General features: G+C 45.1%; 2 protein-coding genes and 1 long non-coding RNA gene across 7 annotated transcripts in view; 1 reads left to right on the top strand and 2 right to left on the bottom strand.

Moving 5' to 3' along the window:
- Positions 1–1896: 1896 nt before the first annotated feature.
- FZD6 (frizzled class receptor 6) lies at positions 1897–73979 on the bottom strand. Of its 2 annotated transcripts, none has more exons than XM_019495736.2 (6): positions 73906–73979; positions 17573–17769; positions 14143–15160; positions 8530–8678; positions 7113–7553; positions 1897–6031 (listed from the first exon to the last, which is right to left on the bottom strand). In XM_019495736.2, the coding sequence occupies exons 2-6, from the start codon at positions 17617–17619 to the stop codon at positions 5863–5865; spliced, it is 1824 nt and encodes a 607-aa protein (XP_019351281.1). In that variant the 5' UTR covers positions 17620–17769; positions 73906–73979; the 3' UTR covers positions 1897–5862. The 2 variants fall into 2 exon arrangements, with proteins under 2 accessions (XP_019351281.1, XP_019351280.1); XM_019495735.2 differs by lacking the exon at positions 73906–73979 and adding an exon at positions 73619–73811.
- Positions 73642–79716, top strand: LOC109285209 (uncharacterized). Of its 4 annotated transcripts, none has more exons than XR_002092871.1 (3): positions 73642–73727; positions 75199–75290; positions 77095–79716. It is a non-coding gene; the product is annotated as an uncharacterized LOC109285209 (long non-coding RNA). The 4 variants fall into 4 exon arrangements; XR_002092874.2 differs by lacking the exon at positions 73642–73727 and adding an exon at positions 73977–74056; XR_002092872.2 differs by lacking the exon at positions 73642–73727 and adding an exon at positions 74144–74692.
- A 23962-nt stretch (positions 79717–103678) lies between these two features.
- BAALC (BAALC binder of MAP3K1 and KLF4) overlaps positions 103679–144179 on the bottom strand; it is a 44697-nt gene continuing 4196 nt past the window's right edge. The window contains exons 2-3 of the mRNA XM_059723827.1: positions 120216–120385; positions 103679–112641 (exon numbers count right to left, since the gene is read on the bottom strand). Of these exons, the coding sequence (XP_059579810.1) occupies positions 112531–112641; positions 120216–120385 (281 nt within the window). The 3' untranslated portion in view covers positions 103679–112530. The remainder of the gene's footprint in view (positions 112642–120215; positions 120386–144179) is intronic.

Genomic DNA, 144179 nt, shown 5'->3' on the forward strand with positions numbered 1-144179 from the left:
CAAATATAGGCCTTAGAACTCACCCATCTGTCATGACCCAAAGGGTATGATTTTGTGTGCGCTTCGGCACTGCAGAATTATTTCCCGCCACGAGAAGCTTTCTTTGCATGGTGCAATTCTCAGTTGCATAGAGAAAACCCCGGTGCAAAGGAGTTCCCGCCATTCGCATGCAAATTAGTTTCCCACTATTGGCTGTTTCTAAATTATTCCCACGTGGCGGCTAGCGATTGTCTTGCTAGCCGTATAAGAGGCTTGAGTGGTTTCCGCCCAAGCTGGAGGACTCCACAACCATCTGGAGGAGAAGGAGGACTTCACATCTTGTGAAGAACTCTAAGCGCGCTGTGGAGTTTAACAAACCCAGCGTGTGCCTTAAGAAGGATATAGGGGTCTGATCAACTTCTAGCCTCTCCCCGTTGCCGCCTGATCCCTCGATGTACCCTTCCCTGCGCGCTCAGTCCATGGAGCCTAACAAACTTGGTGTGCGTGTGTATCCAGAGCTCTTTCCGGGTTTAAGAGGCTCGAGTTTTCTACGGGTCTTGTTCGAGCGAGTTTTGTAACTGCAACTTAAGCGAAGTTTTTCCTGCCTGCACTGCAACCATCTACGGTGCAAGTAAAATAATCTTTAATCAACCGCTAAGCGTCCGTGCCTAATTCTAGTCCGCCGTGCCGAATTCCCCGACCCACGTGCCAGGGCTGCTGGCCACAGCCTGCCGCGTGCCCCCGAAAGCCTCGGACCGCTCCCGGCCCGCACACCATCAACTCCATAAACTGTTATCTGAACTATAGAAGTATATTCAATTTTGATTGAAATATTCCCAATGATGAAAAATCATCAACATCCTTAGGTAAAATAATCCAAGATAAATTGGAAATTTAAAAATACATTTACAACTATAAACCTGCTCCCTTGTTTCTAGTTTGGATATCTAGCTTCATCTATTGGACTGATGTTTTCTCCTAGATAAAGAGCTATCAGAAGTCTCTTCCGATGCTAAAACTTTTAGACTATGATCAAGTAATCTCTTAAACTTATCTTGGACAAGCTAAACATAATATACTGAGTTTCTTTTCTCTCTCTTGATAAAGCAGGTTTCCCAGACCCTGAATCATTCTTGCAGCTCTTTCCTAAACCCTTTCAAAAAAAGGTTGAAAATGGGAAATCTAGTTTCTATACTCCTACCTTATGTTGTCCTGCTTATATACCCAAGGATAGTTTTTGCCCCCTGAGACAAAACACTGTCCTGTTGGCTCATGTTCAGTGCTATGAGGTATATGGTATGTGGGCACTAAAATATGAATATCCTAAAATTTTCCCCTACTATTGACTTGCTGCATAGCTTTGAGAAAGGCTTTTGGATCTGTTCTCATTTGTAAGAGAGTAATATTACATGCTTCAATAAGGTAATGATGACTCTTAATTGCTTAACGTTTGTACAGTACTGTGAAAACCGTTATGTAACTTTGAAGTATAACCATGGTTATTTTTTTTCTCTTCCTGTACACCTCTTCTAATTCTGAGTAAGCAAAAAAAAAAAAAAAAGTCAAAGAAATTATGGATACTCACTAGTATGCTGACAGAAGGTTATAAAAAGATGACATTTTAGAAAACATTTAAGGTAAGCTAAAGGTGGTCTTTGACTACAGACAGACAAAGGACGGCCCAATGGTTAGGATGAGAGACTGTTTGATTCCCTGCTCCACCATGAACTTCCTCAGCCATTTGGGCCAGTTGCTCCATATCTACATGCCTTTGGTTCCCATTTGACGGGTGGGGAACAGTACTTGTCTATCCCAAAGGGAAATGTTTTAAAGGACAGACATTAAAGTTTATAAAATAAGATTCTGTTTGATACATCTGTCCAACTAAATCGGATTAAGTACACTAAGGAACACCTGTTTTACAATAAAATATTTTATTAAGAACAAAGATAGCAAAACCAGATTTAAAAGTACATATAAAGTTCAGGTTATAAACACGACAAGAGAATGAAGTGTGTGTGGTGTGTGGTCCTCCCCATTTGCATCTCATTCTCCATCTCAGCAGCAAGAATACCATGTGCTCAAAATGAAACGGAAACAGTAAAAAGATGGAACAATTGGCCTTTTGGCTAAGATCCAGTATACCAATTCTACCAAGTCATGTAATAACTATAACTGTTTATATTCGAGGCAATAAATTACAAACATTAAAATGGAGAAGACAAAATAAAATAACTACATTCAAATTCCAATATATGATGGATAAAACAAATAGATTTGACTTAGATTGTATTTTTTATTTGGTCAGTATTTCCATGACCTTTCTATAAGTGTTTTCTTTTGTTTTTTCTTTTGTTTTTTTAATGTAAACTACCACCCAAAACATTATTTAAAAATATAATGCAGTAGCTTTTCCGTATCATAACACCATGGATGTAACCATTATAAAAGATCCTATTATCAGTAATGAACAAGCAAAAAAGCATAAGGGTTCTATAAATTGCATCAACTTTAGTGTTAGGGTAAAATTCTGACTCCATAGAACTCAACAAGACTCCAACCAATGTTAGTGGAGCCAAAATCTCTCCATTCAGGGTCCAAACCTGTAACCCTTATCCATGGCAGTAATCCTTACTCATGGGAATTGTTCAATTGACAACAGTGAGACTCCCTGTATTACAAAGAATTATTCTGAATTGGACCCTAATATTAATACATCTATAGAAAGCATACTGGTACAGCATGTAGAAAGTAATACCATGCAGAAGATGCATTAATTTTGCTGGAAGTGAAAACCTCATCCAACAAACCTGGATATGAATATTTCCAGAGCTGTTTTTTCACCAAATCATATTTCTTATATAAATTTTAAGAACAAACAAGTCATTTATCTTATTCAGTGGTTTTCAAGCTTTTTTTTTTTTTTTTTTTTTTTTTTTTAACTTCAGGCAATCCTCACTAGACTTAGGCATCCCTCAGTGCTAGTTCAATTTTCAATAGTTTTCCGACTATGGAAAAATATTAAGGTGGTTTTCTGTGGCAAGAATTCGCAGACCACAAGAAGTCAGAATGTTTTAACACAATGGATTCCTATTTGATATTTCTAGGTTTGTTTTAAGAATTTGTTAGCATACCTCACAGTGTTAACATTGTGTGGCACCCTACACTATGTTTGAAAGGATCTCTCAAGGCACCCCAGGGTGTCATAGCATCCTGGTTGGGAATCACTGATCTAATTGTAAACAAATGGCACAGACTGTTGGATTTCACTGAAGCCAGAAAAATGACCTTGGAACCAATCTTGTTCTCCTGCACTTTGGGTTTTATTGTGGCTCTTCCTGGGGATGACTAAATGGAACATGAACCCAGCGCAAGCTCTGGAACTCTCCTTTCTGAAGCCTGACCTCATCTCATGCATCATTCTTACACAGAGCACAGATGTTACACTAATATTGCATTAAACACAAAGGCTAGTGTTTTCATCACGTTGTAATGACTGTTACTCAGAAGGAAATCATGTCATGTAATCAACACAAGATTGTTGACATTTGTACTTAAAGAAATCACAATAAAATGAGCTAAGCTTGTAGATCATACAGAAAACAGTGCTTTTTAACCTTAAGTCAAAGTAATGTTATACCAATTATTTACAAGGTTCTTTTTTAAGTAAAAAAAAAAGTACATTCTAGATTCAGTGTACAAACTACCAAAAACAGTGCTAAGATTAGTACATAAGGACACTTTCGTACACTGAAAATGTTTGAGTCACCCCTAACTATTGTAAATGACACAGCTGTTTAAGATGCAGTAAGTTTAAAAACAAAAAGAAATGTTAGCATAAAAATCAAGACATTAGACACAAATTAAACTTTCTTTTTTTTCAAAATAACACTGCTTTCCATGCATAATTTTAACACAATTTGACAAACTGCTCATAAATTGGAAGAGAAAGACTTCTCTCATCTTTCTATTCATTTACTGATAGCCAGCCCAGTTGTGTGCTTTTAGATGTACAGGGGTAAATTATTTCACCCATTAGCCACATAATGGCTAGCTGTCAGCAAAGTCCTAGCTTAGACTACCAAAAATTGGAAGGAATTATTCCTTGCCTGTGTAGATGCATGGTTCTCACATACTTTGAATGGGGAGCTATGTGCAGTTTGTGCCCTTCCTGAAATGCATCTTGCAAAACTACACAGTTCACCTATTCATTTCAAATTCATTTCACTTGGATGAATTCTCAGTTACCCAGGAGATGCGGCAGTTTTTTCCAGTGGTGAATTTTAAGCTGTACTAAGCAGCCTACTTCTAGTCAGAATGTGACTACCCCTGACCACATAAGGCATGTGTGCCTTAACAGGACCTAGCAGACAGATGTGTGGAGATAAAGGTCCTCCTCCCCTCTCTATAAAACAGCCTCGTGGTTAGAGTATCTGTCCAAAGATACCCAGGTCCCCCTCAGTCTCAGCCTGAACCAGCACTTATATCCCAGGTACCTTAACCATGAGGCTAGAAGGCAAAAGGTAGCCACCACCACTATCAAACATCAAAGCATTGCTAGTTATGGTGGTTGGCAGTCTATATGACAAAAGAATACCCTAGCTCCCAAATGATGGGGTAGATATGGCTGACAGCACTTTCTAGCCCTTCCTCTTGAAGCTGGATCACTCGGCATCCAGGAGTGTCAGGGATCCTGAAGGACAACAAGCAAGAGGCAGTCTAACTCTGTGGCCTACATAGGTGTGCACTGCCCTAGAGGGTGCAAACTCTGGGATCTGGCCCCTACTCCCAACACTGTTTCAGCATTTTATGCTGCTGGCAGACATTAAGGTAGTCACATGATTAAGGTCCGAGGAATTTTATGCCCTCTTCGCCAAATCAAATGACCTGCTATGCTAGATGCACATGGCAGTTTGTGCAATTCTGGGAATGGGGCATAAAATTCCTGAAAGCCCAAACCATCCAACTGCCAGCTGGGCAAAGCTCCCTAACTTGCATGGAAGTGGGAGCAGGGTGACTCCCTGCTGCCAGGGAGGGAGATCCCCACTCCTTAGGTGCTGCTTTCATAGGTGTCTAGAAACAAAACAGGCCTGCAGCTGGAAGCACTTCTTTTGAGTTCCCTGGGCACTGTAAGCCTGATAATATGGAGAGGTTCCCCAGTGCTGGCCTCACTGAGCACCCCCACAGTGCAGCTGTGTCCTGATCCTGACAATAACATGATGCCACATGTTCCATTTATGATGCCATGCAAACCAGCCACAAAGTTGTTACACATTTTGAGTAATATCTTTGTGGCTGGATTTGCCATGTTAGTGTCATAAATTTGACGAATGTGTGCCATGTCACTTTCACTCATGCTATTAACACATTAATCATATAACAACATATGCCAGGGGCCTTCCCCAAACAATAAATCTGGCATTAGAGTCAGTGTACAGTGATTTACACCTGGAGTAGTACTACTGTAAATCATGCCACTATCCTGGCCCCCTCCAGCTGCATCAATACAAGTGGTAGGGACACATCTAACCAAGCAGGGCAAAGCTGTAGCTGTATAAAAGGCATTTGGGATGTATGCTTGAGTCAAATGTATATACAAGGCAAAGATTATGGGAGACTTAGACACTTAAACACTACATTGGTAGCACTTACTCATCGTAGCAGTGAAGTAGAATTCTGCCCTCAGCTTCCATTACTCTGATGGGCTTTAAATACAGTAAACTATTGCTAGATGTCCCTACTATGCAGTAGAACTTTTGTTTTAAGTGCAAAACAAGAGCTATATCTAGTTCATTTAACAAGGCACAAAGCATCATTTTTTCCAGTGTAACATAGAATTCACTGCAGTTTTATAAACTGAGCACATTCATACAAAAACTTCTTTCAAGGATTTGAACTGTCAGCAAAATCTTTGTCTTTTCTAGTGTCTGAGACTGAATTGGCAGGCAGTGATAGGGCATCTTGGGCACTGCCTGGTTGTGAAACTTCAGGTAGCTGTGAACTACTGTCTTGTAAGGGATGAGTTTCTGTTAAATCACTTTTAGGTGTTACCCTACATGTAAACAAACAAACAAAAAAAACACAGACAATTAAGCATGATATTGTCAACTGAAAAGCTAAAAAATACATTTAACAGAAAATAGTAACCTATCACATTTATTCCCAGATCATGTCCCTAAGTAAGATGTGCAACTTGTCTTGGGAAAACAGAACGAAGGAAAAAAAAATCTTTGTAGAGTCTTCCCTACCACAACATGGGCTCACCAAGGCTGAATGCTCCTAGCTACCTGCAGAAAAGACAGAGTCCACTCAGCATTATTTATCCTCCTGCCAAAGCTCCATGGCTAAGAGGTTTAACCCTCTAACAGCCACTGCCAAATTGGCAGTAGCTTTTGTTAGAGTGGCTGTGCCAATTCAGCAGTGGCTATGAGAAGATGTAATCTCTAGCTATAGAGCTGCAGCAAGAGGATGCGTGTGACACTGAGAAGGGGACTGTGCTCCTCCGTGCATGCAGCTCAAGGCGTATGGCCTCAGGCAGTTTTTTCAGCATCCCCCTGTTTCTATTCTTCTGTAGAAATCAGTTCCCTCACCTAAGAAAACACCCCAATTTTGCAGGGTTAAATTTCAGGGGTGTGGCATGAGAGTAAATATGGTATGTTAAACTAAATTCAATTCTCTTGAGAGAGTATAAATGCTCAACATTTTTTCTTCAAGCCAAAGGGCAACCCCTTTTTTCTGTACTAGTCACCCCTCCAAATATGCTATATTGCCACCACAGATTTTGACAACCATTGGACAGTACACCCAGCTCATCGTGCTTTTACTTAAAATTAGTTCCAGAGGTCACTGCTTGGCAAAGCAAAAAATACACCCTACTGTAAGAGTCAAAAGTTTGGACTAAGCCTGGAAAGCCAAAATATCCCAAAGAAATATACATCTACATCCTGAAAACCACATCATCTGTGTGGCCATGTGGAAAATAGTTTAAAAAAAAGATTCTCTCTTCAACTATTATTAGTTACGCTACAATGATTCTTCAGTAGGATTAAAAAACAGAAAATATACCATAGTACTGGTAAAATAAACACACACCAAAGACCACAATTAGGGAAAAAAAAATAAATGAGCCTTACCCTTCTTCACCCATTCTCTTGACACTTTCAGATAAGCTAATCTTAGCACATGTATTCTCTACTTTGCTTCTCTTTTCCATCTGCTCCACAGCCAATTTAGAACTAGATGATATCCGTAATGCATTTTCAGTATTAACATTTTCCCCCTCCTCCACTTTCTGGGTGGATGTTCTATCTGCCTCCATCTCTTTCTCAGACATTTCTGGAGACGTTTTGATTTCTGTAAAGGTCTCTTGGCTTAAGTAATCATGGTTAGCAATTGCCACTGCAGAAGTTCCATGATTTGTTGCAGCACCAGTACTAGTCCCCATAGACTTAGAAATGACCTTCAGTTTGTGAGAACTGGATTTGTAGTGCTTCTTTTTATGCTTAACCTTAGAATTGTGTTTCAAGAAAAATTCACACGATTCTTGAAGCACTCTTCGACTCTCACTGATTGGACTAGAAAAAAAAGAAGAAAAAAGACACACAAATGTATGCCTACTCCAAAGACATTTTCAGATTTAATGAAAGATTGCTCTGAATTCCAAAAAGTGACGCAAGTAACAAGGGATGATGAAAACCTGAGTTGTTAATACCACTGTAGCCTGAAAACAGTCTGTGGTACTTCATGCAGTGTACTGTACTTAGTGATAGTAGCCACTGTGTAGTTATATATGTCAAGTAAATACATTTTGTGGAAGACAGCCAAATCTTACATGCTCAACTTTTGCAATTAGTTTAAAATTACTTCAACAGGATGAATAAGAGAAAATAAAACCCATGGTAATAGTTCATAAATAACTACACAGGCAAATTAAGTTTTCATGTAGTAAAACTATGTAGAAGTAGAAAAAGTGGTAGGCAATGTAAAACTGCCTACATTTAAAAAACAAAACAAAACATATATATAATTTTTTTTTTATTTTTTTTTTTTAAGTAAGCAGTTTTACATTGCCTACCACTTTTATATCTCTCTCTCACTTAGCTTAAAGTAATCAACAGCTGAAGCATAAGAAAAATATACAGGAAATGAAAAAGAGAGGAGAGGGAAAGGAAGCTATAAGCTCACCATTAAGGAATGCAGACTTAAAATAAAGAGGTAAAGTAATGCTGGCTTGGGAAGTTCAGAGAAGTAAAGAGCTTTAAAATATGTCTATAGCTCAGGAAGAACGTAGAAAAAAGCTGAAGAAAACCTAAATCGATGGTAAAGAGAAGAGATGGACCCAAATTTACAGTTTGTGACTACCCAAATAACTGCTAATACATCTCCTGAAAAGCAGAACTCATGAAGTTTAAATGATGGAATGAAATTACTGTCACAGAAGAAAACAAAACAAGGAGTAGTAGTCTGAAACAACAACAGAAATGACAGGCGGGGGGGGGGGGGGGTAAGCAAGACAAAAAGGGCAGTAGAGTATACAAAACTTGCTCTTACTCTCTCTTTCGATTTCTGTTGAAGAAATTGGCCCATTCTGAACAGGTCTTTTTACTTCCCACCCAGAAGACTGGAGAGATGCCAACGATTAATGTCAACAGGTATTTCATCAGAAACAAAAATATTTCTGGTCTTGCTAGCACCTTTGCCTGGAAGACAATAAAAGACACACAAGAAAACACTTAATGTTTCACTTTTCGAAGGGCAGAAAAAGAACATATAATCACATGAAGGGGCAATTAGGCACTTCTTTTCTTTAAAGCAATTGTATTTTATTCAAGCATGAATTCTGGACTGAATTAAGACATGCACAGTAAAATCAGATGTGGTCAGTCTGTGCTTGCAAGACCGTAGCTGAAGACCTTGCATAACCTGTCAAGAGGAAAGAATTTGTAAAAATTGAAATGGTCGATTAGAGGAGAAACAGTTATAAGCAGTTTCCCCTCTAATCCAGTGACACGTCATCTGGAGCTTCATCTGGGTATAGACAAGATACGAGTAGATAAATACAAGTCAAATCATAGTAGGCAAGATTCTCAGAGAGCCTCAAGACCATATACTAGTATTTCTGCTGTTTTTCTAAAATGGATATACCCATTTGCTGAACAGGATCACAGGAGGCATGCAACTCAGTAAGAAGTTATTACCTCTATACCCGAAATTTAATTCATGTTGTTTTGGTTAATCTATATCTTTTTTCTGTATCCTGGACTCGATACAAGTTGGCTACTATTTTTGTTACCTATATATTACTAGCTTCTGTAGGTGAAGATGACCTCCCAACATGCCTTCCAGCCCTAATTTATGATTCTACAAAGGTTGTACTTGTTTTGCTTTGAATTAATCAGTTATTTAAAAAGCAGCAGCAGCTGAGAAGCCAGCTCAGAGGAACCAATGGCGATTACAACACTGAGTCAGTGGGTACGTCTACATGAGATGCTTTACTGCGCAGTAGCATAGTTTACTATGCAGTTGTACAAATTTACTTGTGATTACTTACCGCGCAGTAGTGTTTGTGTAGATGCCTGACTGGGAGCAAATCTGCTTCCGGCCACCAGGGGGTGGGGAGACTGCTCCCTGCCCCTGGGAGCTGCCTGCTGCCGGGTGGGTTCTGCCACCGGAACCCAGGCAGGGACTACGTCCCCCTGCCCAACAGCAGGGAACTCCAAGCCCCTGCTCTGAGATGGTGATTGGGGAGCAGGGCCTGGGAGATCCTTATTTCCAAGCTTCAGCTCTGTGACCACGGGGCCAGTGCTGGGAGATGGTTTCTGCTAGCTGCTAAATAAAAGGATCTCCCAGCACCGGCCCTGAGACCACAGAGCTGGCACTGGGAGCTCCCTGCTGGCAGGGGCTGGGGAGCCTGTTTCCCGCTCAGCTCCGCAATGGGTGGGGAACAGGCTGGGGAGCCTTGCAGAGCTGAGCAGGGCCAAGGGCTGGAGAGCCTATTCCCATCATTATGGAGCAGGGGCTGGAAACTGTCCTGGCCAGAGGCAGGTCCCAGCCCCGTGCCGATTGGGTAATCCCCACCAGATCAGAGCAGAGGGCTAGGACCCACCCCTTTCACTGCAGCTTTTTCCAAGACCCCTGTCCCTGATCGAGGAGCCAGGGCCAGGAGCTACCTGCTGCTGGGGCATGAGGACATTGTCCCCACCCCAGCAGCAGGCAGCCCACCAAGGGAGAAGGGTGCAATGTCCCAGCCCCAGCCAGGAGACAGGTACTCCCTGCCAGCCCATGGGATAGCACCCAGGGGGAACTTAGAGCTCCCTCTGGTGGCAGCACGGGCCCATTGCAGGGCCCCAGGAAGAAGCAGCAGTTTACTGCCATTAGCAGCAAGTCTACTCCTGCTTCCCTACATGTGTAGATGCCTGCCCTGGAGCGTTTACTCGCAAGTAAACTGCTCCCACATCAAATGCATATGTAGACATACCCAGTATGTTGCAATTACAAACTTTGAATGGAGCAAGGGGGGCAGGGGAAGGGAAGGAGATGAGATTATCATTTTTCTTGGTATAACATTTGTTTGATACCATATTTGTTCTGTTGGTATGTACCCACTCCACTAGGTTAATTAAAACGTGAAGAACCCCACATCACTGATGTCTTATTACCTTTATTGCTCTACTTAAATATGGAAAGACAAATGTGTTAAAGAAAGAATAGAAGCCTCAACTTACTTTCAGCTGTACAGCTCAAGAAATGCTTTGGCCATTGAAGTCAGCAGACATTTTGTCACAGACTTTAATGGAATCAAGAGTAAGCATTAAGAACCCTGTTCTATGGAGATGGTGTTCTCTTCATTTCTCACTAATTTCAATGACAGAAGATGCATTCAAAATGTTTCTAATAATTCTGTGTTTATTTTCTTTGTTTTAGTGGCAAACTGGCTACAATAGTAACTAAAACTAACATGCAAAACTAACAATTCACGTAACCTTTTCTATTAAACATCACTTTAAATAAAGGAGGAAATAATACACAAATTGCTTGAGACTGCAGGAAATTTTGGACCTGTCTATACCAAGGCATCAACACATCACAGCTTGAGTATACCTTAGAGACCCATGCCTGCAGGCATGTTCCAAACCTGGAAGAACAAGGAGGCATAGATTCATAGATGTTAGGGTCAGAAGAGACCTCAATAGATCGAGTCTGACCCCCTGCATAGGCAGGAAAGAGTGCTGGATCTAGATGACCCCAGACAGATGCATATCTAACCTCCTCTTGAAAACCCCCAGGGTAGGGGAGAGCACCACCTCCCTTGGGAGCCCATTCCAGACCTTGGCCACTAACTGTGAAGAAGTTCTTCCTAATGTCCAGTCTAAATCTGCTCTCTGCTAGCTTGTGGCCATTATTTCTTGTAACCCCCGGGGACACCTTGGTGAATAAAACCTCACCAATTCCCTTCTGTGCCCCCGTGATGAACTTATAGGCAACCACAAGGTCGCCTCTCAACCTTCTCTTGCAGAGGCTGAAGAGGTCCAGGTTCTCTAGTCTCTCCTCGTAGGGCTTGGCCTGCAAGCCCTTAACCATACGAGTGGCCCTTCTCTGGACCCTCTCCAGGTTATCCGCATCCCTCTTGAAGTGCGGCGCCCAAAACTGCACACAGTACTCCAACTGAGGTCTGACCAGCGCCCGATAGAGGGTAAGTATCACCTTTTTGGATCTATTCGTCATGCATCTGCTGATGCATGATAAAGTGCCATTAGCTTTTCTGATGGCTTCGTCACACTGCCGACTCATATTCATCTTGGAGTCCACTAGGACTCCAAGATCCCTTTCCACTTCCGTGCCACCAAGCAGGTTGTTTCCTAGGCAGTAGGTGTGCTGGACATTTTTCCTCCCTAGGTGCAGCACTTTGCATTTCTCCTTGTTGAATTGCATCCTGTTGTTTTCTGCCCATATGTCCAACCTGTCCAGGTCTGCTTGTAGCTGTTCCCTGCCCTCCGGCATGTCCACTTCTCCCCATAGCTTTGTGTCATCTGCAAACTTGGACAGAGTACATTTCACTCCCTCGTCCAAGTCGCTGATGAAGACATTGAAGAGTATCAGTCCAAGGACCGAGCCCTGCGGGACCCTACTGCCCACGCTCTTCCAGGTCGAAACCGACCCATCCACTATGATTCTCTGGGTGCGACCCTCTAGCTAATTTGCCACCCACCGGACTGTGCAGTCGTCTAAGTCACAGCCTCTTAACTTGTTCACCAGTATGGGGTGGGATACCCCCAGCTAAACATGAAATATTATCTTCTGGCCCATGACTTCATGAATTGTTAGCCTTCTTACTCTCTACAACAGAGGCGGGCAATTATTTTGGGCGGAGGGCCACTTACTGAGTTTTGGGCAAGCCATCAAGGGCTGCATGACAGGGTGTCAGGGGCAGATAAATATTAATTTTCTAAATTTTTAGGGGCCCTGCGGGCCAGATAGAATGGCCTGGTGGGCCGCATCCGGCCCCCGGGCCCAATTTTGCCCACCCCTGCTGTACAACTTCTGTTGTTGCCACTACTCCATATTTCTCCCCTCCTCTATTTCAGTGATTCCCAAAGGGCGTGCCATGGAAACAGAAGTTTCCCACAAGACCCCCCTGTAAGAGGAGGTAAATGCTCCCCTCCCTTATCATCCACCCTGAGCCTGTTTGAGGCTGCTTGCTCCAGGGTCACCCCAGATGGAGTCCCTGGAGGTCTGAAGTGCAGCACAGAGCATGCTTCCTGGTGTACTCTCAGGTCTGGAGCACGCTTTTGAAAACAGGTGAACTGGGCACGTTTAGTAGTGTCCTAGCAGATACCACCACAGCATAGACAAGCTCTTTATGTATTAAGGGATGAAATATAATGCACAAAATACTGCATGTGTACAAGTGGTGAGCACAGCAAGACCCTTTCTGAAGAATTTTTGAAAAAAGTCCAATTAAAAAAAAAAGTTTTTTTTTTTCCAGGTTTCCCCAAAACATTAGTCCCTCTATAAAATCACCTTGCAAAATGGCAGTTACAGCTGAAAAACAGTGTGTGTGTGTGTGTGTGTGTGTGTGTGTGTGTATATATATATATATGAGTGCTTTCCATTGTTTAGCATTTGTACAATTTAGGAAGAGAACATTTATTGTAATAGGATTATGAGTGATATTTTCTCATGTGTAGTCTCCACCAGAGCTCTTTAAAAAAAATAAAATAAAAAAAATACAGGTTTCCCTCACCAACCACAGTTTTGAGTATCCACACTTAATAGTCTATATAACATTTTGGCTACCACAGTATAGTTTTCAGTAACCATGGCTTTCCGTGGCCATGCATCAGCCCACCGCCTGCCATTTTTCCCATAAGCCTTCTGTCTTGCCAACCACAGGAACTTTCAGGAATCTAACCCCAGCAGTTGGTGAAGGAAACCTGTAACCATGATAGCACACAATGGTATGCTCTCCAGCCAGGGCATCTAGAAAAGGGCTGCTCAATCTCGTGGTTCTGCTGGTAGGGAAAGAAAGGAGACAGCAAATGTGGATGACGACCAGTAAGCATTCTTCTGTGTGCTCAGCCTCCCTGTTCTGGAGGCAGAGTTGTCCATAAGATTACTAAGGATGAAACCAAGTACATGGAGACAGACAGGCATGCAGGGATTTCTGCTTTCCAGTCCTAGAGACTGTCCAGTACAAAGGAAGGCATTCATTAGCTATCCACCTTCCACCCCTTGTGGAAGACCGGAGGGAGTACTGTAGAGGACCAGGTAACCTCCCCAGAAATTAAGCCCTTAGAAAAAGCCTGAAGAAAGTACTGCCATTTGGGAGTGCTTCAGCCATTATGGGATGTTTCCTAGGGTATGTACATCTGTCTGATTATACTCTGAAGAACTTCAAATGTTATCTGTACAGGGCTATTGATGCCTCACTTCAGCAATTTGGCCTAAGTATTTTTAGGGATAGATAAGGTATATAAAAGTACCACCAAGATTTTTTAATCATCATTATAGTCAAATAAATTAAAAAAGTAAAACACCCTAAAAAATTTAGAACCAGGACTTGGTTGCAAGTGCTATCAACCTGATTGGGGAGGGGGAGCAGAACCACACCACAAAAAAAAATCATGATACAAAAGAGGAAATATACAGAACATTATTCCTTACCTGATAAGGACATGGAATATGGTACTGATCACAGTGGTCAAAGACCCAAGTAGTCTCCCAGATTCTTCTGTATACTAGCTCATAGACATAACATCCAAGAAGTGCCACCAGTGGAACTAAGTATAAGCCACTAAACACTCCAATTCGAATCATAAATTTCTTAAGTTTCTCCTGGTTCCTACCATCATGCTGTATGACTTGTCGCACATGATTTAAAGAAATAATGCCCGCTAAAAGGAGAGAGAGACCAAGAAAAACACAAAGGCACAAAGGCAAAAGAACAAAATAGAGAGATGCATCCAGGTCATAGAGTCCAACAAAGCATACTCCACTAATATTATCACCTTCAACTTTGTTCATTGCAAGAAGCATAACAGTAAGAAAACCAGGTATGCCCCATGCCACTGCATGGAACCACATTGCCTTTTGTTCAATAGCTTCACAGCTCCATTTTCTTCCTGCTGCTAGGAACCATGTGACTGTTAGAATGACCCACCATACAGTTCCTGCCATAGTGAAAAAATACAAAACCATGAAGAGGACAGTGCAGGCTTTGTTTTGAGAACCAAGAACAACTGTTTCACCAATTTCTAACTTTTTATCTGCCTTGTTACAGGCAGTTCTATTTCCAAGCAAAAATCCAATGAAATACATTAGAGACACTATGCTATAACAGACTGAATAATATATGATTGGTCTCTCTGGATACCTGAATCTTTTAACATCAATCAGAAAAGTGAGGAATGTAAACAGAGTAGCACACAGACAAAAGATGGAAACTATTCCAGTGAAGCTTTTGGCAACATCCAATTCATAATTTTTGAAGTACATATTGGGGCATGGCGGTGCACACCGATCAATGCCTAAAAACTTGTAACCTTGTCCACTAGAGGTCTGCAAATGTCGTGGACACCAAAATCCATAGTCCCTTCGAGTCTGTCCTAGTGTCTTCTGTGTTCCATGGACCTTTGTGGTTACAGGAGCAGTGACAGGAGCAGTTTCATCACAATCCACCAGTCTACAGATAAATAAAATCAATCTTAATACTTTTCTACAAAAGTGTTATCTTTACTGTTATTCTTTGAATTAAAAAAAGAAAAGAAAACACCCCCCAACAACAACCCTGTCTGAGTAATAATAGTGTACAGAAGATCCTCTCTCCTGTGAAGGACATTTCTGCATTAGAGGCAATGGACTTAATTATGGCTTCGATTATGCAATCCTAACTTATGGTGGTGAGTATTTATACATGCGTTAGTAGTCCCATTGTGAATATATTCACCAACAATAGCAAGGCCCCTGGCACAAATTCATTTAAAGCCACCTATAGTTATGCCTTCTGCTACGCCATATATGCACGATAGGAGGCACAATATTGGGATTGGGTATCAGATCCTAATCAAACCCCTTCTATTTGCCAGTAATCACGATCCCAGGCTTCCTCTGCACCAGCAAGTTAAAAGCTGGGTGCCTGCAGGTCCAGGGCTCAGGCCAACGATCAGCCGATTGTCATCTCCAACCACTGTCATCAAGGGCCAGCTTGAGACTCCAGTCCTGGGACTGCACTGGAACTGACTATAAGCTGATTGCTGGCTCTGGGGACAGTTCAAGACCCTGGTGCAGCTGCATGCCCAGAGCTGACATTTAGCTGTTTGTCAACCCCAGCTCTGGAACTGTCACATGTTCTGTTTATAGTGCCATACAAACTAGCCATAAAAATGGTCTGGCCTAGCATTACATTTTTAAAACATTTTTATGGCTGGCTTTCCATTTTATACTGTTTTAAATTGGGTGCCCTTGTAGCACTCTTGCCATTTATGCTTCAATTAATCCATTAATTGCAGCATAAGTGTAACATGTAGAAGGGGCCTAATAATTCTATGCTCCAACTCTTCAAATGAGAATTGACGAGGACTGCTTCTGTAAAAGTGTCATTGTGTAGTTCCACGTTCATGATCTCTCAGCAATATTGGTAATAAATATGCTCAGTTTAAAAGTATCCCTAGCCCCCAAGTACAAACTGATCTTGTGGTCTTTGCTTCTCATGCAATATCATACAGGTTACATTTGGCTGGATTAGAGAATTCTAGAGGCCAACGCTTTAGCCATGATGCAGAAACAGTAGGTCAACCAATAGTGCAAGCTCTCTTACCAAAGTACTTCTTTTTTTTTTTTCTCAAGTCATTTCAAACACCTTTTATGGTCTAATATTAGGAGTCTCTTTGATGCAGTTTACTCTGATTAATCTCCAAGCTCATCCAGTCTGGCCCATCTTCTAAGGATGCCAAGCGTGTCCTAAACTGCTAACTCTAAAGAGCGTTTCTGTGATATAAACTTAACTCGAAACTAATCTCCAACTCACCTAGGCAGGAATAGAAGCTGCATTAGCTTTTAGTCACTACTGTCAATAGTAGAACAACTAACTGAGACAGTGATTCAATTAAAAAATATATAACATCCACAGGGTATAAAAAAAACAGCTAGTTCTGCAAAAAAAATTCTAAGAGATCATTTGCAGCATTGCAGAGTATCAGGGAAAAGGCTGTGAAATAAAGCAAAGCATGAGGATCTCAGGAGATCCCTCAGAGAGCATTTACTCTTTTATGTTCCTGGGTACCACACCCTCCACTTGAGTGTACTCACTGGCTTCTCCCCTATGGCTATACACAATTTAAAAAGGGTTTGGTTCATGGTTTGCAAGCTCCTGACCTGGATCATCCTGGGGCAAGGTACCACTTTTATTTACTTACTTACTTATTTATTTTTAGGTACTGCAGTGCCAAAATGGAGACATGTACAAGAATGATTTGGTTCTTTATGAAATACTTTATGGTTCTTTATGAAATACTGACTCTTGGTACACAGCATAGGAAAGCAAACTGATAACCACTTATGTGAGGATTAATTTTTAGATTAAAATAAAAGGCATTTGTCACCTAAAATGGTGCTGTAGGTTTCTACAGAAAGTGCTTTATATTTCATAACAGTATAATGTAAAAGCTTGCTGAAGCAGGTAAGCATTATCCTGAGTTTACAGATAAGGAAGCAAACAGACAATATGCTTTAAGCATTTTGCACTTCAAGACAAAATAAAAGTTAGATTGGAAACAGATTCTAGTTTCAATTATTTGAACACAAAAAAAAATATTTTAAAGTTAGCCAAACTGCAGAACCTTCTTCCATCTGCAAACAAATTCAGCAGGAAATCTAGAAAAAATAATTGCATAAAGTGTCTTAATAAAAATTTGCCCTGCTCATACAAGCCCCAGAGTCCTCACTGCTGTGGAAATAGCAGGTATTCCACTGCTTAGGTATAAACCAAAGTGTACACCTAACATTTTCTATCCCAGATTTTCAGTTCAGCTAAGGGTCAGATGTGGTGGGTATGAAAAATGTCATCCTTATTATCCATCAGATAAAGAAACTATACCTGTTACATTCAAGTTCCTCAGGCCAGATGATCCCAAAAGTGTCCATCAATTGTTTACAATCAGCATACACTCTCTCACAAAGGCTTCGACAAGGGTGAATCACATGAACTGGCTCCACACAGGCAGGCACAAATGCTCTGCACAGAAATGTGTGCACATTTGGTGAACAATGGAGATTCACAAGAGGAAGAAAAGGCTTTGTTGAGAAAAAAAAATAAAAAGAGAAAGATTTTGGTTAGCAAGTTTTAAAACAGAAACCTCGAGCAGAACTAATTTTAATTGCTATGTTTCAGGTTTGTTTTCAAAGGCAGGAAAAACTTCCACTTTTCTAATAGTTATAAAGGAGGATGCTATCTAGTGGACTGAATGACTGGAAATAAGGTTCTGGGTTCTATTAGCACCTCTAACAAACTGTACTCTGGGATGCTGGTTCAGCTGCAACCTCCTGAATTTCATTTCCCCTATTTGCGTAATGGGAGCAGTACATGCACATACACACATATATATAGATTATTGTAATCTATGACCAAGATTTTGAAATATGGGTGCTTAAAACTGGATCCTGAAAAAACTTGTTTTTAAAAAGGGTTTACTCTCTAGTAGTTCCCACTGACTTGAAAATCTTCACCTCAAAACAGTATTCTCACACTGTTGGGGTACCTGAAAGAATGTGTGTTTACCTATAATGTAGCTTACCATTAATACATTTTCTACATGCCATTTCAAAAACTCAGCACAATCTACAATTCCCCAAAAGGCATGTCTAAACGAGAAGTTTTACTGTGCAGTAAAGTGTCACCATCTACACATGCGCACCATTGATCGTGCAGTTAGCTAGTACCTGTAAATACAGGTACTAGATTAACTGGGTAGTAGCTACAGCACAGTAACACTTTTAGACGCTGACTGGGAGCAAATTTGTTCCTGGTCAGCCTAGGCAGCAGAAGCCCATTAGCACCAGGACTGGGAAATTCTCTGCCCCATCCTGGTTCCCCGCATGGAGCTGGCAGCTCCAGAGGGCAAGTGGGGGCTGGGACCCCAGCCCCTGCCCGTCTCCTGGAGCAGTTCAGTGTGGTGCAGAACTGCGTGGTTCCCAGCCCCTGCCCACTCCCCAGAGCAGCCACCTCCAGGCCAAGCAGGGCAGCTGCCAGCAAGCCTCTGAACCCTGCCCAGCAGAAGGCTTGCCGGCAGATGCCCCACACCTGGGACAGCTCCCAGCAAACTCCCTAACAGGCAGGAAAGCCCTACCCAGTACAGGGCTTGCTGGCAGTTGTGTCCTGATGAGCACCTGTGTGTCCTGACGGGCACGGGGCCAGGAGAGCTCTGCCCACTGCAGGGGTAGTGGTCTCAGCCCAGTGTACATGAGGTCTCCCCTCCTGATGCGTAGAGGGCCAGGGGACAGCTGCTGCTGCAGCCAACTGAGCTCTCCTGGCCCTGTACCCACTCTGACCAGCCCTCTGCCCCTTGCCAGCCCCTTGAGGGAGCCTGGAGCTCCCTTGGCTGCTGTTGGGGAGCAGAGCCAGGTGGGAGCAATCCTGTACCAGGCTGCTCCCATTCGGAGCAAATCTGCTCCGTATAGAGGTGTTCCCAGGGAAGGCTTCCCTGTGCAGTATGCCTACTGCACAGTAACATATTTGAAAATTTGGAACAAGACTGAATATCTGGTGACCAAACCCCCAGCATAACATTTAAACAGCATTTTAATATGAGTTCAGTCCACTACTTTATCACACAGGCTTACTGAAGAAAAATATGTTTATTTGTATCACACCAAATTGATTAATAGGTAAAGATGCAAGTATCTTGGCCATTAACGTGCAGAAACTGAAATGCAATGCACTGATTACTTATTTTTTTTAAATTAGTTTCTCATCTTTGGGCATGGACAGACATTCAGTTTCTCCAGTCTCTGCTCTCTCTGGAGAGCCACAAGTGTACAGAAGTTCAGCATTTTTCTCCTAGAGTAAAAAAGTGGCCACCCTGGGAAAAAAATAACTTGGAAAAAGCCTGAGTGAAGTGGCTCCCTGGAGAATTTCTCTCAGGATAGAGAACTTCTGTATAGGCAGCCCATGGGCTTTGCTGCTTCTCCCTCCCCCTCCAATAGGGGGAGGAAGAACATCTGCCAGTCTCAACCAAGCAGGGAGCAGAACTTCCCAAGTACTTCTGGCAGGAAAAGCCCAGGGCTGAAGCAGTTAGGGGGTGTGTTCTGCTCCTGGCTTGTTGCCTGCTTGAATCACACTGCAGCACTTGGGTGCAGGGAAGTATACAACCATACACCCTGTCCAGCCTTAGCTGGGCTCCAACACAGCATGGAGGAAGGGAAGGTTGGAGGACTCTTCTGTACATGGCACAGACCCCACTCCCACTTTCCCTGATGCTAACAATCCCCGCTTGCCTTCACTAAAAACGCCTGCAAAGATCCCTGGGCTGCATGCTCTAGGGACCCCTGGCAGCCCAGCATCTGCACTGCAGGCTCTTTATTTCCTTCTCAACTTCTATACAGGCCAGTTTCTCTCTCAGAAAAACCAACCTGAGAAAGATGTCCTGGATGATTTGAATCCATGTACACAGCCATAGCTGCAGCACATGATAGGAATGCAAGCAACGATAAACTTAGATCAAGAGATCTATTTGAAAAAGCATGTTTCACAATTTTTACAGAAATATAAATCTCCTTGGTTCAAGTTAGTGCTTGTTCTAAAATTCTCTGTATTACCAGGAACAGAAAGCTGAAGTGACCCATTTAAAAATCTGCAGATACCCAGGGATAATGGGCGAAATTCTTACAGCAGAGCAGAATGTGTGATATAACAATGTGATCAGAAAATGAAAAGGCTTTATTTGGCCATTTCCTTCCAATTAAAAGGGTATATAAGAGACCAAAGGAAATGGCTGAGTTAATTTCAGAGATACTGGCTATCTTCTTTTGAGGGCTTGTGAAGAACAGGTGAGGTCCTAGATGATTGAAGGGCAAATAGTGCCCATCTCTTAAAAAGAGAAGGAAGATCCAGGAAATTACAGACTAATCAGCCTGGCATCAATATCTGGAAAGATTATGAAGTGGGTCCTCAAAGAATGTATTATAAAGCACCTAAAGGAGAAAAAAAGTCATTAGGAACAGCCAATATGGATTCACCAAGAGCAAATCATTCCTGGCCAACTTGATTTTTTTTTAGGATAAGGTGACAGACTAGATGGAAGGAGAGCAGTGATACAACATACCTGAACTTTAGCAAGGCTTTTGACACCCACAACATTCTTATTAACAAGCTAAGGAAATACAGGCTACATGAAAGTACTGCAAGTCAGAAATGTAACTGACTGAACAGTCGTACACAACAAGTAATCATCAATGGCTCAATGTCTAGTTGGGAGCAGGTATCAAGTTCCCCAAGCATCTGACCTGGGTCCAGTATTGTTTAAATAAACTTCATTAATGATGTGGCTAATGGGATTGAGTGCATGTTTGACAAATATGTGGATAATACCCATATGGGTGAAGTTGCAGGCATTCTGGATAGCCAAGATCCAGAATGACCTGGATAGACTAGAGGAGGAAAAAAAAAAAGAGTAGTGGTTCACAGTCAACCAAATGAAATTTAACATGGACAAGTGAAAAATCCTGTATCTGGCACAGAATAATTGCATGCACAAAAAGGGACTGGAGGATAACTGCCTAGGCTACAGTACGGTTGTAACCTGGTGGTTACAATAGGCCAAGGGTAGGCAACTATTTGGGCCTGCCGGCCACATAGGGAGTTTTAGGGAGCTGTTGTTGCATGGGGGTGCTGACCTGGGCCACAGCTCATGAAGCCTCCTTATGTGGGATAGGGCAGCAGGTGGGTGGATTTGGCATGGGCACAGATGGGCTGGCATGGGCACTGATGGTGGTAGTGGTGGGGAGGAGCCGCAGGGCAGCCCTGGCACAGGCTCTGGGTCCTGCTTTTTCCCCACTGCCACTGCTCATCATGGCTGGGGGCAGACAGGTATGGAGCGGGTAGTGCAGGGACCCCGGGCCAGGGCTGTGCACTCAGCCTGGCTTCAGTGACAGCTTCTTCCAGCTGCTGCTGCCGCTAGACCCAGCTCCACAGAGACATGCTGGAATCTGTGTGGGCAAGGCCTGAGCCTCAGGCTGAGTGCACAGCTCCAGCCCCAGCCTACTCTGCAGAGAGGGTAGGGAGTTCCTGCAGAGCCCACTCCAGGCTCGCCTGCCCCAGCCACAGCAAGGCACCAGTGGTGGAGGGAAAAAAACCAGGACCTGGAGTACACGCCAAGGCTGCCCTATGGCTCCTCCCTGTCACTACCACCACCAGGCTGTGCTGGGCCTCTCCCCAGCAGGGAGGAGCCAAAAGGCTCTGGGTACCGCTTTTTCATCCACCACCACTGTGGCAGTTGGGACTCCGACTCTTGCACGGACTGGGGCTGTGCACTCAGCTTGGGCCCTGCCTGCACAGGTTCTGGCTGGTCTCCATGGGGCTGGGGCCAGCAGCAGCAGCAGCAGCCAGGAGCCACCGCTGCCAGGAAATGGAGTGCAGTTGCAAAGTTGCCCTAGCCCCACTGCATACCCTGAGGCAGGAATCACCATGCCAAATATCTGGGCCAGGCAAAATCAAGGGACCTGCTGCAGGCTGGACAAAGTCCCTCCACAGGCTGGATCCAGCCTTCAGGCTGTATTTTGCCCACCCCTGCAGGAGACCATGAGCTGAATATAAACTAACAGTGTGCTCTTGTTGTAAAAAAACAAAAACAAACAAACAAACTCAACAGCATACTGGGTTGTATTAACAAGAGTGTCACTTTCAAATCAAAGAAATTGATTCTTCTGTTCTAGTCGGTGCTCCTGAGACCCTCACCTGGAGTACCATGTCAAGTTTTGGGCCCTACACTTCAGGAAGGACATGGTCAGAATCAGAAAGAGTCCAGCGCAGTGACAAAAATGATGAGAGGCCTCCAAAACATGACTTATGGAGGAAAGGCTGAGGATATTTAGCCTGGAGAAAAGAAGAGAAGACTGAGGGGTGGGGGGACTAGAGGGTAATTAGAGAGAGGATGGAGATGGGCTTCTCTCAGGCTGTAGGGGACAGGACAAGGAGCAACGCCTTCAGGTTGCAGCAGAGGAAATTTAGATTGGAGATTAGGAGGAACTCTCTAACTAAGGCAATGGTCAAGCACTGTAACAGGCTCTCTGGAGAAACTGGAATCTGGAAATGTTCAAGAGCACACTGGACAGACACTTGGCTGGAATGGATTAGTCAGACATGATCCTAATTCTAGCAGGCTGCTAGACTAAACGACCTCTTTACTTTTTGATGATCTTTTTTATAATTTGGGCAGCTATCAATGAGTCCAAAGCAGTCAGTCATTCAGTAACTGGCATAAGAAAAAACAAACTTTTGAGTCTACAAGAGAAGCTTTTTAATATTAAAGGTCCTTTTTGAAACAAAGATCCCATAAGCGCAAGTCTGATCAATGAACGTGTGATTTGAAAAAGAATGTGATAAATTTATGTTTCTTCTCTGACAAAACTGCAATCCACCAATTTTTTTTTTAAGGACATATGTTATAGCATTTAGAAGTGTGTGGGGGGGATGAAAAAAAAAAGACACAGTAACAGGAAAATATTAAACTACAGAACTATGGTTGTGTGCGGTACCTGTAGATTCCATTACAAAAAGCCAGATTTGTAAAGTTATGTGAAAGTATGCTCACTTGTCCAAAAGCCTGCTTTTCAGTTATCCTCACTAGAAGCCAATCTTCAAGCACTTTCTGATGGATAAAAAGGTATATGGCTTCAATTCCTTGATGTGGACCACCTTTTAAATGCTAAATACTGGCTTCAAGGAAAAACAGGATTTCACCCTAAAAAATAATTTATTTCCTTTCTGCAATCATGATATTTATTTTGCTTTGTACACAAGATGCACAGGTTTAGAAATATGCCACATTTATTAACTCTGTTATTCTGTTTAATTAAGCTTTGGATTTCCTAATTTTCCTGTCGGTTAGCAATTTTTGTTCTGGCCCAGAAGATGAACAATAGTAGTAGCATGTAACTCAAGAAAAACTGAATTACTTTCTAAATGACTTCCACTAAAATATTTACAGTATTATTTCACTTACAAAATGCATGCAGCTCAAATAGGCAAGACTTTCTCTAGATGAATTGTAAAAGCTTCAAATGACAGACAAAGCCTTAGGAATGTCCAGAATTTATACAGATCTACCCTAGTCATCCAGTTAGTTTATGCAAAAGTATGTTGGTATTGATACCTCATCCTGTACATCCATCAGCTACATCTTATCATTAACCTAGATTAATTGTAAATGTTAAAATAGACTTCTATAGTGCAAACAATGGGGTCTTGATTAGCGCCTCCAGGTGCTGCTATCAAAGCTAATGAGAGGGCAGAGACTTCTGGAAAGAATTTCAATGAAAATTTGGAAATTCAATTTATGTAAAGGCTTTCTGCAGAAATTGTTACCTTTTCATAAAAAGAACTAGAAATAGAATGTGCTTCTTTTTGGGCTATGAGTTGAACATGTTTAGATTTTGGTGGGTGTAACAGGGGAGCAGCTCCCTGTTACTTTAAGGGAAAAACAGCAGCAGAGTTCCCCAGATGGAGGGAAACACTGCCCTTGAGCTGACTACAGGGGAATGGGTAGCCAGGGAGTAAAGGCCTTCAGTGCCTCTTGCAGGGCTAGCTCCTCTGCAACAGGCTAAGTAGGGCAGAGCCCTGATTGGGCAGCAGGGGATACTGCTGCAGCAGCTAGCCCAGCACAGGCAAGCTGTCTTGGAGGTCAATAACCAAGCCTAATTGGAAATCCCTGTATGTTTCCAATCAGGCTTGATGATTGCCACCTGACTGACAGGGACAGCACTTAAGAGGCACAGAAGCTCAGGGCCTTGGTGAAAAGAAGAACTCCCAGAAGGGAGAGGGAACTACTTGAGGGACCCTGAACCAGCATGGGACAGGGCTGTGAAAGCTCAGGGTAAGGACTATGGTGTTTATCCATTCCAGGGGAGAAGGTTTCCTTTTAAAGTGGTAGCGTGCATTCTTCTTTTATGATGTTTGTTTTCCCAGAAAGGAAAGTTTGCATTAAGTGGTTGCTCACCATTTGCATTTAGGTTAAACAGTCAGAGTTGGGACCATCAGGGGTAAAGGAGGTCCCAGTGGTACCTTAGGGGCATGTTACTGCTTTGAGCCCTAACAGGGGCCAAGCTCAAGGCACTAATGGATGGCACCTGGGGAGAGTTCAAGCCTAAGCTGGCTAAGGCATAACCCAAGAGGGTGAGAACCTGAGCCAAGGGCTCAAAGCCCGAGAGAGGCAAAACGTTAGCGCAAGAAGGGCAAGGGCCAGGGACCCAAAGCCCAACAGGGGGAAAAGAGGGGGTGATACCTTAGCCCAAGAGGGGTGAGAGCCAGAGGCATAAAACTGTGGGGGGCAGAACCATAGCCCAAGAGGGTGAGACCTAGGCTAGAACCTAGAAGCCATGTCTGGGCCCTAGGATAAAGGGGCCAGCTAGAGCAGAGGGACAAAAGTGGAGAATGCTGAACTACAACAAGGGAGTAGAGGCCAGGGGTGGCCTGGCACTGATTGGGGCAAAGTGCCCCACTTAAGTGATGAGATGACTTAACAACTGCAAGGCTGTAGGGGAGGTCAGGGACCATGAAATTAACCCTTGAGACAATTACTGCCCTGGGGGCACAAATGGGCTGGGAGGGCTAGAACCTGAGGGCTGGACAGGGATCAGTGGGGTTTGAGAGGAACCTACTAATAGTGAACTAGGGCTTGCTTTGGGGCCCTGGGGCAGCCTTCCTTTTCAAGAATCAGTAATTCATCAAGGTGTGGCAGGTAGAAGAGAGGATATGGAATAGGGAAGAAATGGCAAGGGGGTGGGGGGAAGAAGTTGTTTTCCAGGTTGTCCCTGGGACATGGTCCTGCTACAGAGAGTTCTAGGAAAATCTATTTTTAACAATTTTTTTTTTTTTTTTTTTTTTTTTTTACCATAAGAAAAAGTTTATTAAATCACTACATAATCAGTATACTACAGAAAAGTCTGTAAAGGATAGCCAGTAGATACTCGGATTTTAAAATCTCCTCAATTGTCAGCAAGTCACTGAAAGACTCATCACAACTACTGTGTGATTCTATACAGTTGTTTTAAAGAGGTTTCCCCACCCCCCCACACACACTTCACAACTTGGTATTTTGTGGAAATGAGGAGGGGATAAGGTCCTAACAGTAGGATTCCAGGAGCTGACCCAATTCAGAGTAATAGTTTCTGCTGAATTTGCCTGAAGCATAAAGAGCAACAGGTTTGGATGTTCTCCATAGTCATCTTTATGCCATTTATTTGCCCATGCTGGGGGCACAGTCATATAATATACCCCTGAAATCTAAAGATTTATTTTAGAAACTTGGCTATTTTCTTCTACTGAATGAGCAGCAGCAAAAAGATAAATAGAATGTGCCTTGACCTCTGTTTTCAATTATACGTCTTGCAATGCGGGTTTTATTTCCAGTTAACCAATTTAGAAATGTTTCATTACAGAAAATAAGACCTCTGCATTTCCTGGAGGGCCATTTAAACAAAAACTCAACAATGAGCCTTATGAAAAAAGAAAAATAAAACCAAGACATTACTATCCCAATCCACGTAAGAGTTTAACTGTTTCAGCAGTTTAATCCCAGATTTGTATTCATTCCAAATATATCACTGGTAAAATGAAGGCAGGGTAGAGTTGCACCTTGTAAACTAACTGGTAAAATAGGTTAGGAATAGTGCATCCTATGTTCAATTCAGGAGACTGGAGTAGGTGGACCCTGCAGTGTCTTCCGACCCTATGATTCCATGATAAATCAACTATACTTCTGCTTCCCATGCATTCAAACTTCCTAGACTTTCTTAGTAAGAGGAAAAAGTTACAGTAACTAGAGGTCTTTGTGCTCCATGGCCTATATTTAGGTAGGCTAAATACATCCCATGGGCCACATCTGGCCCACAGACAGGTGCTTATCAATTCATTCTATCCAGCTTGGCCCTGGGCTGCCCCAGCTGTGCTCTCATGGGGGCCAAGTCCCACTCACTCTTGAGGGGGCAGCATGCATGCTGCTTTCCTACCCTTGCTCGCAGGGTGGCCCTGGACCCAGCCCCACAGGCAGGGAAGTGTCTGTGTCTGTGTGGGGGGGGTAGCAACAACAGCAGCAAAGTTGGGGTTGGGGGTGTGTGGCCACAGCAGATGGGCAGAAAGGTAGGAAAGTAGCTGGGATGGTGGCAGTGGATAGGACCAAAGCAGCAGCGGGGCAGGAGTATAGGGCCCACACTGTTGCCCCAGGGCTGGAGCTGGTAGGGGCACAGGGTGGGGCAGCAGCAGGGGGCAGCCTGGGCTAGCAGGGGTGCAGTCCACCTGACTTCATTGTGCAGGGCTCCCCAGGGCATGCATGCAGTTCCCAGGTTCTCCACCTGAGCTGCACACCTCCGGACATAGCCCCGTGCAATGGAATAAGTGGCCTGGAACCACTTGCTGCCACGCACAGGTCACAGGGAACAACAGGGAGCTCCATGCTGTGAAGCTGGGCCAGCTCCACCCCTCTCCCTGGCACTGTGGCCAAGCCCCACAACCTATACCACCGGTTTCACTGCGCAGGGCTCAAGTATGTGAGCTCTGCACAACGGAACTGCCAGCCTGGCCACATGCAGTCCTGGGGCTCGCTGGGACCAAGTGCTTCCAGGGGACTTCATCTGCCATGGTTCATGAGTGCCCTGAAGGCCCACTGCATGCTGCTGCCACTCGCAACAGGGGCTGTGCACAACAGGGTAGGTGCTGTTCATAGGGGAGGGCTCCTCATACATATACCTGCTGTCCCCTACAAACCCCATACCCTACCAATACCTGCTCTGCCACTCCCCCCTCCCCCCCAATATACAAGAGAGAGACTTCATTTTGAGTAATTAGGCAAATCACCTCTATGTACACCATGTAAATGCACACAAATTGGGACAAAAATATATATATATATATATATATATATATATATATATATATATATATATATATATATATATATATTTAAATAAAATTAAAATGTTATCATAGATGTTTGTTTTTAGTATATAATTTGTTGGGGTTTTTTTCCCCCAATTCCAAGATGGCAACCCCACCTTCCTAAAGTACTTCTGACTTAAGGCAGGGGTTAGGTGTGGGACTTATGGTTCCAAGATGGTGACCAGGGGGTAGGGCACCTGTCAAGGGGTTGGGCTACCCTTGAAGCCCTCGACAGCTCACCAAAACTCATTAAGCAGCCCTCCAGCTAAAATTACTGCCCACCCCTGGTCTATATCCACATTTCATGTGCCACATGGGCTAAAGTTCAGACGTTTTTGCTTTATCAGTATCCATGAAGCAACATGCACCCTGCTCTACACCACAAGGATCAACCTTCTCAGCAGGCATGCCACAAATTATCCCCCCCTGAAGTGCCACTTTGACCCCCTTCCTCTGCCCAATCTGCTGCCCTGCTTCCTGTTCCCTACTCTGTGCTCCCTCGTGATCTCATGTTTTCTGCTTCCTGCCCTGTACTCCCTTGCTTTATCTTCTGTCTTCCGCATCTTGCCCTAGCTCCTGCTGTGCTGCCTATCCCTTCCCTGATCTGTTGCATGCCACACACAAAGGCTAATAATTAAGCCACAGGCTGGCAATCCTGCTCTACATAAAGCTCTAGACACTCTACCCATAGGATAACCTGCAGTTTCCTCAGAACCCTACAAGGGATGAGACTCCGAGGAAGAGATTGTACATACAGACAATGCATCTCAAAGAACTCTGCTTACAGATATGCAATTTCTTTTTTCCTTCAAAGGCTTTTCATATCCACATTCCCTTGAGAGTCAGTCTCAAAGAACAGATGCAGAATCTCAGACTCCTAGCCTAACATCAACTACAGGATCATTTTTCCAAATGTGGCATCTAGCCTGGAAGTTTTAGCAATGACAACACTTAGTGAAGAGGTGTACAGAGCTTCAGACAGAAGCCGCCTTAGTAGAGAAATTCCTGAAGAAGGCCGCAGTTGTTGCCTGAGCTCTGATGAAGTGGGCCCTCGCTACCCCTTGGAGCTTCACTGATGGTTTCTGGATGGAAACTGCTTGTGCTTTCATCTTTTGATGTCTCTGCTATAGCTATAAACAGCTGTGGTGACTATCAAAGAAGGTACTTCTTTCTTAGTGGCTCTTGTGGCCTGTACAAGTAGGAAGAGAATATGGCAGGTGGAGAAGGTCATCTTCAACTTCAGTAGGAGCAGTATTATACTTCAGTTTTGCCAAAGGTCAGCCTGGAGCCCTTCAATTTTTGCAAGGCTTGATGTTTTGAAACTGAGAACTTCAGGCAGAACCTCAAAGAGTGGAAACAGACATCACCATTGTACCATCATAAATTTTACAGCAACATAAAGTGAAAAAGATGTCCATACCTTCTGCTGCACTGCAAATACTCAAATTTGTGGCTATGACTGAAGGTAATATTAAAATCAAACCTCTTTATTGCAGACCACATCTGTTTGCTTATGATCGAAGAGCTCAAGCTATGTGAAGCTGCTTGGACTATCCAGCCCTCAGGGGCAGGGGGCTTGAGGGGCAGATTCATCCCCCTCAAGCCCTGGAAGCACCTCCGTCCAGGGCATGCATCTGGGGAAGAAGGAAAACTCAGGGCTTCAGGGTGCATGCCTGCAAGCAGGAGTTCCCACATGCACTCATGCAGTGCACAGGGAAATCCCTCTGCAGTGGGATCAACAGGTGCAGAGCACAGGCTGCAAGTGGGGAGGGGAAGGGAGCATGAGTGTGAGGAAATCCCCTGTGGAAAGATTTCTCCACAAGCCTGCAAAGGCATTTCCCTCTGGGCACCTGCAAATGTATAGGGCAGGAGTAGCCAATAGTTTGGACCTGAGGGACACACAGGCAGTATTGGTAAAGTCATTGTAGGCCAGGTCGGCTCCCCACCATGCAACAACTCACCAAAACTCCCTATGGGGCTTGGTGGGTGGGGAACAGTGCTCAGGAGCAAGACAGGTGTGATTCCTCCCTGCATGCACTGCCATTAGGGGGCAGACAGGTGGTAGAGGGTGTATGGAAGGGGCATCTGTGTATGTGTGTGTGTGTGTGGGGCGGGGGGGGGGGGGGGGAGGAGAGGAAAGGAGAGGAGAGGAGGCGGCAGCAGTGGCTGCTGCCTGGAAGCCAGCCAGGGAGCAAATGCAGCAGAGCTTGCCTAGTCAGTGGCCTGGCCCCACAGCGCTCCATGTGGAGTCAAGCCAGGCCTAGGACAGCCCATACCATACTCCTGTCCCGGCCCCAGCCAGTGTACAGCTTCCGGCAGGGCTGTTCCCAGCACAGCTGCAGCTAACGGGGCCTGTATTGCCACAGGGAGGTGAAGGGAGCACAGCAGCACCTGGCCAGCTACAGCTGCACCAGGAACAGCCCCACCAGAAGCTCTGCGCTGGCCAGGGCCCAGGTTGACAGGGCTGTTTTGCTCCCCTTGCCTCTGGTTGCTGCTCCTGCCCCTGCCGTGCCACTCTAGACCAGGGGGAGCTTCAGCCAGGTGGCTCCTGCCCAGCACATGGAGCTCCAGCTCCAGGCTGCCTTTCACCCACTTGCAGGTGGTTGATCATCGCAACAGGCACGCAGAATGGGTAGAAGGCCCGAAACAGTGTGGTAGAAGCAAGAGCACAGGCCACTGAAATAAATGTCTTCTGCCCCAAAGACTAACTGATCTGATATGGCATTTAAATGTTATCATGGCTTTAGATCAAGTATAGGCCCTTGCTTTACCCAGCCAAGAAATATGCCTGGGTTGATTATCAAGTTTTGTAATCAGGCACTAAAGGAGAAGTCTTTCAGACACAAACTTTGGCCAAGTTACGAACCAAGTTCTCACTATTTTAAGTTTGTACTTTAAAAGTCTATGAAGATACCAAAATAAAGGTCACTTTCATAGTTTGTGTTTAATTACCGTTGCCCACAGACAAGATAGTGGATTTTTAAATTCCCATCATATGCAATGACTTGTTCATTCCCCCACTACTCTAATGGGGTCACATGCTGGCAGCCAAATAAGACCAGTTGCTCTACAGATGATTCTCTATTTGCCATAATGATAGACTGTACTGTGTTTTGTTTAGACTCACAAGGCACCTCTCAGAAAAGGCTAGCTTTTGGTGCTCACTCATTTCTTGACTACAGAAAAATTACAGAGCAATCTTTTTTTGCAAAGAACTCAGAAAGACCATAATGGGTTGACTTGTTTTTGACACTATGGGCTCCTATTTGAAGTCTCTGGGTTTATCTTGAACATACAGTGTGTAGATATTTACACACGAAGCAGTGTTAATAGTGAGCGGTGCCCTTAAAAAGATCTCCACACTCCAAGCTGCTGCAACACCCCGGCTGAAAAATCACAGCATCAAATACCCAAAAAGCAGAAAATCAGCATAGTAAGAGAGAAATATGTAGCATGACTATATGTCCCAGTTTAGCTGAGATAGTCCCAGATTTCAGAGGCCAGTCCATGAGAATGAATATGAGCATCCCAGAAATGCAGAGGCAAGGGGTGCAATCTGGTGGGGAGGCAGAATGGCATGGAGCATGCACTGCTGCTTCTGTCTGCCCAGTGCACAAAGACATCCCACCCCACCCCTGCCTCTGCCTGCAGCAGTGTGGCTGGCTTGGGAGAGGGATGTCCCAGATTTCCCATTTCCATTCTCCCATATAGTTACCCTAGAAATATGTAAAAGGATGAAGGTAACAATGATGAGACAGTAAATCAGCAAACAAAGAGAAAGTAGCAGAGATTAAATAATGAAAAGTACAGAGAAAAAAAAAACAAAACAGTAACAAGAAGAAAGGAGGCAGACCACACAAAACAACCCATTGAAACAGAACCTACAAATGGAAAAACAAAAAAGTGTTATTTGATAGTATCTTCCAAAAATGCTTAATTCATAAACAGAGCTCATATTTAAAAGGATACAGTATAACCTCATAAATCCAGCATGCTCAGGACCAAGCATCTGCCAGATATGTTTCAAAAATCTGACGTTTTCAAATAAGTAAAAGGAGCATGGAGCAGCAAGGGGCGGGGGGGGGGGGGGAGGAGGCTGGCAGGGGGAGGGATAGCAGATGCAGAGAGGAAAGCTTGCAAGCGGTGGGTACTACCACATCCACCACTCTGTAGATAGCCACAGCTCCGGGACCAGCTGCCAAAGTGCTGGATTTCTGAGAACTCCAGATTTATGAGGTTATACTTCAAGGTTCCTTCTAAGGTGGCACGTGCGTGGCTGAGCGCAATTAAAAGTGCGGCCGCGCACAGCCTTTTCAAGGCCGCACACCAGGAGAGGAGCTGAAGGTCAGATCCTAGGTGAGGTGGGGGCGGGAGCCTGGCACAGGCTCTGCCAGCTCTGGGGAACTGCTCCGCTCCCCTGCATGTGTCCCAGTGTCCCAGAGCCGGCAGAGCCTCACTGGGGCAGGCAACGGCTCCTTCCCGAGGTGAGGCAGGGCAGGGATGAAAACTGGGGAGGGGGGCTGGCACGGGCTCCGGGGAAGTGCTGCACTCCCTGGCCCTGATGCGGGGGAGCGGAGCACTTCCCCAGAGCCTGCGCCAGCCCCCAGCTCCAGCCCTTGGCCCCCAGCTCTGCCACCGGCCCCCTTTGATAAGTGTCCCACGCCGGACTGAGGTGGTGCACTCATAGACCGCTATTCCTTAGAGGGAACATTGTTATACTGTAGTTTGTTCAGTAATAACCACTGGACCATCTCATTTTCTCACCTAAAGACTTAAGGAAAAAATAAGATTTGGTCAGGTACGTGGATGGGTGGGTGAACAAGTGAAACCATGATTAACAATAATGGCATTAATAATGCATCAGCAGGCACATTTTCTACTCATCAGTAATTAATTTATATCTATGCTTGAAGTTTGGGGAAATCCGTACTGCCGAAAATGCTGGTTTTCAGGATAAAATGGCAAAAAGTCAACTTGTTATCTTGTGGTCATGAATCCTTTTGAGCCAATTTTTGAAGAGGTAAAGATATTAGCTCTAAATTCCCATTTGAGTGGATTTCCTTTTGTGAAGGAAGTCCTAGTCACCTATATGAAACCTCTCCTTGAAGTTTGTCAGTTCACGTTCACAGAAGTGAACAAAAAGCGTGGAAGTAAAAAGTAACGTCCTCTAAGGAATTTAATGAAGAGAGGCACCTACTATTGCCACTTAACCCGAACTTCCTTTAAAACCAGGTTTAGAACTTACCCCTCTAAAGCAGATACAAGTTTCCCTCGTTTTATGCTGTACATGTGTTCCTGGAAAGTGGCACATAACTCAAATTCACATAAAGTGAACCCACTTTACAATGTAACAAATAGGGATACGTTCCAACACCGACTGTACTGACCCCCAGACCCATATAACACATTTTGATATTAAAAGGGTCATCACATAAGAGCAAATTTGCACATACAGAACACAAACGAAAAGTGAGGGAAACCTGTTAGGGCTGTGTGAAGTGGCTGTTACAATTCAGATTCGGCTGTTTCAGAGAAACAGTAATTCAGTTCAGCATTTCAGATCACTGTCCCAATTCAATTACGCCAAATCAGTTTTGGAATTTTGATACTGATTTAGAGATTTGGCTATAGACTAAAATACCTGCAACTGTCATTTTTTTTGGCTGATTCAGATGAAAACAGCAGGGATTGTAGCCCATTCTGGGGGTATGAAGCCTGCCAAGTTTCAAAGAGACATGTGCAGGGGTTTCTGTGAAACTGCACCTCAAGTGGTAAAAAGCAAAACTCGTAACACTTGTATGTGCTAAGAGGTGTAGGTTCTAGCCATGTTGGTCTAAGGCAGGGGTGAGCAGAAAACAGCCCGGGGGCCAGATCCGGCCTGCGAGGCCATTCTATCCAGCCTGCAGGGCCTGTAAAAAATTTTGAAAATTAATATTCATCTGCCCTTGATTCCTATCAAAAATGACAAAAGACTTCGTTCATCCAGAATTAATGCATTTGACCGTCTTTTCAAACTGCTGCAAATTTCGGCACAGGTACTCTATAAACACCTTTCTGAACATCCCTTTGTACCTACTTATACATAGTACAAACCATGCATGATGTTAGTCTGAAGCCAAAATGCTCATGACTTACAACATAATTCACTGGGCTGGACCCCAGCAGAGGCAACATTTCAAGCCATGGTAGCTACACAGTTCAGCACTGCTCAATTTGTGTGCATGTACTCCAGGTATACCCCCCACCCCACAAAGAATCCATGTACTAAATAGCCCCCCACTCATGACTGGAACCGGGTGTTCTCATCACAAGACTTTGGAGTCTTCACAAATTTATGTGCAGATGAGGCACAGAGAAAGGTGGTCTGGCTCTCTCATGGAAGACAGGGCCATACTAGTGTGCAGCAGGATGAGAGAAGGGGAGAAAGATTCTGTGTGAACTGTTTGGAGCCCTGTTTGGTGATGTTTGCCCGACATTTACGGCTCAAAGAAACAGGAATCATCGGAAATGGGAAAGAAAAGCACAGTTAAGCTGTGGGAGCAAAGTGAAGTTGAAATGTATTCAGTGTAGTGGCTCACCACGACTTGAAAAAGCTGGTGCTGAAGGGGAACTGTGTGCAATGGGCACTAACTTATCCTTGTGATAGTTTCCTCGTAGTATGTTTGCCCAGTATGGGCCATGTATTTTAGAGTCAGGCTCAGTGTTGGCTGTATTTAAGCAACTTCCTAGTTGCTTTCTGTTATTGAACACATGCTGTTTTTGTCAGCAGTTTAATGATAGATAATGTATTTAATGAGGTTTCCTTGTATGTGAATAAGATGAGGGGCTTTCCCTCATGCTCCTCGCTGATGTGGGGGAGGGGGCAGGGTGCAAATTTGCCTTGTATTCAAGTAAATACAGCATTAGCTTTCCTTACTTGAATGAGGTAGAAAAGACAGAACACAAAGAGAGGAAATTTTCAAAGGCAAGAAGGGTAGTTAAGAACCCAACTCAAAGAAAGTCACTAGTTGGATATCCAACCATCATTTTGCCTTTGAACACAAACATTCTTTTTATTTCTCTAAGCCAATGGTTCTCAACCAAGGTGCCACAGCACCCTACAGTTCCTTGAGATTCTTTCAAGGGTACCACAGGGTACCACACAATGTTAGCATTGTTAGGTTTACCAATATAATTCACAAGGTAAACTCAGATTTCAAATAGAAATCCATAGTTGTGGTCTTTGAGTTCTCTGCAACAGAAAACTGCTCCTTTATTTATTTCTTTTTTGACTACATGAAAAAAAAGTGAAAAACTAAGAGCTGGCATTTTCCAAGAGGCACCTCAAGTCTAAAAGGGTTGAGGAACACACCTCTAGGCTTTAGTCTGTTACTAGCTATTGTACACCAAGGGTGTGTCTACATGCTACATCACCATAGGGTGACAATGTGCTACAGCGACATAGCAATCACACGGGTCTACATATGATCAGCAGCTAAGTCGCCATATTGGTGCACTCCCCTGGTATAGCACACCACTGTAACAACGTAGCAGCAAAATCTAACTGTGCACCACAAGCACGGCATAGTAACCGCCTGTACTGCACTGTGCTTCAGTACATCCAAAAGGAAATACTACAACACTGCACCATAGCAACATCACTGTACAGTTATAACAGTAGGAACTTTAAAATTAGTTTTTATTGCAATGATGCCTCCCACATACCTCTAGCAAGTACAGAATAAAAACAGGTACTTACAAAAATATATATAAAAGGTTAGAAATGGTATATCTAGTCATGTAAATCTTAAGATTTTGTGGAGCAAAGTGCAATATAATTGTTCAAATACTGTTCTTCTCAAATGGCTTACTAGAAAAATCCACAGTATTTTGTGGTCCTAACCTAAATTACAGATCATATGATACCATTTGCAATTCAAAGCAATTGCAACACAATGCTTCAACTCTGAGCACTATGAAACTGAAATTTTTGTACCTTCAAGTCTTCAATTATATATGACTTTATTTTATATAGCACATAAACAACAAGCAACTGCAGGTCATGAAAATAAATACACACTATAAGCCTTCAAATAATTGTATCACATACCATGAGGCCTGAAATAACACATGTGAGCTGTATTGTACAACTGGACTAGCTAGTGGTAGCCTCACAACCCTGAATTAATTTCATTTCCTTCTTCGTATATTTGCTGTTTACTATACAATAAGTTAACTGGATGAATTGGATTACTTAATTTTTTAATTATGCAGCATGAATCTATTATGTAAGTATTACTAATACAGATAAAGCAGGTTGTTTAAGAAGTTTCATCCACTGGGGGCTTGCTATGCTAGTAGTTAGCTTTCCAGTCCCAAGACACTGAAGAGCCATACAATCTTCCCTTTTTTCTATAAGCAGAATGGCATAGAACAAGTTCAGGAAAGGAGTATTGTACACCAAGGGTGTGTCTACATGTCGCCCTATGGTGATGTAGCAATGCCCTACAGCGACATAGCAATCACATGGGTCTACATATGAGCAGCAGCTACATCGCCATAGCGAACAAAACAAAAAAAAAACAAAACCCTCCTCTGTTAACTAATGGAATCTTCCAGCTGAATTAGTCACCAAGCTCCTTATACAATGCATGGAGAGCGAGAGGCACCTCAGATGGTGCCACCTAAAACTAGTTAGTAGGGAATGCCAAGAACAGGACCTAAGCCTGCTCCCTCTCCCTCCCCATCCTTCTACCCAACTCCAGGCTGCAAGGAAGTAACCTCTCCCATTCACAATTTACCTATGAGCCATCTCCTGGCATCAGGCACCAGGGGAGGCAAAGACGCTGGTAGGAAGGCCACTATCACTTTTATATTTAATAGCCCAGGGGAATACATCACTAACCCGAGTGGTGGCAGATTTCTTTGGTGTCCATGGAGCAGACTCAAACCCATATACCAGATAACTTTCCCATTTATCAGACTACCATTCTGGGGTGGATCTCTCTCAAAATCACTCTTATTGCAGTTTTCCATTTGGCATAAAATACTTAAAACAAAGCAAAAAACATTTTTAACTCCCTGCTTGAGTGAGTAATTTTGTTTCCTAAATAAAGTCTCCCCGATGACTGCCCTAACAACCATACTATACAGTCTTATTGTTCTTCTCTGGGCTAATGAATACTTTCAAAGAAGTGTTTCTAAAAAAGTAGAATACTTTCAAAAGGAAACAGAGTAGTGATTCTCAACAAGGGTATCCCAACATCCTGGGGTGTCATGAGATCCTTTAAGGGTACCGTGAGTTGGAACCATCAACACTATTCACAAGATAAATCACAGATTTTAAACAGAATGTTTTTAACACTGTGGATTCTTGACCTGCTCTGGTCTTTCTAAGTTCTTTGCAAGGGAATTGCTGTATTATTTTTCTGTAACCAAAAAGGAGAAAGCTAAGGCCTGGCATTTTCCAAGGGATGCCACAAGTCCAGAGATGCTGAGAACCACTGAGATGGAGAGATTCCCTCCAGGATATCCTGTAGCCTAACAGTTATAGCACTCAACTAGGTTCAGGTCCCTACTTTGAATGAGACAGGGAAGAGGGAGGGGGAATTTGAGTCTCCCACGTACTGCATAAGTATGCTAGAGACTAGACTTGCTGCATTTGGGTGTGGGAGGGCAGAGAGGAAGAACACACTTTACTGAGAGAAGTACTGCATTAGTCTGACCCAGCTTTGCAGTGTCTGTATAGATCAAGCACTTTAGCAGGATTTTTTGGTGCTTTTATCCAAAGCTGATTCAATCAGCTGTTAGATAAAAGCATCAAAAAAGCCCCACTAAAGTACCTGATCTATACAGATGTTGGGTGAGCTAGGTCCAACTAATGCTATGCCTCTTCTGGGTACGTCCTGGGCTCAGCATGAGGGCATGCAGAGGTTACAGTAAAGTGCCATTTTGTTTTGCTTAGTCTTTTTATATCTGTAAGCAGCCATTATTCCCTTCATGAATTTCTCTCAGAGAGATAGCTGCATCCAGTAGCATAGCATAGTCCCTCCATCCTCCTCACCAAACCAACTAGTATTAAACTTGTATTAAAACCAGAAACGCAGCGTGTTCACCTCCAGTGCTACCCAGATGAGGGGGGAGGTGAGAACAGATAAAGGCATGGCTGCGAAGGGCACTGGATACCATTATATCGAGTGATTTTCCATTTTATGAGATTTCTCTAGTGGCTCGGGCACAGGAATCTGACTCTATCCTGCATCAGAAAAAATTCACATAGGATAACAAGCACAAGATCTCAAATTGTAGCTCAGGGTGGGCAAAATACAGCCTGGATCCAGCCCACCAGGCAAATTCATCTAGCCCACAGGCACCCACCAGCTTATTGCATCCCACCCAACCCACATGCCTCACTCCCAGCTTCATGTGCAGATAGGCCTGGCCCAGCAAGCGCACAGCTTCTGGGACGGGCTGGTCCTGCAGTCATTAGGGGACCTGCTCAGCTCCCCTGCCTTCCCAATCACTCTAGACACCAGGTGAGGAAACAGCAAGGAGCTGCAGCTGGGCAGCAGAGTGCAGCATGGGGCTGGCACAGCACGGAACTCGGGTGGGCAAAGAGTGTGGGTATCCCCCCTAGCTCACAGCCCCATATATCACACAGTGCACGTGCAGCTCCCAATACTCATTCACTACCAGGGGAAGCCCCGCACAATGGAGCTGGCTGCCTTCTCCGCCCCATGCCATGCAGGTCCCAGGACTCTGGGAGTCCCACCTCCTGCTTCCTGGCTGAGTCCCAGGACCTGCACAACAGGGGGCAGGAAAGGCAGCCAGCTCCATAGTGCAAGGCTTCCCCGGGTGGCAAACGACTGCCAGGAGCTACATGAGCGCTGCGCTGCACGTCACACGATAGAGGTGACCTGGCTGGGCTACATTCCTTGCCACCGTGTCCAGCGCTGGCTGAAGCTATGTGCCACTGGGCAGCAGTGCCTGCATGGGCCACAAGTGCCCCAAGCACCCATCACCTGCTGCTGCCACTGGTAGCAGGGGCTGTGCACCATTTGGGGGGGGGGGGTTCTTGCGGCAGGAGGCCACCTGTTTCTCCCCAAAAACTCTGCTCTGTGATGATTTGGTTAGGATGGGCCCAGCAGAGGATACACACCTTACCCTATCTCTTTAGGTAACCTGAGCTGGATACATTCCTGAGGGAGGGGGGAAACCTGCTCCCTCTGCCTACATGACAGGCATCACATACCTGGGTAGAGGGGCTTGCTACCTGGGGAGCTAGGAACTGCCAGTCTACCCAGCAACTAGTGATGCATTTCAAATTGGTTGACTGACAGCCAACAGGTGCTGGCCTCCATTGGACCAGGTAAATGAAGTCACAAGGGCTATATAAGTTAAGGACTGCCCAGGAGGAGGAAGGGGCAGCAGCCATGAGGAAGACGAGCTGGATCATCTGAAACATGCTCTCTCTCTCAAAACTCACGATCAAGGAACTGCCTGCCTCCAGAGAGAATCTCCACCTGCCTCTGGATGATACTTGTGAGTAAGCTACCCGAGATCTAACTAGATATATAGCTTGCAGCAACTCAGATGTGTGATCAAAGGCTACCCAGCCATGCCAGTTTGCTCTGTGGGATTTCTCTGATATTGCTCTACCCTGTACCCTATTCTAACCCTACCCCTTGTAACCAATAAAGTTCTCCTTTGTACCTAGTGTGGGAGACTTATTGGGAGTGGGTCTAGATTATGCCTTGGGGTCCCCTTGGTTTGGCTGACTAAGGGAGACCACTACTTGGGATGCTTCCCTCAGGTCAGAAGCACAAGTTCTTGAAGTGAATCAAGTACCTGAGGGCTACTAGGCCTGTGTTTCCCAGAGTGCACAGAGCCAGAATCAAGCCCATCCCAGGCTGGTGGGTGTGCTCCAGGAAGGGGGAGAGCCAGATGTGAGGTGCCCCCAGGGAGGCACTCAGAGCCTGGAAGGTGGTCGGGCAGTGAGGTGGGTGGCTCAACGCAGAAGCGCCCCCCTACTGGCCTGCCAGTCCTCATACCCCCACCCTCTCTCACCCCACAAGTGTCACGCACCCACACCCTGCCCCCAGAACCCCCCACATGTACACTGCCCAACATACACTACTGCCCGCCAGACACAGCCACCCCCCCCAGTCCCCACCATACACAATATACAAGAGTAAGATAAATTTAAGTTGCATGCAATCACCTCTATACACAATATGCAAACAAATCTACAAAAAATATTTTTTCATAACAAAATTAAAATATGTTATGGTAGGTGTTTGACTTTTAGTATACGATTTGTTTTCTTCTGGTTCCAAGATGGCAACCCTCCCTCACCAAAAGGCGTACTTCCAAGGGGCAAGGGGTGGGACTTCTGGTGGCAAAGGTCAGGGATTAGAGGCAGGACTCCTGATTCCAAGATGGTGACCGGGGGTACGGCACCGGGTCATAGGGCAGGCCTATTGTTGGGGCCCTTAACAGCTCACCGAAACTTGTTAAGCAGCCCTCCAGTCAGAATAATTGCCCAGCCCTGTTCTAGCTTGTCTCTACATGACAAATAAAAACTGGCCTGCCTAGTAGAAAGTCTTTTACAAAAACTCTTTGATCATAGTCTAGAAAAACTATACAAAAACCATCGCAACAGAAATGGGTAATAACAGTTGCTAGAACAAGAGTGTTATTTTTTAATCAAGATAGCAGCCTGACCAAAAGTTCACAATAAAAGATGTAGGTAAATTCAATAAAGTCTAACCAAATTTAATAAATTTAACCAGAAATGGTTATTTTCATCAAAGGAGCTATAAAGTAACTAAAAACATGCAACTAGACTTTCAGTAATCTAGTTACACTCAAAACAATTTCCACTGTCGATAGTTTTTCTGAAACTCATTAAAATGATGAATAATGCTGGCATTGAAATAATCAATATTAGGTTTCAGAGTTCGAAACCAAGATTAATGCAACAGTTGCTATGAATATAAATATTTTAGCAAAGTGATACTTGAAAAATGTGCTGAACTCTCTACAGAGAAATATTACTTTAGTCAAAAGCTTCAATTTTCTAACTCAAAAATATATCCCAATTATGTAAAATAGAAAAGTCCCAATCACTTAAAAAAAAAAAAAAGGGGGGGGGGCGCAAAACTGAGGCCCACCTGACTTGCAAGGAAAAACATCCCAAATTGGTGATCTACTCAATAAGGCAAATTTGCTGTTTCTATTAATAAAGACATCTATCCATCCATCCATGCTCTAGAGGTCTGTATGCTTTCCATTCACCTATGCAATAGAGGTCTAGTTACATCATATAAAACAGAGTGTTAAGACCAACTCCAACCTTCAAAATGGCAACAGAGGAGTCTCCAATAAACAAACAAACAAACAAACATGACCCTCGGTATAGTTTGAAAATAAAGTTACAGGAAAGTAAATTTAGTTTGATATTACCTGAAGATGACAGAAAGCAAAACTATTATCCACCCTAAGAAACTTTTAGTCTACAGACCCTTTTTGACAACATGAAATTTGGTCATTCTTAATTTAAGATACAGTGTACAGTGGACAAATTTAGAAACAGGACTAGAGAAGAGCTCTTGGGTCACTAATCCAAGTTCCCCATCATTGCAGGCAACATCATCACTTTAATCCTTCCTATAAACTGATCTAACTTGACCCTAAAAGCTGTTAGAGGTTTCTTGTTCCCACAGTTCTCATGGGAAAACTGTTCCAGAAACATCTCTTTGATGGTTAGAAACCTCATTTTCAGCTTAAATTGATTTGTGACCGGGCTATACTCATTTGCTTTTGTGCCAACATTGTCCATTACATAGCTATTCTCCCTCCCCAGCTCTTTCTTCCCTTTGTTATATTTATAGTGAATAATTATAACCCCTCTCAGCCTTCATGTTGCTAAGATAATAAAGCCAAGATCTTTCAGTCTCCTCCCTTCATATAAGCCAGCCATTTCCCTGATCATTCTAATGGCCCTTCTTCTAAACTATTGTTCTTCCCTTCATTTTTCCAGTTTCAATTCAACTTCCTTGAATATAAGTAACTAGAATTGCTCATAGCATTTCTAACAGTCTCACCACTACTTCAGACAACAGTATCAATTTCCTAATCTCTATTGAAAACATCTCACCTCTCGATTCTTAACAGCGTAAGAGCATATATCAGACTAAAAACTATGCAGGACGCCCCTCTGATTCACACGCTAAATCAGGGATAGACAACCCCTAGCATAGGTGCCAGAGCATGGCACGCAAAGGCATTTTGCTTGGCATACATGCCTCTGGGTGGATGGTGAGGAAGGACTGGGGCTGCACTGTAACAAACAAACATCGGGCCCCCTAGTGGCTCCCCTGCCATCTGCCCCTGGCATGCCAAACATCTTAAAGTCGAGGCTGTGGGTGTAATCCCTGCACTAGAAACAGCTAGAAAGAATAACAAAAGCAGAGGACTGTTTTGATTTGTATTGTGTGGGAGACTGTCCATGATGAACACTTTCACATATATTTAGGACGTATTGTGGTACAAATACGTTGGAATTTAAACATAATGCCTTTTTGCAAAATGCTTCTGTATTCGAGGTAACTTGCAATAGCTTCTGCATATAGATTGAGGCCTGCTTTGCACATAGAACTTCAGTGACCTAGAATTACACGGAGATAAGGGGTTACTAAAGGACATTAAGTTTGCCGCAGTTCCCCCTGTTAAAAACACACATGTGCTATAACCTAACCCAATATAAGTTGAGTCTAGCCTGGAAACTTTGACATCCTGTGGAAACTTAGACGTAACAGTAAAAACTGTAAAGCTGCCAATAGTTGCATGACACGCTAAAGTTCTTTGTTTAGGTAAGCTATAAAATGGACCTTCAGGCAAAACCCAGGGTCGACTCTGATTTGAGCAACTCAGCTCCCTTGTCGATCTGTTTGCAAACAATAAACTTGACGTGGACCCAGCCTGAGTGCGTGTGACTCTCTCCTAGAGGTAAAATTGGACAAGCTTCCAGGGGCATGAAACTAGCAGTTTGTGCAACAATTTGGCGAGCCAGCCAGGAGAGGCCCTTGGCCCACCCCAGGGTCCGACGACAAGACGGGCAAAGGTGTCTGTGAAGTGCACACCGGACCGCTTTTGGAGTCTGTCACGGTCACTGGGAACATGAGTCGGGACACCCGGGAGGTTAAAGGCTCTCCACTGAATGAGTCACCCAGGCTGAGCAGGGTCCGAAGAGACGGTGCCAGGGTGTTGGCAGGAGTAAGTATTCGCTTTCCTTGTGTCACTTGAATAGTCTTTCGGGGATTTTTGGATATTGGTTTTGGCGTTCAGCATAGAGGTCTGGACATTAGCCCCGGGGACTTTGTTTTGAAATTCAGCAAATAGGTCTGAATAGACACAATGGGTTCGGGTAGCTCCCGAGAAGAAAACTCTGCAACCCCATTAGGACGCATGCTAAGAAACTTTAGTAAATTCAAAGGAGATTACGGGGTAGAAATGTCAAAAGAAAGATTGATTACTTTTTGTCAGTTAGAGTGGCCATCATTTGGAGTGGGATGGCCAGATGCCGGTTCTTTTAATGTGAATCTGACTAAGGTGGTGTGGGGGAAGAGGTAGGTCTGACTGAATGAATGTGCGTCTGTGTATTTAAAAAAGAGCCACTGACCAGGTCTGGGACTAAGGCTGAGTCTAGTCACCCCGATTCTGTCTGATAAGGTAGTGTCGAACGCAAGGGGGCTCAGCCAGAACCTCGTGACCCAGTGGACAGATGTCCGAGTGATTTTGTCTTTCCCAAATCCGTTGTCCCAGTATTTTCTGTCAAGGGCAAGAGTGAAAGAATCCCTTTTGTGTTTCCCTCCCTCCTTCCACTGTATGAGCCAGTGTCGGGTCGGTAGCCTTGGGTTTGGGCAGTAAAAACTGCAGGGCAAGGCACTGAGCAGCCCAGACGTCCTAAATAAGCCTTTCCTGTGTCTCTGTGTGCTTAAAATCATGGTGACTGGATCCGAACCTTATTAAATACAGGTCAGTTTAAAACCTTACTGCTGGCTAGAATTTTGTCTGGTAAAGGATCCTATTTTTGTTTGAGAACATATGTTGTATTCAGGAAAAAACACTGCTCAAAGTGCCCTCATCCAACAGCACGTCAGGCTCGTCATAAATTAACTAAGACGCTGGGAGAAAGCCCCGGGTCCTCTTTAATTCTGATAGTGAGGGAGATCTGACTCAAGGGTTAAGGTGCAGGGATGAGGCTAAAACACCACCGGACACAGACCAAACAGATCAGGAAGAAATAGCTGACACAAGCCGTTCTAAAACACCTCCCCCACATGAGAAAAAAGCTGTAAAAGATATTGAGAGAAGACGAACCAGATTGCCTGTGTGTAAGCCCCTCCTCACGAAAGTTGGGAATAACATGTTGGAGCATTACTTCGTAGTTTAACAAAGCTGCAAGATAACATCTTCTTCTGTCAAAACCTGATTATAATGCGGCTGCCAGTGAAACAGGGCTCAAATTACCAAATGGCCCTCCGGGCAGCCGAGGCCGGTGTCAGAAGCCAAAGGAATTGAGATTTTAGAGAATGTTGATTCATGTATATGGGCAGATGACGCCTCCTTCAGGTTAGTGCAAGACTTGAGAGCTGTAAACAAAAATAGTTTAGTGGATCATCCTATGGTCCCAAATCCCCACACCCTTCTGACCCAAGTTCCAGCAGATGCCAAGGTGTTTTCTGTGTTAGATTTAAAAGATGCTTTCTTCTCTATCCCGCTACACGAAGATAGTCAGAAATTGTTTGCCTTTGAATGGGAAGACCCGGACACGCATCACAAGACTCAATTGTTATGGACAGTGTTGCCCCAGGGATTTGTCTCATCCCCCATATCTTTGGAACAGCATTGCAAAGAGACTTGGAGCACTGGAAAGAGAGACACCCTGAGGTGGTGCTGCTGCAGTATGTTGATGATTTATTGGTAGCAAGTCCTGATGTGCAGACGGGAAAAAGAGCGACAGAATCCTTGCTGAATACCCTGGGAAAGAAAGGGTATAAAGTGTCACGGGAAAAGGCTCAAACTTGTCAGCCAAAGGTCACCTTTTTGGGTTATGAGATTGAGAAGGGGGCTCAGACTTTGAGTAGAGATCGAATTCAAGCAATACAGGATATGCCTGCCCCCAAAAACCCCAAAGAGCTGCGAGCTTTCCTGGGCCTAACCGGGTTTTGTAGACTGTGGATTCCTGATTATGGGGGAAAAGCCAAGCCCCTATGAGTCCCTCACAAAGGAGGGTCTCACAAATTGGAAATGGACTAAGGAAAACCAACATGCATTTGAGTTATTGAAAGCTGCCCTCTTGCAACCCCCAGCGTTGACGATTCCAAATGGGCGCAAGCCCTATAGACTGTATGTGCATGAGAATAAAGGGGTGGCCTCAGGGGTCTTAACTCAACCAGTAGGCCCAACCTGGAAGCCCGTGGGCTACTACTCCAAGGTCCTAGACCCGGTGGCAAAGGGGTGGCCTGCATGTTTGAGGGCTGTCGCCGCCACAGCTACTCTTGTGGAGGAGGCCCAAAAGATTGTTATGGGAGCAGATATAAAAATACATACACCACATGGGGTTCCCCAGATCCTCAGAGGAGAGGGAGGGAAATTTTTAAACCCCTCCAGACAATCCAGATATGAAATCTTTCTCCCATCTAATCCAGGCCTCACCTTCAAGCACACCACTGCTTTAAACCCAGCCACCCTGATGCCAGAACCGGGACCTCCATGCCATGATTGCTTAAAGGTATTGACTCAGACAGTAATAATTCGTCCTAACTTGGCAGACAACCCACTTGAGAACCCAGAGGAGGAGTTCTTCGTAGATGGTTCAAGTAGTGTAATTCATGGCGTGTGGCATATGGGGTGTGCTGTGGTAACCTTGACTGAGACCGTATGAAAAGAAAAACTCCCTGCAAATTAGTCAGCACAGGCAGCAGAGCTCACTGCCCTGACACATGCATTGGTATTAGGAAAAGACAAAAGGGTAAACATTTTTACAGATTCACGCTATGCCTTTGCCACTGTACATGCCCATGGGTTGTTGTGGAAAGAACGTGGGTTCATCATGGCCTCTGGACAAAAAATTGCAAACGGGCCACAGATTGTAATGCTATTGGAAGCCCTCTGGCTACCGAAAGAGGTGGCCGTGGTGCACGTAAAAGCCCATGGCAAAGCTGCAGATGAGCACCAGAAGTGAAAATGCGAAGGCTGATGTAGCAGCCAAAGAGACAGCACAGATGGGAGGAGAGGCAGTGTTTCAGGGCTCGGCCCATGAAGTGCCCTTTTACTTAGAAAATTATAAAGTAAAGTATGGCCCAGGATCAGATGAGCTAGCCGCAGAGCTCAAGGCTATTAAGAACCCTCAGGGATGGGTGGAAGCGTACCCCACAAGAACGGCTACTGCATCCACAGTGAGACGAGTGCTACTTCACGAGATAATACCCCGATTTCTGTTGCCTGAGTCTATTGAGTCAGATCAAGGAAGTCATTTTGTGGGGAAAATAGTACAGAAAGTGTCCAAAGCTTTAGACATCAAATGGAAACTCCATGCTCCATGGAGACCCCAGAGTTCAGGCCAGGTGGAGCGCACGAATAGAACGCTAAAGGCTATGTTAACAAAAATCTGTATTGAAACTCATTTGAAATGGCCGCAGGCACTCCCACTGGCTTTAACTCGTATTCGTAGCACACCACGTAGAGGGATTAAATTGTCACCCTTTGAATTAATGTTTGGTATGCCTCCCAGAGTCTTGCCAGCAGGGTGGAGGGAACAGGTTATTGTGGACTTGGGAAAATCCGAAGTTTGGGAACATGTTATTGCCTTGCAGTCTGTTTTGTCTTCCCTACACAGGTTTGCTGCACCCTTCCAGAGCCTCCCGCTTGATGCACCGATCCACAACTTTAAACCAGGTGACCAGGTCCTGGTACAGAAGTGGAGAAAGAATCCCCTCGCGGAAAGGTGGGAGGGACCCTACCAGGTGCTGCTGACTACACACACAGCTGTTTGCTTATCAAACAGCGATAAGTAGACCCACTGCTCGAGGGTGAAGCCTTTTCATCAGGAGGACACCAACTCCCAGGGTGTGGTCACTCTGGAAGCTGATAACACCCAGGAACAAGAAGCCAACAAGTGGAAAAGTGAACCTGCTGGAGGTTTAAAGTTACAGTTACAAAGATGTGGACATTAATCTATCTATTGGGGCTCTTGTCCCTTTTAGATGTATCAAACTCAGCAGTTATGTCTACCTGCTGTAAGTGTAAGAAAAGCGAGCTTACAACCCTCAGTAAGGCTAGCTACAAAGCTTCAAAGTCAACTGTAATCAAGGCCCACCTGCAAACCCATGGGTGGGAAATGCATGGGTGGCCCTTCTCAAGGATTCAGCCCAGGCTCTAACTAACCAAAGTTGTCTTTTGTATGCGCTTACTCCTGTTTCTAGTGATGAGGGAGTCCCTTTCTTGCCTATCCCCCTCAATAGGACTGGTATAGTCTCAGATTGGGGTTTTAACTGGAATTTCTCTTTGCAATACAATGGTTCTGGGAGAATTATGGTGGCAAAAGTTACCGGATCTATCTGCATTTCCCAACACGGAGGTGGATTTAGAGTGGGACAGTCAAGGTGCAAGGAAACATGGATTTCTAAGGAGATCGCCCCCTGGGAGGGTGCATGGACATGTGCAAATGTCTCATATAACAAGTTTGACAACTGTAGCTGCCTATTGGGTAAGGAGTGGATTTCAGTTTGGGGCATTAGTTGTACCCACTATTGAAATGGTACCAAGGTGAGTGGGAGTTCAACAAAAAGAAGCTCACTAACTCTACCTTTAATGAGCTCTCGTTCCACCATCACAGATGAAGCCTGTGGACTATGGTGGATTTGTGGGCGATGGGCATATAAACAGCTTCCTGCCAATTGGGCTGGGACCTGTTATTTGGGGGCTTTAATTCCGGGTGTTTGGATAACACAACCCAAAAATCATCGAACAAAACGCAGCACTGATATCTCCTTCGAGAGAATAGCAGCAGGAGGGATAAATGATGTGGAGAAATGATGAGTGGCCAGCAGAGAGAATCATTCAGTACTATAGTCCAGCAACTTGGGAGCCAAACGTAGTTGGCAGAGAGCCCACATACTTGACAAACCGCATTATTAAACTCCAAGCCGTAGTAGAGATAGTTATCAACAAAACGGCCACAGCCCTGCACCTAATCGGCGATCAGCTCACCCAGCTACGTACTACAAAACCGGTTAGCTCTTGACTATTTACTGGCCAGTGAAGGAGGGGTGTGCAAAAAAATTAAATTTGTCCGATTGTTGCGTTGAAATCGATGATAATGGTGAATTGATAAAAACTTTAGCAGATGACATGGAAAAGATAGCGCATGTCCCGGTCCAAACTTGGAACAGGTGGAAATTTGATTGGTTTTCATCCTGGCTTCCCCAGTTTGGATGGTTAAAGGGAGGTTTAATGGCTTTTTGTCTATTAATGTTAGGGCTCTGTTTGCTTCCCTGTATTATACCCTGCATCATGACCCTTGAGACGGACCGCTCAGTCGGTCGTCAACCGTGAAATGCTTATACATTACCAAGGGCTAGCCATCGCTGACGATTATTAAAATTAGAGTTAGAAAGCATCTTGAGGGGGGAGTTGTGGTACAAATACGTTGGAATTTAACCATAATGCCTTTTTGCAAAATGCTTCTGTATTCGACGTAACTTGCAATAGCTTCTGCATATAGATTGAGGCCTGCTTTGCACATAGAACTTCAGTGACCTAGAGTTACACGGAGATAAGGGGTTACTAAAGGACATTAAGTTTGCCGCAGTTCCCCCTGTTAAAAACACGCATGTGCTATAACCTAACCCATAATAAGTTGGGTCTAGCCTGGAAACTTTGACATCCTGTGGAAACTTAGACGTAACAGTAAAAACTGTAAAGCTGCCAATAGTTGCATGACACGCTAAAATTCTTTGTTTAGGTAAGCTATAAAATGGACCCTCGGGCAAAACCTGGGGTCGACTCTGATTTGAGTGACTCAGCTCCCTTGTCGATCTGTTTGACAACAATAAACTTGACTTGGACCCAGCCTGAGTGTGTATGACTCTCTCCTAGAGGTAAAATTGGACAAGCCTCCAGGGGCACGAAACTAGCAGTTTGTGCAACAGTACCACCCAACCTAAATTTGGATCCAAAGTAATTTTCTGGTGAACAGCGTTTCTGCAATCAGTTTACTGAACAGCTTAGAAGCACAAAATATTAAAAACACAGCCTTTCCTCTGTTTAAAGATACTTTCTCTATAAAGAACTTTAAGGAAGCGATCAGCCTGCAGGAGGCTTAAGACCCAGCTAGAGGTAGTTAGCAGTAGGTCCATCTAAACAAACCAGTTACAACAAAGTAGACTAATTAGCTCCACAATAAATGTCTCAGCATGTATATATGCAGGGCTATCAGGTTGGAGTAAACCAATTAACTCCACAGCACTGCACATGTAGACGCTGATGGAGCTGGCTGGGACTGAAGGATGCTGCACTTCAGGGGCTGCCTGCCTGCTAGACCTACAATGCGTCTCGGACGGACGGAGCCAACTCGAGGTGATATACAAATTGCTCGGTCATTTGGGCGGGCTGGTGAATGGAGAGGCAGACAAAGCGTATTGGTTGTGAAAAGCTTTACTTATGCCGCTAGTAGCCGCGACGCAGGTGGTCCGGTCACTTAAACAACTCCACGAGTTGCTCCAGCTGGCAAGGCTCAGGCCAGCTAATCTGTCCACAAATTAAGCCAGCAGGGTACGTCGAAGGATTGCGCTCGGCGACGGGGAGAAGAATCGATAGGTGATCAGTCTATCGATCAGCTCAGCCGCAAGTCAGATATCTTTAGAGGCACTCTGCAGCGTGCTCAAAGTTCTCCGACTTGAGCGGAAGTCGCACAAAATTTTATACGGCCAGCAAGCCAATTACTAGCCACCACGTAGGAATAATTTAGAACTGGCCAATAGCGGGACACAAATGTGCATGCGAATGGCAGGAACTCTTGCACCGGGGTTTTCTGTTGCAGCAGAAAACTTTTGCTGTGCAAGAGACTCATGTGGCAGGAAAATTCCATCGTGCCAAGGCACTAAAATCATTGGGTTGTGACACACTGAAGCACCCTTGTGCCCCAGCCAGCCCCTCTGCAGCACACTGAGCTGGGGCAGAACAGCTCTGAGCCAGCAGGCTAACCCCCCAGACCTCCTGCCATCTGGGAGTGCTCTGACCTGACTCAACTTACTGGAATCCCAGGGGCTCGTAAATACTGCACCCAGGAGCAATGCAGTCTGGCATGATAGGCACCAGAGTTTATTGCATCACATTAATATGCACATGTAGATGTGCCCAGTGAAGAGCCTCCATGGCTGGAAGGCTGGGAGCAGGCTGCATCTGATGACCAGTTCATGGGGGTGAAGCTACAGAAAGAGTTAAGAGCTCTAGGGGCAAAGAGCAAGAGGGAGAGAAGAGAAGAGGCCAGTGTGCAGAGAGAGAAGCACAGAGCGTCAGACACTCTCCCGGTCTTAGTTTTGCTCGTCATTTACACACTTGCTTATTTTGCTTGCTTTGTCTGTTGTGGGAACAGGGCTGTCCCATGAAAAATGAACTGACTGGAAACCTGAACTAGGAACTGACTGGCCTTGATAAGGAAGCTGGGTGAGTGACCCTCTTACATAAACGTATGTTTTCAAACTGTTAAATTGAACATTTTTAAAACTACCAGCATTAAATTACTTCGATAAGGGGGAAAAAAAAGAGTTAGTTTGAAAAAAAAAAAAAAAAAATGGTCCCTGAATTCTTAAAATGACCCCCCCAGCAATGATTATATTCCATACATGGGAAACTTATAAATATTATACTTTTCCATCTATAGAACCTAATTAACAGAGGATCATCTTGACTTCATCCCCCTACTACCACTGCAGCAGGGGAAGCAATGGTAGGGGGCAGGTGGTGGTGGTAGTGGGGGGGGGGGGGAGGGGGTGTTATAGTTGGGAATAGGTATTAGGTGGGAGGTAGTAGGGGGTTGAAAACAAGGGAGCAGGCAACTTTTCTCCTGCTGCCTATCACTCTTTTCACCTCACTTGCTGCCCCCCCAAACACACAGCTTTGGGCTCCACCTGCCCCACTGTGGAGCCCTGGGGTTGCATGATACTTCATTGAGGCATTCCATAAAGAAATTCGGGGTAATGGTGGAGCAGGTCAGGAGGCAGTTCATTGCCACTGACAGGCCAAGTTGCTTGGCTTTGCATTGGTTTACACAGCTTGTAGAGGTAGGGGTTCCATGGAAGAAGCAAGATGAAAGGACTCCATGATTTTAGAAAGGATGACAACTGCTGTTTTGTAGCAAGTATGGTTTTTCAAATGTTGTAAATCAGCTTGGATCCAACTGTACGTATATGTATACCTGAAGTACAAGCCTGAGCCCTTTGAATAGCTACCATATTTACCTGAATGCAAGACAACATCCCAATAATTAGATTCTATACATAGAAAACAAATATTTCTTATAATTTTCCCATGTATAGAATCTAATTATTGGAGGGTCACCTTAAATTCATTCCCCGCTACTGCAAGGGCATAGGAAGTAGAAGGACAGGTGGTGTGGAAAGCTCAAGTAACTTGTCCCCTGCCACCTCTGCTCCCTCTCTTCCCCTTCCTCCCCGCTTTACGCAGCAGGCTCTGTCCCTGTTGTAGCCTGGCACTAAGCACAGTTCTAGCCTATTCATATAGTAAGCCATATTGGACATACAGAAAAAAAAAAATCTCTTTCAGTTAGGGCGTTAGGCCTGTCAGCAGCTCAGAGGAAAGCGGCATGGGCAGTGGCGATGGGCAGCGACAGCAGTGTGGGGCAGTGGGTGGCAATGATAGTGGCAGCCACCACATGCGAGCCCCCCCATCCCTATTCAGCCCCTCCTCCCAGTGCTGCTGCTACACACACCCCTGGAAAGGAATGAGGGCACATACATGGGCTGCCACTGTGGTCTGGGGCTACACTGGACTCTTCCTGGAAGTGCAGGGGGGGGGGGGGGGGGGGGGGGGCACGCTGGGCTATGCTGCACTCAGGCCAGGTGGCAGCAGCGCTGGGAGGGATATGGCAAATTCTGGAGTGGCTGTAGCCCCTCTTGTAGCCCCACTCCCAGCACTGCTGCTGCCTTCCCCAAGCACAGCCCAGCCCCCTACTGGGAGAAGTCTGATGCTGCCCCTGCCCCAGCCCACCCTGAGCACAGCTCCAGGGGTATGAGCCCCTCCATGCCCTCCTGGGGCATGTGCAGCAGCAGGAGCCACTCCCCCTTTGCCCTCCAGACAAGCTGCTCACAGCTCCATTCTGCGCCTGCTCCTCCCCAGCTGTACAGCACCTGCACCAGCCCATTCCCTCGCCCAATCTGAGCCCCTCCACCCCGCCTTAAAAACAAGAAAAAAAAATATAAAGGGTATAGGAGTTGAAACCAAGTCAGAAGGGGTACACTTATTTAAAAAGTTTGAAAACCCCTGAGTTAGGAGATTTCTTGCTCTATAGCAAGGCCCTGCATATGACAGGTAGGCCCTTTCTGTGGTAGTCGGCCAACCCAAAACTAGGTCTGGATACTTATCACAGAATCAGGGATAACAGGTCTGAAAGAATATAGCTTTACTGGAAGTCGCACAATTACAGGTAATTCTAGTTCATGGATATATTGCGTTTGCCAGTAAAAAGCCAGAAAGACCCCAGCATTGTCAATCAAGCTTGAAATTAGCAGGGTCACAGAAGCCAAAGGAAGCCCATAACAGAAAGTGAGGCACACTGCACTGTCCCTAGTGGCAGGGGTCTATCATTGGATCCCCCCAGCAGCAAAAAAAGGGTACTCGGTGGTGGCTCCACAGAGCCTGCTCATCATTTGGTATAGTATACCTGGCAGACGTCCCAAGCAATTCATTTCTAGTTTGTAGAATGTTCCTATTTGAGGTAAAATTAAAAAGCCAGCTCTAGTTCCACAGTCCAATGGCACTTGCCCCAGTGCTCGTTTACAATGTACATTACAGATACTTTGTCAGTATTCGTTTCAGAACCAAGAGAAATGCCACGCACGCCACTGTACTTACAAGAAGTCTTATATCCTCTAATGAGGACATGTTTGTTTTAAATGGTCCAGATGGCACCCCCTTCCTGTTCTGGATGCATCCGCGATTAGCACTCTTGGATGATGACAGTTTCAAAAGGAGCTCTTTTCTTTTGTCAGGGCACACCCACCCGAACAGCCTTCTGAGAATATAAGATAAGATGCCCTTATTTTATTTAGGCAATGTTTCGTGGGTGAGCAGACCAATCAGAGCCAGAGTTGTAGGTGCCTCAGACAAAGTTTAGCAAGTAACATCACATATGTGCACCCAACCACTTCACAAGTTTTGGTGAAGTGTCAAGGGCTGCATGAGTAGCCCCGCCCCTTGACAGTTGCCTCACCTTTTGGTTGCCATCTTGGGACCAGAGGTCCCACCCCCTAACCATTGCCCCAGAAGTACTCCTTTGGGGAGTGGGGAGGTGGTCATCTGTGTCATAAGACCCACCCACCCAACACCAACCTCACCCCACTTGTCACATCTGTCCCAGAATCCCCTGTCCTCATCACATGATTCCTGACATCAGATCTACCCCTTGACTAGGAAATACTGCTCCACCCTCACAGTGTATGGCCTGCTCCTGGGGCCCCAAGAGTTCTGCTCTCTAGGCCATGAGGTACAGGCACAACTTATCAGGTAGCAAGGGGTTGTGACCCCTCTAACATCCTGCCCCATCAGTGGGGTTTCAGGGCCATCAGACCTCCCCTATAACAGAGCCAAACCAATTAAGTCAAGGACTATACACACAAAATCTTCCAGAACAAGTCATTTTAACAAAAGTATAGAGTATCATATAGAAAAAAAATTAAACATCTACTAACAGATTTTAATTAAAAAAAAAAATAATAACTGAGTAGTGATTAACTTAACTTAGATGATTAACTTAAAAGACAAATAAAGAAACTAAATGTGAAGAATGAAGCTTCTAATGTGCATTAACTAGAAAATCAGAGAGTCATAGCCAGGCCCATCCCCTCCCAGCAGCACAGGGTTTCCAGCTGCAAGGCAGGGGCTGGGACCCCACAGAGCAGCAGAAGCCAGCCTAGCCTGCCCTTCCCTCACCTGCATGGCAGAATCCAGCTCAGCCCCTCCTTCCTTGCAGAAGCCAGCCCAGCCTCCCTTCCCCTCACCACCACTGGACACCAGATCTGTCCCACACAGCAGGACCCAGCCCACCCCATCTGGCCCTGTGCCACGGCAAAATCAGGCCAACCCTGCCCCTTCTATTCACCAGCACCAGCATGACCAAGCCCATGCCAGTCCACCCCACGCAGCACAGCAGAAGCCATGTCAGACCCAGGTTTCTCTTACTGGTGTTGGCTTGCCCTGTCCGCTGCTGCAGAACCTGTCCCATCCCAAGCGGCTGGTGGTGCAGCCAGCTGAGCCATGGTTTCTCTTCCCCAGTGCTGGCCCAGCCTGTCCCAAGCAGCACATGGCCGAAGCTGGCCCAGCCACGGCTTCCCTTTACCTGCACCGGCCTGGCCCAAGAGGCTTGCAGCACAGCCGCAGCTTTCCCTCCCTGGTGCCAGCCTGGCCCATCCTAAGCGACATGCAGTGAAGCCTTATCTGCACCAGAGGAAAAGCAGCAGCTGAGCCATGGTTGCCGCTTGGGACCAGCCCAGTCCGGCCACAGCGGAACATGGCTCAGCCGCACCTTCCCTTTATCCGCACTAGCCCGGCCTGGCTGGTCCCGAGCAGCACATGGCTCAGCTGCCTCTTCTCCTAGCCGGTACCAACCCGGCCAGGCATGTCTGGTCCCAGGTGGCACACAGCCAAAAGCGGCCCAGCCACGGCTCTTCCTCCCCGGTGCCAGCCCTGCTTGAGTGGCACATGGCAAAGCTGTGCGACTTCCCATTATCTGCACCGGTCTGTCCTAAGCAGCGCACAGTTCAGCCAGCCCAGCTGCCACTTCCCTTCTCTGGTGCTAGCCCAGCCTGAGCTGCACAGTGCAGCAGAAGCCTGCCCAGCTGCAGCTTTTCCTTATCTGCATGGCAGGATCTTCAACAGTCCCACGCAGCAAGGCAGAAGCTGGCCCAGGCACCCCTTCTCATTGGTGCCACAGGATCTGGCTCAGCCTCTCTTGCCCACCTCAAGCAGCAGACCTGGTCTGAGCTAGGGGCAGAGCAAAGCGCTGGGTCAGGTTGGGGTCAGGGTTAGCTGCCTCACAATCAGAAACCACACAAACAGCCCGAGGTGCCTGCAGCTGGCGGCTCATGCCAGCAGCCGCCCCTGGAGGCTTTCAGGCAGGCAGCCGCCATTACCTGGGTTTTGAAGGGGCTTTGTGGGCTGGGTGGAAGTACCTGGCAGGCTGGATCCAGCCCACGGGCCGTATTTTGTTCACCCTGTCCAATAACATAAAAAAGGTAAATTCTTATTGTTGCAGTCAAGCAAACCCTCTTCAGCCTGACCAGAAGCTCCCACCTCCCAAAAATGCCCCAACAGAACATTTTTCATCCTACTTGTTGAAGCTGTTCCACTGTATAGACCTAAGTGCAAGATTCATGGAGGATGAAATGGAAAAAAAAAAGCAAAGCAAAGAGTAGTTATGATCCTCCTTACAGCAGTTCTGTAGCAGTCAGGACACTTACCAAAAAGGGCGAGTCCCTAGGTTCTGATTCAGACAAATTTATTCAGCATGAACTCCATCTGTGCCTGGAGGCAGTGAGAATTTCTCCCAGTTCAACAGGAAGCCTGGATGAGTGAACAAGGTCAGTACATAATCCAGGTTTATCAGGGTCTCCTGGTAAGATTTTGCCTGATCAACCAGTCATTTAAAGGCAAGAACCAACCTGAATTTTCTTTTTTAGCTGTGAGCCACTTCAGTGGCTGCGAGGTACTTCATGAAGAGCCTTGGTTATATAACAGAAGTCAAAGAGCAGTCATTTCTAGTGACAGTAATTCAGCCCTACTGTGAATCAGATTTATCATGCAGGACAAATGAACAGTGATACAGAAGTGTGAGATATACAAGAGATAGAATGACAGAAACAAGAATTACTGTTCTGAAATGGAGAAAACGTATATGTTTGTTCAGTCTCTCACAATAAGACAAAGACTCCCTTTCTTTTCTGGAATGAGGAAATACCAAGTACAGAAACCTTTGCTTCCAAATTCTCATAGGACTACTTCTACCATTGCCAGGAGGAAGATTGAGGCCATTTTTTTTTTTTTTTTTTTGTGGAAAGTTCTTATGACAAGGGTCCTGAGGGGAGAGAAGGAACAAGATTGGGGGGACTGGGAGAAGGAAAGCAAGTAGGGAATTTGTTTTTTAAAAAATTAAAAAGGGATAGATATGGGTGACAATGTTCAGTACTTATTTCTCAAATGAGTTGCCAGGCTACATGGAAAGATGCAAGGCAATTTCTTAAAAAGGAGAGAGTGTACCAATTTTTGTAAAGCTCTTGACTGTTATATCAACCTGTTCCCTCAAGATGAAGACTGGCAAGTGACAGATGACAATGAGGATGGCCTACAAGGAAGCTCTATCTTGTAGAACAGCAGGGTTGTTTCTTAGGTAGATATTTACCAGGACCACAGAAACAAGGAATTCTGCCATGTTTGAGGAGACAGATACCTCACCAATTTCCAATATAGCACCAGAGTACAGATTCCTAGAAACCCAAGAATGGTCATGGATTCCTTAAGAGAAGGCAGCCGTGTTTACACTGAATAAGTCAGTTTCTTCAAAGAAAATGCCTTCCCCAGACTCAAGCACAGACTCATGGAGAATTTTAGGAGCACAAGGGAAAATAAAAAAATCCCATGACACTCCAGAGAAGGGTGTCAAACATCCAGCACACAAAGGTGGGTCATCCTCTCACCATAGCTCCCAAAGCCACCTTTACCAGCATGGGAGATAATGCTTCCCCTCTCCCATTACTGGCTACAAAATTTCCAGTTTGACTGCTGCTTCACGTGCAAATCAATGACAAAAAGCCCCTGGTGTTAGCAGTGCCAATGCAGCTGCTCTGGCAAGTGCAGTAAGAAGCCCCAAGCCAATTTTGGCCCACCAACTCATTTGAGTTCGACACCTGTGCTCTAGGGGTACACAGGCTCCAGCACTGTTACCAAGTGTAAATTGGGCAAAACCCTTTCAACTCAACCAGCATCAGTAAGATGCATTGCCCTAGCCATACTAGCCATATGGAGGCTCACTATTCGCCAGTCAGACTGGTGTTTTATTTTACATTAGCACCAGAAAACATTACCGTTACTTATGGAGTAACTGGCCACCCTGGGATACTCTGCCCAGTACAGTCAAGGAAACTTATTTAATTGATGGCATCTTGGCCAACATTCTCTCTAAGGTGTAGTGATCCACGAGCGTGCCACTTCAGTCTGCAAGCGCGCCGCTTCAGTACGTTCCCAAATTGGTCCCGCCTCCCACTGCAACACTGCCCTGGAGAAGATCACAGCCTCTTCCTAACAGCTAATATACTCAAAGGTCCAAAATCCATTACATGGATCTGGACTACACTCAGCCTAATAGACAAGTATCCTCACATAATGGATTTTGAGTAAAACTAACAGTGAATACTAAGTTAGAACTAGAATGGGGTGTGGTTTGTTTGGAGGGAGAGAGAGAAAGTGTTGCTTATATAGTGGAGGGGAGCCAGGCTGCCTATGCTGCAGGAGGGATGAAGGGAAGGGGGGAAAGGAGCTGCCCAGGTGATACATGCAGCTGGAGGGGCTAGGGAGCAAAACAGTTCCCTGGCATCAGCCCCAGCCCCTACCTCACCTCCAGGGGCAAGGAGGCACATGGCGTCAGGGCTGGGGAGCAGTTCCCTGGCCCCAACTGCTTCCTGAGTTTACCTTTGGCAAGTATCCTGCGCGGCCCTAGTGCATCTGCCACACTCTGTACCTAGCTTGTTGCCGTGGCCCAGCTCCTTTCCAGGCGGGAGCATGGCCTTAAGTTTGTGCGCAGCATGGTTTTAAATCCTGTGCAGCTGCGCACACGCGCAGTTTGGAGGAAACATTGGTCTTGGCCATTTCCAAGTCTTGGTGGCAGTCTGGGTATTGTACGCTCCTATGAACACTCATTTAGAAGGTTTTTCCATGCTCCTAGAATATTCCATCAGGTGTTTTAAGTGCAACCCAAAATGGATATTTGCCAGAATCTGACAAGGAGGAACAACCCTGTTGATGGAGAAGAAGGCCTCTGGAAGTCACAGCATCATCTAGTACACTTTTGACACTGCTAGTGTCAATGTCAATACCTAGGCAGACAAGGTTCTTTCGGTAAATCTGATATTTTTTATTAGACTAAACTCAAATACAAGATAGGTTCATGAATCTGAAGTTTTGTATCGAGAGGGGTTATTCAATTGATGCAGATAATGGAACAGTCCTCTCTGTTTGCTGATACCAGTAATTTTTTTTCTGCTTTCTTAGATGCCAATATACCTAGATACTGTCCAAAAAGAGGATTAATTATGTAATCTGTCCCTAAATCAGAGCGTGCTGTGTACCAGAAGTTGCATGCACATGGACAGCATGCACCAGCTGAGGTTAAAGAAGCTATATCCCTCTTCCCATGAAGAGGTACTGATGACTTCCATATTAAGGATAAACTTACTGGTACCAAATTGTTCCAGTGCTGATGCTAGCTAGCTCAGCATATTTCCTTGGTCTCTTCCCTAGGCCAGAATCAGAGATGAGCCCAGCACATGGGAGGCTCACAGACAATAGTCTTTCATGTTCCAAATTATAAAGAAATATATGACCCAGGGAAGAGATCCTGTAAGAGTTACATATTGAATCTTGCATCTCACAGCTTTGAAATACTGGTGGAGGAGTTAATAACAGAACTTTTCAGAAATATGGTCTTTCCTGAGACAGAAGTGATATCTGCTGTCTCTCTCTCAAGGGCATCAACTGACCACACAGAGGATAGGGTTTAAAACCTGAAGACCTTGGGAATCCACCAGCTCCATGACAGTCATGAGACTTATTACTTTGCAAGAGGCACTCTTCCTGCAGTCTTTTCTTAGTCATTCCCCCCCCCCCCCCCAACATCATCATCCTCGACTTTGAGGGACCGCCGATGATGTCCGTCAGGCTTGGTGGGTCCTCAGGTGACTGAAGAGCCCAATTCTAGATGCACGCATTCTTTGGCAATGGGGGCATGTTGTTGCATGGGGGAGTGGGATTCGCAGCCCCAGGTTGGTCTCCTTTTCCTTCCTCCGCCGCCACTGTTCCACCTTGGTATCGAGTCACCGGGCCTCAAAGTGGTGCGTGCCTTAGTAGACCAGGTGGCACCATGCCAAACCGTCAGCAGCTTGCTCCTCCCAGCTGTCGGTGTCAATGCCTCCATGCTTGAGGGTAACCTTAAGTCTTTGTACCGTTTCCTTTGGCCACCCTTTGAGCGTTGGCCAGTGAAGAGAATCTGGTGAGGGAGGTGGTTCTTGGACATCCAGACACAGTGGCCTGTCCATCGGAGTCTATTTCTCAGGAGCAAGGCTTCAATGCTGGTGGATGCAACTTCATGGAGGATGCTCATGCTTGTCCAGCAGTCCTCCCATTTGATCCACAGGATTCGATGCAAACACTGCTGGTGAAAGCTCTCAAGGGTGTTAATGTAGCATCGGTAGACGGTCCAGGCTTCACTGTAGTAAAGGAGGGTTGTCAGCATGACAGCCTTATAAACCATGATCTTTGTCGACTTCTAAAGTTCTCTATTTTCAAAGGCCCATTGTCACAGCTTGAAGGCAGCAGCACTGGTGAAGTCCAGCACTGGGTCAACTGCATCGATGGTAGCCCATTGAGAGAGGTGGCTGCCGAGGTACAGAAAGTGCTCCACATACTCCAGAGCCTCCCTGTCTACATAGATAGTGCAAGGGATGTTCAGCTGGCCTGCAGGGAGAGGGGTTGGTGGAGAATCTTTGTCTTGGCGACATTCGAGGACAGGCCAAGTCTCTTATACAAAGCATTGAAGAGATCTAGGGTCACTTGCACATCCTGTGCAGAATGAGCCATCATGCTGCAATCACCCGCAAACTGAAGGTCATGGATGTTGTTGGTGGCAAGTTTCGTTTTTGCCCAGAAACGCCCAAGATTGAAAAGCTCCCCCTCCAGTCAATACTGAATACCGACACCAGATGGTAGATCATCTTGAATGAGGTAGATGATGACATCAGGACAGGGGGATACCAAGGGCACCCAATGGGGGCCTTAAATGTCTCTACACTAATGCTAAGAACATGGGGAACAAGCAGGAGGAACTTGCACTCCTGCCTGCAAGCAACAATTTCAACCTGGTTGGGTTAACTGAAACCTGGTGGGATCTTACTCATGGTTGGGCGGTAGGCATTGAAGGTTATAGGTTGTACAGATGGCATAAATGGGAAAAAAAGGAGGGAGTGTTGCTCTCTACGTTAAGAAGCAATATACATCTTCAAGATAGGATCAGAGGAGGGCCAAACTGACGTACTGTGTGTTAGGACACATGGGGGTTGGGGGAAGAAGAGAAGGGACTTGGTAGTGGGGGTCTACTATAGACCACCATACCAGGAGGACAAGTTAGATCTGGAATTCTCCAGGCAGCTCTCAGAAGTTGTACAGTCAAGAGATATGGTTGTCATAGGTGGCCTAAAACTACCCTGACATCTGCTGGGAGGATCAGTCAGCCAAAAATAACCACTCACATAGGTTCTTAACCTGCATACAGGACCTCCACCTAATGCAGGAGGTATGAGATCCCACTAAGGGGGAGGGGGGGAAAGAACGCCTTGCTGGACTTGGTGTTGGCTACAGGGGATGACCTGGTTGCGGGGGGGGGAATCTGCAGGTACAAGGTAACCTAGGGGATAGTGACCATCAAAAAATCAACTGAATTCACTATCCAGCGAAGGATGGGAAAAAGTAACTAGCAGGGCAGAAGTGCTAGACTTCAGAAAGGATGATTTCAGTGTGCTTAGGAGATTAGGTAGTAGGGCCTTAAAGCTCAAAAGCATTGACAAAATGGGGGTTCAGGAAGGGTGGTTGTTCCTCAAAAAAGTGATCCTTCAGGTGCAGAAGAAGGTAATCCCAGTGCATAGAAAGGGAGGCAAAGGGGCCAAGAAGCCCTCTTGGCTAGACAGGAAAATCCAGGAAAGCCTAAGGGCAAAAAAGGGGGAAATACAGGCTGTGGAAGCAGGAGGTAGCTACCAAGAAGGAGTATGCCTCCTTGGCTCACACTTGCAGGGAATCAGTTAGGAAGCCCAAAGCAGCATTAGAACTTAGTCTGGTGACAAAAATTAAGGACAACAAAAAGTACTTCTTCAGGTATACAGGGAGCAAAAAGAAGGCGCAGGGCAGCATAGGACCCCTACAAGATAGACTAGGACAGTTGGTGACAGATAGGAGGGACAAAGCAGAGCTCTTCAATAAGCTTGCCTCTGTATTCTTGAACATGGATCTAGACAAGTCTCCCAAATGCATTACTGACAGAAGCAGGAGGAACACCAGCCCACCAACTGTCAGCACCAACCTAGTAAAGAGACACTGGGAGAGGCTGGATGTGTTTAAGTCAGTAGGACTGGATGAACTCCATCCCAGGGTGCTGAAAGAATTAGCCAGTGTCATAGCACAGCCACTGGCATGACTGTTTGAGCACTCCTGGTGCTCAGGTGAGGTCCCAGAGAACTGGAAAATAGATTCATAGATGTTAGGGTCGGAAGGGACCTCAATAGATCATCGAGTCCGACCCCCTGCATAAGCAGGAAAGAGTGCTGGGTCTAGATGACCCCAGCTAGATGTCTATCTAACCTCCTCTTGAAGACCCCCAGGGTAGGGGAGAGCACCACCTCCCTTGGGAGCCCGTTCCAGACCTTGGCCACTCGAACTGTGAAGAAGTTCTTCCTAATGTCCAGTCTAAATCTGCTCTCTGCTAGCTTGTGGCCATTGTTTCTTGTAACCCCCGGGGGCGCCTTGGTGAATAAATACTCACCAATTCCCTTCTGTGCCCCCGTGATGAACTTATAGGCAGCCACAAGGTCGCCTCTCAACCTTCCCATGCGGAGGCTGAAAAGGTCCAGTTTCTCTAGTCTCTCCTCGTAGGGCTTGGTCTGCAGGCCCTTGACCATACGAGTGGCCCTTCTCTGGACCCTCTCCAGGTTATCCGCATCCTTCTTGAAGTGTAGCGCCCAGAATTGCACGCAGTACTCCAACTGCGGTCTGACCAGCGCCCGATAGAGGGGAAGTATCACCTCCTTGGACCTATTCGTCATGCATCTGCTGATGCACGATAAAGTGCCATTGGCTTTTCTGATGGCTTCGTCACACTGCTGGCTCATGTTCATCTTGGAGTCCACTAGGACTCCAAGATCCCTTTCCGCTTCCATTCCACTAAACAGGTCATTTCCTAGGCAGTAGGTATGCTGGACATTTTTCCTCCCTAGGTGCAGCACTTTGCATTTCTCCTTGTTGAACTGCATCCTGTTGTTTTTTGCCCGCTTGTCCAACCTATCCAGGTCTGCCTGCAGCTGTTCCCTGTCCTCCGGTGTGTCCACTTCTCCCCATAGCTTTGTGTCATCTGCAAACTCGGACAGAGTACATTTCACTCCCTCTTCCAAGTCGCTGATGAAGACATTGAAGAGTATCGGTCCAAGGACCGAGCCCTGCGGGACCCCACTGCCCACACCCTTCCAGGTCAAGACCGACCCATCCACCACGACTCTTTGGGTGCGACCCTCTAGCCAATTCGCCACCCACCGTACTGTGTAGTCATCCACGCCACAGCCTCTTAACTTGTTCACCAGTATGGGGTGGGATACCGTATCGAAGGCCTTCCTGAAGTCTAAGTATACGACATCCACCCCTCCTCCTGTGTCCAGGCGTTTCGTAACCTGGTCATAGAAAGAGACTAGGTTGGTCAGGCACGATCTGCCCGCCACAAACCCGTGCTGGTTTCGCCTCAGCATAATTTGCCCTGCCGGGCTCTCACAAATGTGAGCCTTGATAATTTTTTCAAAGACTTTACCAAGGATGGAGGTGAGACTGACTGGCCTATAGTTGCCTGGGTCCTCCTTCCTCCCCTTTTTGAAAATGGGGACCACGTTAGCCCTTTTCCAGTCCTCTGGGACTTGGCCCGTGCGCCACGAGCGTTCAAATATTCCTGCCAGTGGCTCTGCAATGATGTCGGCCAGTGCCTTCAGCACCCTCGGATGGAGCCCATCCGGGCCTGCCAATTTAAAGGCATCCAGTTCTTCCAAATGATTCTGCATTATCTCAGGATCTACGTATGAAAGTCTGGCGCCTTGCTGCTGCCTCTCTACAAACCCAGTGAGAGACTTGTCGTGCCCCTCACTTAGGAACACTGAGGCAAAGAACTCGTTGAGGAGTTCAGCCTTGTCCCCCCTATCTGTCACCAATTGTTTCTGCCCATTTAGCAGTGGTCCTATTCCTCCCTGGGCCTTCCTTTTACTCCCAATATATCTAAAAACAATTTCTTGTTGTCTTTTACTTGGGTTGCCATCCTCAGCTCCATGGTAGCTTTGGCCCGCCTAACTGCCTCCCTACAAACACGAGCAGAGGAGGTATATTCATCTTTAGTGATCTCACCCTGTTTCCACTTTTTATGTGCTCCCCTTTTGGCCCTTAGGCTGCCCTGGATTTCTCTGGTCAGCCAGGGAAGCCTCCTGGCCCCTTTCCCTTTTTTGCCTCGCTCAGGGATCGTCTTGCTTTGTGCCCAAAGGATCGTTTGCTTTAGGCACAGCCACCCTTCTTGGGCTCCCATCCCTTCAAAACTCCTACTCTGCAGTGCTTCCTTGACTAATCGCCTGAGTGCATTGAGATCAGCTTTCCTAAAGTCTAGCACTTTCACCCTACTAGTTACCTTACCCACTCGCCGTCTTATGTTGAATTCTATTATAAGGTGATCACTGTCTCCCAAATGGCTACCGATCTGGACGTCCCCTATCATGTCATCTCCTGTTGCCAATACCAGATCCAGTATGGCATTCCCCCTAGTGCACTGGGACATTCAAACAACCAAGCATTTTTAATAGTTAGGTGATAAATAAAAATCCAACTTACACAGACTTTTAAGTGATAGCATGTGTGGACAGGGGCTCAAGCTTTAGTTGCTATAATAGTAAGAGCTTTGCTAGTGGCAAGAGTTCTGCACGCTGATTCTATAGTAGGCTGGTAAAGTGGCACGTAGCTTCTTGCTCTGAGTGTGACCGAACCATAAACCTAGACAGTAGAATGTTGTAATACAGTAGAATGTGGTAAACACCAGGTGTGTTAGATCACGACTCATCCCCAAATCCCTAGCTCGAAATAACGTTATTTACTCCAGACTATATAAGCTGTACATTCTTAAGTTACGATGAGTTCCTCAGCTCTGGGAAGAGTTCCGACTTGAGCAGAGCCCCGGCGCAGGCCATCACATCCCCGGAATCGAAACATTCTGGGGCCAGGGAAACCACGCGAGGTGGCACCTGCCGCCTAAGCCCGACGTGAAGTGACCATCCTCTCTGCTCTGTTCTATCACCTGCCTCTGCAAGTATCCTTAAATAAAGCTTTGCAAAAGTAAAAACAACCGTGAGTACGTCCTTTGTTCAAGCACAGAAAATCTTCTAAACCCAGTAGTTCATTCTAAGACAGTTGCATGAAGTTTACTTAACTGTTTTATAAGTTGCATTTTTTTTAACAACTCTTCACTGTGTGTTATACATGTCCTATTTCAGTACTATCCAGTGCGGACCAGAATTATCCAACTAGAACAGTGGTACTCAACTTTCCAGACCAGTGGGTCAAATGAATGCTTCAGGGCCAGTCTGAGAACCCAATCCCATCAGAGGGTTGGTCTGCAGGCATGATCAAGCATGCTAACCCACCCTCCATGCCAGATCTAACTGCAAGCCAGCATGATTTAGCATGTAGGACCATGTGATCCAGCCCACAAGGCTCCCTATGGTTGCAGACAGAGTCAGACTTAAAAGTGGGCAATATGAGCAACTACCCAGGGTGCCATGGTCACTGGAACACCACATGCATACATGCGTGGCAACACATTCACAGCAGCGCTCTCCCCCTACCCCAGCCAATCCCCACTTCAGGCAGGAGGAACATGCCCATCCCCACCTCCAGCAGCTGCTCATAAGAAGCTGGGCCAGGCAGTGCAGGCAATAGCAGTGGTGCCTGTCCACCTGCCTGCCTGGCACACCGTGCTGTTCTGCCTCTCCACCAGACTGGCCTCTTAAAAGGGGGGGAAGTGGGAGGTGGGGAGTGCCCACACACCAAAATACATATTTGCCCAGGATGCCATTTTCCCCCTAAGGCCAGCTCTGGGTGCAGAAATTTGACAGCATGGGAGCAGCAATTAATGCTGCCACTGTTCCCCCACTGCCAGATTTCCAGACCCAAAGGGAGGAGGACCCAGGGGTTAGATAACATGACCCCATAAGCTGGACCCTGCCCCTGGGTAAAGGTTGAATACCACTGAACTAGAACTTTAAGTTTCACCCGTTCTTTTGGAACCTTATATGCAAAATGGTTTTAATTATTTTAGTCAAGTTTTTACAGGTATTAGCTTGAGTTTAGAGATGTCTTTGAACAAACTGAATGAGACCATGAGGCCAGTTAAGATTCTCAAGTAGTTCAATTCTTATCTAGACTTCCACACATTCCTATTACACATACCAAAAAAAAACAAAACAAAACACCAACCCATTAGGCTAGTTAAAGATCAAACCATTAAACATTCTTATGCAGGAGTGGCTTGGGGAAGAGAGAGAGACTTTATACGTCACAAGAGAAAATTTACTCTACCACCACAAACGGTGCCCATGTGGTCATTCAAGAGGTTTATCCAGAACTTTGAGTCCTCACTCTACTATGTTTGTTGGGAGCACAGCTCTGCCAAGCAGATGTTGCAAGGCAAGTGGTTAGTAACCTTGCTAAACACAGTATGGAAAAAAGTTACTGTAAGATTAGAACAGTTAATGAATACATTCACCAAGGAAAATGCTGCTGCTTAGTCCAAATAATTTGATAAGTATACAAGATATCATCTACATAAAAGAAGTTAATTTTTAATACTTCTAAACCACTTAAAAATGCTTCTTTTCCCCCCTCCCCCACCCAACCCACCAAGAACTACAATTTTATTTATGCTTTTTGGAGGAAGGGTTGGATAACAGACATGTAATATAGTTTGGGCAAGTGCCCTAGCCCAGGTGTAGGCAACCCTCCCCCCTCCTAGCACATGCGCCAGAGCATGACACACGAAGGCATTCTGCTTGGCAGGCACGCCTCAGGGAGGGGGACTGAGGCTGCACTGACATAACAAGGATTGGGCCTCTCGCGTTTTCCCTGCCATCCACCCCTGGCATGCCAACATCTTACCAGTCAGGGTTGCAGGTGTTTTGGCACTCTGTCCAAAAATGTTACCAACCCCTACCCTAGCCATTACTGTCAGACTCACTCTTTTGTCATTTCTTCTGGTCCCATGAATATTCTCTTCCCATCTGCAGGGGCAAAGCTTTAGTAAGAGATAACAAGTGCCCCATCAAAGCCTAGTTGCTAGTCTCATGGTTAGGAAGACTAATGCCTGGGAGATGTGGGTTTTAACTTCTTGTGACCAGGAAGCCATGCCATTTATTGCCTGGACAAGTCCTTTACCAAGGGAATGATGCATTACTGAGGATTTTTTTTTTTGAAATTTAAGAATCTATTATCAGAAGGAAATATAGTTAAAAATCACTGTGGAGATAGAAGTCAGTCAACTACTTGTCCTTGGAGAAAGCAAATTTCTTTGTCATCCAGCAGTCAAAATACAGTCTTTAAATTATCCTACATAGTCCTTGTAAGGATCATTTGAGGATAACTTCCCTGTCATCTTTTATTCAGAATTCATATGTTCTGATTTCCAGCTAAAGTCTCATTTTTGTTATATTAATGTCTTTAATTCAAGCTATACTAAAATATGTAGTATGCCCTATATCTTCATTCCTGACTGGTGTGCTACTGTTTTGAAGCATTACACTTAAAATATTTTTACCATATTGTGGCATAAAATTTAAGAAAAAAAAAAAATTAAAATCGAGCTGGCCTGGCCAGGGCCCAATTCACCATGAATGAGGCCCTGGCTGGGCTGGGTCATGGGACAATTGGAGCCCAGCAGCTCCTTCAGAAGCAGCACGGTGAGGCGAGGAGTGGAGTGGGGGGGCCCCCATGAACCCCCGATATTTGCACAGGGCACGGGTGGGCTGCAGCTGGGCTCAGCCTCTGCCACCCCGAGTCCACACCTCGCTGCCGCAGCCCTCCCCACACAGAAAACTGTGCTTACTCAAAGCTGTATACTGTGATAGGCAAAATGGCATACAGAATATTAACCATAGAGAGTCAAAACCATGGTTGGCGAGGGAAAGCTGTATAAAAAAAAAAGGGTTGGCTGCCAGCCCACAGTATGCTGGTCACTTCTGGACTTCTGGTCCAGCAGCCAACCCTCCTTCAGACTGGCAGCCAACCCTTCACAGCCCAGTACCGGGCTGCAGCCCAGAGGTTGGGAACCTCTACCCTATTCAATACCCTTCCTGGCATCCACCATTTACTGGTTTAGAGATGCCAGAGGAAACCTCCAACCAACAGCCATTAATAGATCTATCATTTTTTAACCTGGCTACACTCTGCCTCCACGCTTTCCTGCAGCTATGCATTCCACATAGCATGAAAACTACTCTCTTTTGCTAGTTTTATACCTACTAATTTTGCTGTCTAGTTGTAGTATTTTGGGACTTGGTAAACAACAGGTCCCTGTTCACTTGATCTACATCCTTCAACATTTTATAGAACTTGATCATTTCCCTCCTCAGCTTTCTCCCTCCCAAACTGAAGAGTCCTAGCCTTTTTAAACCTCTTCTGACATGGCAACTGCTCCAGACCCTGGATCATTTTGGCTGCCCTTCTCTGTAGCTTTTCTAGCTAAAAAGGCAAGTGGCAAAAGCATCAACCCCCTCAAGTGCAAACACCACCAAAACAGCAGCTCTGGAAGCTGCTGGTGTTAATATTATGGTCACCCACCACCAAATTCCTGGCCCCATAGGTCAATCCAAAGATGAGCCGTCCCAGACACAAGAAGCACTGCAGGCCAGGTAACCTGCCTCAACAGGCCAGATCCAGCTGTCAAGCTATTTTTTGGACACCCCTATGTGATACTTTTAAAACTTTAAGTGAAAATTATCTGCAGAGGAGTCTGCAACCATAATCAGGGACTTTCCCACTCCCTAGTTTGGAGACACTGCATTCCTTTTCTACTTCCAATCCTTTCCATATGTTGTAGACACGTTTTAACTATTTAAGCTTAAAAACAGATGTCAATACTTTTATTTTCATAGGTGTCTTAGTATTGGCCAAATCTAAATTTTACAATGGAGAAGTAAGAAGAAATAAATCCATCTTGTCAAAGGAGAAATTATACTGACTTAACTTGTGCAAGAAGAAGAAAAAAAAAAAACAAAAACACAACAAACTTTGAAACTGGGGGGGGGGAAATAGGTTGGTTCCATTTGCATCTCCTGCTTCAACAAAATCACCTTACTTGGGCTAGAAAAATTAAAAAAAAAAAAAAAAAAAAATCACTTGAATTTCTCCTGTAGCTGTAAATTTGATTAAATTTAGCTCTCTACTATAAACACAAACACCATCACACATGTGATGTTATCACACAGTAACAGACCTAAACAAATGGAAAATCTGCTATTGGATTATTTTTTCAGTCCTTCAGCACTACAAGATTGCTCTCCATGAGCTGTTTTCCATTGTTTTATACAGTCACTGGCAAAGGCCCTTCCATCATTCCTTTGTAAGACTTTTATATAGTTGGACAGATCTTACTGGAAGGAAGATTTCTGGGTGCTCAGACTATGGCCATATATACAAGGTATAAATTGTTTATAATCTGTTTTAGCTGTGAGTCAAACAAAAACTATTATAAGAATAAAATAACTTGCTATGCTGACAACAATTAGTGGAATAATTTCTGCAGAATAAAATGCTTCTATATACTAATACGGTATGGATACATAATAACTGAACCATTCCCAAGCATTACTGATTGGAAACTGGTTCACAATTGTGTGAAGTACTGTGGCTCCAATAATAGAGGGTGGGAGTTAGCACCCAGCCCAGCATGCCTCCCAGTGGGTGAGGGGGGGGGGGCCCAAAAGGGAGCACTTCCACCAATGCTTTGGGAGTCCCAGTGGTAGATAACCTAGAGGTGAGAGCCTTTTTACTTTCCTGCTTTCCTTTTGCTCCTAAATATGAGTGCAATAAACGTAAATAGTTGGCAAATGACTGAAGTCTTCAGTGTGCATGCCTGACTGAGGGGTCAGCCCCTCCCCCCCAGGAAAAAATGACTGAGCCCACACTTCCAGTTCCCAAGGGATGAGGAGGGCAGGAGGAAGGGCTGTGGTCAACTAGGAAGTGAGGACACAGCTGGTTGGTTTTATTGACCAAGTAGTGCAAGAGCACTACTAGTTTGATAAAAAGTCCCAACAAAAGAAAAAAAAAAAAAAAAAAAATGGACAGCAGTTCCTGGCTGTGCACCAGAGAATCCACTGCAGCAGTGTGTGGGTATGTGAGGAGGATGGGGAGAGGAGGAGCAGCAAAGCAGTGTGGGATGCTCGGAGGATTAACCAGACCCATATCACAGAATGCTTGCTGTCCACATGACAGTAAGCTTCATTTTCCAGGCACACTTTTGAACTGATCCAGGCAGATTTGAACTGGTTTAACATGCCTGCATACCTGTCCACTTGTGTTTCCATACCCAGAGAGGGTGCATACAGAGAAGTTCCCACATGGCTGTAGAATAGGTTTTTCACCTTACCATGGGCAAGCCTTAGAACTTCATATTATTAGTAATAGGGCTGTGCGAAGCTTTGGTCTCCGATTCAGTCCAACAGAGATTCGGCCCAATTTGATGGCCGAATCTCTGAATTGAAACAGAGGACCCTTTAATCTCTCCAAATTGAAATCAGAACCCTCCGAACCGATTCGGAGAGATTCAGCGATTCAGACACAGACACAACTTTAAATATTTTTTCTACATACCTCTAGGTAGCAGGCAGTTCGTGAATGCTATGATGCTGGGGCACATGGAGTGTCCCTCAGAAGCAAGGGGGGGGGGGGGGGGTCCCCAGCACACACAGCAGCAGACCCAGAAGTGGACCAGAAGCACTTCCAGTCCACTTCCGGGTCTGCCAGAGAATGCGCTAAGGGGCTACCCCGCATCCCCCTGGCTCAGCAACTGGTGCCTCCTGGGTCGGGGGGATACCCAGGGTCCCCCCACAGCTGACCACTGGGCACCCCGCCCCCACACACACTCCTGTGGGATGCTCCATCTACCCCAGCATCACAGCATTCATGAGTTGCACTTGGTACCTTGAGGTATGTAGAAAAAACATTTAAGAGTTGTGTCTCTGTCTGAATTGCCGATTCTCCTAAATCAGCATTGAATCTTCAGATTCGGATTCAGCCAAATTGAATTGGGGACAGTGATCCAAATCAACAAATTGAATCTCTGTCCTCAATTCGGGCTAAATCCAAATCGAATAAGGCCCGTTTCGCACACTCCTATTAACAATAATCTGAAAAACGAGGTGTGCACCAATAAAGATTTTTTTTTGGCCAATAACGATGGCTGATTATTAACCAGCCATATCAGCAGATACCGATCCAATAGCTGATATGCAGCCCAGCAGCTTGGAGAGCAGCATCCGATCAGTAAGTTGAGGGGAGGGGGTGTGTAAGGGAGGGAAGGGGGGCAGATTGAGGCCCCCCCCACTGTGAGGGAGGTAGTGGGGCAGGGGCAGGCTCTACCCAGCCAGGGCAAGGTGGAGTGCAGGATGAAGCCGTGGGCAGCTTGTCCAGGGGGTGGGTGGCACAGCAGCTCCCACCGCTGCGCGCATCCCCAGGGGAGGCTTGGGGGGGCATGTGCCCCTCCTCCAGATTTATGCACGGGGCAAGGGCAGGCTCCTGGATGCGGGCTCAGGACTGGGAGCTGCACAGGCCTCTTCCCAGTGGGTAGTCAGGCCAGGGATGAGCTCACAGCAGGCAGCGGTGGCAGCACTGGGAGAGGGGGCCACTGGGTGGGCTACAGCCACCCCAAAAGTAGCTGTAGCCCCCCTCTATCCCTCCCTCCCAGCACCACCACCCACCCCGAGTGCAGCATCCCACCATGAAGAAGCCAGTGCAGCACTGCTCCCACTAACCCCCCACTCCTAGTGTAGGGGCAATTATTTTGGCTGGTGGACTACTTAACAAGTTTTGGGGAGCTGTTGAGGGTTGCACACAATCTTTCAGATGATATCATTTTAACAAATTATAAGTTTTTAAAAAAATCATATACTGAAAATCAAATATCTACAATTTTATTTAAAAATTTATTTAGTTCTCAGTTTTTTCTTAAGTAGTGTATATAGAGGTGATTACATAACAGCTCAAAATACAGCCCTACTCTTGCATATTGTGCACACGTTTGCCGGGGGGGGGGGGGGGGGGGGCAGAACTCCCCATGCGCTAGGTCCCAGGAACCAGCCAAGGATACGAGTAGGGACAGGGGCTGCTTGCCTAGGCTGAGGTATGGTGCATGTGCAGTCCACACCCCTACCCATCCAGCCACACTATGCCACTTAGGCCAAACAGTCCTCTTGCATGTATTAGCAAACTTTGCCTCAACTCACCTACAAACCTTCTTTTATGTCCTTCTGACAAAGTATTTAGGAGAAATCACAGATTCACTGGAATCTGACAGGGCCACATGGTGAGCAGTTCTGCTGTAACCTTGAACTTGCAACCTCTGTGCTGTCAACTGTGTGCCTTGGCAGGAAAGTATTACCCAGGAAAGCATTAACCTAATTTACTGGTTGTAAACCAAGTTACCACAGATCCTACCCTCATTTCCAGTAGGAGTAAAGAAACCACTTCAACCATGCCACTGTGGACAAAGTGGTGCAATTCATGTGATGAATCTCTTCTAGCTACAACTTGTAACAGAGCCATCAAGGAACTTGCCCAAAGTCCCACAATACATTAAAGGCCAAATCATAAGCTCCATATGTTACAGCCCACTGCCTTCAGCACAAGGCCCTACCCACTCTTCAAAACCACACCATGTAAAAATAAATAAAGCCTTTTTAAAAATATGAATATTGGGGCTTGAAGGAAATCCTACTGCCTATGAACCAGTGATAGTGACAAAGGATGTTTTCTGATAAGTACAGGCACCTAGGATATTGTTTCCAGCAGATTTTGAGTTCTTATTTAAATATATTTGAGGGATGTTTTTGCATCTGCCTTCCATCTCCATCTTTCTACATCAGCCTCTAGCTACAATGTTGAATGTGTCCATATGAGATGTGTATAAAGGAGGGTTTCCTCCCTCCAACTGTTAAATCATTACTCAAACAGGTTTGAAACTTGTTTTACAAGCCTCTTACCCAGAATGCTCACAGCAACTATCATAATTAACAGTACTTTTCAAGAAGAAAGCAAGCACCATAAAGGACAAGTTGAGCATACTGAAAACATTTAGCAGTCCTTCTGTTGTGTGAACTTCCATGCAACCAAGAGTCAAATCTAATTTTCTTGAAGACAACAGTTCAGGCAGATACAGAATAATGAATGGGAAGAGAGGCAAGATTGTGGGCACCTATAGGTACAGCACACAGACTAGTGTGGGAAGAGAGAAGGAGGGAAAGCTAAAGGCAGACTTGGTCAGTTTTTGCACCCTGTGAATTGTGGGCCGGTCAGAGCCTTACCTGACCCCATGACTTTGGCGCTGTAAGGCCTCTAACAGCAACAATGCTGCCTTGGCCATCTATGAGCAGCTCTGCAGCCCAGAGAGAGCAACACTGTTTATGCCCAGATGAAAAGGTCACCAGTAGCTATTGAACACAAGAGTTAGATACAACCTCTGAATCAGAACTTCCTAAATCTGAAATGCTGGAGGCTGTGAGAGGAACAGGAGGGGGGGCCCTGTTGTCAGACTCAGTTCACTCTCCCTTTCAGTATCCACTCTGCCACTGGCATGTGGCCTGACCTAGTAAACCACAGATCTTATGTTCTTAAAACTGAACCCAGGACTCTGCCTCCCAGGGAAGTGTGTCATCAGTGGGCTTTCTTTTATTCCTTCTGGCCCCATGACTTGAATTTCTCCCTACAGTGCCCAGGTCTTCAACAAGAGGGGTGAAGAGTACACCCAGCTAAGCTATTCTATGTGAAAGTAGCTATGGCCCTTTTCTAGGAACTGCATTTGAATCCCTTTCAGGATTCAGGGGTGGGCAATTATTTGAGCTCATGGGCCACACAGGGAGTTTGGAGAAGCTGTCATGGCCCACATCAGCACCTCTCACCCCTGGCAACAGCTCACCAAACCTCCCTATGTGGGACGGAGCAAGGCAGGGAGTGGGGGAGGCGCAGAGGTGTGGTGGGCATTGGCGCAGGTTCAGCCTCCAGCCCATCCTTCTGCTGGCGACACCCACAGCGGATGCCAGTGCCCACCTGGGGCTGCCTCCAGCGCATGGGCAGGACTTGGCACACATGCCGTGTCCCATAGGTGTGGGGCTGCTGGGAGGGAGGGGGAAGACGCAGAGTGGGGCCGCTCACCATGAGCAGCAGTGGCCAGTGGTGGGAAAAAGCGGGACCTGTGGTAGCGCCCTGCGGCTCTTCCCTGCAAAGTTAATGCCTTGCCCCGAGTCGGGTCCGACTCGAGGCTAACTGCAGCTTATCCCCGTTGAAGCAGCACGCGAAGCCTGTCCTGGCCCGCCGCCACGCGGGGGCACGGAGCCTGGCGTCGGGCGGGGCCTCCCCACGGCCCCGCCCCCGCGCCGCACAGCCTGGCTGACCCGCGCTCACCTCCATGCGGACGGCGGCCGTGTCCTGGTCGTAGTGGCCCAGGAGGTTGGGGAAGAACGTCATGTTGTACGTCATGGCCGTGCAGCGCGGCGCCGTGACGGGCTCGCAGGTGAAGAGGCTGTGGCCGCGCACCAGCGCCCACATGCAGCCGCAGGCCAGCACGGCCGCCAGCGCGCCCATCCCGCCGCCTCAGCGCCGCTGCCGCTGCCGCTGCCCCTCGCGCATGACACCGAGGCTCCTCGCCGGCGCGGGGCGGACCCTTTAAGGGCGTGGCCGTTGCTCCTCACCTGCGTGACGTAGAAGGGGGGAGGGACTGCTCCCCCCACCTGCCCGCAGCGCCGCTCCGCGCCGGCCGCACCGGAAGTGGTGTCAGGCCGGGTGGGCGCGAGGGGGAGTGAAGGGGAAAGTCTCGAGGAATCTCGCGATATTTGAAAGCAGGTGGGAGGGGGCGGGACGAGGGGGCGTCTGGGCTGGGGTGTGGAGCCAGGGGCTAGGGGGTGGTGCGGGGGGCGGTGTCTGTGGCAGAGTCCGGCCCGCGCGGGCGGACGGCTGATTCGAATTAACGGTTTGCCTTGGAACAGCCTCGCTCCGTTTGAGCTCGCTGCCGTTTAAACCCGGCATGCAAAGGGCTGTGCCTCCTGTGCTCGGAGCGGAGCGGGGGGCAGTGTGGTGCGTTCCCGCCCCACCCGGCGTCAAACGAGCACAGCAGCGTGTGCGCCTAGTGGGGCAGCCCCAGCGAGTTCCTGGGCTTCACAGCTCGCTACCATCCGCTGGATTTCTTTTTAAACTCTTCACACGCATTAATGACTCTTTCGCCTTTTGAAAAATAGTTTTAATGTTTGACTAATTAAGCTGGCCCTTCTTTTGCAAGTCTGCTGTCCATTAGCCATGCAGCTTCTCTTGCACAGCCCTGTAGAGAGTTTGTAACTGTAGGTAGAAATATTACCTCAGGTGTGGAATTAACTTTCTGTGAAGTGTGATGAAGACGCTCAAGAGAATCATGTTTTATGAATCCTGATGAGACGTACATCTAACTGTAATGACCACAATGTAAAGCATTGTAAAGCAGCAATGGTGTTTGAGTATTTTTTTGCCTGTTTGTGTCTTTGAATAGTAAATAATATATGTTGTAGTGCATGAATGCACGTTCCAGTAAAGCTATATTTATGTTTGCTTCAATCTTAAACTGAATAATACAACCCTAGGCCCTTAGCGTATTAGTAAAGCTTCTAGTTTCCTTTTACCTGGAGAAAAATGTGTGTTATTTATCGGTGATGATGACGAACCACAGCACGTGCAGCTCTTTTTTTCAAAACCCCTGATCTACCCATGTCTTGGCCTTATCAGGGTCACATTAAACCAGCAGTCTGCTTTTAGCCTTAGGTTCCAGCTCTGCCAGTGACCCATGCTGTGACCATGAGCAAAGCTGCCCCCTCTGCAGTTTCCAAAGGGTGAATTTGGAGCATCCCTGTCTACCATGTCACAAGAACAGATTTATTCAAGCTATATTATTACTGAGCATTGTAATCGCCTTAAATATCAGAGTTTCTTCCTAACCAACTGTTTATAATCTATTTTAGATTAATACAAAATAGATGACTGTCATGCACAAAGTGATACAGGCAGGATTGGGAAGAAGATAACCATTAGAAGGCTATGTGGATGTAAACAGGTAAGGGGATTTGGTTGGTGTATTGGGAACTGGTGTGATTGATGTACGTATGACTTAGGATCTTCTACTTGCAGTGCAGTCTTTTTTTTGGACCGCTGAACCACAGTATTTAAATGGCCCCTTAAAAGTTCAGTCATGCAAACACTTGCAGGTGGGTAACTCCATACACGTAAGCAAGTACTCCCATAAAATTACCTATTTCACAAATACTAAAGGTACTCACACGCATAAAGGACTGCTGGATCGTTGTCGGATACTTTTCAAAGAAGCCCTTTAGCAAGACCTTAGTTCCAGTATTTCTAAGGAGTGTTTGACTTTGGAACCTTAATGACCTCTTAATGTAACTTTTTTTAAATTATAATTTCTTAAATTTTAAAAAAGCCAAAAATCCCGAATTCCCTTGTGTGTGACTGTACTGATACCCATATGAGTTATGTGTGATGGTGTAACATGCAGCAGATAAGTACATTGCCCAATGTCATCTTCAGTGTGGACTAGCCATTACATGAGGAGGAAACTCATTTTGCTAGTGGGTCTCACTGGTGACAGGAGCAGAATTCATTTCATGCCTGTCATATCAGTCTAATGCTGATATCAACAGTGTTAAAAGAATCACAAATCACAAGAAATCTCATGGATCTCACAACGAACACATTTCCTCTAAGGGTCTCACAGAGGGAGAGTAAGTGACGTGTTCAAGGTTACACTGTATGGGGCTTGAACCTGAGTCTCCCAGGTACCACTGAGCCATTCTTCCCCCTCAGGAGTGGAATGTTGTGGTTCAATTCCAAGTTCTAGAGGATGTGACCTGGAGAGGTAGGTTTCAGAGACTCTACCTCTGTTACCAACCTGTCTCTATCCCATGTCTTCATCTAGTTGACTTCTGTCCCAGTCTTTAAACATGCATGTCAAAGATCCTCACTCCTTTGCATTCCTGTTCAGCATATATGACCTGGGGGGCATGGGAAGTCAATCATTCTCAGTGCACATTAAACCTTAGATGAACATTTTTGGCAGGTGTGCCACAGATTAGCCCTGCACCCTCATGAGTACCACTCAGATTCCTTTCCCTTGCTCAGTCTTCAGCTCAGCTTTTGGGTCCCTGCCCTGTGTTCCACAACAAAACTGCTACTCTGCTTACTGCTCTGTGGTCCCTGCCTGATAATCTGCTTTCTGCTCCCTGTCCTATCTGTCACTGTATTGTCTGTCTCCTTCCCAATTTGTTGCTTATCACTCCTTGTGGCACCTGTGGTACAGGTTGGAGTGCCAGAGTGTGGAGATGTTAGAGAACCTCAGTAAAACAGTCATTATGAGTTTTTAACTTGATCAAAATAGCATATTTTCCTTCACATACATCTCTGAAACAAGTGAATGGGGGGGGGGGGGGGGGGGGGGGGCGGGATTTTTACTAAAACAAACAAAAAAATCAGCCTGAGGCATGGAAAGTACAAGTTTGGCAAATTTATAAGCAACTGTTAACAGGTCATAAACAAAAAGTATGAAGCAATCTTAGTTATAAACTACCATTGCTTTCTGTCATATACATTATATTCAAAATTACATCTTGCTATGTGTTAGGAAGTGTATTCTTTATATTATGAATCAAAAGTCCATTGGCTTGAAATGTCTTTATAGTTTTAATAAAGGTTCAGACTGACATTTATAATACATTGTTTATTCTGAAGTCCTAATGCTGTTGCTTAGGTTAGAATTAAAATTGATATAACCCTATATTCTTCAACATTGTGCCATCTTTTATTTTTGTGCTGATGTTGTCATTATTTTCATTTGAATTTGTTTATAGTTACTTCCACTATTAAATGGTCAATTGCGTTCAACATCTCTCATCTTCTCAGCAGTGAAGGGCCTCAGACTTCAGCTTTGATACTGAAATTCATTACACTTGTTCAGAGTCTCCAATGAAGCTAGAGAGGCTTCAGCTTTGCTTGTACAGACCTGTTGACTCCTAGGGTGATAATAAACATTACAGATAATCAAAACTGTATATAAAGTGCATGTTCTAATTTTAGTATAAATATATTGATATTCAGTGAATTAGTTATTCAGTATTGAATATTGATATTCAGTAAGTTATTCAGTAACTTTCTGTAGTTTATGTATTGCTCTGTTGTAACTATCCTAACCAGACACTGCAGAATTCTTAGAGGTTGCCACTGAAGAATCAAAGTGTTAATAAGCATTTGAATATAGCTGGGGTAAAAAAATGTTAGAAGTGTTATGTAAGAGAAAGGAATATTGGCATTACATAGTCTAAAAAGCCCAAATTACGCATCTAATTGAAAAGATAAGAATCTTACTTGGGACCAGATCTTTGCCAGTGTTAAACCTTCCAAGAACCACAGAACTGGTTTGGTTTAGTTATGTGGGGACTTAGGGCAATGAGATTTCATTACTGTTTCTGTTAGTTACACCCTTAAGATAGGTGCCAATATGTTTGGAACTAGCAAGGCTAAGAGGGGGATACTGGTTTGTGGGCAGCTCAGTGTCTCCATATACAATGCCCAGGTTTTTGTGCCCTGGAGAAGTCACTCCAGCTTCACTTTATTTTCAAGCGACGGTTATGTTCAACCAGCCGATATCTCACTTGTTGTAATTCTGTTGTCTCACAAGACAGACAGATGTCTACTACTACTACACTCTTAAACACTCACATTGGAAAAAGACTTGTAAAACAACCAGTATTGTTATGCAATCCTAGACAGAAGGCAAACAAAGGGAATTTAGTAAAAACATTTTTACCTTGTATTCTTGTACTTTTTTTCCTTCTTTTTTTGTTCAGTGCCGTTTTATTAGTTTTATACTAGTGAAATTCATTTCTGTTTGGGTTGTCTGAGAGGTCTCATTTGCCATTTACAAAACTAAGTGACAAACTGGTAAATTCAGCAACCAGAGCAGAGTGAATTGGTTAACTGGCCAACGAACAATTGTTTCCATCTTGTAGGCAGCAGACCCATTTTAAGAACTGTTTTACACTCCGTTACCAGAGCAATTTAGGATTCCTGCAGTATGTTTTCTGTAATACATGTAAAGGATTTGATCGTTCCTTTTCAAAAGGGATTTTTGTATGAAAGTTAAATCACTAAAACCAAGTGTGAGGCTAAATAGTATCTCTTTATTTTCTGTAGGAATCTTGTGTTTCTAATAGATGATTGTGCCATAGGAAAAAAAACAACAGATTATATACCATTATCACACCACCACCACCCTCAACATTCTGTTTTCATCACAGTCTAATTCCTAAGCAAACTATTCAAAGAATCCAAAACATGGAGAGTCTCAGCGTTATGATTTAAATGCTTTGGGTTCTGAGGGCTCTATTATGCAAAGTTAAATATGTGAATACTTCCATCACTATTCTGTGAAGCACTTAAGTTTTAGACTAAAGTTATTTGCTGCACTGGGGCCCAAGGTAAAGGTATTTTTTTTAATTTATCCCTGGCAGTACTTCACAAAATGACACTAAATCTATACCATAGAGAGCTTAAGCAATGTAGCACCTGACATGCATTTGATGCAAGGAGTAGAGGGGATAAAAAAGATCATTCTCTTTGAAGGACCTATTCAAAGCCCACTAATGTAAACTCAAATTTAAATTGTCAAAATGGAGCTTAGATGAAGTTTAAGTGATACATAGGTCTTATGTTGGTCTTCTGAACAAGATCGATTTCATCCTGGGCTTGAATTTCTTCACTTAGCACAAGTAAAAAACTGAATAATTATCTTTGTACTGAAGTACTGTACTAAACTCTTGGAGAATTTAATTTATATAATATGGATTTACCTATAACAATTTGAAGTTCACTAATTAAGTCTTAAAGCTCATAATGTTCCTGTCCCTGTGGTTATTAATAGACACCAGTCATAATTTTGTTTAAAAAGCAGGTGTTGTAGATTAGCCAGGAGATGGCACCAGTAAATCCTGCGGTAGGACATAAAACTGTAGTAATCCTTATATTTTTCCTCAAGTACTTTTAAAAAAATGGAAGAACTGGACAAAATATTGTGGGTTAATTAAGATATTAAAATAGTCATGGAAGAAACCATTTCAGTAACACGAAACAACATTTTTTCTACCAGGTGTGATAATGAGTTGAAACTTCATTACTTTAATCAAGCTGCAACAAAAATCAACATAGTCACATGGTTTTAAAAGTAGTTTCAATAATTTGTGTTCTATCAACATGTTTTATATAACAATTAAGAAGTTTAAGTTTGTGCGATTCTTCTGAGCAGCTGTAGAGTTGTGATATCAGGGCTCCTTAGACTAGAGGACTACAATGTAAGCCCAAAGAATGCTCCAAAGTGAAAAAAAAATGGAGACAGAGAGTTGTTTGTAAGCCTTTAGTGCTTTGTCTAGATCTGTATATTTCTTGTTTCACCTAAAGTAAACAAAAGTGATTCTACATTTAAGAGTGTAGCGGTCTGTTTCCTGCCACTACTGCATGTGTTTAAATATGCAAACTGTAAACTCAGAGCCCACAAATTCAGTGCTCTGGGAAAAGTTGCGTAAGCTACTGGGAGCCCTAGGGTAGAGGTGCCAACATGGGTCTCAGGTCTGCTGGGCTACAAGGTCCTATTTCCATGAAGGGTTAGCAGACAGAGAGATTGTGCCCAGGGAGTTGTGCCAGGAAGGCCAATAAAAGAAACATTGCCAGAGCCCGCGTTGATCAAGGGAAGCTTTAAAAAAACCAGGCGGTCTAGTTTGTTGGGACCAAGCCCAGCTACCTGGCAGGTATGATAATCTGCATTTAGTAAGCCATTTGAATGGATGTCTTCAGAAATATTACTCATTAAATTATTCAAACTGGCTTTGAGATTAGCAATGTCACTGAACTTGCAAACTGCCTGAACGACAGCAAACAAAAGGATTTAAAAAATTACAATCCTCTGAGCTAGGAAGGTGTCCAGTGATTGCTTTGCATGCTAGTGTTAGACCTGGCCCTATTTTACTAGTATGTTTTTAATGAAGCTCCATAAGAGGGCATAAACCTCTATTACTAGCAAACGATTAATACAGGCACTCCTCACTTAACGACCGAGTTCCGTTCCTGCGACTAGGTCGTTAAGCGAATTGGTCGATAAGCGAGGAGCCGCCCCTTGATACTGCGTGCCTTGGATTGAGACACCACGCTGCCGTTTCCACAATACGTTTCGTACAATACCGACTGCTCGGAGAGCTGGTCGTAAGTCCGCGTGGTCGTTAAACAGGTAGGTCGTTAAGTGAGGAGTACCTGTAATTTAATATGATACTAAATTTAAATGTGCAGTAAACATGCACGGAGACAGTAAAACAATATTTGGGCCTAGAAAAGTAAGAAAGAGTTAAGGCAGGAGCCAGATCGGGCTGTGTAGCAGGATGCATCCCAAAGGTAGCCCTGACATTCCCTGGTGCTGGCCTTAATGCTGCCCAGATCACCCACTTCAGCCTCTCAGGATCTCACCCTGCTTCTGCCACACCTGGATGTTAAAGATAACAGCAGGAGGAGGCAGCCCTCAGAGGCTGATGAGCTCCAGTGGGTGCTCCTTCTGGTTTTCCACTCCTCCTTGGGCTTGACGTGGCATGCATGAGTTGGTATTCTGACCCCACTGCACACAATTTCTCTCACCCTGGGGCTCCAACCTCACCTGGCCCTAATTGCCACAAGGGCTGAATTTGTGGTGCATGGTAGATCTTGGATTGCTTTTAAATGCCAAAGGTGATCTCCTCCTTAAAAAGGTTGGAGACCACTGTCCTAGCCCCTGCTACCCCTGACCCAAGGCAAGGCTGCTCACTGTTCAGCCCAGCCCCCTCCGGCCTTCCTGACCCCAGGCAAGGCTGCTTACAGTCTCTCAATGGTTTGGCTTTAGTCCCCATGCATCCTCCTGGGTCTCTGATCCTGGAAGGGCTCTCTATCTGAGCCTTAGCCTCTCCACTCTGACATGTGGCCTCTATACCACCCCTGTCAGGCACTCCCAGTCCTTCAGTGTTACTCTGTACCAGCTACAATACCCTGTTAAATCCCCTCTGGGGGTTTCCAGGATCTGTAGTTACTACCACTTTCAGCATCCCCAGGTCCCAGCGCTGCCTGGGCTCCCCTCTGTTGCCATCCAGGCCAGCAGGCATTCTGTCCACAATACAAACATGGACCAGACTGCACCCCCTGGCTCAGGCAGCGTTGCCAGGTCTTAAATATGAAATTATCATATTGGAAGCTTAAATTATTGTATTTGCTGAAAAACTATCGTACACTGAAACCATATGTGAATAAGTCATCTTATTTACTGTATATTGCTCACTGTGACTCCCAGTGAGTGAGTGACAACTGGGTCATCAAAATTGAAGGGGGGGGGAATTTATTATTTTAAAGCAAGCAATCATAAGGAAGTGCTGACAGCAAACCCAAAAATCAGTTAAGAGTCTCTGACAGTGACTTGGATTTTACATATGCTGCATTAATTAGCAGCCTTGAAAATTATTATGTATTTTGAACACTTTTATTATTGATCATATATTGTACAAGGGTCAAAAGTATCATACTAATATGATAATTACTATACACCTGGCAACATTGGGCTCAGGAGCCATGCTTTTAGTAGGCTGGAGCTCTGTCCACTTGAGTCATATGGCTTAGCCCTCAGCCTTCTCTTAGGTGTTGCAGCCCTGAGCCCCTACCACTCAGGGCTGGATTAACACAGGCAAACTATGCACATGCCTAGGGCCCTAACTGAAGAAGGGGCCTAGTTGTGCTTATTTTACATATTAGAATTATTGAGTGAAAAAAAAGTAATATAAAAATTTCAACTTCAGCTGGGGGCCCATGAGTTTGTTTGGCTAGGACCCACTAAAGGGTTAATCTGGCCCTGCTACCACTGCCTTCTCCCCTGCTGCTCCTTAATCCCTTGTGGGTTTCCCTGGCTGTATGTAGCTCTGCAGCTGGCCCCTGCCCAGCCACCTACTTAATTGCAGTCCTTGATGCTGGCTCCCCACCTCTCAAGTAGCAGGAGTTAAAGGCCCCCTGGCACAGGCTGTTATACACAGAGGCAAGACTCTAATCTATTGCAGGAGTGAAGCACCCTAGAGAAATCAAGGATTGTTTCAGGTAGAGATTTAGAGATGTAGGCACAATTTTTCTGCAGATCAATACAAAAATATAATAATGCATTAGAGTACAAATGTTCAGGTAATCACAATCACAGAACAGCAAAATAACATTTGATACACCGCAAAGACCTGTATCTATTTTTTGATTTAGTCCAGAACCTGGAAAATATGCCTACTGACCAGTTACCATGCCTTGGAAAAATGTGTTTAACCCCTGAATATTTATAAAATGAAAGCCTCCCCCTCTCTCTATCCTTCTCTTCAAAAACTCTGACACAGACCTTTTCTTAGAATCTGGGTAATTTGTGTAGTAGTCTCAGGGGAATTCTTTCTTCTTGTATTCCCTTATGAAATTATGGAGTCCAGATCACAATCTAGCCTGAATAATCTTCATTCAAGGTGTGCTTTTAGCTATAATTGGTCAATTAGTCACATGGATTTATTTCTGTTGCCTCATTGAGGACAGGCACAAGCACTTCTGCTGCAAATGTTGAACATTTTTCATTAATATTTGTGGCAGTAGACTAGATGATTCCACTGTTCATGGAAAGAGAACAATTGGAAATGAAAATGTGACCAAATGAATTCACTTGCTTTTTTTTTAAAGGGTTTATGGAACATATTTGCGTCCTTATTTTATTGCAGATTACAGTCAAGTTCAGGCCATTACCAACATGCCTACCTCTACAGACAAAGAAAGGGTACAGATTCCTTGGAATGGTAAACTATGCAGGATAATTTGTGCTTAATCTAGCAGCCAAACGAATCATCTGAGAGCTGCTGTGCAAAGTTTTCCCATTAACATGGGATGTAAATCTTAATGTAAATCGTCAGGGGCAGATTAATGCATGAGTCTGCAAGGTCCAGGCCCAGGGGCCCCTGCCAATCAGGGGCCTGCTGGGGTGTCGGGCAGAAGAGCCTGGGTGGGCATCCTGGCCACAGGCATCTGGGGCAGCCAGCATGTGCTCCTCCCCTCCAGCTGGGCCAGGGCCAGGGGCTAGGGATGGGAGTGGGGCTCCCTCCAAGTGATGGTGGCTTCCTAGGGCTGTCTGCTGCCAGGAAGCTCCATGGGCGGCCCTGCTCCCACTCCCTGCTGTCTGCGGGCAGCTGTTGGCACCAGTGCCAGTGGGACAGGATGGTACAGCCCCGCCCAGGCCAGCAGAGGGGCTGGCAGAGGAGCGAGTGGGCAGCTGGGGGCAGAGCTTGTGCCCCATCACAAGCCAGCCCTAACCCAGGCGTGCCCGCCTCTGTTCCAGGAGGTGCTCCCGGGCAACTCTTGCGCAGTCTGCTGACCGGGCCTGCCCTGCTCTTGCTGGGGCGTCCCTGGAACTCGCCGACAGCGGTCGCGGCTGGGCCTGCCGCAGGGGTGTCCCCCTCGCTGCGGCCTCCAGCGCCGAAGCGCCCCTGGGCGGGCTCACACGGGGCTCCGACCTCCCCTACACCCCAGCCAACGCCACCTTGGGTCGTGGACCTTCCGTCCCTCGTCCCCGGACGAGGACTGGGCATCGAGGGCCCTCTCCGCCCTTGGCGGCTCTCTTCCCCAACCCCCGCCGGGGCCTCTACCCGGTCTTCCCTGGTTCCCTCACCAGGGTTCCCTCTGGCTCTATCCTGGTTCCCTCACCGGAACTCCCGCCAGCTCCAATCCAGTTCCTTCACCAGAACTCCCGCCGGCTTCAATCCGGTTCCTTCACCGGAGTCTCCTGCCGGCTCCCCGGAGCCTCTGCCAGCTCGTCCCCCGTTACCTCACTGGTAGATCCAGCTGGCCCTCTCTCTGGGCTCCTCCTCGGGGCTTCTGCCGGCTCCCTTGTCAGTTTCGCTGCTCTTCTCCGGCGGCGCGGCTCTCCCCATCTCCATTGCTCCCAGCGCGGCTGCAGCCTGTTCGGCCCACGGTCAAAGCCCCTTGCGGGGGCTCGGTTCCACTCCCGGGCTCTGCGTCCTCCCGCCGCGCGCCCCCTCTCTCCTCGGGGCCGCCTTTTATTTCCGCTGAGCGGCGCCTCTCGCTGACGTCGCTCTGCCTCAGCCGTATGAAAGCGCAGCTAACGAGCCGCACGGGTGGTTCCCCGGCCTGCACACTGCCGCTGCTCCCCTCTCCTGCAGAGCATACGTAAGTGTTTCCCCTGGCCCTGGGCCGGGGACTCCCCCTAGTCCCGTTGTCCCTGGGACACCAGGCCTAACCCACAGCACTGGGGGACTGCAGCTGTGGCTGCATGACACCTGCCAAGAGGAGGGGCCAGGCTGGGGCCAGGACCGCCTTCATCTCAGCAGCGTTCGTGCCCCCTGGTTCACTTTGGATGTGCCGAGGAGGCCGGACAGGCCCAGCAGCAGCCCCTTGGCAGGCGCAGAGGGAACCTGCTCTGACCTGGGGGGTGGGCCTCCAATTTTCTGCTTGCCCAGGGCCCCAATAAAACTTAATCTGCCACTTTAAATTGTGGCCCAAGAACTCAGGTGACACAATATCAATGTAGCTGCACTGAGCGAGACCCAGCAAGCGGGAGAGGGGCAGCTCAAAGAACATGGAGGTGGCTATACCTTCTTCTGGAAGGGTAAATAGGAAGGAGAATGGTGACTTCATGGAGTTGGTTTTGCCATTAAGAATGAACTTCGTTGGGTCGGCCATGTCATCTGGATGTCCAACTCCAGACTCACAAAACAAGTTTTATTCTCCCAGCTCAGCCAAGATGTATGCTCAGGAGGAGGGCAGACAAAGTGCTTCATGGACATCCCTAAGGCCAACTTAAAAAATGCAACATTGATATCAACTCTTGGGAGACTATTGCCCAGGACTGCCCCAAATGGAGAAAGTCTGCTGCAGGGATCTCAGGACTTTGACACCTCCTGACAACAGCAGGGGATAGAAAAGCAGGAGCAGCAGAAACAGCATGTCATGGACCAAATCAAGAATCCAGTGCCTCCCATCCCACATGAAAACACATGTCCAAGCTGCAGTAGAGTCTGTCAATCCTAAATAGGCTTCATCAGCCATCTTTGGACACACAGACAAGACAGTCATGGAAGACAATCATCCTTGATAGCGAGAGAATCCCTGAGAAGGAGAAGTCTTAGTGAAAAATTTTGAGACCCTGAAGGAGTTAATCAAAGAGTTACAAGATATGGTAAGTCTGAACCAAAATTGTCCATGGAGGTTTCCAAGGAAGGTTTTGAAATAGTCTTATTCCAATGGTACAGTCAAAACAGGAGATAGTGACTTAGACATCATAGGTGCTAACAAACTGGGTATCAATATGTTCAAATAGAGAAAGAGGCTCTGGCCTATTTCACAGCTATACACAATTTAATATCCTTACTTATGAAAGCCAGTGTGAGCTGACATTGACCAGCAACTGCTTACTGCTATTGCCACAGCATCCTTCATAAATTCAGAAATTATTTTTTCAGCTACAAATGAAAAATATGAAAATTGAATGCAAATCTGGAAGATATTTTGTGGTTGGAAACATACTTTCTAGAACTTTTAACGAAAGTAGCAAAGTTCAGGGCAAAATTAGGTTAGGTGTGTGTCAATCTAGAAATAAAACCAAAAATCAGATCTGGCCTCAGATGGAATGTAGACTGTGATTTCCAGACTTACTGCTGTGAGGGAAACCTGTATGTAAATTAATGTTATTATCACAAGGATGTTCACATGGCATATACCCAGCCCCTATCAGCAATTTAAGAATGCAGTAACAGTACTAGATGTACTTTTGTTTAAGGCACACCAGAATAATGATGCTTAAGGTACTATAGAAACATATATTAAAAATAAATATAGAAAGATTATCTAGTTTAAAGAAAATCTAAGAGGAGGGCCAGAGATGTTTTATACTGGTGTCAAATGATCAGTGATGAACAGCACAATCTGTCAAGGCAAATTGTAAATGCCAGAAATATGGGCCAAATCAAGCAAAAGAGATCACATTGGTGGAACAGGAAAAAATGCCTCCTGGAGCAAAATAAGCGTAGGCTTATATCCTAGTCCAGAAGTGTCCAAATTGTGGCATGTATTCCATAAGTGGCACGGGTGGCTTCTGTGCCTGACACAGATTGAGAAGGAACAAGCAGCACAATGGCAACCAAGACAGAAAACAGAAAGCAGAGATCAGGCAGAGAGCGCAGAGATCAGGCAGAGAGCGCAGGACAGAAAGCAGAAGGTAGAGTAGCAGATTGGACAGGAAGAGGGAATTGGAGTGGCACTCAGGGAGGGCATGGGGTTAATTTGTGGTACACCTGCTGAAAAGTTTGGCATCCACTGTTCTAGCTTGTTGTTCTCACATCTCAGAGATAGCCTTACTAGAAAATATGCATTTCAAATGTTTTTCAATATTTTTTAATCAAACTTAGTATACCTGACATAGGAATGCCTGATAATAGGCATAAGTTAGTGAACATGAGTATAAGCAGTTTTTAGTGAGGCTTGGATTTAAGGTGTCATAAGAGGTACTGCATGGTCCGGGTCTGATCCAGGGGGCATGCAGTGGTGCAGTTGCACCCCTGCTTTCATTCTTGCTCAACCCAAACTTTAAAACCAACGGCCTGGCAGCAGCAGCAACATTTCTATTCAGTGATGGAGTCAGTTCTAGCGGTGAGGGAGTCACTTTCCTTCATGAATCATTATATAATCATCATATAATCTACTTGATTCCTGCTAATTTCTCTTTAATCTACAGGTGGTAATGACCCTCTTTCCTTCATAATGATCTTAATGTTTCACTATCCAAATTATGGTTTCTTCTGCAATTGTTGCTGTTTGTTAGCCATTCCCAGTAATGTCTCTCTCTTATGTCACACATCTACTCAGGGGTGGTAATATTAACTTAAAAGTAGAAATAACTGACAGTGAAATACTGGAGGCAATGTCAAAACATTCAAGAAGGCTAGATTTTTTTTTTACAAATCTGAATAAGAGATGTACGCTTGACTATAATGACTACAGGACCCATGAAACAATCTCTTTTCACTGTTCTTGCCTAGTTTGTGGTGTTTTTAAAATGTATAACTTATCTAGCAAATTAGGGTACATCTCAATAAATTTGTATTTGTTCTTGCTTTGATCTTAAACTGAATAATACAGAAGTAGACCCCCCTAGTACAGGGGCAGGCAATTATTTTGGGCAGAGGGCCACTTACCCAGTTTGGACAAGCTGTTGAGGGCGCATGGGTAGCCCCACCCCTTGACAGGTGCCCTGCTCCCTGGTCACCATCTTGGGACCAATGTCCCAATGTCTTGGCACCAGTGTCCCAAGGCCAGCACTGGTGGGACCCAGAGCAGGGCGCAGTCTGGCAGGGGTCTGTGGAGCTGTGCTGGGCTGCACCAGCAGGGAGAGGGGGGAGCTGGCCCGGCTCCATAGAGCCCCTGCCGGCCGGGACCCTGTGCTCCTGACACCCTGCTCTAGGTCCTGCTGGCGCTGGCCCTGTGCCCCCCGCCCACTCACTCCCCGCGCCCTCCCAGCCCCGCGGTACAGCGCACGGCTGACCCCTGCTCCGCGGCAGGGAAGGAGCTGGTGCTGAGCGCGGGGGAAAAGCGGCCCCTCGCCCAACCTGTGGCCGGCTCCCTGCTGCAGCCGCTCCCAGCCCGAGCGGGGCTGTCCTGAGCAGGCACAGGCAGCCCGTGGGCTGTGAGCAGCTGCTGCGCAGGGCGCCGGCCATGGGGCAGGGGACGGGCCACTTCTCCCACACTCAGCACCAGCTTGTAACCCGGCCCCGCTGCCAGCCTGGGCCCCGCGCCGGTTCTGGGCTCGCCCGTCGGGGCTGTGCGCGGCCGCAGCAACTGCGGCCCCCCCGCTTGCTGCGCTGGGCAGCGTTTGCTGTTGCTGCCCACCCGCAGCTCACGTGCTGGGCAGCCCAGAGGCGGCGGTGGCAGCCTCGCTGCAGCCCACCACGGCATCAGCTCCAGCGAGCCCGGCGCTGGCGTGGGGCCGGGGTACAAGCTGGTGCTGAGCACAGGGGGGAAGAGCGGCCCCTCGCCTGCCCTGTGCCCGGCGCCCCACGCTGCAGCCACTCATAGGCTGCTTGCGGCTGCCTGTGCCTGCTCAGCACAGCCCCACGCGGGCCGCGAGGAGCTCAGCAAGTAGCGCCAGCCACGGGGCGAAGAGGAGCCACTTTTCCCCGTGCTCCGCACCACCTCCTGCCCCGCCCCCCACCTGAGGTTCCTGAGCCAGGGCAGCCACGTGGTCCCAGGCCAAAGCCCCCACTGGGGCTCGACGGGCCCTGCTATTGTGGGAGCCCGCGGGGCTTCCCCTGGGTCCTACTGACTCCGCTTCCTGTCATCTTTGGCAGGAACTAAGGACAGATAAATTTTAATTTTCGAAATTTTGGGGGGCCCTGCAGGCCGGATAGAATTGCCTCATGGGCTGCATGTGGCCCACAGGCCATATTTTGCCCACCCCTGCCCTAGCATATGAATAAAGCTTCTAGTTTCTGCTTAACTGGAGAAAAATATGAACTGTTATGTGTGATGATGTGGCACATCATCTGGACTTCCCTTTTCAAAATCCAAGATCCACCTATGCCCATGGTCCTATGAAGTCATTACACCAGCAGGGCACATACAAGGGAGAAATAGGGAACAAATTCTCCAAATCCTAGAAAGGAAGGAGATAAAGAATTAGCTGTTTTACCTTATAAGGCCTTAGGCAACACACTCAGCAGGTTGACAGAAGCACATCCCAAGACATGGCGAAACCAGGTCTACACAATACTATAGGGCTCTTTAGTGACTAATTGAATGTTGCTATTAACTTTACTTAATATATCGGTTACAAATATTTGACAACCTCTATTATCTTAATGTTTATTAATTGTTATGGCCTTTGGATGGGAAAGGAAGCTGTGGGGAATTGTACTCGTAAAAAGCTCTTGTCTGAGTCATCAACCAGTTCTACAGAGGCTCATGCTATGCAATCCTCATCAGTTAGAAAACGGATACTGAATGCACAGACCTCGATTAGACAGTGCTTCTAATTCTAACTTCTAAACACTACTGCTATACAGTATTTTACATCCCTCTCCCCTGCCATAGGCAGTAGGTGATCACGCAAGTTGGAAGAGGGTGACGTGGATGAGTAGAGCTCGTTTTCCTGTTATGGAGGTCAGTGCAATTGGTGCAGGGATTACAGCAGTTTGTAGCTGGTATTTCTGACCATATCCATTCCTTGATGCAGGATAGAAGAGATTAGTGGTTCTTGTTTCAAGCTGGCTGCTTAATGCCTTGTGTGTGGTTCAGGCATATGGAGTTGGTTCCTGGTCACAACTCCAGAACTCTGGAATCTGCTACCTTTGTCGGGAGGAGAAGCATGGCACAGAGCTGTTGTGTTAGCTCTGTGCCACCTGGGCATTTGCATATACCAGAGGGTTCCCTAAGTAGTTGGATGACCCAAGCTATACCTTTTGCAGCCCCAGAGCAGTACAAAGTCAATCTGTTGGGCTGATGCCTTTGTTCTCTGTTTCCACATTACCCTTTTTACTCTGGACATACATGCACTGTTTTTTCTTTTGTTCTGTTCAGTCCCAGGGAGGTCCTGGGCCTGAAACTCTGCAAGGACTCCATGAGTCAGGCACTTAGACACCACTAGGGTGTCACAGTTTAGGGATCTACAGCTGAGAGCCAAAATGCCTGATTCCCCACTGTTTTGCACTTTGTACAGTTATTTACTCCTGTGCTGCGCATAGGTGCATAAATCACCAACAAATAAGAATAATAAGGTTTTACACCTACTTTTCAACAGTATAGCTAACTACAAGAGATGCAACATAGTAAAAAATCCAACCCATAATATACTCCTGCCAGTCTTGATGTCAGAACTGTAATTTTCTGTCAGGTTTCCAGGAATCTCAACAGACTGTAGAGCTGTTGTTGACTCTATGGAAAGATAGCTGGCTATGACAAGGACAAGCAACACTGGACAACCTTATTTCTCCACGCAGTGCCTGGTCATAAAAAAGGATTGTCCAATTTACCTGGGGAAGTTGGGGCTTCTCAGAAGTCATGGTTCTGTCACATTATCGTGAGGGGAAATCCAAATGAGAGGAAAGGAATGGCTAAACACAACATAAAAATAAATAAAGAGATTACAATAGCAAGGATAGACCATACAGAGCTCTTTTGTGAAAGACATATAACAAACAATGTAGACATCAGATTGCCAGAGAATAGACTTTTTTGCCAAAATGGGACTGATTTTTCTATGCAGTGTATATCAGATCTTCACATTTTGTACTAGGCTAAGTCACCCTTTTCTACATACTGGGTGCTACATACACATTCATTAATGTGCTTTTCCTAATGTGCATTAAATTTAGTACCTCCAATATGAGGTACTAAATAAAGGTGCATTAGGCTGCCCTACTGCACAGTAGTGAGAGGGCATGCTTTTTTAGCGATGCTTAATGCACAGTAGCCTATTTTTACTGTGCATTAGTGTATCAGCACAGTTTTTAATGCAATGCTTTAATGCACAATAAAATAGTCTGTTGTGCATTAAAGTGTACCTGTAGACGCACCACTCAACTGCAGACATAGCACAACTGTCCTTTAACAGTTTATATTTAAGTATCATTGTAGCAGTCTTGTTGTTTTTGAAAAGAAAGCTACGTGTTTATTAAAAGACTAGCCAACTGCCCGTCAAGAATGATGGGAGACCTGGGGGTGGGAGGGCTGGGATGGAGTGCCACCACTTAACGCCCCATGCTGCCGCTGTTCTGCCTCTTGCAGAGACCAGGGTGGGAGAGCTGAGGCCAGTGCTGCTGGCCTCAGCTCCCCCACCCTCTGTCTGGTCCATGGAGTGGCTTCAGAATCATGGCAGCGCTCCCCCACACTTGGAGCACTCTGATTGGCTGTTTCCATCAGCCAGTCAGAGTGCGAATAAAGCGTTATGGACAGACAGACCAACAGAGAGACTTAGGCTTTTATAATAGAATGAAGAACAAATTCTGTTTCTACTTACACCAATGTAATACAGATCTGAGTTAACTTGCTTTATTGATTTACATACATAAAACTGGCAGTGGAATTTGGCCTGACAGACTGATATTTCTATAATTCATGTATGTTGCTGTTTCTAGTCCCCTCTTTTTGTGCCTGCTTTGGCAATATGTATATATTTGTGCAACTCTACTAATTATATTGTGCTATTTTGTTAGCTGCTTGCAAATCCTATAGTTCTCCTTACCCTTGGGAGTAAAGAAAATAATTCAGCAAAGCTGTTACTCTTTCTTCCTGTGAAATATGCAAGTGAAACTGTCAAGTGCCATACAAGAGACTTCATATCTCCAGCAATTTAGAAGAATCTACATGTACTCTAAATTCAGGAATTCTGGCTGTGTTACTCCGAAGTCATTTTTAATTCGTTTCTGAACCTGAACACCAAGAGAAAGAAGACAATAACATCTACTTTAATGGGAATGACCGTACTGCCATATTGATTCATTGTAAAATAACAATGGTTACTCTGGATTACTGACCATTGTGTGAGGGCAACAGGAGTGTGAGTGTGAGTGTGAGGGCAACATGGAGACTGTGTTAAGAAAATAAACTTTGGCTGTATCTACATGAGACGCTGACTGTACAGTAGCTTGTTACTACTTTTCAGTAGCATCGTGTGGCACGAAGTATGACACAATGCTGCTGTGCAATAGTAACGAGCTACTGCGCAGTCAGCATCACCAAAAAGCCATTTGGGGACACTACTGCACAGTAACTCTGGTTATTGCGCAGTCATTTAGTATTCGTGTATGCAAATACTAAATGACTGCACAGTAACAACTGCATAATCAGTGTCTCATGTAGACACAACCATTGTCACTTATGGAGGCTCAGAAAATTAGTTTTTAAATTGTCTCAGATTATATAAAACTTTTTACTTTAAAAACCTAAAAATAAATACACAGGCACTGTTTCTACAGGCACTGTACACTAAGGCCACACTATACCATAGAAGCACAGCAAAGGGATTATAGAATATGTGGAACTCACACTAATTTTAATGCCTTTTTACTGGTACACGGCCATTTTGGTATGAAGCTGTCTTAATGTAAAAAAGAATCATGGTCTTAGAGGAGAATTCTTAGCACTTGTTTGATGCAGCTGAAGCAGCAAAGCAAGGGGAGCCTCTGATAGTTAAACTGAGATGAATGCCAAGATGTACATATTTAATACACTGTTGGTTTCCAGAGGTTACCATTTGGTGCCAGTTCAGTATATTAAATATTTCTTAAAATTCTGAAGCATGCTTTTCAAGGCAAATACATACCAATATGTTGTTGATAATATACGAAGCACAGAAGACAAGAATATGATGAGAACTTATTAAAGTGCTTCCAAGAGGTCAGTAACATAAGACTATCATTGAACTGGAATATGTGTCAGAATGATGCCAGAGCAAAACAGTTTGCACTTACAAAAAAGCTGAATGAAAATATTTGGAATACCCCAAGTTATTAAAAAAGACGATTACCCTTCTATTGCAGATTCCTAAAACAGATGTGCTAAATATTGCACACAAGCATCTCCTGAATTTAGCTTAGATTGTGACAGTAGTTTTCTATGTGTATTTGTAATAGCGGATTTTCTAAAGGTAGCATATTTGGATGTCAGCAAAAGCTCCTCAGGTTAATACATCTGAAAAAAGCAGACCGTAAACAAATATAGTGCCTGGCAAGAATGACAGAGAGAGGGCTCTAGCCTGCATAGTACTAAGCAGTCTGGCTCCAAACTAAGCATGTGTTTAACTAGAAGCACATGAGTCCCAGAAGTATTGGTGGCATGGTCTTGAGAAAAAGCTCAGAGAAAGAGATTGGGGGCCAAGTTCTGGCGTGAAAGAGCCTGGAGCTGTCAGTAAAGAAAATACCTTCTGTTGTTTGATTCCTTCCATGTTCAGAGAGGGTGGATTTTTGTAAGTAAATGGGATTGCCTCAAAGGCATGTGGGTCCAGCATCAGTTTCTCTTCCTAAATGAAACAAGCTTAAAGTCTTGACCTTTGGCTAGTTGCTCAGGTTAAAAAGGGGAAACAAAATTATGGTACCTTTTCTGTAAATTATCAGTTTTTGAAAGATTAACTACAGGTAACAACACTGAATCTTTCCAAATGTGTAGGTGATGAAAAACAATCCAGCTTTCCATCTTTGAGATAAATCACAGATGAATGTGTAAAACACAACCCTGAAGGACATCGCATAGATTCATAACACACTTTGGAGAACTCCAACTCCTCAAATGAACTATCAAGAACACACAGACTGATCACAGAGATAACAGCCTCTGTAAAATGAAATCTTAGAGAAAGGTCATTTCAAAGGGGAATATGGGAAAAGCTATCAGTCAAGCTTGAGATTTATTTAATAAGAATAAAGATAGTTAATATGTCAGAAAAAAGCACAGCACCCAGAGACCAAGCAAAGGCAGAGAGAGTCTGCATGGAAAAGTTAAGCTCAGATTTTTTCCAGTAGAATGGAAAGGCTTATCAATTATTACCCCAAAGTTTCAGATTGCCATGCTGTCAACCACAGATCAAGGGATATGTTAAGGAAGGTAAATTTCATATTCATTAGGCATGAAATCCCAGCTATTGCAAAGAATCCTTACTTGTATTCATTCCAGCAGTGAATACAAAACCCTTCCCTCAGCTGGTAGGATCAAGTCTATCATATCATCTGAGAAGTAATGGTGAATCAGAATACAAACAAAGCTAATATCTTTTAACATTTGTAGAGACTGACACACCTACACACTGACATCCTCACTGCCACCTACCTGTCCCTGTAACAACTGCACTGCCCTAAATTCAGCTGTCCCTGCAATGCTTTAATACTCCATGAAACAGGTAAGTAGTTGGTTACTTCAGCTTTTAAATATGAACCAATGAGGAGGAACTTTGATTCTGTCCTCATTTATGTGTTTTTGAGTAGTATATATAGAGGTGATTTCATAATAGCTCAAAATAAAGTCTTACTCTTGTATATTGTTGGGGGGGAGTGTGTGTGTGTGGCCGGAGTGGGGTGTGTGCACATGTGTGTTGGGAGCTGCCCACATTCTAGGTCCCAGGAGTCAGCCTGGAGTGGAAGAGGGAGAGGGGGAAGAAGGGGCATGTGCAGTAGAGCTCACCTGGGCTGTGCAGTGCAGGTGCAGTCTGCCCCTCCCCACCACCATTCAGCCTGCAGCTGCTGCCACAGTGCTCCACATGGGGCGGAGCCCTGTCTGCTCCTACCCCAGCCAGTGCGCACAGTTTCCTGGCAGGGCTGCTCCTGGTGCAGCTGCATCTGCCTGAGTACTGCTCAGCTCCCCCCACCTCCAGCAGCTCCTCCTCCTCCTGCCTCTGCTGTGCTGCTCCATGCAGCAGGTAGCTCTGGGAAGCAACAGTGGCTGTGGGGACATTGGGTGCACTGGGTGCGCTGGGTTGAGACTAGCCATCAATGTTTACAGATGGGTCCTGGTACAAAAAAGATTGAGAACCACAGCTCTCGACCAACGCCCAGTTCAAAGCAGGACTAACTAAACCATCCCAGTTAAGTGTCTGTTTAACTTGCTTCTAAAATATCCCAAGATGATATTCTGAATATGGTTTAGGAAGAGTCACAATAAATATTTATTTCTCATTTTGTGCTTGATAACTTCTTGGGGCTGATATATGGTTAGACTGCTGCTTGGCTTTCATGCTCTTGATTATAAGCAATTTACTCTGTTCATATGTTCAGCTAAAGCCCCACACACATTCCCCTGTATTCCACACCTCTCTGTACATTTCCCCCCACCATCCCCAAATGTGTGAGCATTATATGAATATGAAATTGAAAGATGAATAACACTGATTGTATGCAAGACTGTGTTGTGCAAAGCTAATCGCTCACTGCCAAAACAGTTTAGTTCTCACCTCTGACACCAATCTTTGTTCCCAAGCTTGGGCTTTTCTTTTTTTTAGCAGAGGCTCAGAGCAGTATTAAACTGCTAATGTCAAATGTCCTAGAAGCTGAATATAAAGAGGTACGCTGTATAGAGAGATGACAGAATATACTCCCAACCTAACTGGTACTCAAACACGACAGCAGGGAAAGAAAACCTACCACCTTCTCCTCTCTCCTCCTGTTTACACAAGTTGTCTTTGTGCCATTCACAAGTGTTTGTTCCAATATCTTTTCAAGGCTTATCTAAGCTTGAACTTGACTTGGTTTGAGGATTAACATGAGGTATCTCCTGTGTCAAAAAACAAAATGTTTCATTGCAAATCACTGAGCATTTTAACATTTTAATAAACCTATAGGGGAGAAGTTGACAACAAAGCACATGGGCTTTAATTTTGCATGGCGCTATATATGTGCAATTTTTACTTTTACTGCTCATAATGTTTAGCTTGGTATATTCATCATTATTTATTAACAAGTCACTGACTATGTCTTTGCATTTGTGGTCTTAAAACCCCGCCATGCACTGTACTAACATCTGCATGTAAGTAAAGCATGATGAAATCCTTTCAGCACACATGTACATTAAGATATGTGCTGTCATAATGAATAAAGCCTTACAAAAGAAGCTGTGCAATTATTGACAAATTCCCCCAGCCTCAGAATAGAAGTACAATGGGACCCTAACTCTGAAGTAGCATTTTATGTATGCCTCCTCTCTGGCTATTCAAAGCATTTGCCATGTCTACCCAACCTACTCCCATCTGGAAAGTCCTTCTCAAAGGTTGTGAAAAAAAGCAGGCAGCTATCATGACAGGTACATATTTTGCATCAGCATTCAGCCTCAGTATCCAGCTTCTCCATCTCTCTTTCAGTCTTCCACAAATACATTCCATTGCCATTTTGCAGCTACGTAGGATATAGTTCAACAGTTCCTTTCTTTTGTCCAAGTGTCCAGTAAATGGCTTCAAATACCAGGGAAGCAGAAGGTAAACTGGGTCTCCCTGACTGACAGGAAAAATAGCAGTGCCGTCAGTATGTACAGAGATAATTAAAGCAAGAATTTCATTTCTTTACGCAGAAGAAGTGCAGAGATTTGAAAGTACTGGCATGACTATTGCTGAACCTTCTATTGATGGTCACCCAGGTCTTGCAGCACTGTATGGAAATAGCCCTTTCTGCTAAAAAACTTTGAGTTCTGGTATGAGGGGAAAATAATAGATACCTGAGCCTCAAACAAGGGCCCCCAAACAATTTTGGAACCCCAACAAAAAAATATGCAAATAACCTGTGCATTATCCAGTCTTATGACCCAGGGAACACCTTCCTGATAACAGCATGCATTTCTATTACAAAAGCCTGAGTACCTGACCCACCAACAGTGAATTATTTATCTACTGGCCAGGAGCAATAAGGGGCAATGAGCTTCCAAACAGCAATGGCTAGAGGTGCACCGATACATCGGTCCTATATCGGATCGGCACTGATATAAGGAAAATTGACTGTATCAGCAATTGGCTTTTTTTGGCTCGTGGCTGATAATGTGGCTGATAAATGCCCTGTGCATGTGCGCAGCCGCAGCGCAGCATGCAGGCAGCTAGGAGCACAGTTCAGCAGCACAGAGAGCAGCTGGGTCTGGCTGATAAGAGGGAAGGTGCATGGTAGGGGGCGGATCGAGGCCCCCACGGTAAGGGAGGGAGTGGGGCTGGGGCTGCACAGCTGGGGCAGGGCATGGGACAGAGCCATGGCTTATCTGGGGGGTGTCGAGGGGGGGGGCTCTCACCACTATGTTCACCCCAGAAGTTTCTAGGAAAGAGGCCTTTGACATCCTGTATTGCAGCTGCTGCAGATCATCCATCCAAAGGTCTGCAGCTCTACCCTGTATCATTCATCAAGGTTAACTGGATAAACCCACAGCAACAGGCCTCTGACAAAGCTGGTCCCTGAAAAGATCTAGCAAAAAGGATTTGATTCAGTTCATCCTTCTTGTCTTGGGTCCCTTTGTCACAAAGCTTCTGAGGTCACAGCACAACCTGACGTACGCTTACAACAGTCTGTTTGTATTCACCACCAGTGTTTGTGCAGTTCAGAGCTTGCCCATCTTGCCTGCTTTGAAACTAGCACTGCCTGGCTCAGAAAAAGCAAATGGAAGATGGCATGAATTATTTAGCTTTTGCTCAAGCCCAGAACTCCATTTCCTTATGGTAGCTATCCCCCAGTGGCCAGGGCGAAAGATCCCAGAATACTTTCAACAAAACAATACAACACCATGTACAATGACTAGCGAATGCTGAATGCCTGGTCTGAAACATCACAGTGTACTGTGCGAGGCCTTAAAGATACACAGCAAAAATAGCTTCAATGCACTGCTTACATCACACGTGTGGCAGATATCTTCATCTGAATGCATAACCTATGTGGCAAGTTTCATGTATAGACATGCCCTAAGGCAGGGGTGGGCAATTATTTCAGCAGGAGGGCCTTGTTTTGGTGAGCTGTTGAGGGCCACGCACATAATATCTTTCAAAAGATTTTAAAACAAATTATACATAAAAAGCCCAAATCATATATTAAAAATAAAACATCTACTATAACTAGGGCCTGGCTTAAATCACGGGCCCTTCTCACGGCATGGTGACTCCTTTCATCTTGGAGTTCCCCCTGTGTGCTCCCCACTGCTGATTGGCAGAGGGGCCTTGTTGGTTCCCCCCACCCTCTGCTTGCTGTTTGCTCCTGATGGCCAGGAGGCGAAAACCACGGTTTTAAATATGCCATGATTTTTGCCTCCCATCTGGTCAGCAGCAAGGAAAAGGAGGCAAAAACCACAGCATATTTTAAAACTGTGGTTTTCACTCCCAGCCATCAGGAATGAGTAGCCAGTGGTGGGGCCAATGAGGGGAGCTCCAAGATTAAAGAGGCTGCCATGCTGCAAGCTGGGCCCACAATTTAAACCAGGCCCTAACTATAATAGGGTAATTTTATTTCAAAAAATATTTTTGTCATGATTTATGTTTTTTAAGTACTGTATAGAAAAGGGATTGCATAACAGCTCAAAATAGTCTTACTCATGTATAATGTGTGTATGGGGATGGGGGGGATGTGGTGGTGTGTGTGGGAGGAGTAGGGGGTGCATGTGGGTGTGGGGGGGGTTGGTGGGGTGTGTAGGTGTATGAGGAGTGTGGGGTGTGTGTGGGTAGGTGGGTGTGCACATGTGGGGGAGCTACCTGCATGCTAGGTCCCGGGAGCTGGCTGGGGGGGAGAGGGAGAGGGGATCAGGAGATGCATGCATCAAAGCTCGCCTGGGTGGTGCAGTGCAGCTGTGGTCTACCTGCCACATCTGGCCCATGGCTGCCCCTGTGGTGCTCTGCATGGAGCTGAGTCCCACCTACTCCTGCCTGGGGCAGCGCCTGCTGTGCTCCTGCCTGTAAGCACTCTAGCCCAAGTTCTGACCCTGGCTAGCATGCATAGCTTTCAGCAGGGCTGTCTTCCACCCACTTGGCTGCCCACAGATGGCTGCTCATTGTGCCGGGTGGGTGGAGTGGGTGGAAGGTGGCTGGGAGCTGGAACGCCACACACTGGGGCAGGAACTGCCCAGCTGAAGTCTCCTCTCTGCCCGCTACCCTTCCCCGCATTACCTACTGCCCAGAGTGATGCAGCAGGGTAGGAGGAGGTGGTGCCACTGGAGGCAGGGAGAGCCAAGTAGTACCTGGGCAGCTACAGTTGCACTGGGAGCAGCCCAGGGGGGAAACTGGGTGCACTGGCTGGGTGGGAATGTGGCGCAGGCTGCCCTAGGCAGGGCTCAGTCCCCATGCAGAGTGCCACAGGGGCAGCTGCAGGCTGGATATAATCAATTGGTGGACACCTACCCACAAGCCAGATCCAATCAGTTGTCAGGCTGGATCTGGCCCTCAGGTCATATTTTGCCCACCTGTGCTGTAAGGGCAGACTTCAGGTGGGTACTGCTTCTTATGCCTTTGTGCAGGGGGCAATTACAATGGCTAGGGACAGAAGTTACACATAAAATGGTTTAAGTGATCAGAAAGTGGTTTAAACCTATATCAGAACATAAGTCCAGTGCATATTAACCAGTTTCAAAATGGCTGAAACTGGTTTACGATAAATCTGGTTGAATGTAGTATCAGACTTTGGGTCAAACTGTTTTGTGGAATTTCTGTCCCAGACCACTTCCTGTTTCAAGTTAAATCACAGTCTCTCAGCATGCTTTCTAGCCCTAGGCTGGGCTGTGCTGTCTGCAACAGAGAGCAGGGATGGCTCCTCACCTCTGCTCTCTAGCTGGAACAGTGAGAACTGGCTGACAAGGGGAAGGCGGGGGGCAAGCCCAGCTAGGGATGTAGCCCAGTATACAGGGAGGGGACTGCCCAACCCGCAGGCAAACCCCAGCTGAGGTCTGGGACCAGGGAGGGGAGTTAAATACCCCTTCCCCCTCTCAAACTTACTGCTGGCTGCAACTGTGGACTATAAATCCCAGAGGCACCTGGAAGCAGGAAAAGGAAGTGATGAGCAACCCTGCAAAGTCCTGCTGCTGTAATTCTGGACTGCAAATCTCAGAGACATCACGGGCAGCAGGAAGAGGATGTGAACAGACAGTCATGCTCTAGTGTTCCTGACTTCTGGCCTGAGCCACTGCAAGCATGTGGCTGCATTTTCCTGAATCAAAGATAAATGTATGTTCACTTCTGTTTCAATTTAATCTGTGCAGTTTAGACTAGCCTGCAAAGACTGAATTGATTCAGCCTCAGGCTTTTTGACTGCCTGTGCTGAAAGTGTTGCTCCACACCAATCTCACTAATGAGGTCAAGGAAGGATGGATGGATCTCAGCCATCAGAGTGCATGTTTCTCCCACTGAAAGTATGGCAGAACTGCCCATGCAGTACCCACTCCCCAGAGCCAAAGGAAGAAGTCCATTAAGCCAGAACTCCCCCTAGGTTCCCCCTGTGGCAAGTCTCCCTTACTGCACCACAGGTCTTAAACCTGCAGACACAAGCTAATCCCAAACATTGAAAATATTCTGTTCTCAGGATCCCATGTGCAGCTTCATGCCTGACTGCTGAATCAAGGTCTCTCTGTCCCCCACCCCCACCAAATTCCTTATTTCTGGAACATCTCAAAGCCATTCCTTTGTACTACGATGCCTTTTCAGCAGGAAACAAGCTAGTTGCTATGTCAGCATCTTGGCCATGAATCAGAGAAGGAAAAGCTATTTGTCAAAGTACATGCTAGGCATAGACAATTAGGATAGAGATGATCTTTTAGCCTCAGAAACTCTTTCAGACAGTGGGGGAAAGATCTCTACAACCAAAAGAAAATAAAACAGGAATTACAGAAGAGAACTGTGGTCTGATTTCTGAAGCAAAACTCAACAGTGCAGCTCTGTTCCCTTGTCAAACCTGTACTGCTTCATTTGAGCCAGAAGACTGTATATTTTATTGGCTGTGGAATCTCATTAATTTCAAATGCACACATCAAACAAACAGGAAAAGCCTTCTGGCCCCATGCCCCAAATACCTGACTCTGGAGTTGGACACCAAGCAGTCTCATCCTGGAATCTTGTGTTCCTTGCTGCTGAAACTTGGGAAATACACAGGGCCTTTTGATAGGGTTGTTGGTTGTAGCCATGTTGGTCTAAGGACATAGCCAGACAAGGTTCTTTGGGTAAATGTGATATTTTTATTAGACCCACTAAATAGTTGGAAAAATTGTTCTTTGCAAGCTTTTGGGCACAAACATCCTTCTTCAGACATAGGGAGAAGTCACCCTATATAGGTATAGGTATATTTGGCTTTCTATGGAAGCCAAATACACAGCTCTACTTGCTGCCCCCTGCAGGTGGCTATTTCTGCAGCATGCTCAACTGCACTTCCAATTTGCCATTTTGCCAGAGAGGATAAGGATCTGAGTGGAAGAAAATAAGATGCCTCCTCTCAGATGCCTCCCTCTTTGGAACTGGGACCTTGTCTTCCTGTGTCTTTATACAGAATCTTCTAAATGAGGATTACGGGTGCTATTGCAAAAGAAATATCAATGATGTAAAACTTAAGCCTGGACATCTAATGTTAAATTTTGTCTTTCGTTCACTAGCAACCTCAAGGAAGAGACATTCAGAAAGGTGGACTGAGCAACTTTTCAACCTAAAAAATAAAATAGAACAGGGGCTCTCAAAGTTTGTCAGATCATGGATCCCATCTTAATAAATCATAGAACCATAGAGAAGTAGGGCTGGAAGGGACCTCCATAGGTCATCTTGTCCAACCCCCTGCCTGAGGCAGGATCATCCCTATTCAAACCATCCCATACAAACCATAATTTAAACTCTACATAAGACCCTGGGCAACCCTGATACAACATAAACCTAACACCCTAACCTTCCACCTGCCACAGGTAAAGCAGAACCATGACAGCCAACATCCTGCTTCTATGAAATGTTGTCAATATGTGCACAAGAGGTCCTGGGGGAAAGGGCCACACCGCACACTAGAGAGGAAGGCAAAAACCCCCACAGTCCATACCAATCTGATCATGAGGTAAAATTCTTTCCTGACCCCAAATATGGTGATCAGTCTGACCCTGAGTGGAGGGGCAAGACCCTCTAGCCAGGAACTTCCTTCTTGGGTCCCAGCAAGAACATTGGCACACCCCAGTCAAAGTCCCCAGCCTTGGCTGTTGCTAATACCCAGTGCCTCTGGGAAGGTTTAAAAACACCCTGACACATGTAGCAGAAAAGTGTGGAGGGGGAGGGGTGGGGGGTAGAGAGGAAGGGGGAACCAGCAGATCCCAGAAGCATGGGAAATACTCGTGGCAAGACGTAAGTGTAGCTCTGCATAGATTGGGTGGGCAAAATACAGCCCACAGGCCAAATCTGGCCTGCCAGTTGATTACATTTGGCCTGTAGCTGCCCCTGTGGAGCTCTGCATGGGCCGAGGTCCATACACTAGCCCTACATGCTCCTGCCCAGGGCAGCCTGCACTGTGCTCCCACCTATGCACATTGGTGGCCCTGGCCAGCATACATAGCTTCCCAGCAAGACTCCTTTGGGTATAGCTGCAGCCCCTGGGTACTGTTCCGCTCCCCCTGCTTCCATCCAATGGCTTCTCCTCTTCCTGCCCCTGCTGCGCCGCTCCGGACAGGGAGGAAGCTACAGCTGGGCAGCTCCTGCCCCAGTGGATTTCCAGGTCCAGCTCCCAGCCACCTTCCACCCACTCAGCCACCTGCAGGTGGCTGCCCACTGCGCCAGGCAGATGGAGTGGGTGGAAGGTGGCTGGGAGCTGGGCGGGAGCCTTATACACTGGGGCGAGAGCTGCCTGGCTACAGCTTCCCCCTCGCCCAGAGTGGTGCAGCAGGGGCAAGAGGAGGAGGAGCCTCTGGAGACTGGGGGAGCTGAGCAGTACTCAGGTGGCTACAGTCGCACTAATAGCAGCCCTGCCAGGAAGCTGTGTGTGCTGGCTGGGGCTGGGGCTGGGGCTTGGCAGGTGTGGGTGGGAGCAATGCATGGGCTGCCCCAAGTGGGAGCGGGTGGGGCTTGGCCCTATGCAGAGTACCACGGGCCGGATTGGGGGGGGGCACAACACACCTGAACCTGCACCACTCAGAAAATCTCTGCTGCATGTGCCCCCTTCCCCCCACCCCTGGCTGGGTCCCAGGACTTAGCATGCAGGTAGCTCCCCTTACACGTGCACATGCACAAACACACTCCACACCCTTCCCACATAATATACGAGAGTAAGACTATATTTTGAGCTATCATGCAATCACCTCTATATACTCTACTCAAGAAAAAACTGGGACAAAAATTATTTTTTAAATAAAATTAAAATCTGTTATAGTAGATGTTTGATTTTTAGTATACGATTTGATTTTTATCTATAATTTCTTAAAATGGTATCTTCTGAAATATTTTGTGTGTGCCACCCTCAACAGCTCACCAGAACTTGTTAAGTGGCCCTTGATCTGAAATAATTGTCCACCCCTGGCCCAGATCATCATCAGTGTTTGTCCCCTCTCTTCTTGTACCCCTCCCTAAATGGTCTGAAGGGCATATTGCCTTCCCTGGTCCCATCACAGGGACTCACCACCATATTCCCACCTGTAATCACATGAGCCACTTTCTCTCTCTGTTTTCCGTTTCATAGCACCCCTGTGGCAACTACTGACCTGGTTGTGTGAAAATAATCTTTTGGAGAATATTTATTTAGCTGTTTTCAGTGCAAGTAACCCATGGACCACATTTGAGAACACCTGAAATAGACTATTCAATTTTATAAGAGGGAGGAGAGAGTAGTTATTTGTATATCTTCTATCATTACTCCTAGTTTTGTAGGAGGCATCTACCAGAACCTTCTCATACTGTACACTTCCCTTTTATATAAAACAGATACATCAGTCTAAAAGATTTTTTTTATTTTTGTTTTAAATTCAAAGTCAAACCTCAGTCATTTGCAAATAAAATCCAAGTACAAAATGCTCCTTTCTGTATCCATTTAAACAGATTTTTCATTATATCCCAATAAAACAAAGCCTGCTTCTTCAAACAATGTATACATGTTATACAGCTTGCTCTTTTCATAAGGCATGTTAAATATATTTCAGTTCAAATATTAAACATATTAGAATTAAAAACAACTGAAAGGTTCACAAAAACATGCATGTACTGCAGAACACATTAAAGACATTACAATGTACACATGCACATGTACACATGAACAAATATTCTAGGAAGATCAACGCATCTTGTTTTCTGTGAGGCCTTAGTTAAGTAATGAACAAAAATGCAAGTTGAACCTAGGACTTGCATATTGCTTACACAACAATCATATTCTCCTCCCCAACTTTCAGTGAACAATCATCTTAGCTGTGCTGTAGAAGTGTGTATGTCCTCCAAGCAGCAACAGTGATGAAATTGCTAAGTATATTGGAAAAGCACAGGAACCAAATCAAGCAGACAGACCTCCGCTGGCCTACAGTGAGACTGAACTTTCCTATTGTTTTCTACTGGTAATTGGAGAGTCCCTCTCTGCATTATCCAGATGCCGTTTCTATGCTCAGTTTCAAATGATATCCCAGAAGAAAATTCCATCAATGTGTCATGGAGTCCTCCAAGTGATTGGACAACTAGAACAAATTCCTTTGGGAAACCTTGGTTAACAAAGCTCAGGCCAGGGTTGGTAAAGTGCTTTCTGCACAAGGGATGTTTTCCAGGCACGACCAGATTTTCCTGTAGAACCAATGACTTGAGAAACAAAATAAGTGGCATGATTTATTGTGCTTCCAATTAAAGAACAGTGTGGAAAGTATTACACTTCTAGCTTCGTATCACAGAAGCAGCCAGAGGCATTATTGGCAGAGCGGGGGAAGCTTTTTTTCTTTCAGAGATAAATTCCCTCTAGTATGATTATTTTGTTTTCTATATTGGAGCTACTTCACATTTTAACATCTGCTTTGACAAACAATGAATGGGAAAGTTTTCTCATGGGAAGGTCGCCTCTGGGTAATGATGTCAGGATGACTGAACCGGTTTACCATGTCACCTGACTATCAATGGCTACAGAAACAGGAACTCCATAAGAAGCCAGATTGTAGGGGTAGGTAAGGAAAACATTGGCCCCCAAGACCTGAGCCATAGTTGTGTGACTAGCAATATTTTTTTCTCTTTAAACAAACAGCTCAGTTTTAGCCACTGAAAATACAGAGGCCACACCTACGCACAAAACCATTCTGAGGCTCAAGCACTTGACAACTATAGAAAAAGTTGATCTGCTATATAACGCATAACAAGACAAGCCACACTTCCTCCTATAAACTGGCTGTCACACTGCATATTATTCATTAAATGCAAGACACAGTTAAGGGTCAAGTGATGCTCTCAGTTGCATGGATATAAATTCAGAGGCCACCACCTAGAGTCAGTAGATCATTTGTCATTAGCTTCAGTGGATTTAGGGGCAGACCCATAGATTTACTCTGGAGTACATAGAAGTACCTGAAAACAGAGTTTAACCTTGCATAGGCCAAAAAAGCCAAACCTGCCATGACTTACACTCCCATAAATGACTCAATTGGAAACAGCACTGAGATCAGTAAGGTGCACGAAGCATATATCATCAAGAACACAGATTTCCACCCATGAATTCAAACCGCCTCTACAGTGGTCCAAGTTAAGGAACTTGTGTTAGCATGAACGAATGATCTTGACATCAATTTCATACAGACTTTTCACATATAGACAGTATATTGTGAGCTATGGTAATGTCCTAAGGCCACAGTTCCTACATTTTTTGGCCAGTGGGCCACTGTCAACCTTCAACAGTTTTTATGGATGACCATTCTCCCTTATTAGCACACTTTTAATTGAGAATGCTACAAAGGCAGACAGAGACCAGTGGGCTCCAGGGGTCACTTGCCCTGAAGACTTCCTGTGGTCCATGGGCCACAGCTTGCAAACCACCATCCTAAGGCAGGGGTGCCAAACATACATCTTATAAGCCAGATCAGGCCCACAGGGGTGGGTCATCCAGCCTATAGGCTCTCTCATGGACTGGATGATCCACTTTCATGGGCCAAATTTGGCTCATGGGGCTTGTCAGTTCAGCTGCCAGAACCACTATATGAGCACACCTTCAGAACCAAGGGGGGTTAATGCTCCTGCTGCTCACCCCACCTAACTTGCTGCTAAATTTGGGAGTTGTAGTCACTGTTGGCAACTAAAATCAGAGGCAAAGGGAAAAGAGGGTGGAGCTTTTGTTAACCTCCTGGGTTATAGAGCTATGCCAATACAGTGGCTCTGGTAACTGTGGGGACTAATATCATTGCTGACACTTGCAGGTTGTCCACAGTCTGGATCCGGCCTGCAGGGCCAAAAGCATTTAATACCCTTCTCTTGAGGGAAAAAAGAACCAAATATCAAAAATCAATTAATGGAGCAAGGAATGATATCCTGGTCTGAATAAATCAGTGATGAAGAACATCTTCATGGAGAAGATATACCCAGAAAGCTGAAAACAAAATGCAGTTACAACAGGAAACTCAGTAACGCTGCATCAGATGGGGCAATCAATCTTAAAGGTCTTTTACTGCAGTTTACACATTATCTAAATATTTACTACTAATAATAACTAGTGCATGGTGGGGTATTTTAATTTTTTAAAATTAGAAATGCATTATCTATCTTTTTCAATAACTGATTACTGCCTCAATCATGTCTCTGAGCCTTCTGAACAGTTACTTGTTCACTGATCTTAATCTTTTGGACATTTCCACCTGTGCATTTTTTCTTTTTGTCTTAATCAAACGTTTGTTGACAGGGTGGCAGGAAGACAGTCACTAGCAAGAGAATTGGTTGCAACAGTCAGCACTGTGAGAATTCATTGAAATTTTCATGAGTGCAAGTTTTTACACAGTTCCTAGGTATAGCAATTGCATAGCTACTATCAGTTAATATTGAATAACAATCAGCAAGAAACACAAAGCACCTGTCTGTTATGTTCATTCACTTTAAATATTTTCTGAAGGACAATGTTGTAACTGGGTAAACAGTTAAGCTGGCCATAAAAATTTATTAAGATATATTTAAGGTAATATATTTAAGCACAAACCTTCTTATTTTAGATACTTTTACAAAATTGACACAGGAGACGTTGTCTCTGCCCTTCCAGAAATAGCATTAAAACAGCATAAAAAGTTAAATGTTACTATTAGGATGTACCCTGTATTAATCAATACGGGCTAGACTCTTACTTACACTGACTAGTACATTATTCCACAAATTACAACCTTGTCTTCAACTGGGCTACCCACAGAGAAAGATATTACTCAGTATTGCCTAGGCCTCATGTTATCATATGAGTATGCTAATACTTACAGTAATACTCCTCAAGAGTCCAGTCTTATTCCTAGTGAAGTTATAAGGAGCATGAATGATCCATTAAAGAACTAAATATGTGCATGAGGTTCAGTAAACATGAGGTTTGGTAAAACTAATGCAGTAGTCCTAGGAAGTTCAAGGCATACTGTAATTTTTGTTACAGAGAGCATTTAATTCATATGAACTGTAACATACCATAATACATTAAAAGATTTGACAAGTTGATTGTAGTTAGACACAGATCCAAGCCAGAACATTTTGACCAAGTTCTTGAATCCCTAAAGGCTAAGGTTCAGGATTTGAGCCAGTTCATGAGATATTGAACAAACCCCAACAATTAATCAGAAACAGAAATATTGAAATCGCCCAATACAGGCAACTTTGGTGACTCCACTACTACACAGATATCTAAACATGAACACAAAGACTTGCACTTTAGTGTGTATGTATGTATTCTTTGAAATTTAAGTTTAGAGTGGAAATGCTCCTACCTCTAAGGGAGGTATCTCCACTTTCTCCACTCAACAGATCTGATTTTTATGTCAATTCAGTGGCACAACCATTAAAAAAATCTTTCTATGATTTAAACTCATATTATTGCAGAACCAACACAGCTCTGTGAAAGTGAGCTGGACTTCATTCTGGCTCCTAGTTTAAAAACAATATAGCTAACCAAGATATGGTTGCCATATTTTAGAATGGATGGCAGCATGTGAGCTAAGAATAGCATGGCTTTTAGTCCCTAAGTTGAATTGCTGGACTACCAATTAGAAAAGTGTACCTTTAGTTATAGACACAATAAATCTGGAAATCCACAAAGGCGTTTTCATGCCTTTCATGATGTCAACTTCATACCTTTTCGAACACATCTGCACTTTAACCACTGAAATTATCCTGATTACAGGGTGGCTAAATGTTGATTCTAACCCAAAGAAGTTTCTAAACCAGTGATTCACAACCAGGGTGCCATAGTACTCTGGGGTGCCTTAAGACCCTTTCTAAGGTGCCACAGGACTCTACACAATGTTAGAACTGTTAGGAGTACAAACATGAATCACAAGATAAACCTAGAAAGATTTCAAATAGGAATCCCTAATGTCACAAACATTCAGACCTATTGTAGTCTCTCTGAGTTCTCTGCAACAGAAAAAAAATTAGTATATTTCCATAGTAAAAAAATGACTGAAAACTCAGATCCAGCATTTTCCAAGGTGTGCTTTGAGTCTAAGAGACTGAGAACCACTGTTCTAAGTAGTGAAGAACAGTGGTTTGTCTACTAACATTTTCATGTGACAGAATAAAGTTGAGTTTGGCCACTGTTACTGTCACAGCTCTGACTAAGCAAGGATTCCTACCTCAGTAAGGAGAAGCAGTGAAACAGGCAAAGGGAAAATCCCCTAGACCTGTTTTTGTTCATTAGAATATTGGTGGGTGGATCAAAACAGCAGTTCACAGCAGAGACAAATCTCTCCAGCCAAAACTGTAAACACCCCTAGTAGGAACAGCATGTCTAGTAGAAGTCTGACTGCTCTCTTTTCCCTTCTCCATTGTCCAGCCATCAACATAAACTGAGTTAGATTAGTTAGACATAAAATAAACCAAAGACATCAAAAAAATCTCACACCGTTCTTTGCATCTCCAAATATCAGGAAATAAATGGGTAGTTATGGGCTGTGATCTATAATACACCTTCAGAATGACAAGCGTGGACTGACAGGAATGAAGACTTTTGAGAATTCTTTGAGCTATGACAATAGACATCTTTCTAAGTAATCATTACAATATATGATGCAGGCAGTAGCCTGCCCTTCTAAAGGAATAGGGTTTTTTTCCATAGCCCTTTGTCAGTTGTAACTTAGAGAGACAAGCTCAAGACAATTTGAATATAGGTTTTATCACAATAAAGATGATGCACATTTGGACTAAAAGTTTTGGTTTGGCTCTAGCTCTAAACAAAAATACTTATGGAATGGTTTGCATATAAAACTATCCCAACACTTGTACAGGAGACTAGAAAAACAAATAACAATCGTGATGGAAATATCACATAACACCAAGATTGCAGCCTTTCTTTCCCATGTCTCAATTTTCTGTTTTTTTTCTGGGATTTAATCATTAGTAGGTACCATATTTGAACCTCAGCAGTTTTATCACATTCAAGTATCTCCAGTTATTTAATGTAGATTTTCAATGAACATAAGTTAGTATTATTGAATAATAATACACACACTATACAAGCAGTTTAAAAAAAAACAGCTGTTCTACTGAAATTCATAGTTTGCAAACTATCTCCCTGCCTGAACATTGTTGGTTCACTCTATCTGTTTGTTAACCTCAACTGTTTCCTTCACAAGGCCTATCTATGAAATAGCTTCTCCACTAACATTAGGAACCTGCTTTCTCCTCCTTTAAAAATCCCTTTAGATGCATTCATTCCCTGACATGTACTAGCTGATATATATGCATCACGCTGATTGCCTTCTGTAGCTTTTCTGTTTTGTACTGGTTTATACAATCCTGTCTCTGCCAGTAACCTCTGGGCAGGGTTCTGTGATTAGTTTGACATTGCTTTCATTTGTACAATAGCTCATACACTTTATGAGCTTGTGTATTCAGTCAGGTTTGTCTGTTGCCACAGACAACAATGACCATCCATTTCTAAAGAAAAATAACTGAGCTGCTACAGTAGGGGTGCACAAAATATGGCCCATAGTCTGGATCTGGCCCACCAAGGGATTTTGTCCAGCCCCTGGCGGGTCCACCAGTCCTGCCTGGCACAGATGCAGAGGGCAGCCCAGGCTGCAGCAGATGGGGCCAGTCCCACTGCCCAAAGACGTGCAGCAGCGCTAGGGTGGTGTGGAGGCTGGATTCCACTTCTGGCAGCCTCAGCAGCAGCGGTGGCAGCTACTTCTGGCTGCTGCTGCTGTCAGACCAAGTCCCACTGCCCAGGCACCCTGGACCATTTGCCCAGCACCTACCACGCAGGCAGGGTGTGTGGCCAGGTGGATGGGATGGGATTGTGGGTGGGCAGGGAGTGGCACCTCGGAACAAGAAGGGGAGGTGGGGCTGGGATCACAGGGCAGTGACAGCATGGGGCTAGTGCCTGGGCCAGAGCCACAATCCATTCCTTGCACTTCCCTGCAATGGGTGCTGGATCTATAGGCAGGGGCATGTGTGGGGATTGCAGAGCTGCCCCAGGTCCCGGCCCCACACTGTCACTGCCCCAAGATCCCAACCCCAGCTGTGTCCATCCCACTCCCAGATGAACCTCTCCATCTACATGTGGCCCATTCTGTTCACGCAGCCAAGTATGCCCTGCCTGCATCGGTTCCAGCCAGTCTACATGGAGCAGGATCATGGCTCTGCCCTGGGCTCTGGCCTTGTGCTGGCACAGCCTCATGAACCCAGCCCTGGTCACCTATCCTTCTCCAGGTTGCCACTCCCTGCTCGCCTGCAGCCCCATTCCAGCTGCCCAGCTGAGCATGGAGCAGAGCCACTTAGAGAGTTTTGGTGAGCTGTTGCTGGGGGGAAGAGGGAGGTGCTTACACAGCGCAGTTGGATGGTGGGGGTTGTAGCTGACCTGGCCTGCAAGAGCTCATCAAAACTTCTTAAGTGCCCCTTGGGCCCAAATAATTGCCCACCCCTGTGCTACAGGCATTCCTTACTTTCAGAGATGGGGCCAGGTCTCTTGCTGTTCTTCAGCAGTTTGGCAAGTTGAAAAGTAATCATAAGCTGGTGGGATAAATGCAGATAGCAGTTGTTTTCACCTACACAACCTTATTTCCAATGCCATTTTGTTCTTGTATAAAATAGCACAACACAGGACTACCCACCAGATAAAAATTAACTTTAAGAGAAGGGCTAAAATTGGCAGATCTACTTCACCTATTAAAAGGCATGTGCTATTGTATGCATAATAATTTGTTCTGGACTTCACATTGTTTTTGTGTATGAATAATGGAAAATAATTACTTATCTATAAACATTTTACATGGCATAGACTTATATTTCAAGTAAAGTAGTAGATGCTTGTAAACATAATGTCAACTTCTTAAAATGATTCTTCTTTGGAATAAATTTGGTTGCATTTCCAGGATTTTATTTACAGATGTTTGCCAAGGCATAAAGGAGAAGTACTTCCTGCAATTCATACTTTAATTGATTTTTCTTGCCTTAACCATTATCAAGCTGAAGGCATTACCGAGAGGATCTCCTGTCATCTGTTATCAGTTATAAATATCAAAAGTTGTTGAACAGGTATTGTAAATTATAATTAAGGATGCTCATATGTGTAGTGGATGATTTTACTCGTGTTATTTCTATAGAAGTCCAAGTTCAATCTACAGTAAGTTTATAGCTAATTTATTACTTCATTCTTAACAGGGTCTTGTGTTAATTACTGTATGGGACCATATACACTGCCTTTTTGTTAATACACTTGTGATAAATGTATAATGCAGTCATGTGGGATCCATAACAATGCAGTCAAAATGTATGCTCTATCCATTTCCCACATACTGAAAAAGCCAGAACACACTATCAGATCAGCTATGTTTAATTATCAAATATAGATAATTTTCTTGCAGTTGTCATCATTAAGAAATTATTTTGGGAAGTATGATTATTTATAAAGTAATAGGTGTTTTACAGAATCTAGTAACATAGCTCTGGGCTTGGAGTTACTGAAGTGGAAAAGATCCAATCTAGAATATAACCAGAAAACTGTGAGCTAAAACCAGGGACTTCAAGTTCATTAGACTGCTAACAGCATAAGTTTATTGCTTTCAACACCTAAACTCTTCTGATGTAGACAGTGGAGCAAAAGAAAGTAATTTAACCAGAAGACAATGTGACTCAAGGATCATATATATTGTTTAAAAGCCAGTATAATGTTATCTGGCTCTATCTCTCTACTTCTGAGTATCCAGGATTGACTATTTATGAAAGCCTGATCCTTAAATGAACTTTGCAGAACCAAAGGTAACATTTCAGGCTACTTATTAATAACACTGATTAATTACTCTTTTATGTTTTAAAGTGAGTGAACTGCAGCTCTACTTGTCTAATCCCTCCCTAAAGCAATGCAGGACAGGAAACCTACATGCAGAGAACACAGGACTAGGAAAGGAAAAAATGGCACAATTTTTGCTGTATGCAAACTGTCTCTGCCACTTAAAATTACGCATCCAAACATCCTACAATGTCTGCAGCTGTTTACTACTAGGTAAGACACTTCTCAAGGCACTCAGCAGCAGCTGCCCATTGCATTCAGCACAGAACATCTTGAGATCTTCAAATCTTATAAATGATCAATCACACTTAAAGTGCAACAAAGTATTGTCAGGTCCATCCTCACTTTTGTTTTGCTCTGTTAATTGACACAATTTTTTGTCGTCCTTCTGTCGCTGTTAATTTGTCTGATGCTTTTTGTAACATTAATGGCAACTTCTTTTGTGGGCATTTTCTTTGTGTCCCATTTAGCCTGTAAAAATGGAAAAAAGTACAGTGAGTTCCACACTGACAGCAAATTGAGACATTTAAAACTATTACCTTGATGTCCGTCCAATTTAAGGATTTAAAACCAAGACAATCTACTATATCCTAGTACTGCCGTATGAGTGATGTGTAGTAGTTTCCTTCGGAATTTCTCAATTTCTGCTAAACATCAAGGTTTACAGGGAGTTCCCTGTAGAAATGAACTGGCTGACATCAGTTCTCCAGGGAACTACCCATAAAACTCAGAGAGAGTTCTATTTAAAATCAGATGCAGTGATATAGCCCAAGCTATTTGCTACCTGAAGTAAAAATTAGGTAAAAGTACAATATACATAGTCCCTATGGAGGGACAACCTCATGCTTACCTTAACTTCCATGGGCTAACTCATGCAAGAAAAAAAAGCAAGATCTGATACGTAACATATGAGAGTTCCACAGATGTATGGATGGATGGATAGCAAGTTGTAGATCATTTACTATTCTCTTAATGAGGTAACCTCTCCTTCAACATTAAGGTCGTGTCCAGACAAGTGTGGCTGTGCGGTATGTGGTGCCACAGACACATCTGCCAGCCAGGCTGCTAACCAGGCTCTGTGTGGCAGAATCACTGCTGCCGTAACCCAGGGAGGCCCCCAGGATCCCAGGTAAGGCTGCTGGAGTCAGCCCAGTGCTGGCCGCAGCCTCCCTTACCACCCCAAGGGTAACTTGCCATGTACCAGAGTGCACATGGCATGGGCATTCCCCAGGACAAGTAGCAGCAGTGCAAGGTGTGCCGCGGTTAGTTGTCCCTGGGGAACCAAACATCCATGCTTGTTTGGATGTGGCCTAGCTATCTTACATCTATTAACAAGAGGCTCTATACTTTCCTTCAGTTCTACCTGTAGATGCAGTGCCTACTGGGGATGTGGATTCAGATTTAAAAAGGGATTTATGTGCATTAATCATCTTCCTGTCTAAATGTGCATGTCTGTTCATATAGTTTACATAGTTCCTGTCTGAATATGTGTGTGTTCACATTTTCACATTAAATTCAAAAGTCTGTACCTGCCTATGCACTGCATGCACACCTATGCATTCCAGCATTTAGACAACAATGGTCCAATGTGTTGGAATATGAAGGTTCTTTGCACGCTTATACCAGTATGAGTGCATGCACACAAGGTAAGTCTAAGGTAGACTGGAATTCAGTGAGGAGGAGTGGGTACACATAATATACCTGGGCTTGATTTCATAATCATTCTCTAAATATGCTAGCTGACCACACCATGTCATAATCCTCATAAACTCACAGCAACACAAAAAAACAGCAAATAAGTGAAATAGAGAGACCATATTATGCAGCTGTTATCAACAGCAGTGTGTCTCTGTTTAGCTACTGTCTAGACTTGGTTTCCTCTCCTCAAGGAGAGATTGAAAATGTCCAGAGGGCATTAAAGATGGTTCAGTTCTGTTGGGAGATATATTATGCATTTGTGCAATAATTAGTGAGCCTGGAGTTATGGTGCATTTATATACTTCCTTGCTGCATTAACTAATGCATTGCTGGTGGTGTTGGGAGTCAGGAATAACCCGCTATATAGGTATGGGAGCATAAATTCACTCCCAGTTGAACTGTAGAGACGCTTATGTCTAATTCAGCTAATGTGTGTGTGCAGGCAGTGCTCGATTTATGACATTTCGATTTATGATGAACGGCACTTAGCCCTTGATAAATTGACACCATGTTTCAAGGTTCCGACATGGGTTTCAACGTTAGCTTCTCAATACAGCTGAGTCCAGCTGGTAAGTCTGGAAGGGGAGGGGGGAGAGAAGGGGTGCGGGGGAGGGGGGCAGATCAATGCCCCCTCAGCGAAGGAGGGATTGTGGCTGGGACAAGCGTTGCCCAGCCGGGACGGGGGGCGGGACAAAGGGGCAGCTCGTTTGGGGCTGGGGGGAGTGTGGGTTGCGGCTTCCCCCGCTGCACGCTACTGATCCGGGAGCTGCTCATCCGGTGGCTACTGCCGCTGCTGATCTGGGGGGGCACTGGGGGGGCGTGCCTCCAGATCTGCGCAGGGCAGGCAGGGCTGGGGCTGCACTGCACGGAGCGACCATGGAGGCGCTGGGAGTGGGGGCTATGCCCTGCCGCCGCTCGCTCAGCCGGGGTGGGGTGGGCATGGGATGGAGCCTCTGCGCTGCCTCCAGACAAGCGCCGGCGGCGGGCGCCGCCCCGCTTCCAAGTACCCCCGGATGAACTGCGCCTTTGTCCCGTGCCCTCCCCCACCATGCCCGGGCTGGGCGAGAGGGGGGCGTGTGCCCCCAGATCGGGGCGGGGCAGGTGGCAGAGCAGGGGCAATAGTGAAAATTTGCCGTAGCCCCATAGCCCGGGCTGCCTGCCTGGAGCTCAGCGCAGTACAGCCCTGGCCCCGTCCCCCGCACAGATCCTGGGGCACACGGCCCTCCCTCCGTGCCCTCCTAGATAAGCGGCGGGAGCAGCAGCGGGAGCCACTGGACGAGCAGCTCCCGAACCAGTAGTGCGCGGTGGTGGGAGCTGCTCCCCCCTGCCCCGCCCCCTGGACAAGCTGCACCTTCGTCCTGCACCCCAGCTGGGCAGCACTTGCCCCAGCCACTGTCCCAGCTCCAGTCCCTCTTTCGCTGTGGGGCATTGATCTGCTCTCCCACACCCCTTCCCTCCCCCACAACAGACTTACCAGCTGGACGCAGCTGTATCAAGCGTTGTAAAGGAACCAATCCCCCATTTAGAACATTGCTTCTATGGGAAAATTGGTTCCAAGTTCCAACGTTTTGACTTAAGGTGCAGTTTTCAGGAACCAATTGCATCATAAGTCTGAGGACTGCCTGTAGTCCAAATGCCTCTATCAGTGACAGTCAAATATTACTTCACGTTATTTTTCCTGCAAGATTCTCACATTCCTTCCCACTTTTGGGTTATTTAGTTTTTCATGGACTTTTTAAAGGAGCTATTCATATCAATCCAAAATCTTTTCTCTCAAATCTTTTCTCTCTAACTCAAGTGAGTTAGTCATTTGGAATATCAGCACAAATCTGCTTCACTTTACACTAGTACAGTTCCCATGAAGGTCAGAGTTGTATGCATCACTGAGACTTGCATAGTTATGAGCTGAACTCCACATATGCCATTGTGCATTATTTTGCATTTCTGCAGGTTGAATTGCATCTGCCATTGTACTGCTTAATTCCCTAATATGACCACATCCATCTGGTGTGTCTCTACCTTTCACATATTTATTGAATCAAAACAATGTAATGTTAGCCAGGAAGCTTTCAGACAGCACTGTTCAGCAGTATATCTAACTTCTTTACTACAGAGGCATGTATTTACTGTTTAACAGATGGGGAATCTGAATCACAGAGAGGGGAAGCAATTTACCTGAGATCACTCAGCTAGTGGCAAACTCAGAATACACCTCTTCTGAGTCCCAGGGAAGCCCTCTCGGCATTTAGCCATACCTCCTCCTGCTATGATTAGGTGTAAAAGGCAAGTGGAAGCCAGTGGGAATTCTCTTGTATATAAAATGAGCAGGATCCAACTCTGAGTCCTTTACTTATAGTGTTCTCACACTGCCAGGGGCCTCATTCCCAAGCACAGCCTAGCCACCATGTCTGCCCCAGAAATGCAGTGGGGGAAACTGCTCTCAAGTGTATTGAAGCTCTCAAGGAGCAACCACAGCAGACACTTATCACATTTGGTTTGGTGTGTGTGAGCAGGAGCAGGTAGGTGGGTGTGTTCAGAACGGTATACTTTGGCAGGAACAGGAATGCCGTACAGGCACCCCTTTAGTATCAGCTGACTTTTCTGCACTTGAGAGCAACAATAAAAAGATCTGACTGCATATATATTTGCTAGAAAAAGACTAGAGAATGCATGAGAAGAACCAAATAACAAAATAATGCTCATGTGAATTGTCCCATTGCAGTCAATGTTCACATGATTAAAAGGTTGCAGGAATTGGTCTGTCATGTCTCTTTCAACTTCATCGACAACAGGAGGTATGGTCCTCTTTGAATCTCTTAAGTCTGTTTTAATAAACTACTTTACATCCCTGCAGTGGCAGGACATTGACAATACACTTATCCCCCCCTGCTTTACCTGTGGCAAGTTGAAAGGTGCTTTTGGTGTTTGGGGCATTACGTCTGGTAGTTGGGCATGGTGGTTGTTTCCAAAGTTTTTAAAATCAGATTAAACCAGGGATGTCAAAGACACAGCTCGCAAGCCAGATCCAGCCTGCAGAGCTTTATCATTTAGCCCGTGGTGCTGTCTACGGGTCTAGGAGTTGCCTCACAGGCAGCATGTGGGGTGTGCTTGAGGGCCCTGCACACTGCAAGCAGCAGCTGCTCCAGCCCCTTTGAGACCACACTGCATGTGGTGCCTGCATCAGTATGCATCAGCTCCATCCTAGGACAACCGCTGTGTATAGCACAGCCCTGGAGTGGCCAGAGCAGACTGCATTTCACGTGACATCTGCTCCAGGATACACACTGCATCGGGCATGTAGGCCTGGTCTATGGGTCTGATCTGGCCTGTGGACCAGCTCTGTGCCACTCATCCAGCCTGCAGAGTCAGGTGAATTTGACACCTATGGATGAGACCAACATTTCTGTAACATGGTTTAGATAGGATAATTCTGCCTAGAGCAGGCTGCTGGACTAGATCCTATGACCCATAGACTAGATTCATCCCACTGATTTAAAGCAGCTGTCACTTTCCCATGCTACCACTAGGAAAAACAGGGCTGGCAGTGGATTCCTAGCTCCTGCCCACCCATCTCTGACCTGACCTAGGTCAATCCAACCCACAGCCTTAAAAGGTTGCTGACCTCTGAACTAGATGAGCATCTTATGTCCCTTTCGATCTTACTTTTTTATGACTCTGTAACACTAAATACAAGTACTTTATTGTTGTTAAAGAGAGAGAGAGAAAAATCATCCCCAATAATAAAAGAACAAATACCATTTACAGAACATAATTCTAAAATGCTGTCAAGTTTATCTCAAATTGGATTTAATAATTACATTGATTCTGTTATCTTATATCCAATTTGACTGATTATTTTTTCTTTCTGGGCTAATGATTATGACAAGCATTTACACTTTTCATTTTCAGCAAACCTCCTGTGGCTTTAGATGTGGAATATGCATCTCTACTGCTGCTAGTGCAGTACTGAAGCGGAAAGACAACAGTATAGTCACAAGGGAATATTTCCATGTTCCAGGATCGATGAAGGATGAAGAATAAAGTAGGAGACTTAAAATAAAACATTAATGTAGCTGTCACAGGGCACCTCAGTGCCCTGCTCCTAGGGAGTGGAAACTGCCAGGGAGAGAGAGAGCGAGCCCTGGCAGGACATAACGAGCCCAGCTGCAGGTTGCCGGGGCAACTAAGGAGAGCCAGCTGCCTGTAGGAGGCAGGACCTGGCCCTTATAAAGCCCAGGGCTAAGGCCAAGCTGGCAGTTCCCTGCCAGCAGTCAGAGGGGCAGGAGTTCCTGGAGCTAGGAGGTGAGAATCACAGGAACTGCTCTAGCTGGGTGATGGATGGCAGCTTGGAGAGGTTTGAGCACTATGGTTCTGCCAGGAGGCTTTATGTTTGAGTTATAGCCAGGAGACTTGAGTTTATGTTCGGCTTTGATATTACACCGGTGGTTTGGGTGAGGCTATAGGGGTTGGAGGAGGCCTCGTAGGGACCTACAGGGAGTGGGGCCCTAGCCCCAGTGAGGGTGCAGTATTCTCAGGGGGGAACCCCAGTGGTATGGGAACCCCGGTGCCAGTGAAGGTGTAGCACCAGTGATGGCGCAGCTTGCGGGGCGTAGACCCCAGACCTGGAGAGGGGCAGCTTTGAGAAGCCCCAGCGCGGGCACAACGAGTCCCAGAGAGGGGGCAGTGTTATTAGGAAGCCCAGGACGGGCACATCAAGCCCCAGAGAGGAGGCAGTGTTATTAGGAAGTCCAGGACAGGTGCGGTGAGCCTCTGAAGAAGGGCTAGTGCTGCGATAAACCCCAGAGCAGGGTAGAGTGCTGCGGTTACTCCGGTGAAAGGGGGTAGTGGCGCGGTAGCCCTGGGAGAAAGGGGTAGCAGCGTGGTGGGCCCGAGAATCGGGCAGCGTCACCGAGAAGTCCCCAGAGTGGGTGCAGAGAGCCCCAGACTGGGGGCTGTATTTTAGAAGCCCGAGTTTGGGCAACATTGCAGGGGGAGCCCCAGGAGGGGGCACTAATGTAAAAGCCCCAGACAGGGGGCGACACTACAGAGAAGGCCCCAGAAAGGGGCAACATTACAGAGAGGCCCCGAGTGGGCTCAGAGAGCCCAAGAGAGGGCAAGAGTACGTAGAGAAGGCCCGAGAGATGAGCAGCATATGTATATGATGGGATAGACGCTGGTATGTCTCTCTAGTGAGGCTTGGGGCGTGGTATTAGGGGTTGGTAGGAGCCATGCGTAGCCCATAACCCTAGGGTGCCTAGGGAGCACCCATCATACCGGGAGACCCCCAAGGGGTCCGGGAACACACGAGGACAGAGGTCCCAGCTAACCGTGCCCAGGGAGTTATAAGGCAGCCTCCCAACTTTATCTAACCATCAAAGACGTAGCGGGCGAGAATTTGAGGGTGCCCTTGGGCTGACTTGGCACGGTGAGGGGGCTGTAAGGAGATCACAGCCCTCCTGTAGGACCCTGCCGTGACAGCAGCATTCATTTTAAGCCCCCTTTTCCAGTTGTTCATTAGGGTCTCAGAATTCTTTTTGGGATGAAATCTGTTATACATGGTTTCATCCCAAAGGCAAATGTTTGAGCAAACCTGCTTGATGATCCCAACGTGCAACTTGGCAGGAGTCTTTGGTTCTTTTTCTCTCTCAGCACATTGGCCAATCACCCGTCAAAGGAAGAGCAAGCATATGTCTGGGATACTCTAGGAATGGCAAATCCTGCATCTGTGCAGAAGGTTGGACAAGATTACTGAAGCACAAAAGAGACTTCAAGGGTTAAGAAGCTTCAGAATCTGCATCATCCCAGAGATACAATTTTTCCATAGGGAAACATTAATTAGATGTTTCCACTATAAATGTATGAGGTACGTGTGGGATAAAGCAAAAGTACCTGATTCAAGCCGACTAAAAACATTGGAAAGATTACCATTGAACTTCTTGAGCTTTGGATCAGGGCCTAACAAAGTCATGGCCCATTCAATCAAGCAAAGCAGTAATTAAGGAAAACTACATTTCTTTTTTTGATTATTAATCTAAACAACTGAGCAGAACACACAACATTGTTTGATATATTCACTATTACAGTTCAAAACCAACAAATGTAGGTTTTTTAGTATGACAAATGTGTGAGTTATTCTGACTGCTGGAAAAAAATATCAATTTTCTGGCCAGTGAATGACACATCGTCAAAGGTACTAGGCTTGATCACACTGTGGCTGCAGTGCATGTATTTTATTTGATCACAAAACACTACCCAGGGTTTGACTGTAAAAAGGAGTACTGTCACAAAAATTATTGTAGTCCCACTGAACCTAACCTTGACACTACAGAACATATTTAAACTCCTACCTCTGCTGTTCTGAAGCCATGTTGTTTCTGTGTCATAGTTCCAGTAGCATGAAGTGTAGATTTTGAACACTGAGTACCACAGCTAGCTTTCTTCTCGGTGTTTAGCATTCCACATGCACTCGAGGACATGGTTACACAGGTCTGAGTTGATTTTCCTTCCTCCAGAATACCTAATAAAAACACATGAAATTCTATATTGAAGCTTACAAAAGCAGTTTATTGTTTATTCCCATTTTATAGCTATTTTGTAACTTGTCATGCAAAGCAAAGTGTCTACTTTATATCTAGCTTATATAACCCATGGCTTTAAATGTGATTCCAGGTACTAAAAATGTCTCTGATCCTCCTTTCCTGTTTTTGTGATTTTCCTTTGTTTGTCAAACATACCTCTTGCCCTTATTGCTCTGTGAAAGATCCACCCGAACAAAATGGGAAATAGGTCTGGGTCCTTGGAGCAGCTGTATCTAAGACCTTGTTTCCTGCAGAGCCCTGTTGAAATCCTGGGCACAAAGGTTTGCCCTCACAGAGCGGCACACAAGATCACAAGCATTACTGAGTGCACGGAGGCAGTGAACCTGACAGAGACCATGATCACATTCACAGAGGCAGACAAAAAGAAATTCCCCATTTTATTCCCTCCTAGTTGTGGAATTTTAGGGGTTACTTATAAAAATTCTAAATATGAAATATTCAGACACAAGTATGAGTTTTATTTAGGTTTTTGCTTTATTTTTACAATAACTTGTGTGATAACATCAGAAAACAAAGGGATATATTTTTTTGCCCATCAATAATCAAATTACTCATATTTTTCCATCTGTAGTTGTAGAATGCTGGTGAGCCTAAACAATTTCCTCATCTTCACCTATTAAGAAAAATAAGCTGTCACTAAACCTAACTAAATTTTAGCTGCAATACTAGGTCTTCAATTTGGTGTAAACTGTGGATCTGGCAAAAATTATAAGAATGACAACAAACAAGTTTTGATGTGCTACTATGGATACTGTGGCTTTCATTGTTCAAAAACTTAAACCCTACATGTAAAGAAGCATATATACGAATAGCGAAAATATATAATCTTATAGTATAGCAGCAAAAATACTATAATCATTAGATGGGGATGTAAGGGTATGATCACAGACATAAAAGAAAAATATAAGTGAAGGGGAACTGTATAACATGTGACTTTTATTGCTATTTGAACTGTGCATCGCATCACCAAAACCCTGCCATGAATCCAGCATGAATTCATGTATATTACTATGTTAAGAGAAGTAGCTCTTTATTTTCTCTGAAAATCTACAGGAAATACATACAAGAAGAAAAACTGTCTAATCAATGGAAAGAATTTTTAGCAGGAAACTGCCAAAGGAAGTGACTGAAAGAAGAAAAGGCTGAAAAGCCTCAGGGGAGCACATCAAAACAGCTATGCCAGCTCCAGTAAAGGTCCACCAACCATTGTGATGCTGAAAACAGTGAAGATGGTATAAGATGGAAAACCATTAATAAAAGTGTCATTGCATTTTTCTGAACTTTCAGCAGATGGTGCTAGGGTTTCTGGGAGCCAGTGCCACTATAGCAGAGGTTGCTCATGAGTCTCCCCAAATCATCTTGGTTTGTTAATGTTAATGAAAAAAACCTACTTCCATTTTTCCCCCCAATGTTTTAATTTTTTTTTTTTTTTTACATAAATTGCAATAAGCACTTGGAGGTGGAAGGCTGCCTTTTTCTGTGAGAGCAAGAGCTGGTGCTAGAGTATAAAATTCAACAGCAGTGATGCCTTACTTCAGGCAGCAAGAAACATCCTTTCTTATACCTACAGGAAATCCATACAGCTTGCAATTCCCATCCCACACCTCTCTGCCAGTCCCCAGACCAAGCTGTGAGGCAGAGAAATGGTGTCGCCATGCTTAGAAAGACCACCATTACACAGTCAGCTGGTTCTCAGGAAGGCTGATGATTCTTTATGATTCTTTGCGTGTCAAGCTAAAGAGAAATGTGTAGTCACAGATGGAACAGTTCCATTTCAGAAGAGTACAACAGATTAAACAGCAAACAATTCCACTCAGAGGAGTATCTCATTGATCTAACGCCCTCTGAAAATGTGTTATGTGAATTCTCAAATGTCTCCAAGAGGAGCACTGCCCATGTCCAGGCTCCTTTTACAGTACACTACAGCCAAACTGTGGACCCATTTGCTCTTTTCACATTCTTCTACTGACACCTTCATCCATTCTTTCATACTGCACCCCACACTTAGAAGAGAAATGTACACGAAGTCCCCATCCCTCTGTGTCATAGTCTTAACTGGTGCATGGGATGGAATCTTCTGTATATAACCTCAAATTACTTTAGAAAGTTAAATTGCCCTCAGCCATGTCCTGCACTCTAATGTACGATCAATGACAATAATACTACATGAAGAATCATAACGTTGGAAGACAAGTTATAAGTTCCTAGTTGCCTATAAGTTCATCATGGGGGCACAGAAGGGAATTGGTGAGGTTTTATTCACCAAGGCACCCCTGGGGATTACAAGAAATAATGGCCACAAGCTAGCAGAGAGCAGATTTAGACTGGACATTAGGAAGAACTTCTTCACAGTTCGAGTGGCCAAGGTCTGGAATGGGCTCCCAAGGGAGGTGGTGCTCTCCTCTACCCTGGGGGTCTTCAAGAGGAGGTTGGATATGCATCTAGCTGGGGTCATCTAGACCCAGCACTCTTTCCTGCCTATGCAGGGGGTCGGACTCGATGATCTATTGAGGTCCCTTCCGACCCTAACATCTATGAATCTATAAGTAACACAATGTTTAAGCCACTCTTGAAGTCTGTTTTCTCAGTAAGTAACAGAGATGTTAATGTAAAATAATATAAAAGAAGTTGTACCTGGTGCCGAAGGTAGGTCCGATATCAACAAGCTCAAGAGCCTGAGCCCTCTGCAACTGGGACTTATAGGGCGACAGAAAAAAAAATCAACTACAATGTTAGTTTCATAGATTTCATAGACATTAGGGGCTGGAAGGGACCTCAGAAGATCATTGAGTCCAGCTTCCCCTACCGTAGGCAGGAAGTCTGTGGGGAATCAAATGATCCCAGCAAGATAAACATCCAAACGCCTTTTGAATGAGTCCAGAGTAGGTGCTTGCACCACCTCCAAGGGGAGTCTGTTCCAGACCCTGGACACTCAGACTGTGAAGAAGTTTTTCCTTATGTCCAATCTAAAATTGGCCTAGGAGTTTGTGGCTGTTGGACCTTGTTATTTCTTGGGGAGCTCTGGTGAACAACTGCTCTCCCAGGTTCTAATGTACTCCCCTTATGTACTTATAGGCTGCCACCAAGTCCCCCCTGAGCCTTCTCTTCTCCAGGCTGAAGAGTCCCAAGTCCCTCAGCCCCTCCTTGTAAAGTTTGCTCTCTTGGCCTAGGATCATACAGGTGGATCTTCTCTGGACGCTTTCGAGCTTATCCACATCCCTCCTGAACTGGGGGGCCCAAAACTGGATGCACTACTCCAGTTGCGGCCTCACCAAGGCCGAGTAAAGCAGAAGGCTGACGTCCCTGGTTTGCTAGAGATGCATCAATGGATGCATGCCAGAGTTTGGTTAGCTTTTCCACCCATGGCATCGCATTGGTGGCTCATGTTCATTTTGTGGTCAATCAAGACCCCCAAGTCTATTTGGTTCTGATGCTAGCGAGAGTAGCACTGCCAAGCCTATAAGTATGATGCTGGTTGTTCCTCCCAAGGTGGAGCACCTTGCACTTCTCTACATTAAATGCCAACAGGTTTTGGTCTGCCCACCTTGCGAGCATGTCCAGGTCAGCCTGTATCCCCAGCCTGTTTTCTACAGAGGCTGTCTTCCCCCATAGTTTAGTGCCATTTGCAAACTTTACCAGTCTGCATCTGATGCCCGAATCCAGATCATTAATGAAGATGTTGAAGAGTACTGGCCCAAGAACTGAGTCCTGAGGGATTCCACTGGTCACCTTGCACCACATTGATTTGCTTCCATCAGCTCATTGGTTCCAACCCTGGATCCAGTTCCCCAGCCATCGGACCATGAGAGTGTCGAGGCCCCAGTTCCCCAGCTTAACAGTGGACATCATGGGAGACCAAGCCAAAGGTATAACAAATGGGCTTTCCCAGGGCTGATTAGGAGTTGGCCCGCCCACCTGTTTCTGGCCTAACTGCCTGCCTCTCACCTGCCACACCTTGTTGTGTCTTAATTAGGTGGGAGGCTGCCTATGCCCTGCCCTGATGCCAGGGGGTGCTATCTGCAGCTCTGAAATCTTCCCTACACCGGAGCCCATGCCTTGCAGATGGCATCCACATGATGTAATCATAACCTACACCACGACTGGTGCTCCAGGGCCTCACAGGGACTCTCACTCCCTCTCTGGAACAGCAGGTCATTGTGCTTAACCTTTAGGTCTTTCTTTTGACCCACACACAGCCTCCTTGTGGTGCAGGACTTACCGGGGTCAGAACTCACCCCTAACTCTCTGGCCGAACCCTCCCCAACTCAGCCTCTGGCCCAACTACAGCCTCGGGCATCCACAAACATGCCTCAGCCTCTTCCCCACCCATGGGGTTCCTACTACATCCCCTCTAGGCCTCTACACCATGCCCCATCCTGGGGTGTTCTCATCTTCATGATTGACTACTCACAGGGCTGGCCCTTGTGCTGCCCTTCAGGCCTACTCCCTGTTCAGCCCTACTCAGCCCCCCTCACGCAAAGCCCTTCAGGCCTACTCCCATTCAACCCTACTCTCTGTGGGGCGACCTACATCCCTGCTCTCTCAAGGCCTTCACAACTGCCCTCTCTCTCCAGGGCCATACAACTATCCCCAACCAGGGGCCTACCGGTTCTTTCTCCCCTACAGCCTCAGGTGGCCACAGCCATGCCTGGCTCCACTCCTCTCCTGGGGTCTTCCACCCCCTAAGGCTCAGGTGGCCCTAGCCATGCCTGGCCCTCATACACACCAAATTGTGGGGGCTAGGGGTTAAGGTGCCCTGACCCACCTTTCACCTGGGTGGTAACTGGCCTGGGGCTACCATGCCACTATAAGCCCCACCAGGCCACCCATCCCTGACAGAGTGCAGTTTTAGGTCATGCCCAGGACCAAGAGCCTCCTGCTCCTACCTGCTAGATGTCCCATGCAGCTCAGCCAGGCAATGTTTCTGTCTGGGCTGGCAGCAGCAAACTGCAGGGTTTACAGTCGGCCAGGAGCAGAGGAGTTTGCACTCCCCCTCTATCGCCCCACTCCTGGCCAGCTGCAAACCCCCTCCCCCCACTCCCATGGGACGTTCCACCCGCCCTACCAGTCTGAGTTCACCAGCCGCGCCCGATAGGACTACACCATGGGCTCTGGGACTTGTATTATACCTTGTTCAAGCATTTTAGCAATTTCAGTTTGTATCAGATGGTATCTATGGTATGGGATCCTCCTCCACTTCTCCTGCACTACCTGGCCCGCAGGTGTTATGATACAATGAACTATAACCCCTGGCACAACCAGGTGTTTCATTAAAAACATCTTGGAATTCCCTCACCAAATGTTTTAACTGGCCCTGTTGCTGGCTATCCAACAAAGGCCCCAATGGAACCTCTATCCTGGATGAACTTCGACCCTCAGTGGTACCCAAGTCTCATCCCAAATAGCCTTCCTCAGGGGCAGGATCAATTAATAGACCCTCCTGTTCCCTCCATACCTTAAGCAGATTAATATGATATATTTGCTTTTCTTTTTTATAACTGGGTCTAAAAACTTCATAATCCATAGGTCCAACCCTTCTGATTATTTCAAATGGACTCTGCCAGCAAGTAAGGAACTTACTTGTAATGTCAGGGAGCAAAACCAATACCTTCTGCCCTTGATTGGGTCCCCTTGTCATGTTTAGCTTTCTGAGATTCCTGGGCCCATCACAAATGCTCTCGTGAGCATTATTACTTTGCCCACTACTTGTAGGCAGCACCTTAGATCCCTCACATATTCCATGGTGTCAGGGCCTTCTGGTGTTACCTCTTCCCAGCCTTCCCATACCAGATTTGGTAATCCCCATGGGTTATGGCCATACACCATTTCGAACAAGGCAAAACCTAGGGAGGACTGGGGAGCTTCCCTAACTGAAAACAACAGAGGTGATATCAACAACTCCCACTTACAGGGTTCCTCTCATATGCAACAGCATAACATATTTTTAAGAGTACCATTAAATCACTCTACCAGTCCATTGATTTGTGGATGATATACAGTCATGCGTAGATGTTGAATTTTGATTACCTTACACAAACTCTGTAAAATGCTAGACAAAGTTTGAACCCTGATCAGTAATTATCTCCTTGGGAATTCCTACCCGCATTCCTACTCCACTTAAAGGAGCTCTTCTGCCACCTGAGGGCCCATGACCGTATGCATGGGAACCACCTCCAGGAAATGGGTGGCATAATCTATTATCACTAACAGGAATTGATATCCAGTTAAACTCTTTGGGGGAGGACCCACCACATCCAACAGGATTTGAGAGAAAGGAATGTCAACTATGGACATAGGCTGCAACAGAGCCTGTGGTGGTTTCCTCAAACTCACCCTTTGGCAAGCAGGGCAGACCTGGCAAACATACTCAATCTAGCCATGTATTTTAGGCCAAAAACACCACTTCACTAACTGAGCTTCAGTTTTACTGCAGCTCATATGCCCTCCCACAGGATTCTCGTAAGCTAATCTTAACAAGGGAATTCTGAACAGGCGAGGTATCAATAATTGAGGAATCTCTTGCCCTTCTTGTGTCCCCTTCTTAATTCTGTAACCCTAGGCACAATGCTACCTGAGGCCTCAACTTAATAACGGGATCCTGGGGTACCTGGTAGCCAGTGGCCCTGCTCAGCATCCTGAGTAGCTACTGCAGGGTCCCCATGTAGAGAACCTCCCCTTACAATCAAAACAACTTTGCAGACTGTTATAAAGCTATTTACAGAATTTAATTATTTACAGGCTAACATATAACACAATAAAACAACTAACATTACACAACATAACCCGGTGATGGTGGCTTAATGGTTAATGCTTCTTGGACATACCTTAGACCAGAGGAAGGCATACAAATCACCCATGCTACATAAGGAAACAATAAATAAATAAATTGATACATCAACTAATAAACCATCAAGAACTTATTTACACACAGAGTCTATAACTTCGTAAGCTCCAGGGTAACTATGACTACACTGCCCCTCGCCTTGTTTTCTCAGGGAGCAGGACTGTGTCTGTGTCCCTGGCACAGGAGCCGTGGGTGGGTCCCTGCTGCTGACAACCCTCACACGAGCTCCAGGAGTCTCAGTGCGGCAGGGAGTGGCTCCTCCCCTGTGATCCCTGCAAGTTGCATATTGTTTTATGGTTTCCACATCACAAAATCTTCTTCCTTTCAAGGTTTTCTTTAGTTGAGGGAAGAGAAAAAAATCACACTATATTCCACAAGTGCTGCAGCCTCCATAGTCACCTGATATGGCTCATGTTACCCTCAACTAAAGAAAACCTTGAAAGGAAGAAGATTTTACAATGTGGAAACCATAAAACAAAATGCAACTGAGCAGCTTTTAGTGATTCCACAAATTGCTTATCAGAGGTGCTTCCAACAATGGCAGAAATGTTGGGAGAAGTGTGCAGCTGCAAAACGAGCAGACTTCGAAGGACATTAAGCCAAAACCCCTGTGAATAAAATATTTTGTTTCCTACAGCATCAGTCTCAATACTTATTTGACTAGCCCTCATACTCAACAATCATCATGTTGCTAATCAGACTTTGAAGAAATTACAGAAAGAGAAGCAGGGGAAGGAAAGTGCACTTTTATTGCCAAGAAAAACTAGATGGGGCTCAGCTACGAAGTGTTTACATAGTTTGCTGTGCACAAAGAACTGTTTGCAGTGTGCTTCAATAGATGACACAGTATCCCAGATTATTCCCGTGAACATTTGGAAGCAGATTCTTGACAATGATGTGTTCTGGGTTTGAATTCAAAGAGCGTTCAATTTGCTACTACCAGTTTCAGTGGCTATCAAAAATTTTGAAGGAGATACACCAAGCTTTTCAAATATTCCAGCAATATTCAGACAACTGAATGAAAATCTAATTGAGTTTTTACCTTCTTCACCTCCAACAAAAAAAGTAGTAAAACAAATTTTTACTAACAGATCTGAGTTTTGCTCTTATCCAGCTCATTTGGCAGCAAACATGTTGGATCCTCAACACAGAGGACACCATTTATCAGAACATGTATTATCTACTCCTCTCGATACAATTATGAAAGTAGCTAAGAATGTTCCCAACATCAACAAAAGAGCCGTGATGATGGACATTGCCGAGTACTGTGCAAAAGAAAAACTTCGGAGCAAAGACATTATTTGGCGGACAGCAGAGAATATATCTCCTCTCACATAGTGGAAGGGATACTGTAACACCTGACTTGTCCAGGATTGCTTTAAGGATCCTAAGCACTCCACCAACAGCAGTTTCTTGTGAATGGAACTGGAAGGCTTTCAGTTCAACCAAGACAAAAGAGATGAATAGACTAACAAATGAACACAACAGAAAGCTTGTTTCTATTTCTCAGAATCTCTTGGCTTCTGGAGAATCAGTCAGAAGCACAATTAATGAAAAAGATGCAGTGTGATGATAAGTGGCCCTCGCCCATAGACTCATCGGTAAAACCGTCCTTCATCAAAAGAGGATGTTGATCAAGTAGTTCTGAATCAGATTTGCCTCAATCTGATTCTGAAATGGAACTAAGTAGTGCAAGCGATTCTACAGACAGTGACAGTGAAACTGGAGGTGCCATAATGACCTCAGTGGAAGAGAGTTAAAAACTCTGTTGAAGTAGATGAGTGGACAACCACGGCACATCATACACAGTTCTTTGGGTGTGCTAAAATTAGTGTGTCAACAGTTTTCAGTGCCTTCTTTTTCTTCTTAAATTTAAACAAACAATGTCAGGAAGGTATATGCTATTGTGTATTGTCTTTATATTTTTACAAGTATTCCAAAAAAAAATTTATTTTCACATAAAGCTTTGAATTTGTTTGAATATAACATTTAAATCACATTAAGTATGCTATATTTACTTTTTTTTCTAATCAAATATTTCAGTTCAAATACTTGTGGCCATTGGGACATAAAATTAAGGTGGGGGTACTTTTTTAGTTTTGTTTACTAAATGTAAGTCAAATAAACATGCTAAATCAGATCATGCTCTATTTAGGGCACTGGACAATTTTCCAGAAAACCCACATCTCTGGCTCTTGGAGCTGAACTATAAACTTATGTAGCTCCCCTGCTGCTCCCAAGCAGGCTGTATACACACCTCAAAGCTTTCAAGAGCAGCAGAAAACTGCATATCCTACACATACACAAAACATATTACCAAGATTAGAACAATGAACCTGTTACCTAACAGACTCTTTCAACTACCTGCTGCATCGTTTTGTCTGACATCAGTTTTGTCCTCAGAGCATAAGTAGGGCCTCCTTTTCCAGTTTGAAAACATTCAACATATTTTCAACATTACTAGAAGTAAGTAGTAAATAACAGTGCACCCGCCTGGTTTGGTATAGGCGCTTTCTAGAGGCCTTAGAGTGTATGCCCAGTTCAGACCATGGGGTGTGTCCCTGGGACTTGGGTGTTGGGCTGTGTTCACCCCCGAGGGAGGCCCCAATGCTTGCCTGCCACAACTTGGTCTTCCCTTCAGTAGTGGGACTCTCCCACTCTCGCAGAATCTTGCGGACTGGGTGCTGCCCTTTGCTGGTGTTCTTGGGGCTCCACCTCCCCTACATCCCAGCCATACACTAGCCCTCAGGATGATCGCCAGCCTGTCTCTTTGATGTTCCCTCTTGCTCTTGTCCTCTTGCCCATCTCTCACTGTCTCTCTCTGCCCCAGGTGTCTACAGGGTGTAGGACTGGTCCTACTTCAACGTCCACTCTGACCTTATCTTCAAGATGTCACATTCCACGGAGCTGCCTCCACTCCTCTTCTCGACCCTGCAGGTTGATTGGGGATGCCATCCCCAGTTCAGGCTCTGGGTGCCCATCAAGACAATAAAATAAAACAGAAAAAAAAAAAAGGAAAAAAATAGTAGGGGTTCGGGCCTCAGCCCACCCCACTCACGGATCCAGCATCTGTGGTTGTCAGGATCCCTCAACGCTGTCCTCCTTGGCCCAACTGTCCTGACAGGCTGGGTGTGTAGCCCTCTAGGGGAGCCAGGACTCTTCCTGAGAGTCCCCGTCCAGTCCCCTGTGGATCTGGTGATCCTGTTGAGTGGCCTGGGGAGCAACGTCGCCTCCTGTCTCTGGCTTAACTGCTGCCCGCCCTGTTTCCCACCGCCAGCTTTTAAATCAGCTGCGTGGCAGTTTCCGATGATGATATCCGCTGGCGCCTCTCCCAGACGCAAATAAAAACATCCAATTAACTGCGCCGGCAGCTCTTCTAGGCGTGGCGCGGCTTTTCCTATGGAAGGTAAAGTGAGCCCCCTCCTTTGGGCTTTTTGTTTCTTCTTTCCGGCAGCTCACCCCAGCCTCGGGTCCCGCCATGGGAGGGTGTTCCGGGACCTCCGTTTGTGTCCCCCGGGACAAATAGCAACAAGAAACATATGAATCCTGTGCAGATGCAGTAGTGTTTTTTCATGATGTGATGGCAGACAGCACGAGCAAGCACTGAGACCTTGATATTTCAGTGAGCTCCATGTGGACATACCCTTGTGCTCTTGCAGATTCAGGAGTCTGTATGATACTCTGCAAGGTCAGGGCATTCACACAATTAAATATTAAAGAGACTGGCTAAGGATGATACTTGTTTTATAAATCTAAGTAATTATATGATTACTGGCATCTGGGATAAGCTGGGTAATCAATCATAAAATTTGCTAGCTTTTCTCTGCTCAGCAGCTTGCTTGTTTTTCCATTCCTGTAACTGCTTCATTTCTAAAGATAGGTAAAGTAATATGTAACAGGATTTTATTTTAAAGTGTTTCCTAAAATGACATTACTAGATGTGGCAGTAAGCCCACCTTTGTAGATTGGTGGAACTTGTAAAATACGATTTTTGAATCAGAGCCTAAAATTAAATCTGCCTAAATATGTTAATCAGCTCTAAAAGTTTGGTTTGATTTCTTACTCAGATAGTGAGATTTCCATTAGAGACCATTTTCAAAATTGGATCAGACAAGCAAAATAGGAAAAAGGTAAAAGTTAGTCATGAAAGCTGCCTCCTTTGTTATCTCTGGGACATTCTGATTTTTTCAGGTATGCCTAGATACTCAATAATGTCTGGATACAAATGTCTGGGTGTTGCCAACCTACAAGTCTGCATCACAACGTAACCACATTGTAAATGCACTTAATAATGAACTATCATGCCACCCTTAGACACACATTATGGCTATATTTGTTCCAGAAGGAAAATACAAAACTAGTACCAGCCTTAAAAAACCCCACACTTTTAATCACAAAAAACAGTTGTTAAACCTGAGGGAGGGCACTTGAAGTCCAAAAGCTTGCTCAACTGCATTTTCAACTATACAGTAGATCCAACAATACAAATAAAAAAAAAAAGAGGGCTGAAGAGGGCAGTGCCTTCTGTTCTGAGATCTAGAGCACATCTTTGCTGCCTCCCAGTCCACTGTGGCTTTCTCCTGCTGGTTGTGCCTTTGGAAACACCTTCAAAGAGGTACCATAGGAAAGGAGAAGGGAGGGAGGGTAGGAAGAAAGAAGAAAACTAAGAGTGTTTCAGGATGCCTTAACTTTTTAAATATAACTGCAGGGGTTTGGGCAGCACTGATCTCACAGCCCTAAATACAGCAATATATGCTGCATGTGTGTGTCAAGTAGCAATCAAAACTCACTCATGACTTGAAATGGTAGAGCATAATTCTGAATGGGCCTTGGTTACTAGGGTGAATACTTATTAGTTTAAACTGGTTAAAGAAATAAGAGGGATTCAATATAGCTCCTAAATTACGCAAAGTTTAAAATAACAATATTAACTAACAACAATATGAACTTTGGGGCTAAATCTGTGTTCGGGGCTAAATCTGGTTACAACAGCACTATACTGGCTACAAAAGTACTACAATTAAAATTTAATGATAATGATATCGTGCTGAAATCCTTTAAAATGTCAAAATTCAATCAACATCATGTATATCAAAACAAATTTCCTCCTGTGCAACTTTTGATCTTCCACAGGCAAACACAAGAGTCAATTTTCATTACTCAATACTGGAAAAAATGTATTTACATTATCAGAGATATCAGATCTTCCCCTGCTACCACAGCTAGGATTTCCAGTAGTAGTGTACATATAATCCTTTGTAAATGTTACATTTAAACTGAAGATGCACATGTCAAATCAATCATTTTACTCTGGTAAATAGCAGCAAACAGGCAATTACTTCCTCCTCAGAGGAACAGGTAAATAATTATTTTCAATTTTAGTGTTTGTAGTTACAAAACATTCGCACTTTTTTCTTTTCCTCTTATGTTAAGGACTTGTACAAGAGTTACTCTGAACAGTCTGTGCCACCATTGGTCCCCCTCGCAACAGTTTCCATTTCGTACTGTTAACCCCAGCTTCAACTATGTGTTTGACCCCATTGTGACTGAGGAAGTCTGGATCTTATTTCCAAAAATACAAAACAAATGTCAGTGCTTTCATGCTTTCACCAGCATTTCATCCCATCAAATGACACATAGTATACACAATGGTCTACTTGCTGGATGTCCCAAGTGAGGCAAAGCTGCCTGTTTTTCAAACTACTCTGGAAAATGTTCTCACTCTGAAACCAAATTCTGCCTGAGCCTTTCCTTTAATTCTTAAAAAATAAAAAGATTTTGGCTTCCCATTACTAGGGGCCACTGTGCAACGTGAGAAGCTGGAAGCAGACTTGAATCCTTCTGTCACTCCTTTCCTCCTCAATTCACACCTCATTACTTGTCATTATTACCATTTGTATTACTATTTTTAATTGCCTGGGTGCCTCTGAGTCCTAGTCTTGGACCAGGAGTCCACCATTCTAGACACTACAAACAAAGAACAGACAGGTCCTGCTCCAAAAGACCACAATTTAAGCATGCAGTAAGAGACAGAAGTCACTCAAGAGCCCTGAATGACACATGGGCTAGGGATGTTGTGTACAGTGACTGAGAAAGGAGGTAGCTGGGAGAGCTCCTGAGAAGGAATTTACGATTTCTGTTTTAGCTATGGTGAGCCAGTAGGGATGACTGGACTTCTAGAAGGAAACATCAGAGAGACAGGCTGAGATTTTAATTTGGACAGAAGGAGGCAGGTCTGGAGCAGAGGTAGCTCTGCAAGGTGTCGACACAGACATAATAGCTGAATTTGTGTTTGCAGATGAGACTACTCAAAGGCAAGTTATAGAGAGAAATAAAAACAGGACCAAAGAAAGGAAAGCAGAAACAGCAAGTACAGTCAGAGAAGAATTTGCTGCCAGCCTTCCAGTTACTCAGCACACATACATCTGAACTTGAAGCTTTGTGCTACTATTCCTGCCTCCCCTCCCCCCAAAGGAACGGAGGCCAAGCTATCACTATCCACTAAGAGAATAAGAGAAACAAGAGATGATCTAAATCCCAGGACTAAACTCAGGTGTTCCACGCTTCCAACACATTCAAAGGAAAGAGAAAGGAGGAACAGGCAGTTAAAAGCCCAGAATTGGGAATGAGACAACCTAGATTCTATTACGGATTGTGTCACAGATGTCTAACATTAATATAGGCTCTGCATTTTTATTATTATTTTATATTTAGGTTACAATAGGGCCCAATGGCATCTATCAGGACTTGGACCCCAGTGTAACATAGAGGTTCCTGTGAAGTCCTACAGTCTAAAGCAGGGGTAGGCAACACTTGGCACAGGTGCCAGAGTATGCCAGATGAAGGCATTTTGCTTGGCACACGTGCCTTAGCACAGATGGTGGGGAGGGGGCCAGGGCTGCATGTCACAACAAGGATTGGGCCCTTCATGGCTCCTCTGCCATCTGCCCTGTCACACCAACATCTTACAAGTCGAGGCTGCAGGTGTTTTTGGCACTTTACTCAAAATGTTGCTGACCCCTAGACTAAAATGTAGATTACCCTTCCCTACCTCCAATTAAACTTGTTGTGGCACTTAATTCATTCATTTTTTATAGTAATTTGAGATCCCTGGACAGAAAGCACTACTGAAATGGAAAGTATTACTCTTATTATCCAGCTAGCTAAATGAGCATGGAATTTAAAGACAGCTACAGTTATCATTTCCAGTTAATCACGCCAAGCAATGACAGAAAACTGAAAGTAGATTGAAAAGAATATCCACAAATGTACCTATATGAGAAACAGGGGTATAGGTTGTAGCCATGTTGGTCTAAGGACATAGGCAGACAAGGTTCTTTGGGTAGGAACAGAAATTTGGTAAAACAAAGCTCTTCAGTCTAGATGATCAAGGAATAACAAGATTCAAAGGCTGAAATTTATAACTAGGCAAACTAAGGCAAGGAACATAGCACAGATGTTTAGTGGTAAGGGTAATTAACTAAACAATTTACAATGGTTTTGGTGGATTTTCCATCACTGGATATTTTTCAATCAAGACTATATGTTCTTCTGAAAAGACATGCTCTAATTTAAATAGGAATTAATTCAGGGAAGTCCTAAAGTCATTATTATAAGGAGATCAGTCTAGAGAACCACTCTGTTCCTTTCTGGGTCATCACTTTGTGAGAACACCAAAGGATATGGTAAAGTTGAGTGATCTAAATGATGGTGTCTCCCTTCAGGCACATTTTGTTTTACAATGCTTCCTTGAGGGTGAAAAAGCTGTCACACCCATCTAATATACAACCCACTATGAAAGTAGCAACTATATTATTAACACCCTGAGTCAAGAGCTGTCAACTTTCCACCAAACCATCCAAGAAAAACTGAATCTGTCCTCACCATCATGGTTGGCTTGTCACACTAGTACAATGTAGGGAAAGCATTCACCCTGTGATGGTAAGTCTATTACATCTGCACTCAAGTAGTAAAAACATCATGCTTTTATGATTTAGTAAGTACTAAGATAAAGCCCTGCAGATGGCCCTTCTATGGTGAATTTAGCAGCTCCCAACAAGTTTGCAGAGAGAGAGAGAGAGAGAGAGAGAGAGAAAGAGAGAGAGAGAGGAAATTAAGAGTGCAAAATACACAGAAGGAGCAATCTGTGTTACAGAGCCAGAAACGAATAATTTGACAAATTGTCAAAAATGAATATTTGACAAAAATGGAGTGGCTAGGATATTGTTCTTCTGTTATATAGCTTCTCCCCTAGATAGACCAGGAAATAATGCAGTCATAAACCCTGATCTTCAGGAAGACTTGAAGCTTCAAGATATCCTTACAAACCTGATCAAACAGAAGTTAAGTCTCAACCAAGCAGAGGACAGATCAGGACATATGTCACTTCTAAGGTTGCCAACCTCCAGGATTGCCCTGGAGTCTCCAGGATTTAGAGATAAATCTCCAGGGGACTGCTGAGACTCACCCAGGAGATAAATGATAGGGCATTCATTAAAATAAATATTAAATGTTGAATCTGATGTATACAGTTGTCCAGTGGGTTTTTAAAACATAATAGTAATGTGCATTTGCCTTCCTGACATACAGTCATTAATGTTGTTGTGATGTGATGAAACCTCCCAGAATAGATTCAAACAGAGTTGGCAACCCTGGTCTCTTCGGACATGGACTAGATGGATTTAATTAAAAAAGAAAATCCACACAAACACTTACATACTACAGTTCATAGATACCAATACTTTCAGTCCAAGCTTGTACTTTCATTTATCTATTTCTTTTTTTAAAACATACGCTTTTACTGAACTTTAAAAAGGAGGCAAAATGAGCATTAGGTACTATACATATATTTAGAATTACTGCACTCAGCAACCAAGAAACCAGCCGCTGCTCTGGTTTCAAAAATCTGGAATTTTCAAATTTCTAGCAGGTGCTTGGTCCAGAGCATGCTGGATTTGTGAGGTTATACTGTATTAAATAGTATACGGTGTGAGAGGGGAGACAGGAGCTCCCCCAGCATGGCCCAGACCCCTAACCAAAGTGCCGCGGCACTCACCATAGGAGCCAAGTTGGGCAGCAGCAGGGAGGAGACCAGAGCACAGACGCCGGCACAGACGCAGGCTTGGCAGTTTCACAGCTAGCTGAGTCTGCATGTCGGGGAGAGCTGGGGGCATGGCCTCCGAGCAGCGCGGGCTGCTCAAAAGGCGGCCAGAGAAAGAACTGGGGAGGAGCGGGGGAGAGAGAAATGGAGCGCCAGCCAGGAGATGCTGGCTCAGGAGCCGGGAGGCTCCAGCTCTAGCCCCAGCTTTCCAGTGAAGGAGGAGGCAGCTGGCCACCAGGAGACCAGTGAGGCAGGAGGCAAGCTCAGGGGTCAGCAGAAGCCAAGGAGCCCTGCTACAGAGCAGCAATCAGGTGGGATGCCGCTGAGGAACTGCAAGGCTCTGACTAGGAGCCCTAGAACTGGGACTCAGGGCAGACCCTCAAGTCCTCAATCATCCTTGGACAACTCTGAAGGGGGCATAGCATGGGGAACGACGAGCCCCCAAAAAAGGGAGAAGAGTGATGCCGGCAAGAGGGCCCAAGACAACAGGACCCCAGGTCAGCCGGGCTCCAGGGTGGGGACGCCAGAGGAACTGGTAGGGATGGGCACAGGGGAGGTCCCAGTACTTCTGCCCACTAAAGGGGGAGAAGACAGACAAGCCCCTAGAAGGGGGAGAGAAAGGAGCCCTGAGAGAGAGAGAGAGAAAGGCAGGCTTGGGAGCTCCACCGGCAGGTGCCAGCATTTTTCTGTTGAATTGTGGATGACCCCAGCAGGGGCAAGTTTATTTTCCTTGAAGAGGGGGAAACCAGCCCGAAAACCAGGGGTGGCCCCTTTAAGGTTCACAGCCCAGAAGACCCAGCCCTGGCAAGGCGGGCAGTGTGGGAAAGATCTGCAGGAAGCAGCATCAATCGAGACCGAAGGCATGGTAAGGGTGGGGTAAAGGGGAGGTTTTGGAGCTCCACGAAGACAACCCTAGGGTCGAGACACCTCTGGGCCCCAACCGGAAACTCCCTCCCCAACTGATAACAACAAAGACGTGACAGATGAGAAAAAGGGGCAGTGCCCAGACCATCTAGGTGGCACCAGAATAGGGTTTCACCCTGACATTGCTGGGAGGCAGGGAACCCACAAAGAGGTCCCCAAAGCCTTATAATACCTACCAGCGACATACAGCAAAAGAACAAGCCACCTTCTTTTCCTGGAGGTCCAAGGCAGGGAAAGGCAGGTGGTCAATCATTATAAAGCATCATCCATATAATCCAGAAAAATATGATTGAAGATAATTTTTTTCTTCCATGAATCATGTGAGACATTTTGATTTTGATATCCAATTAAAATTGTACTTGCCATAGTTTTTTTCTTCATTGAGGGCTTCTAATACTTATTTACCAGAAATATTTTGGGAAGTGGTAGATGGGATAGTATTTACTAAGGGACCCCATCAGAATATTATAGATGTCTCTAACAAATATACAAAACAAAATGTTAAAATAAACAACCCCACCACATATTATACTAATAAATAGCCACACAGTGCAAAAACCAAGTTGCCTATTTTCCCTACACATCACCCAAACTACATTTGCTTCTGTAACAGTTCTCCTACCTAGGCCACAAACTAGCAACACACTTAGACACATGCTTAATTTTACGCATGCATGGGTGGTCTCAAAGACTTCAGTGGAACTAGTCACAGGTTTAAAATTAAGCATCTGCTTAACTGTTTTGTGGCATTAGGGTCATAAAGAGAAAATGCCCAGCCCTCTAGTTATTATAAAGCTAGTTTCATGTCACTTCCATTTTGCATGCCTCTAGCCACTACAATGACACCTGCTCCCATGAGAAATTAAAATGGCATTAAATTGATGAACTACAGAAAGAGCAGGAAATGGGTAGATCTGGAGAAGTAACAATAACGTTTGGACTGATGGGGAGGATTTACAGAAAGAGTATTTACTTGGTAAATCTAATTTTTCTGGCAGACTTTAATATTGGTTTGATTTAAAATTGACATGTTGTAAATATTAGTTTAGGCTACTAACAGGAAACCTTAATTGGATTCCACCCTAAGTGCAATATATATATAAACTGAATGAAGAATGGAAATATTCAGTGGGATTTCTGTTCCAGAGGGCTAGCTACTATCATTTATTACACACAGTATTCAGTTAACTCTATTGTTTTCTTCTGCCGCCAGTTTATAATCCTCTGATTCATAGGCTGAAGTAAAGACATAGTTTGATTTTGGCAAGAAAATCACCAATTTCCCCTTTCTAAGAGAGAAATATAGCTGTGCTGCACCTCAGTGTTATTTCCTTTCTGTCCCTGAGACATTTTCCAGTGATCTTGGGTAGACATTCTGTGAAAAACTGAACTGATTGTCACTAAATCGCAAGGCATACATGTGAATGACATGTTCAGATTAATTCCTCCCAAACAGCAGGGTCTTTTGCTGCTTCATTGCTTTGGCCTGCCTTCACTTTTAGCACTGGGTTTGTACTGACAGAACTGGCAGAGAGGTTTGTTATTTATACTTTCAGAGTTATGTAATCCTGGGTACTGTTCAGGACCCATCTGAAGACTATCCCCATCAAATCACAATTTAAGGAACTGATTTTCAAAGGAGTCTCACACCTTCCTCTTTTTATGCATACACAAGCCTCTGTTCCAGTTCTCTGTACAAATTGTCTTCCCACATATGTATTCTGTTACTTGTATACATAAAGACTGAAAATTGGTTATGCAAAGCTAAGACACACAGGCCGTGTTCAGACAAGCACGGCCGTGCAGTATGTACCATACACCACGCATTCAGGTGTTCTCCACTGGCGTTTTTTGACCCCGGAGTAAAAAAAAAACCTGTGTGAAAAAAAGCAGGGCAGCACATGCAGGGACAGCACACATTGCACAAAAACAGAGTTTGGCTGGCCAGAGCCATGCTCCAGCTGCAAACCAGGCTCCAGGCAGTAGGACTGCCACAGCTGCAGCTCCCCAAGGCCTCCAGTTAAGGCTGCTGGGGCCAGCACAGTTGCTGGCCCCAGCCTCCCCTACCCCACCCAGGGTAACCTGCCACGTACCAGAGGGCGCATGGCACAGGCATTCCCCAGGGACAAGCAGCAGTGGCACAAAGTGTGCTGCTGCTTCTTGTCCCTGGGGAAACAAACATCCACACTCGTGTAGACATGGCCGCAAGGCGCTACTTACTGAAAACCAGGCATTGAGTGCCTTCCCAAGGGCTCACTCTGTCCCCTCATCAAACACCTTGAAACCCCTCATCTTTTCTTTCTTTTCCCCTTTACTCTCCTGTTCATTACTGAGAAGGAGGCCTTCTGTACAGTAGGTTTCCAGCAGACAGTATGGAGCAACAGAACTCAAACGGGGGTGAAACTAGTAATGTCACAGAATATGTCATGTATATAGGAAGGTTCTAGAACACATCCATGCTCCGCAAAAATTATCCATTGGTCACAGTGGCTTTGTGTAGATGAAATGAGAGGCGTGCGTGCACGACACTTTCAAGTGGGCTAAATGCTTTTGAACTGCTTTAATAGTGTCAGTGTTTGCATGCCTCGGCAGTGTATTGTGCATTAATTCCAGCCACTGTAGGAAATTTGGTGGCGTAATGCACCTGAAATGACTTGGGTCTTGCTACTCTTACAGCCAGTCAGGCTCCTCGCTGTTTTTTTTTTTCTTCAGTTGAGCCTGCCTGCACAGGCTCCTGCCAGGTCGCACAGGCCCTGAGATGCATGAGGCCCAGTTCTTTCCTCCATAGTGGCGGAGCACCCCCTGGGACCGCCTGGGCCAGGTGCCAGCAGGCAGGTGCTGCCTGGGGGCATGCCGTCGCTGCAGAAGGAAGCACCAGGCACTGCACAGCTCAGCCTGCCAACAGCTCACCACCCACCCCACCACAGGCAGGTAAGCTCTACAGATTGGGCCCCCTAATCCTTGTGTACGTGCAACGGGGTTTTTAAAAACCCACCTTTTCAATTTAGGGAGAACTAAACTGAACGAAACCCCTGTTGCACATACAAGCACCCTCACAGGCCAGAGTAACTATTATGATATATTCCTCGTACATACCAGTTTGAACCAATATATTAAGAAAACTAACAAACACGTGAAGTGTAAGAACACAGAGGAATATTGATATGCTCTTTTTTTTGCATTTCCACATCTGGTCATTCCATTCTTGGGCTTTCAAGCTAAGATTGCTTCTTGTAAATTATACTTAAGGAAATAAAGATTTAATAAGAATAAATTTTTGTTTACAACCTGATGGTTCCTTACTCATTTATGTTAAACTTTTAACTTCATGTTTACCTGGTAAATGAAACAGCAGATGATTGCAGCTGTGGTCATAACCAATACTGCTCTCTGTTGTTATGGCAACTAGTGTTCAAACAGCTCTGATTTTTTTTTCCTTTCAGCTTCTCCCACTATAAAGCAACAGGGAATGGCAGGCCAATTTTCGGAAACTTCCATAATAAATTTTGCCAGTGCCCTGAACCCTTCTATTGTATTTTCAGTATGCTTATTCTGGCCCAGCTGAATTGCCAAGGTGATTTCTGACTATACAATTTACCATTGTTTTCAGCAATCACAGATTAGCAGAACAACTACATAATTCTCCATCTGGCATTTAACTCAAAAGAATAGACTAAAACAAAAAGAATTGTTCATAAACACACACATCTACAGTAGTGGCAATTACTGTATACCAAATAAAATGTGAGCCAGTCAACTTGCTGGATAGCTAACCTCAATTTACTTCATTTTTGGTGCTGTTAAATTTCCTTATTATTCTGACAGAATTCCCCTAATAAGTCCATGTACAGCCCCATTTTGCTGTCATCTAAACAAATGGACAATTTGCCAATGCCTTCAAGCAGAGAAGGATCTGGTTTATAATACAGACTTCTTTTCCCCTAAGTCTAGTTTTTGTGGCTGCCTGCTACCAGGTACCTTTGTTTATATCATGAAAATGTTTTTCTCTACTGAATGTCAGGCTGATTTAAACAAAAGATACTATAGATAATGTTCTTTAATGTGCTACAGCTGTAAAATATTTAAAAACTGATACAGAAAGGTGTTCTGTTTTTAAAGCTTTATCAACAAAATTACACAAGTTATTTAAAACAAAATACTGTATGAATAAAGTGGTACTCAATTGGTTAAGATGTTGTATGAGTAAGTTTTAAGTCAATCACTATGCAGCTTTGCAGCTCTGATACAAAAGTACTCTTCAGCCATTATGATAGCACTCTCCAACTATAAGTAGAGTCCCACTGTGCTGGTTGCTGTCAAAGTGCACAGTAAGAGGCAGTCCTTGCCCAGAGGATTTTCCAGTCGGAGAGACAGAACATGACTACATGGTCTCCTTGAGAGAGGGAAGCATGTTAACAAACCACAGTCCAAGGCTACACATGCTCATTCAAACAATCTACCTGGGTTTGTTTTCCTGGTAGAAGAACTTATACAGAGATGCTTGAACAGAGGCATTTGAATGCCGAGCTCTTGAAGAGCAGAGAGCTTGCATTGCTGATACTGTGCAGCCAAGAGGGCCTTCTGCACACAAGTGCTCTGCAGACTCCCTCAGTCCGCCTGGAAATAGATGGCAAACGTGCACAGGACAGCCCTGATTGGCTGACCCAAACTGCTCAGGGTCAACCTACATCTCCCTGCAGCACAATGTGGGGATTATCAAGGCAGCATATTCTGCTACCTGCTGGGCTGAAGCAGTAGAGTCCATCAAGCAATACCTATCTCCTGGGGCAGGGGGCAGAAATTAAGTACCCTGGGATGCTGGAGGATTGTGTTGTGGTTTTTCTCAGAAGAGAATGTGTACAGACATGTGCTCTCCCAAGGGACACCCTCCTTTAATCCTTGTTGTTCCCCAGGTATTCTTCTCCCAGACCGGCTGTTTTTGCTCTCGAAAAAAAAATTTGAACCCCTGTACACTCATGTTTTCTACTGAGAAAGCAGCAACACTTCCAGGACAAACCTAATGTTTTTATGTGGCCCGAGGCACCTGAAAAGTACAAACTGAAATGACCTGAAAAGGTTGAGTCTAATTTTGGATGTTATGTGGTTAATAGAACTTTAAAAACATTTCCAAAACACAGATTTTGATAGCAATTTGGGACTGTTGCAGTTTAAATTTATCAAGTTTAAATTTATTCAGGATCACAAAATTATGTCATTACAATCTGAGATGTATTACATTTTTGTTGGATGGTTATTCAAAAATTATGTGCCTTGCAGTGTATTTAATGATTAGTCCAGTGATGCCTTTACAAGTTGAGTACCAAGGGTTTGGAACAGGCTCACTCCAGAGGTGGTACAGTCACCCACCCTGGCAATCTTCAAAAAGCATCTTGATGCTCACCTTGCTGGGGTCAGCTGATCCCAACAGTTTTTCTTGCTCAAGTGCAGGGGGGCTAGACACGATGATTTGTAAGGTCCCTTCTAGCCCCTAACAACTATGAAACTATGACATTCCTTCAATCCCTTACTTCAGTAATTCTCAACCAGGGTGCTGCAGCCTGATTCACAAGATAAATCCAGAAATTTCAAATAAGAATCCATACCGTCAAAACCACTCTGACTTGTGGCCTTTCTGAGTTCTTTGTAATAAAATAACAACTCTATTTTTCCCACAGTCAAAAAATGAGTGAAAGCTAAGATGTTCTGAGGAATACCTTGAGTCTAATGAGAGGTGCCTTGATTCTAACAATTCTGAGACACCCTGCCTACTTGTTTGGGGAACCATTACTCATATTAACATTAAATTACTTTGTTGACTTCAGTGTAAGAAGAAAGCTGAGTTATGTAAGGAGCTGCAGAATCAAGCACTATGTGCCCCTAAGGAAATGTGTACTATTAGTATGCCCAACTATTCCCCAAGCCTTAGATAAGGTGTGAGAAATGAGGATCTTGTGAAAAGTTCTTAGTTTACAATTAAATGGATGCACTTACGAAAAACTGTTCTGCTGGATCATCTTATTGCGAATCTGCTTCTTTTCTCTCCCCTGGGAAAGCACTCACTCTACGTAAAGTATACAGGTTTGTCTTTTACAAGGTTTCTTTCAATCTCACCACCTGCAAAGCCTCACAATGTTCCCTGTTATTTTTATCTTTTTCTCTCTCCCTCTTCAACATGCTGGGCTATTTGACATTGGCAAAAGCTCAGTTGTGGACTTCAAAAGTTGTTATTGAGTATATTTCCTTCTTATATGACTTGTCCTGATCCCAGTGAGAGAAAGATCTGTTTTCTTATGGTTGGCATTATTTTATGTGCTTGCTTGGTATTGTGCAAGTATATAAAATGACACAGTTCCTGCTCCTGAAGCTTGCCTTCTACAAGGAGGTGGTGGATGTGCTCACATTCATATTTCCTTGCTTTGACCTCTTCATTCAGCTTGGTGAAGGGGAAAGACCTGGTTGAACTGAAAGGACTAGGGGTCCACTTGTCCTGGTCCTCACCAAGCACATATTTCTCACCTATCTCTTGCTGATCTTGCTGTTCTCTCCCCTTTCTGTCAGTACTGCCTATCAGCCCCCAATCCCATCCCTCCTGTTGCTCAGCACTTTTGCCAAATCTACCAAGTCCATCAACTCTACCAAGTCCATTAGAGTTGATGTCTTATCTACTCTGTGCCTTTTCCCTTTCCTTCTCTGATATGACTGTTGATTCTTTATGTGTCTCGGTTTTCTGCGCTTTCAATGTTTTTTACCCTCTCTTTTATTGCAAGGTCCATCATCCAGCCCCCAGCTCTGATTAATCCTCAACACCCACTTCCTCTGACTTTGCACAGCAGAGCCTCTCTAG

This window comes from Alligator mississippiensis, chromosome 3 (assembly GCF_030867095.1).
Source record: "Alligator mississippiensis isolate rAllMis1 chromosome 3, rAllMis1, whole genome shotgun sequence".
Lineage (NCBI taxonomy): Eukaryota > Metazoa > Chordata > Crocodylia > Alligatoridae > Alligator > Alligator mississippiensis.

Excerpts from the sequence above, each read along its gene's own strand:
- FZD6 (XM_019495735.2), bottom strand. The coding sequence starts at position 73,798 with ATGGGCGCGCTGGCGGCCGTGCTGGCCTGCGGCTGCATGTGGGCGCTG. Across the intron at positions 17,770-73,618 it reads CGGCCGCCGTCCGCATGGAG|CCTTTTCTTCCTCTTGTGAA; the intron begins GTGAGCGCGGGT and ends TTCTCAACAAAG. Across the intron at positions 7,554-8,529 it reads AACAGAAATCGAAAGAGAGA|TCCAATCAGTGAGAGTCGAA; the intron begins GTAAGAGCAAGT and ends TTTTTTTTCTAG.